The sequence below is a fragment of the Centruroides vittatus genome, unplaced genomic scaffold (assembly GCF_030686945.1).
Source record: "Centruroides vittatus isolate TY-2023 unplaced genomic scaffold, ASM3068694v2 contig_754, whole genome shotgun sequence".
Taxonomy (NCBI): domain Eukaryota; kingdom Metazoa; phylum Arthropoda; class Arachnida; order Scorpiones; family Buthidae; genus Centruroides; species Centruroides vittatus.
The window spans coordinates 936,001-1,080,179 of record NW_027122490.1 but is presented as its reverse complement, the minus strand read 5'-3'; the positions used below and the strand labels follow the sequence as shown (position 1 = coordinate 1,080,179).

Genomic DNA, 144,179 nt, shown 5'->3' with positions numbered 1-144,179 from the left:
AATAGTTATTGCATTCATCATGAAGAGAAAGATAAATTATAAAGTAGAAACAATGTTGATATAAAAAATTTAACTTTTTCGTGATAAGATCTAATTTAACTTCTTGCTTAGCAACTGAGGCGGAATAATACACATTTTAAGATCTAGCATGTCGGCTCCATTCTTTGTCTGGTAAATAGGTCTGCTGTAGTTATTAATTAAATACGAATAACTTTTACCTATAGAAAACTTATGATTATGTAATTAACATACATTAAAAGTATGTTAAATATAGTTTCATCCTTGCTATGAGATATATCATTAACCATTTGCTGGTTTCTTTGTATTGCATTAATATCGCAACCACATTAACAATATCAAAGACCACGCTGTGTTACATTACAATAGGTCACATCATGTGCTTTCATACTTAGTATACGTAAAGTTGTATACTATTTATACAACGTTTTGATTTTAATTACAACTTTGAAAGATATTTCGATCACGATTTACACCTTAATTTAAAAAAAAATATATATTGAATTTATTAAAAGTGTGTTTAATACTGTACAATTTTAAAAATTTATGCATTCAATATCAATTTAAACACTAATCATAATATTTTGTGTCTGAGACCAACTAATAAAAAAGAAACTGGGAAGTCCAGCTTGCTAGACAATCGTTATTAGCTAGAACATGAGTCACTTTTAACAAAAAATTTATTTCCTTCTGTTTCTAGTTTTTTCTTCTTTTATTTTCCTCTAAAACGAATAACAGAAAATTTTATTTACATTATCCTTCCTCCCGACTTTTGATTTTATTTTATTTCAATTATTAACATTTTTAAAAATTGAGCATCAAACACAAGACCGTGTTATTTATTAAACACTTGGCACTTTTCCACTTCTATTAGTATCAACTAATAGAAGTGGAAAAGTGCCAAGTGTTTAATAAATAACACGGTCTTGTGTTTGATGCTCAACATATAAGAAAACACGGTTTCAAGAATACCTAAATTATAAAAATTTTTAAAAATATGAAAAATACACAATTATTCTCTTACTTAATTTAAACACTATTTTGAATGTAGATATAGATCTAATACAGCAGTAATTTAATATTTTCAACGGGCTCACTGCTATAATTGCTAAAGTGAATTGTTGATTGAAAATCAATTTATCTAGAAATTGTAAATATTATTATTATTTTAAGCATCATAATATGTTAACTTCATTTATAAATAACTAAAATGATCGATAGCATAAGTTTATTTTAAGTTTTATTTCTATTTTTTTAAAACGTTATGAAAATTTACTAGTAAACTGTTTTTCAATAATAATACAACTTATATCGTTATGCAATAATATTATGTAAAATTTCTTACATAATGATGTTCATTAATTTAATCTCTAATAATACTTTAATTATTATAAAAGAAAAAAAAAGCCATAAATCTTTTATAAACAATTTCTGAATATTAAATATCGACTACTGTAATACTGATTAAGTGATAAAACGTGTAATGATGCATACTAACGAAAGCAATAAAAACAAATATTTATAAATACTGATTAACATCATGATTTATGGCATTGTTTCATTATTTGAATAAGTTATCGAAGTAGTATATTTTAGTTTCAAGATTTTATCACTTAAAGAAAGTGTAGAATTTCTGTTAGAATGACATAATCAATTGTTTTTTTAATTGTTTTTTTAAACAAGCTACTGTGTGCTTTATTCATTTCTTGATTTATATAAAATTTGAAAATATTAAATATATATATTTGAATAAATTCATGACAGAAAAACGTTATTTTTCATATTGAAACAATCTTGTCAATTGATGTAATCTTTGATTGTACAGTTATTGACACAAGGTACTGTACAAGTACATTTAAAAAGTATGTATATAAAATTAATGCCTTTTATTTAAAAATCTTATTTAGAATTCTTTAAAAAGACTTTAATTTTTTTTCTTTTAGTTTGAATATTCAACAAATAAAACTATATACAATATAAATATCAAAACTAAATATTATCATTAAGCGATGCATAACTGTTAAATCAAATAAAAGCTTTAAAATATAATTATTTTTAAAATTGAATAGAAATTATTTTGCAATTTATTTAATAATTGATATATGTTAAGTAAAATATTTATTTTGTTAAACCTTTTAAATGATCTTACGTTTTTATAATCGATATTTGACAATATTTGTTTAATAATTTTTTTAAAGCTCTTTCTCTTGCTTCATATTAAAATAAAATTTATAATTTTATTTACATTGATATTCGTAAACTGTAATATTTTATTTATATTTTATTTTTCTTTTGAAATAATTAAGCGTAAAATTTTAAACGAAGAAACAAAATGTTTTGTAATAGATTGATATTTAAAAAAATTTAAATTCAGTTTTATTTTTCAATTTTGTAATCATTACTTTTTGTTATTTAACCATTATATTATAAGATTAGACAATATTTTATTTTTATAGACAGTATATTAAAAGAATATTTAATTTAATATACATAATACAAAATTAAATTATTAAAATAGATTATAGAGACGAAAACAAGTTGTATCGCAACATATAAAAAGTTAAAGATTAAAAAAATGCAGCTTAAATTTAAAAATTAATAAATGCATGTGTTTGAAACTTTTCAATGTCAATGTTTAAAATAAAATAAATATATATACATGTACTGTACATTTAATATTTTTGACTATTATATTTGAATTGCAAATTGTCCCCAAAAATATACTGCATACACACTTTGCTAATGCGTTATATATTTATTTTCTTACTTTAATTTAATATTATAATTTACATTTCAGTTTTATAGTATAAGATTTAATGTAGATTAAAAAATTATTAAATTAAAATTAAGAAAATATAGAACTTATTAACATTCAAAGTTTGTATATATTTTTGGACACCCTACATATGCATTTATACAATATCAATGCTTATATCTTTTAAGTATTTAATAAAATGCTCAAAAGAGTAATAAGCAGAATAATTTAAGTATCTGAACCAAATAGATGACCACAGATTCGATGGACTTAGGTAATGTATCTAGTCTATAGATCTTACCATCTTTAGCTTATTCAACGCAGAACGTATTAATTCTAATTCTAATTCTTGCTGGAAAAAGTTAAAATTGAGAAAATATCAATAAAATTTTCATGAAAAATATAACCGATATTAAATCATTTTACATAATTATTCATATTTTAAATTTCGAAACAAAATTATATATTTAAAGGAATTTAATTATAAAATTATTTTTAATTATAATTATATGCATGAATACGTAATTCAGATTTAATTAAATAAAATAAACGATATTATTAAGATAAAACTAAATTTTAATTAACAGTCGATAAGAATAAATTATACTGAATTAAATTTTAGTTTTAATTATTTTTGAATAATAAAAATTGAACCAATTAAATAAAAAAATATATTGTACATTTAAAAAGCTATTATCATTAAGTGTATTTTTCAATTAAAAAAAATTTGCCTCTTTTCATGTCAATACTATCGAAGGCGATCGAAATTATAATTGTATATTATATATATTTCGACATAAGTACATGTTTTTATTTAAATCAGTGTTATAGATAGTACCAATTACCTAAGACTATTTTACATTGAATGAATCAATTTTATATTTTTCCTTTCATTATCAGAAGCAAAAAAATCGAAATAATAGAAATTAAATTAATACAATACTTCCAATTGAAGGACCTGCAAATTCGTGAATATAAGTAGATGGAAGTGTGCCAGAGTTGATAACATTCCACTCCATCTATCCGGAGTTTGTCCGTACTAGGAGCAATAAAATAAATGGTTTATCCCAAGGTTTATACTTATCTGAATATCTATATTTTTAATATGATTTATTATGAAATTATGTAAAATTCTTTTATAAACTTCAAAGTAAATGATGTTTGAGATTTAAGATTTTTGATAATTTTTAAATTAAAAAGTTAGTTTAAAATTTCAATTTTATCATTGTTTTCAACGTAATAGAAACACCAACAATCATTTAATATCAACTTTTAAATTTATTTTTAAAGATAAATGATGACAATAATAATATATTTCATAAAAATATAGTAAATATTTTAAAAATAATATATTATTAAGTTTTATTTGTTTTCATATTTTAATGAAACAATAGAATTTTACTTTGTTAGTTACAAATAACACATAAATATATATTCTAGCATATTAGCCCCATTGTCATCTGATGAAATATAATCCTGATAAAAAAAATATATATATGTATATTTAATCCAATTTAAAATCCGAGTTGTCGATTTATTCAATTACACTCATTTACGCAAAAATCAAGTGCTTCGGGCTTGCTTAGCACTTCATTTCAGCTTTTTTCCGTTCCATGAAAAGAATAAGCAAAACATGCCAAATATTCTAATCATCAAGCTATTAAAATAATATTTGGCATGCACTCAAAGTTCATAGAATCAGTATTCATTAAAACCCACACATTTTTAATCTTAGGTGCATATTTAGCTCATAAACTTTTATATTTAATATATTTATTGACTTAAAAAGAACTTCTATCTGGGAATACAAATTTTGATACATAAAGATTGAAACAATATTAGAGTTCCCTAAACCAAAAACCATCGACCGTAAATTACATTATGTAATTGTTACAGGTGTTAATGATAATAACTTAACACATATGGTATAGCCAGCTTAGTTATATTATAAAGTTTTGAAGACCGCTTTAATAAAATTTATACCGGTATATTTGAAAATCCTAAATTAATAAATATATGAATATAAATGTAAACTTTTATTAGACTTTAAATTTTAGGTTGTACTAGATTATTTTTAATCTGATTTTTTTTTTTTTTGATTTTCCGTAGCAAATAAAATCCTGGTTAACATAAATACATATTATTATGTAAAGTTTAAAGGTTTTTCAAACAACTGTTCAAATAATCCTAATGATACGCAGTTTTTTCTGAAAAGATTCAATTTCTTAATATTTTTAGAATAAAGTTTGATTAATATTTTTTATATTAAATCTTTCTTTTTTGCAGAGATTTTATAGCAAAAAGTTTTAAAATTATATAACGTTAAGTCTTTCAATTCATTGCTTTAAAACTTGTAAGACGTACTCGTCCAGAAATATATTTTAAAAAGATTTTAAATAATTTTTAGTAGCTCTAATAAAATCTTTAAGGAGTGAATCACATACAAGCATTCTGACATAAAAAATAACATTCATGGTCTTATCTGATTTTCTCTATTTATATAATTATCAAATTCAAATTGAGAATCTTTCACTAAGTTTCAATCTTTTACTCTCTTACATCAAATGGATTATGACGAATTGAAGATTCCTGATTTTTTTATATTTTTTTAATAGGATTAACATTTTATATTTTAATTTAATACAATAATAATCAATTTTTATTGAAAATTCTAAAACAATCATTTAAATATTTTTATTTACTTAAAATTGTTGAATAAAATTATTTTCAAAATCCAAAAGAATTTTCGATAAAATTCAATTAAAACTGTATAATCTGAATTTGAATAATTACATATTGATATAAATAATTAATATGAAATAATTCAAATAATTCATTGTTATTTTACACAAAATAAAAATTAAAAACTTTGAATTTAAACTTGAAAACTTGCAACATCAATTAGTTCTTCATAATAAAAAAGATCGTCCATGAAAGATGTAGTGTGACCATAGATAATTTTTAAATAAAAAATAATTGTCATACAAGCACTGAGAGATTTGAAAATTTTGAAGTAATTACTATTCAAAATTTATAAGATAGGGCTCTATTACGGCCATCGGGTTTGAGCTATTATTTTGACTAATTTTAGTTTTTCCTCCCAAGAAATGATTAAGTTATCACTAGACTCTAGGTCAGTGATGACGAATCTCTGACCCGTACAGCAATTTCAAAGTACTTTATCCACATCTAATGTATTAAGTTTTTATAAATTATATAAAAAAATATATTGATAGATTTCAAAACTTTGCATATATAGTGTGAAAGCGGGATCCTAAAGTTGTCGTGAAGACTCAGATAGAAAAATTATCATCAAATAAACAACTGAAGATTTTTCACCAAACAAAATATTTGTTTCCGTTATAATCACATTATTATTATTATCTTTATTCATACTTATGTAGAATTTATTGTTATTTTTATAATATGGATTAAAAAGTTAAATAAAGTAAAATGTGTAAGCATTTTTTTGTCATTTTTAATTACTCACATTAAATATTTGTCTCGTGATATGAAATTAATAAATTTCGACTCATCTTTAGAAGAAGGTTTACCATCACTACTCTAGGTGGTAGCGTAGTCATTTCTTAGAAAAAAATTGGAATTTGTCAAAATAATAGTCCAAACTTGATGGGCCATAATGGGAATTATATCAGAAATTACGATTTCTTTTATTAAGTTTATACTAAAGTTCACTTTACAATTTCATTTTATAAATTAAATTAAATTTGCTCGTGATGACAAAGTAAGAAATCGTCTTTAATCAAGTGATTACTTTTTCTGATAAAAAAGTTTTAATAACAAAAGAATCCTAATATTTTTCAAAGTTATTACGCATATTTATTCACATATAAATTTATATTAAGTCTACATAAATTTATAATGTAACATAAAATTAAATATATTTAATGTTATTCAACAATACTGAATTAACCGCAATTTTACCCAATTTACCCAACCGCAATATTACCCAATATTACCCAACCGCAATTTATAAAATTAAAATGCATTAACACAGTCATAAAGATTTTTCTGATCTGATAACAATTTCTGATACTTTATTCTAAATTATTAAACATTGGTTTTTTTGTTACGTTGGCTAATTATTTTGATAAGGCGCATTAAAAAATATTCTGTAAATCCAATCTGTTTCTAACTTGTGAATTCATAAAATTCAACAGTTTTGAATCAAACACAAGATCATGTAGGATATGGATAAACAAATTTATATAAAAAAATATAACTCGAATTCTGATTAGGAAAATTAACATATGAGATGAATAATTATTAGAGAGAAAAGAAAGGATTGAGAGAAAAATTAAAACATCCATTTCATGTAAATTTACATAAACAAATTTTTCCCTAAAAAATCTGTTAATTATTCATAGAATTCATAAGTACATTTAGATATACAGTATATGATAATAATAACAATAAAATTCTAAGTAGGTCTACTTATTGTATTCTAGAATCAATATAAAAATTTTAATGATACATTTCTAAATTTATAACTATAATAAGTGAAAATCTTTTCTAAATTTAAATTTTACGTAATTATTTTTGTCCGTAATATTAATTACAGTTAATAATTTTTAAATTAATAGTAAAAAAAATTTAATTTCTCTAAATTTTTATTCTTATCTTACAATAAACATCATTCTAGGTTTACATATGATATTTAGTATGTGCTGTATGAATATAATAAGAATGATTTCAAACGAATATCATTTTCTGTAAACCATATCTGAAACGCAATCTAGCATTGATAAAACTTGTAAAAATTTATTTATAAAAATATTTTATACGTTTAAAAAATTAGGCAAATTAAGTTGACCTAATTTTGCCACTACTTAATAAAAAAAAAAAATAATAAAAAAATTGTGATAATCACGATCTGATCTGGTTTGGTCTTCTTGATTTTTCATGAGGTCCAAACCAAATTGGAAAGTCGTTTTGCAACTTTCATTCGTATTACTGCTAATGTCAGTAAAAGGTGAGAGATATTAACGAAATCTATCGGTAAAAATTTAGATATGATTAGTTATAATATCAATATATATATAATCTGATTAATAATATTCTAAAATTAAATAACAATCATTGGAAAAAAATCTTAATTTAATTTGGTAAATATTTATATGATTAAAAATATAATTTAACAATATATTAAGTTTTTTTAACATTAAATATATATATATATTATAAATTTAATTATCCTTTGTGATAATATATTAAAAGTATAGTTTGTTATCTATTATTAAATGTTGACTTGAAAATATTATTATATGCACTGTATATAATAATTTATTTATTCTTTAAACGAATCAAAAAGTTAAATAGATAGCTGTAGCTACTTAAAAATATAATTACGTAATAATCAGGTCATTATACATAAAATTTACCCTTGAAAAAACCAGTATACTTTAAAAGAAATTTAATATTATTTAGGAAGCAATTTAAAGTTGTAATTTAAATCTTAATTGTTAATCTTATATCTTTGAGTATGAGATAACAAGAGAATAGAACAAAGTACGACTATTATATAAGAATGCAATACTCAATGACTAAGAATTCTACGGGGCATGTAAAAACTATTTTACGTGTTCGTTTTTAATTCCCATAAATTTATTTTAAAACTTTAAAATCACTTTTAACAACAATATTATAGTCAATATAGTATTACGAATTTTAAAAGCTATTGCAAACCTTGAATAATAACGATAAAATTGTACGGGAATGAGTGAGTTAAAAATATAAATATTAACATTTTTTTGACCCATTTAGATAACCGGTTTCCATCAATCTTTAGCTACTAATTTTAACATTTTTTCCATAGTAGCAGATCTCTAGATGTACTTGAAAAGTCATAATTTCTTAGCCTTGACTAGTATGACCCTGATCGTGACAATTTTAGATCAGTTTCCATTGTTAAGAAAACAATAAAATTTTTATTATAAATGTGTAATACCACAGACAAATTTGCGGAAAGTAAATGATACCAACATTCCGTTGTTAAGGTCTTTAATTAGCATTTTTTTAATCTATAAAATTTTATTTATAAATAAATATTTCTTATTAATTTTAAAAATTACGCAAATTTGTTATTTATGTAGTAGGCCTATGCTATGTTTTTAAAATAATAATGTAAATATATACATTTTATATATCTATTAATTTATACTTTAATGTTTTTATTTTACCATAAATTGATGTTAAATAATGAAAATCAATTCAATAAATCCGTAAAATTTTAATTGAGACTACAACTAACATAATTATACAACTAATAAAATTTTTATACAGACATAAATAAAACTTTTCTTTTTGATACTACAAAAATTAAAAATGTCCTTTAAAACAATACAAATAATAATGATTGTATAACAATATCGAATTTTTAAACTTAATTTTCTAAAGAAATATTATCTTCTGATAATTAGTTTGTTGGTTTATATTACTTATCATTTAAGATAAGTTTAAATTGTTAATTTTTTTGTTAGAAAAATGAATGAAACATGTTATATGTGAATTGAATTAATATTTATATTACTGGATGTTTATACTCTTAACAAAACTGTATTAAATAATTGATGATTTGATATTAAAAATAAAAAATGCAATAATTTCAAAGTAGGTTTTGAAAAATTATATTCCATTTAAATTAAATGGATCTAATTAAAATTAAATAGATATAAGTTTGAAATAAAATACAACATGAATATTATATTATTTTTAAAACTTCGATTAGATTAAATTGACATTGTATATTTTATATATTAGTATAAAAAATAAAAATAAAGAAAAGTTTTTAAATTTAGAATAAATTCTTAAATGTCTGTATTTTCCTTTAAAGCAGATTATAGATTTATTTATTTTGTTCTTAATTATAGAATTAAATAAATAACTTTAAAAATTATACAGATAATAGTTCTTTTATAATTAGCAGTTTATGTATGTTTTACGGTTGAACGTTTTTTCTGAGAAACTTTCATTTGTTTTAATTCTAAGCACTATTGTAATTTACAAGTGAATATATACGATTTGATTAAATATAATTTAAGTTGTGTTTAAAGCTAGATATATTTCGAAAGAAAGCAATAACAGGAAGAGCATTACTGTTATTTCCGATTAATTTTCAATGCTGCTTTTTTCTCTCGTCACACCCAATATTAATAAGAAAAGGGCTACACTAATGACTTCTTCAAATAAATTTAATGACATATTATTTACATTTTTATAATAGAGTCTATATAATTTTAGATACAGACTTTTGTTCTACTCCTGTATATTTATTTGTAAAAACGGCATCTTTCTTTTACTATTAATATAACTTGATATATTTTAAAGGGTAATGATCTATATTATTTTCAAACTAAGTTTACTAAAAAATAAAGAACACTTCCTATTTATATGTGATATCACGAATTAGATATGTTTCCAGAATTTTGAATAGGTATATTTACATTTTCCCATGTAAATTTTCGTTTCCTAGAAATTTATTGCAGACAACATCGTCATTTCTAAAATTTTTATACGGTTTATTTCATTTATTTTTATTTTGCATAATTTTTTATATTTATGTTTTAAAAATCATTTAAGTCCGGTTTTGTAACTTATTCAAAAGTATATTGTTACTACAATCTTTAACAGAATGAACACTTATTACAAATTATCTCATTTTTTAAACATAGTTCAAAATACAAAAAAATTGTTCAAAATAACAATATAACTATTAAGGAAGTTCATATCGTTTAACCTAATTTTGAATTCAGAAAATGATAATATAATGCAAAATATAATACTGAAAACAATAAGAAAATTTTATAAGAAAGTAAATAAGAGAGTTGAAGTATGAAGAAATAATGTGAACAGGAAAAAACAGCAAACTGCATGCAAATAATATTTATTACATCAGAATAAGATATGTATTTTCGTAAAATATCTGGGATAAGACATTAAAAAAATAAAAGTTTTTAGAAGTTCAAGTTTGATAAATCCTATTAATATACTTGGTAAATTGAGGTGCAAATTTGCTTTAAAATAGAGGTAAAAAAGAGGATTTTTGCGATAGAAAGTGCTAAAAAACTTTTCCTAAAACATGTAAAAGAAAAACGATCATTTTATTCTGCATAAAAGTATATATAGAACACGTAAAACTCGCGAACATGATAGAAAATTTGAATCAGTTTTCTATTTTTGGAATCTAATCCGTCAATTTTATAATTTAAAAACAGAAAAGCATTGTATTAATACTTGCAAACAAACAATCGTTCTATATTCTCCATGGTGAGCTGCTGACGGTGCAAGGAAAGTAAATCTTTGATCAGCGAAAACGATCTCCCACTGTGAGAGGCGCATATTTGGTTTTCACTAAAAATTCCAGGTTTTGTGACTGAAGTTCGGGAATTATATTTGAATATCCAGATTTTTTTTTCTCAGGGAATATTCCAGTTTCACTAAGACAAATCCATCCACCTAACTAGTTTTTGGCGTGTTTAAAAATCTCCCACTGCTTCTCACTAGAAAGACTGCTTTCCTTAAGCTTAAAAATTAAACTGCACAGGAACTTTTATGAATGAACGGTGTAAAGTTCCTTAAACACAGCTTCTTATTTTAACAGATTCTCGAATTTCATTGCTCTTGCTGATGACTTTTCATCAATCTATCAATTAATGTTTCCATGGATAAGAAATTTTCGGCATAAATACAAGTTATTTGAATCCATGTGCCCCAGCTAGTTATCATAGGGTGTTTTTGGAGTGGCAAGCCAGTTATCTCTTTATGTAGATGTACAGTACATTCACAGGACGTTTAATCAAAGCCTTTTCACTTCCGAAATTAAATTGTTGGTATCAGAAAAACTTCGCCCTAATTGCTTCAATACCCTGCATTTTGTGTATAGAAAAATATACAAAATGTCTAATTTAAGTGCAAAAAAGGAAAAATATATCAACAAAACTGCTCAGCGGCAAAAAGGGGGTCCCCTATTCAAATAATTGTAAATTTAATAAGGAACCTGCCTGTGATATTTTCAGTTTCCTGTTAAATTGACGAAAAGGAGAAGCACTTCGACTTCCCAACTTTATTTATTAAATAATGGCATCAAACACAAATTTAAAAAGAAAAAAATGCAAAGACAAAAAGGAAGATGGTATAAAATAATAATATTTTTTATGGAAAAATAAAATAGACGGAAAGAGGTTTTAAATAAATGATAACAATTTATTATAATATTTTATGCTATTTCATATTTTTACTATAAAAATTTTATTAAAAACACAGTATAATATTATAGAGAATTCAGAAAATATTCTATAAAAAATATTTAAGGTGTCCTAATAGACCTTCGAAAGTTCAATAACTTCTAAAGAAATGGAAATTCAGAAATAGGAGGGTGTCTTTATACGAAATCCACGATAGCGATTGCAGTAACGATCATTATTATAACTTTGACCTAATTTTTAGAGATCAAGCAATCACAAACTTCTTAACTGTTGATGATCCGTAGAATGAAAAAAAAGAAGAAAAATTAGTTATAGAATTATAGAGCGAGGTTAATTACCATAAAACAACTCTTATTTCAAATTTATAAAAGAAAATTGCTGAGATATGACCCTTTATTTTTCCATTCAGTGACAAGAATGGCGTCATTGCGACGTGCTGTTTTCAGGCGCCATATATTTCACTTCCTGTTTGTCTCCAACGATATGTGAAAGGAAATATTACAAGCCGAACTATTCCACAAACCAATCCAGTATCGAACGGGATTGAGAAATAAGGTAAAATGTAATGAATGATCATTCATGATTAGAACAGATGGAAGTGGATATATGACACTTAGAAACGGCGTGCCTTCATTCGTTCTGCTTACCGCAGAAGATAAAATTGGATAAGTATCATTTCCCGCAGTTTTCGTTCAGAAGTTGAGCGAAATTGTCACTTCCCTGACAATTATTTTATAATTTAAATTTTGCGTTGTTTTTAATGGCTAGAAATTTAATAATTAAATTGCAAAAATATATTTTTGGAATATTTTCTATTATAATAAAAACAATTACCAAAATAAGCAAAATAATTTTATATGCACATCATTGATTTGGTTAGATTCACAATGGAGAACATTCGAAACATCTAGTCAAACCGCCTACTTGAGGAACTGAACCAGACTTTAATCTGACTCCACAAAGTATTGAACTGGCTCTTTTACCGCTTCAGTCATCTGGTGTTAAAAGATTTTACTTAAAAAAAAATACAGTTTTAGTAACACTTATACAGTTATGAAAAAACAGTTTACATAGAAAGAAAAGAATGGGAGATTTATTATTTGGAAAATAGAGATTCTATAATTATTTTAAAAAATATTCAATGCTATAGTAGAGAGTGTGTGTGTGTGTTTTAAGGTGTTAATATAGAATACGGAATAATATAATAATTTAAAACTGTTAATTTTTTAAAGTTTAAATTACTTTTATTTAAACTAGCCGTAAAAATTTTGTAATGCAGTTAAAGATAAAATGAGAAAATCAAAATAATTGGAATATACAAATAAAAACTATTGTTTAGAATTTCAATTTACAATTTCGTAAATTGTATTCACATATAATAGAAATGTTACTGTTCAGAATTACAAAAATGTTTGAAATTATGAAATTTTCTTAACATAATTTTATTTCAAATTATTTAATTTTGTAATAAATTATGTTTAACATTAACAAAATGTTTGATTTCCAATCAGATATATTGAATTTAATCGTTCATTTTCTAATTAATAAATTAACTTTTAATTTTTTTAAAATTAATTTTGTATTTAAAATATCTTCACATAGACCTACCATATAATCACTTATATAATCTAAATAGTTTGTTTGCTTCTTGTAATTATTATTATTCTAATAATTAAGATATCTGTTAATAGCCAAAAGTAATTAAAAATCTTATTTATGTTTGAAATTATGTCAATATTACATAATAATAATAATATTAATAGCACTGACTAAGAAATATAAAAAAAGTAAATTCTATTCGCAAAAATGAATAATTAATTAGATAAATTATAAATTAAAAATTTATTTTTGCAATATTTACTTTATTAAACTTCTGAAATTTTGACATAAAATTAATTAACGTTTTTTCTAAGTATTTTAATACAGATTTTCATAATATCACAATATTCCTTTGTAAATATGTATTTCATGTTTAAGTAAAAAGTACTTTAAAAAAGATATTTCAATACAAATGAGTGAAAAGTTGTACCAGTATTCAAAAATTTATTACTAAATTATTAAAAATTTAAATTAAAACTTATAATTAAAGTAATTTAAATTAAAAAAAAATACACAATTTTGGTTGTTTTTTATTATACTATATTAGTATAATTGGGTCTTTATTCTTAGAAATATTCTACACCTTCGGTCAAGAGTGTGGGGTTTTAAAATTCCTTAGTCGAAAGGAAAATTCATCACCATTGAGCTTTGTATACTTTTGTATTCACGCAATAAAATCTTGAAATTACAAAAACAAAATCAACGAATCAAATGATGGTTGAAGCTGACAGCAATTCATTAACTAACAGTGAATGATACCAGATAACGTTTTGTTGTATTAGTAACGTTCTTAAATTACCATTTAGTGAGAGCGAGACGGTAACAATCAACTCGAATTTGCACGATGTTTAACCATAACTTATATTTGGTGTATTCTGAAACATAAAATATAAGTTCTATTTATGTGTAAAATTTTAATATCTAAACTTAGATGTCATCAATGCGAAACTTTTGATAGGTAGTGTAAGAATCGGGATTTGACAACATAATTCGCAACAACCGGCTCAAATCAGGACGTCAGACAACTCTAGTTCCTGTAAATATAATATTATATAGACAATAAATATATAATTAAAATTTGCAGAACATTCTAAAATAAAAAATGATGTCTTTATAATTCATCGGTTCAGGTTGCAGGAATATAACAACGTCGCATGGCAGAATTCCGAGTCCTTTCTCCGCCTCAATGTGTAAAATTTATTTTTTTAAAATTCCTCTAGCAGCGGCACAGTGTAAAAGAACATTATTGATATAATATTCGGGACTATAACCATACAATTAAAATTCACAGAAATGCTTCCAAATAAAAAAGAAGTGTCTTTATAAATTTTTAAAGAAGTGTTACATATTGAGGCGGAGAAGAGCCTCAAAATAAAGGTCAATTCCGCCGTGCAAGTTTGCTGTGTTTCGGAAGTGTGTGAAAAGAACGAATTATAAAGATACCCTTTTCTATTTTGAAATTTTTGTGAATTTTAATTATGAATAACAATTCTTTATTTATAATTTTTCTTAATACGATTAAAATGACCAATACAAATCCAACTTGATTACTATTACATGATGTATGCTTTGGATAAAAACACTAAAAAAATGTAAAATTTTTTGACCGCTCGCCATACTCTCTGTTATATATAATAGCCGGGAAAGTAAAAAGAACTTTATTATAATTCAAATACAGTTTTTACATTTTTGTCTAATTCAAGAACAATGAAAATCTCAACGAATAAATTAAAAATTATAAATAGAAAAACAAAGTTCTTTCGGATTTTTTATCGAATATTTATTGACTTTTACGCAGCCCTGAAAATGGCTGTTGCCGGTCCCAAGCCCGGATAAAGGAGGAGGGTTGGCGTCAGGAAGGGCATCCGGCCGTAAAACATCTTGCCAAAACTACATGATGAGTCTCAGAAACTGTGATAGAAGGAGAACTAGGGCGTACCCTGTAGGCGACGCGCAGCTAGATCGCCCTAAAGCTGCGAAAAGTGGGCAAGGGCTACCTCACCAGTGGCGGATGAGGTTAAAGAAGCAAGCCCTACATGAGGAAAAGGTGTTGAGAGTGGGAACACTGAATGTGGGAAGTATGACGGGAAGAGGAATGGAGGTGGTGGATATGATGCGGAGAAGGAGGATTGATGTACTGTGCGTGCAAGAAACGAGGTGGAGGGAAGACAAGGCGAAGGAACTTGGAGATGGATGTAAATTGTTTTATAGCAGTGCAAACAGGAATGGAAGAAATGGGGTTGGAATAGTGGTGGCTGGCAAGTGGAGGAGCGAGGTACTAGAGGTGTACAGGAGAGGTGATAGGATGATGCGAATGAAACTGAGTTTTGGAGATGATCTACTTGTGGTGTTTAGTGTGTACGCACCCCAGGTAGGATGTGCAACAGAGGAGAAAGAATGTTTTTGGAGTGAATTGGATGAAGAAATGAGGACACTGGAAGGAGGGGAGAGAGTAATTGTGGGAGGCGACTTCAATGGGCACATAGGGGGGCGGAACATGGGCTATGAAAGGATCCATGGAGGCCATGGGGTTGGGGAACCCAACAAGGAGGGGGAGAGTATATTGGGTTTTGCTGTGGCTTTTGATCTGGGGATTGTGAATTCGTTTTTCACCAAGCAGGAAAGTCATCTGATAACTTTCAACAGTGGGCCTCATAGTTCGCAGATTGACTATATCCTTACTAGACGAGAGCACCTTGCGACGGTGATAAACTGTAAGGTTATACCAACAGATCAGGTATCGGCGCAACATCGGTTGATGTGCATAGACATGAAGTTAAGAATGTATAGGAAAAGTGGAAATACACAGATGAAGAAAATCAAGTGGTTTCGTTTGAGGGAGGAGAGGGCGAGGGCGGAGTATGTGGAGAGGGTGCTGCTACAAATCTCGCAAGAATGGGAGGGGGTGCAGGACTGGTGGGCATATAATGCCCAGGCTATCAGGAACTGTGCGGAGGAGGTGCTTGGTGTAACATCTGGAAAGATTAGGGTGCAAAAGGAAGGTTGGTGGTGGAATGAAAATGTGCAACAAGTCTGTTCAGGTAAAGAAGGAGGCAAAACGGAAGTGGGACAGGTCACGTACTGAGGAAGATAGATTTGCGTATAAAACGGCAAAGCGTGAAGCTAAGAGAGTAGTGGCACAGGCAAAGGCAGGAGCATATGCGAATTTATACGAGGAGTTGGATACAAGGGAAGGACAGAAGAAAATATATCGTTTAGCCAAAATCAGGAATAGGGCAACGAAGGACATTTCGCATGTAAGGCAGATCAAGGACACGACGGGGACGGTCCTTCGAAGGGAGAACGATATAAGAGAAGGATGGAGGGCATACTTTGAGGGACTTTTGAATACAGAGAATGAAAGAAAGAACAGAGAGGAAGGAAGCCAAAACATGGGCATGGTACAGATGGTAACCAGAGAAGAAGTGGAAAGGGCCCTAAAGAGGATGAAGAACGGTAAAGCGGAGGGCCCGGATGGAATTCCTGTAGAGGTGTGGAAGTCATTGGGGAGGAAGGGCATTGACCTGCTATGGGACCTATTCAAAAAAGTCTTTGAGCAGGAGGAAATACCTAACGAATGGAGAGAAAGTATACTTGTACCTATCTACAAAGGAAAAGGGGATGTTCAAGATTGTAAAAACTATAGAGGAATAAAGTTGATGTCCCACACGATGAAGATTTTGGAAAGGGTTTTGGACGGAAGGTTGAGAGCAGAGGTGACCATTGCAGGAGAGCAGTTTGGATTCATGCCAGGACGGTCAACAGTCGATGCCATTTTTGCCCTTCGGCAAATGTTGGAAAAATATTGGGAGAAGCAAACCCAGCTGCATATGGCATTCATTGACCTGGAGAAAGCTTATGATACGGTGCCTAGACAAGAACTCTGGAGGTGTCTAAGGGAAAAGCTAGTGCCTGAAAAGTATGTTAGATTGATACAGGAACTGTATAGGGATGTGGCCACAAAGGTTAGGAGCTGTGTTGGAGTGTCCCGGTGCTTCAAGGTGGGAGTTGGTTTACATCAGGGGTCAGCACTGAGCCCCTTCTTGTTTAACATGCTGATGGAGGTGATCACGGACGGGGTCAGAGAAGAGGCGCCTTGGACCATGTTGTATGCAGATGATATCGTTCTGTGCGCCGAGACTAAAGAGGAGCTGAGGGTTAAATTGGAAAGGTGGTTGGGCACGTTGGAAGGGAGGGGCTTGAGGGTGAGTAGGAGTAAAACAGTGTATATGTGTAGTGGGGAGGTGGATGGTGCCCGGGAGAGGGATCTGGAGTTGAGGGGAGACGTATTTCGCAGAGTCAATACCTTTAAGTACCTGGGGTCAACTGTGGCGGAGGATGGAGGTGTGGATAAGGAGGTGACAGGCAGGATTCAGGCTGGCTGGAGGAATTGGAGGGATATGTCAGGTGTGTTATGTGATAAGAGGGTGCCGCTTAGGTTGAAAGGGAAAGTTTATCGGGTGGTGGTGAGACCAGCTATGCTGTATGCTATTGAGACTGTGAGCTTGAGGAAAACCCATGTCAAAAGGATGGAGGTGGCGGAGATGAGGATGCTCCGCTGGATGTGTGGGGTTACGAGAAGGGATCACATTCGAAATGAATGTGTGAGGGGGACTGTGAAAGTTACGAACATAGAAGCAAAGATACAGGAGGCAAGGTTGAAGTGGTTTGGTCATGTGGTACGAAGAGAAGAAGAGTATGTGGGAAGAAGGGTTATGCAGATGTCAGTGAGGGGGAGGAGGAGGCGGGGACGTCCGCGGAGACGGTGGATGGATCTTGTGGCGGAGGACTTGAGAGGGAGGCAGCCCAAGACAGGGAGCAGTGGAGGCGACTCATCAGAAACAGCGACCCTACATAGAGTGGGAAAAGCTGAAGAAGAAGAAGAAGAAGAAGAAGAAGAAGAAGAAGAAGAAAGTTTTTTCGGATATACTGTAGATTTAGAACTTTTCGGATGTTTATCTCTTAATCTACCAATTTTCGACTTCGTGGCCACCTTCCGTGAGAGATTCTTATTTCAATTTGGTACAGACACGAATATTTATCATAGGCAGTAGGCAGTAAGATATCATTCTCCATCATTCACTATGCTGATCGATCTAATTGCAGGTAAAACACGCTCACAATGGGTGAAATTATAGTTGTACTATGCTGTTGACTCGCGTTATTCAATCAATCAATATGAAATAAAGAAAACTAAAATATACTATTGTAATATATCCATTAAATTGATATATATTTTAAATTAATTATATATTAATACATCTATTATATAATACCTTTTTTTATGTTTACTAAATATTTATTAAATTTTCAAAATTATCTTACTCTTTTTTTTTCTTCGGTTTTAAAATGTCAGTTCCTTTTATTGCTATTTAAATAATCCTTTTAAAAAGATTCATCTTTGACAAATTATTTAAAACCTTTCAGTATATCGAATCATTTTTCGATTATAATTAAATATATGTAATATTTAATTTTACACTCGTATAAATATTTTTATGTCAAAAATAATTATGAAGACATCATAATTACTTAAATTTTCTTATAATAAATTAAAATTCTTCAATATTGAAACTAACAATTATTACAGACTTTAATTGCAATTAATTAAAATTAAATTATTAATTAAAAATGATGAGACTGGAAGAACGATAAAAATATTAAAAAATTATTTCGGGAATTTCCGCTTTTTTGGGCTGTTATTTTTTCGGGATTTTGTAATCCGGATTATTTTTGTATTTTCTTTTTGCAAATAATACAAAGATTTGAACGTATATAAAAAGTGTTTTAGTGGATTTTTCCACTAAAACACTTTTTATATACGTTCGTGGATTTTTCCACTTTCTCAATAGAGTTGTATGATATAGACCTACTATATCATACAATTTTATTGAGAAAGTCATAGATTTTTTTATATTTCAACCTTCAGAGTCACATCTTTTTATGCTTTGCTGGTTTATCTGATATTTTAATTAATATTCATAATACAATTAGACTTTTCAAAAAAGCCAATAACGTTGTTTTCAATGTCTAAATTCAACACTCTACACTGTTGCTTAAAAGTTAAATACAGTAGAACCCCGATGATCCAGGGTAATGTGGATCGATGCAGAACCCGGAGAAACGAAAATTTGAATAAAACGGACGGACATGGCCATTTCGGATTTTTTAAAAACTCTTTCTGCCCTGTAGGCACTAAGAGGGCCTCTTTTTGCAAGCATATTATGGGTTCGGCCAGGCCCACAATGGGGCAGCCGAGTGGTGAAGGAGGGGGTCCAACATATCAGGACGGACCACCCCCGAAAAATTCCTACAGATTATTTGATCCGTCCGAATTTAAAAAGTAAGGTCTGTATATATATTACAATTTCCATACTTTATCCAATATATATAATTAGTAAATTTTTGAGAAAATAAAAATACTTTTCTAACTTTCGAGAAGAACAAAAGTTTTATTACTTTGAGATTCATATCATTTATTGTAAAACATTTATAAATTTTGTATAAACTTAATTGTTTTAAATTTGTATATAATGACACATAACAATATATATATTTGAATATACATAGAATATGACTATATATTTGAAAGATACAACTATTGATAGGTTGAAAGAAAGTCAATCCCAAACTGAGAACTCAGCTTTAATGAAGCCAAACTAAGAGCTTTAACTTTCTCAGTCTTTATTTTCAAAATTTTAAAAACTTCTTACTTATTACAGATAAAAAATATACAATGTTAAAGAATCAAGAGTCAGTGAAATTTATCTTTTAAATATTACAGTTTATTATATCACAATTTTAAATTTAAATACAATAGAGTCCTGTTTATCCGGCCGTAAATTATTCGGAATACTCCAATGTGACAGCCTATTTACTTCCGTTTCTATGAAAATGTTAGTCATATCACATTCTGTTTTCTGTTTATTCGGTTTTCAATTCTGTTCAATATTTCATGTCGGCGCGCTGAATTGTTCGTCTGTTTGCCTCCAAAAAGAATCAGTACCGAAGGTCAATAGGTCATGTCATTCATTGCCATTCACAAACTTACACACTGAAAAATATCTGGCACCCTCTGTCAAGGAATGGCTGGATTAGCGAGAGTCTAGTGCAGAGACGGCAAACCTTTCAATGAAGGTAAGTCAAAATTGAATTTGAAATTTAGTAATTCCAAATCGCGGGTCACATATTTAGTTTGAGTAATTAAAAAATAAAAAAATGCTTACGAATTTTACTTTGAGTGTTTACTCTATATTAGAAAAATAACAATAAATTCTTGAATATTTGAAACATCTATCAAATATTTTTATAATTTATAAAAACCTAATACTTTCTAAACATTAAATGCGGACGGCCGGATGGCCGAGCGGTTAAGGTGGCAGCCTACCGCTCTGGGGAACCCGGGGTCGAATAATCCCCAGGAATTTTTGGTGGTTCGTTCGGATGTGTCGGGTGGTCCGTTCGGATATGTCGGGCCCCGTCCCTCACCACCCGGTCGCCCCATTGTGGGCCTGGCCGAACCCATAATGGGCCTATTAAAAAGAGGCCCTCTTAGTGCCCACAGGGCGGAAAGAGTTATTAAAAAAACATTCAATGCGGGTACCTTAAAATTGTTGCACGGGTTCGTCATCTCTGGTCTAGAACATAGGAAAAGGTGGAATAGAATCGGCAGCTAGGTGAAACCGGGCATCTACAGTACAGTAATACTTTCATTGCATTTTGATGATATCTGACGGAAACTTGGAAAATACTTTTGATAGATACATCGAGAGCTAGTGACAAGGTAGCAATGTTTAGGGGGAACTGTTCGGTATTGTTTAGTTTGTGCAGTTTTTTAAATTAGGAACAGGCTCATCAGAAATGCAAACGAACGCAGATTGTTTTGAATTTGTTAATAGTAAGTAGAGTAGAATATTCAATATCTCTGCTTTATATAGGTTTTGAGTTAAAATTGGTAATCCCATTTTTATGCACGTTTACAAAAACACGACATTCGAGGCAAAATCAGATCTCCCCGATTCTGCAATGAAACGCCTAAGAAATAGACTCTAAGAAAAGTGTTGTCTTCGACTAAATCCAGAAAGAGACAACATTTTGCTCATCCAGACAATGACGATAAAGATAGCAATAAAAATACTTCCATTCTTCGCGAAGAAACGTATGCAGAAACAAAACAAGCAGATGGTTGGGTTGAGTGCCTGCAATGCCAACAATAGACTCATGAAGGCTGTACGGAGGATATGTTTCAAAATTTAAGTTTTTAAACATAAATATTCCGTTCGAAAACAATCGGCAAAATCCGAAACCGACGAAAATCGAGCAATTATTCCCATATGAATCAATGTAAATTCAATTAATTCGTTATAGACACTCCAAAATACATATCAAAACACATTTTACAGAGAATAAATATAGTGTTTAATACTAAAAACAATAAGAAATTAATATAAAATGAGTATAAAAGACTAATGTAAAGAATAAATAAACATTTAACATGGCATGTCTCATGATGGAGCTAAAAGAAAAGAAAAGCAGGAATTGGGTGTACTCAAAATCTCAGCATTAATCCAATGAGATGCTGCCGGAAGTGACGCAACTGCTGGCGTTTTCTATAGAACACAAACGCTGACTGCCAGGAATTTCGGGAGAGAAAAACAATAAAAATGGCGAACGATATGGACTTACACGTTATGTTAAATTTATTTTTGAGCTTATTTAATGAGAACGGCTTAATGAAAATTTAATATTTCAAAAAGAGAAATAGGGATGAAGATTTTTTAAATTTCCGTAAAAGAAGTTTTAAATAATTAAATCAACCCTAAGATTACACTTTAACAACTTAAATATATATATATATATATATAAATGTGATGTCTTACGTAAATATACTGTTGAATAATATATTAAGATATTATATTAATGTACTAACCGAATATTAATTTATTCATCAACAAATAAATTAAATTCAAAATTGTCAACGCAAAATAGAGCTCTTACGAACGTTATGGTGGCTGCCATCTTGTTTGCTGGTGTATCGAGAACCGAAAAAGACGCTTGCAGTTTGCTGGAATCACGCTGGCAGCAACCGGAAGTCATCTGAAATTTTGAACAGAGATGCTGACTGCACGCTGAGATTTTGAATACGCCCTTTGTTTGGCTAGACACGCGGGGTAATGCTCACACGACAAGAAAAAAAGCCACATTGAGCAGGGAAATGCTTGGTTTCGTAAAATTAGCAGCGAGGTCACGTGGGCACGCCGACGAAATCCGAGGCAACCGACGAAAACCGAGACAAATTTTTCGCGAAAAAAAATCGACGAAAACCGAGGTATTATTGTATATAAACATTGGAATTAAAATGTTAAAAATAAGCATTGTTATTACTTTTTTCTTTAGTTTGTTATTACTTCTTCATAAAACGAGTAGGGAAAGGTGGAGTAGAACCGGAACGGTTCTACTTCACCTTTCCCTACTCTTTTTATAAACTTCTTATTTAGAATTTACAATAATTTTTAACGAGTATTGTTGAAGGGCTGTGTGTCCCGAAAACGTTTCAAACAACTTACGTGACGTTTTCAAGGTGATTTATAAGCTGAATGTTATATATAAAGTCGTTATTCCCTTGATTAAAAAATTTATTATAGCATTCTATCAAATATATGCCTATGTAAAATTATTATTACTTTTAAAATGTTTTTTAGAAGTAGATAGTAGCCCAATTCTTTAAGATTTTAGTTTATAATTAAATTCGAAACATATTTCTATTTTATCAAAATACATTGATGAAGAAAAGAAAAATGCAAAAATCAGAAGATCAATATCAAAAATGAAGAAACTAAATCAATAAATAATATACGTATATATCTAATGTTATAAAACTGTGAGGATTGATAAATACCTATCACAGCAGTATTCTGCGAAATGAGGCAATTAAAGCATATGACTATCACCATTTAGTAGTTACCAGAATCCAGACTGTATATGCTCAGTCTCAGTTCATTGTGTTGCACAATAGTCGAATTTAAAAATAAACACATCTTCCTCTTCCAAACAGAATTAGCGATTAGTAATTAAATTTTTAGTGTCAGAAAGTTTAGCGAAAAGAAGAAAGAATCAATTCGGTGAAATATGATAAAATCCTATGGTATTCAAGAGACGCATTCGCAGAACATGACTAAAAGAACTATCTTTCTCTTGCTTAATGATAACGCAAGACTGCTCTGCAGTAAGGAAACAGCGAAAAACCTTGAGAACTCGAACTTACAAGTTATTCCGTATTGTCTGGCAGCCTAGATCAGGCACTTTCAGACTTCTGGTTGTTTCCAAAATTAAAGGCAATTGATAGATCTAAAGAGAACGTTGAATACAACGTGAAGAAAATCTGAAATTTTAAAAAAGTAAAATATTTTAGGCCTTACAAATTGTCGAAGTTCAATTCTCAACACTTCACAGAACGCCACGACGACCAAACGCCTATTTAAAAAAATGTTTATTATTAATTTTCTCCGCGTTGCTTTAAATTACTTTTTTTGCCTTACCATAAATTATTCTTTGTTAAATTTTAACTTATTATCAAAATCGGGTGCTGGTCACGCGATCCTTTGTAAAAAGAAAATACTGTAGTTTTTAAGCCATCATAAAGTTTAAAACGGAGACTTCGAATGGAGAAGGAAATACGCATTCGATTCGGAGAATTCTTGTAATTTAGCGAGGAAAGGTCTAGACCAGAGGTGGGCAATCTTTTTAAGTGTGCGGCCAAAACTGCCAAATCTGATACAGAATTTTCTCACGTACCAATCGAAATTTAAGGGAGCATAATTATTATGTCATGAACTTTCCGGCCAGCTTTCGTAGCACTTCGCCAACCAAGTTTCGGGAATGTTTTGACCAGGGAAAGGGTAACGGATCTTCCGAACTCCATTGCAGTAGATTAAGTAGAAATATGCTTCATCCAATGTCACTATAAATTCCGATCTACCTGCAGCCAGGTGTCGCTCGTACAGTTTGTGAGCATTTGTCTTGCGATTTTGTTTGTGTTATGAGGAAACGCGATATACTTCAGTTTTTGTACTTTTTTTGCTTCGAAATCCTTATGAATTATGTTATGTACAGTCCTCTCTGGCAAATTCAAATTTGTTGGCAATATATCTGATCCTTGGAGGATTTGGTGTAGACGATAGTTTGCAGACCTTCTCAATATTAGTTTTGCAGCGTGCAGGACTGTTTCGATCTTATGACTTATAGCAATGAAACTAGATTTTAGTGATTTCACCATTTCTCTGGAAGTCAACCCCTTTTCGGAAAGCATTAATGCACGAACATCAATATCCCAATTTTTGTGAATTTTTTTACGCAATTTTATGACATTGAAAAGAATTATGGGTAACCACAAAAAAGTCTCGTGAATTTTGTGTTGCTAATTAAAAGATGTTATATCTTTTAATTAGCAACATTGAGCAATATTTTTTATATTGAACAATAAATTTGAGCAATATTTGAGTATATTTGAGAAATAAGTACCCTCGGTATTTATTGAACTCTTAATTTAAATAATTACTATTATTAGCATTTTTAATGAAGAAAGTAATAAAATTTAAGGAAATCATTTTTAATTAGTGTGATCATAATTGATATTACTGCATTTTTATATTTATGTTATCATCTTAATATATCCATGTTTAAATAATCGTGAACTACTTATGTTGATATTTATAACAAATAATGACTTCATAAAATTTATTTTTGGCAAAAATATGAAATGTCTTTTTTTCATCAAATATAAAATAATTGTACTGTTTACAGGTTGATTATTCTAATAAATAACGATATCTTCGGAAAACAAGCAAAAATTTATTCATAACTTTCATATCATTGACAAATTTGAAAATAACTTTGCAACTGCTAAGAAAGTAATACAGGATATCTTTGTTAATTCTAACTCCGATAGTTCGAAATCTTGTTAGTTCGTAACTGTACTTTTGTCCATAAACATTTACATGTTAAGAAAGTGCGGTTAGTTTGAAATACGAAGTGAAACTTCTGTCCGTATTGTGATATGCATACGTTCGTTCGTTTAGATTGAAATGCCTCCATGCTATAAAAGAACAATAGACAAAGAACGACTCTAATCTAGTCAATATGGCTTTGCTTTCACAGTAACAATTTTTCGGGTGTCATCTTACCTATGGACTAGGGGAGACCGGGGCTATTTGTCACAGTTTTTAGTCATTTCTAGTTTTAGGGTCTATAATATTAATTTATTTAGGTTTAAGTGAAAATGTATATACCTACATATCTTTTGATTTGGTTTATAATAAATACTAGCTGACCCGGCCACACGTTGTTGTGGCTCAAAATGTATCTATTATAAATGTGTAACACTTCCCCCGTGGGGGAAATTTCAAAAAATCCCTTTTTAGTGTATATTCTGTTGACGTCACCTATTAAAACGCAATTAAAAACGCAAAAAAAAGCATGTAAAATAGTATAAATAGAAGCCGAGTTCTTCACGGTAAGCCTTAATTCTGTCCCTTTCCCCGCTGGGGAATATCGAAAAATCCCTTTTTAGTGTATATTCTGTTGACGTCACCTATTAAAACGCAATTAAAAACGCAAAAAACCGCATGTAAAATAGTATAAATAGAAGCCGAGTTCTTCACGGTAAGCCTTAATTCTGTCCCTTTCCCCGCTGGGGAATATCGAAAAATCCCTTTTTAGTGTATATTCTGTTGACGTCACCTATTAAAACGCAATTAAAAACGCAAAAAACCGCATGTAAAATAGTATAAATAGAAGCCGAGTTCTTCACGGTAAGCCTTAATTCTGTCCCTTTCCCCGCTGGGGAATATCGAAAAATCCCTTTTTAGTGTATATTCTGTTGACGTCACCTATTAAAACGCAATTAAAAACGCAAAAAACCGCATGTAAACCAGCATAAATAGAAGCCGAGTTCTTCACGGTAAGCCTTAATTCTGTCCCTTTCCCCGCTGGGGAATATCGAAAAATCCCTTTTTAGTGTATATTCTGTTGACGTCACCTATTAAAACGCAATTAAAAACGCAAAAAACCGCATGTAAAATAGTATAAATAGAAGCCGAGTTCTTCACGGTAAGCCTTAATTCTGTCCCTTTCCCCGCTGGGGAATATCGAAAAATCCCTTTTTAGTGTATATTCTGTTGACGTCACCTATTAAAACGCAATTAAAAACGCAAAAAACCGCATGTAAAATAGTATAAATAGAAGCCGAGTTCTTCACGGTAAGCCTTAATTCTGTCCCTTTCCCCGCTGGGGAATATCGAAAAATCCCTTTTTAGTGTATATTCTGTTGACGTCACCTATTAAAACGCAATTAAAAACGCAAAAAACCGCATGTAAAATAGTATAAATAGAAGCCGAGTTCTTCACGGTAAGCCTTAATTCTGTCCTTTCCCCGCTGGGGAATATCGAAAAATCCCTTTTTAGTGTATATTCTGTTGACGTCACCTATTAAAACGCAATTAAAAACGCAAAAAACCGCATGTAAAACCAGCATAAATAGAAGCCGAGTTCTTCACGGTAAGCCTTAATTCTGTCCCTTTCCCCGCTGGGGAATATCGAAAAATCCCTTTTTAGTGTATATTCTGTTGACGTCACCTATTAAAACGCAATTAAAAACGCAAAAAACCGCATGTAAAATAGTATAAATAGAAGCCGAGTTCTTCACGGTAAGCCTTAATTCTGTCCCTTTCCCCGCTGGGGAATATCGAAAAATCCCTTTTTAGTGTATATTCTGTTGACGTCACCTATTAAAACGCAATTAAAAACGCAAAAAACCGCATGTAAAATAGTATAAATAGAAGCCGAGTTCTTCACGGTAAGCCTTAATTCTGTCCCTTTCCCCGCTGGGGAATATCGAAAAATCCCTTTTTAGTGTATATTCTGTTGACGTCACCTATTAAAACGCAATTAAAAACGCAAAAAACCGCATGTAAAATAGTATAAATAGAAGCCGAGTTCTTCACGGTAAGCCTTAATTCTGTCCCTTTCCCCGCTGGGGAATATCGAAAAATCCCTTTTTAGTGTATATTCTGTTGACGTCACCTATTAAAACGCAATTAAAAACGCAAAAAACCGCATGTAAAATAGTATAAATAGAAGCCGAGTTCTTCACGGTAAGCCTTAATTCTGTCCCTTTCCCCGCTGGGGAATATCGAAAAATCCCTTTTTAGTGTATATTCTGTTGACGTCACCTATTAAAACGCAATTAAAAACGCAAAAAACCGCATGTAAAATAGTATAAATAGAAGCCGAGTTCTTCACGGTAAGCCTTAATTCTGTCCCTTTCCCCGCTGGGGAATATCGAAAAATCCCTTTTTAGTGTATATTCTGTTGACGTCACCTATTAAAACGCAATTAAAAACGCAAAAAACCGCATGTAAAATAGTATAAATAGAAGCCGAGTTCTTCACGGTAAGCCTTAATTCTGTCCCTTTCCCTGCTGGGGAATATCGAAAAATCCCTTTTTTAGTGTATATTCTGTTGACGTCACCTATTAAAACGCAATTAAAAACGCAAAAAACCGCATGTAAAATAGTATAAATAGAAGCCGAGTTCTTCACGGTAAGCCTTAATTCTGTCCCTTTCCCTGCTGGGGAATATCGAAAAATCCCTTTTTTAGTGTATATTCTGTTGACGTCACCTATTAAAACGCAATTAAAAACGCAAAAAACCGCATGTAAAATAGTATAAATAGAAGCCGAGTTCTTCACGGTAAGCCTTAATTCTGTCCCTTTCCCCGCTGGGGAATATCGAAAAATCCCTTTTTTAGTGTATATTCTGTTGACGTCACCTATTAAAACGCAATTAAAAACGCAAAAAACCGCATGTAAAATAGTATAAATAAAAGCCGAGTTCTTCACAGTAAGCCTTAATTCTGTCCCTCTCCCTCGCAAGGGAATATCGAAAAATCCTTTTTAGTGTATATTCTGTTGACGTACCCTATTAAAACGCAATCAAACACACGTCTAAAATAGTATAATAAAAGCTGAGTTCTTCACAGTAAGCCTTAATCCTGTCCCTCTCCCCGCAAGGAAATATCGAAAAATCTCTTTTTAGTATATATTCTGTTGACGTAACCTATTAAAACGCAATTAAAAACGCAAAAAACGCATGCAAAATAGTATAAATAGAAGCCGAGTTCTTCACAGTAAGCGTTAATCCTGTCCCTCTCCCCCCAGTGGGGGAATTTCGACATGTGTATTATATAAAAACACGTGCGTATTCGAATGCAACGTAGTGTCAAAATTTCAAAGGAATCGGTAGGAACAAACGAACGTTATATTTTATTTATATAGATAGATAGAAAATGATCTGGTTTAGTCCGTTCTCACAGAAAAACAATGCCTCACAGAGAAGCAAACTTAGGTCGTCGGAAGTTAGCGCCATCTGTTGGACATAAAAGCCTTAATCCATATATAAATATATTTTTGAAGGGGGGAAATGGTGGTCTTCACATATGCCAGAAACCTTTGTGGGAGTGTATTAAACAACTTCCCAAAGTTTCATGGCAATCGGATAAATGGTATGGTAATGCATGAAGGACAAACACACACACACACACACACAGACATACATTCATTTTTATATATATAGATATGAACATTCAATAATTTTTTTGTCATAATTATTAATTATTTTAGAAACTGTGTTACCCTGTGACACAGTTTCATATCCCTATACGCAGTATGTTGTCAGAGCAAGGGGTATATTGTCACAGGGTATATATAGTCTATGTTCTCAACATTAAAATCTCTGCACAAGCTCTCTGCAATTTAACATAAGCAAAGTAAACACATGAAATGTGTTTACTTTGCTTATGTTAAATTATGCGTAATATAACATTTACTCGTACCAATTCTATAAAGAAAATAGATTACTAATTTACTATTATTTATTCTGCGAAAGACAAGTAACTCGAATCTTTACATATTGTTTTCAGAGTCACAGTTGTAACAAACATATGGATTTACATCTGTACATAGCTCGTGAGATCAAACTCTCACCACAAACCAAACAGAAAGTCTCTTTTCTTTTCTTTCGAAGACACAATGTAGTGACGTAAACTTAAACACTGGGCGAATTTTTCATCCTTTTTATTCGGTTGGAACGCTTTTTTATTACATAACGCGTTTCGGGCTGATGCCCCTCTTCAGCCAACTAAACATTAAAAAGTGAGAGATGACTATATACAAATATTTAAAATAAATATCGTGACAGTATACATAATTAGTTTTTTAGAGGTTGTTACCTTCTAAATCCTGGTAAGAGCTTGTATACCGTTAAAAGCTGGTCCGTACCTCATTCGGTAGTTTAGACGGATGTAATAGTCCAAGGGTACGAATCTTGATAAAAATTCCATAAAAAAGGAAGGTTTAGTATCAGTCTGTAGAAGTATACGGGGTTATTCTTTCACAAATCATATTCGTGAAACCATACCTGAGATTCGTCTTCCGGTGTGTTGTCTAACACTGAGCTCGTACTCCTCCACCTCAACTGCGGAGCACGATCTATTTTTAATTTGCATATGTCTGGTCGAGCATTAGCAGGGGAATGTTCCTTTTTTTTTAATAGGTTTCTTTTCCGATAAAATTATTCGGGGGGTTTAGCGGTGATTTTTTTAGAACATAGCACGTGGCCATTGCTATTTTTTCCCGCTTTTAGTATTTTTAATATTTGTCGCTATGCAAATGACGTAACAGATCGTAAAACAGTTTTTTATTTTATAGTATATTTTATAGTAATTTAATCCAGTTTTCATTGATTTTTATGCTTAGATTAGTATTTATGCAGGTCTTATTTTTATTTTTAATGATTTCTACACTTTCTTTGAATTTTCTGTTGTATGTCTTCTTTTCTCTATGTAAAATGCTTGTTTTAGTATCATCGATTTTACAGTTATTTAACACACAATGGTCATGGAATACTGAGTTTAGTCTGTTGTACTTTAAATCGGCTATATGTTCTTTCACTCTTATTTTGAGTTTTCGTTTTGTTTCTCCTATATAGAAGTTGGTATTTTTGCAAGTGCATGGTATCTTGTAAACTATGTTTTTCATATCTTCTTTTTTTATCGTCTGTTTCTTTTTTCTTTGTTTCGCTTTAAGTCTAGATAACAGGTTTACGTATTTTGGGGCAAGTTTTATATTATTTTTCCTCATATCTATGTCGATTTCTTCATAAAGGTTCCTAATGTATGGGAAGCTGGTATATTTTGGTTTCGATTCGGTTTTTTTATCTTTTATTTTTGTTTGGTTATTAGTAATTTTATTTTCCCATTTATGAATCAGTCTGGTTGGGTACCCGTCTAGGGCAAACTTTTTCTTCAATTCGATGATGTGTTTGGGTTTATTAGTTTCTTTACTAGTTCTATTCTGTATTTTTCGGTATTCCATGTTAAAGATGTTTTATATACAATGGTATATTTGAGGTATATTTTATTGTGGTGTTGATTGAACATGGTTTTTTAAAAGGTTCAAAATCTAATTCGTTTTCGTTTCTTGTTATCATGACGTCTAAGTATCGTATACTATTATCGGCCACATTTTCTTCCTCTATTTTAAATTGGATATCCTTATCTATATTGTTTATTATATGTTTTATCATGTTAGGCTTTACTTCTGAATCATTATATATAATTAGGACATCATCTACGTATCTTTTATAATATTTTATACCTGTTATATTATTAATTTCTTTGTCAACGTCGATCATTATTATTTCAGCTAGTTTCGGGCCTATGACGGACCCATACTAATACCATTATTCTGTGTGTAGTATTCTTCATCTATCTCGAAATAATTACTCATATATGCAAATTCTATTAATTCTATGATATGAGATCAAACAGAAAGTCTTTTCTTTCTCTTCTGATGAGTCAGTCTTAGTGACAAGTTGCCCCGTTCGATGTGTGAAAATTTGCCCCGAATGAACTTCCTTAACAAATCGGTTCATAGTTTCTAATTTCAAAATAGAAAATTCGATTGCTCATAATTTACAGTACATATACATTAAGGACCCATCTAATAGGAAATACAGTTGTTACTCACCTTTTTCTAATTGTAAGTTTTCAAACAGCACAAGACATGATACATCAAGATTTACGGGACTTTCTGTAAATCTTTTAAATGCTAATTTACGGAAAACAATGCAACAGATATTATTCGAATTTTGTAATGATGTAGGCGAGCGGTAAATGAACCTACTCCTAGATGATGTGACCATTCAGTTTTGATTATATAGGTGATATTTGCATTATGACAACATGTCCCTTGTGACAACTAGCCCCGGTCTCCTCTACTCTTTTTTTCTCTTATCTCAAAATACAGCTTGTTTTTGGAATTGCAAGATTGAGCTACAAATAGGTTGAGATATTTGTAGGGCTCTAGGCCATTACATTTGAGCGACATACTTTTTTTGGACCACTGAAAAAATAATTTGCTTTATTTTTTTGTATAAAACTTATCTGGCGACCAGGAGGTTCTCACCGGACACATGCTTGTTTACCTTCCTATTATTATTATTATTAATTTTAAAAAAAATAGCTTTCTGTATACGTAGCCGTATTCCGTTTGCTAAACTTAATAAATTATATCAGTTACATGGTATTTAGATATTGTACAGATAGAGTAGCTTTGTATGTTTTAACAGATATCCATTGCACTTTCAATGTGCCACGCGCTGTGTTGGCTTTAAAATGGCGCGTAAGTCAGCCTGAATCCTAGGAGCCCTATGTTGGATGAATAAAAAGCTCGTGAAGTAAACACAAATAAAGATATTGAGAAATGACTTTTATTATGACAACCGTTACAATGCACAGTGGTTCTGATAAGTAATCTGGCTTGTCAAAACTATTTTTTTCGTTTTTGTGGTAAAAATTTTGGAAGCGTGTCTATGCCTAAACGTACCGGTATCTGCTATAACACTTCGGACTGTACGAACACTAAGAATCGTATAGTATGATCAAGCAGTGACTGCAATTCTATTTCTGCAGAGAATTCGGTGATTTCAATTTTGTCCGGATAGAATCGCTTTGTCTCCAAAAGCATGTGATAATTTGGGAAAATATAAGCATTATGAGACTTGCTTATTTGACGCATAGATATATATTGGTCTTTTGTAAGTTTTTTTTTTAATTTCATAGCTCTTCTTGGAGAACTAGATACTTGCTTCACTATATCTGCTCCATCACGTCTACCTGCCTACCGTAAGCTCAATTCAGCTGCAAGAACAATTTCATCAACACTATTTGATGACGGCAATGATTTCACTTTCCTTTTTCGGGATCTATCGCTATTCTCATTGGATGACTTTTGGGGTCGGTCGATAGTTTTTCTTTCTTGAGCACCGCTTGCACCAAGAAAGGAATTTTAATGTTTAACCAATTACTATTTTTATCCGAGAATTGTTTGAATATGTAATTACTGTTCTTTAAGTTTTTTACAAAATTCGGCACTGGTTTTTTGCACTTGTTTACAAAAAGTACGCCTATCAGAATCTTTCAGACTACTTTTAGACATTACATAATCACACACACAAGCCAATCTTTTTCGCACACAAACGGGCACACAAACGTTCGGTGTTCGTTTCTCCAAACTTCAAATAGCTCTCTTCTTAAAATTCCGTTCTCCATTACTAAAAATTTAATTAAAAAAAAAAGATGGTTCAACATGGTCATAAAACAAATATACCTATAAATTCAGATGACTAACTTAAATGTTGAATATGGTTTCACAACAGACTTCAACGGCCTTTGTTATTGCAGGCCTAAAACTTTAATAAAAACTATAAAAATTGAAAGAAATATAGCTTTAAAAATACGTATACCAAAACATAGAATAACAATATGTGAAAATTTTAAAATGTATTATAACTAAGGGTACACGAATACAGTTTATTTACCAAATACTTTTACTTGATCGGTCACAAATTACGTGTACACATGGAGAAAAAAGATAATGCCGGCGATGTAAATGATGCAAGGATTGCCATGCTAAATAAGGAACATTTGTATACTCCTGTGCGAATCCTATTAATTACTTTTTAATACTTGTTACTCATGAAGGATTACATTGAGGCGTTATTTAGGCTGCTTTGATGTACAAAAATTTTAATCTTTCGTTCAGTCGGATTCTTAATACGAATCACCGTCCAATGCATGGCTTGATATAAAAAAGGTGAAAGAATTAAGTGTTGTCAACTGGCGGAGAAATAAATTAAACCAATCAACAAAATAAATATTGAAACTTTAGCATTACGGCATGAAGCGTAATAATAATACAGTATACACATGCCGACAACAAAATGCATATACAGTAGACTCCCCTATAACACGGTAGATACGTTCCGTGTTATATGAATTCGTGTTATACGAGTCACTAAATACATGAGCCAATCACAGCCCGGCTCGTGTGCAGTTTAAGGGGTACGGCTGTTTGAAAGGTTTTCTTCCATAAAATTAACCGATTCTAAACTAATTTGACTCAACATTTCCAAATCACGTATAATTTCTTGGGAATAATCCATATAAACTATGCTATAAACAAAAAATTGTAGGATTACTTACCGAGTGTACACCGTTCGACGACGCCATTGCTTAAGCTTGTTTTTGTCGCGGAGCGGCTCATCGAACGGCGGGCGCGCGTGTTTCCTAATAAGTTATTTTTCTGCGAAAAATTCGCTGAACTTTGGAGACATCATTAATATAAATATAATTTTTATGGCCGTTAAATAATAAATGGTTTTTAGTAGGTCCGCTGCTCGTTTAAACTCAACGGTTTGTACAATATCCGCTATTGGTTCAGATTCGACCAATCCTGTCGCGACACGAGTCGACTATGACGTTTTACCGTGTTATACGAGTCTCTTTTAGCGTGTTATACAAACACGATCACAATTTTTTCGCTGTGTTATACGAATCCGTGTTATATGAACTCGTGTTATAGGGGGGTCTACTGTATATGCATTTATGACAGGTTCAAATTTTTAGGTCGTCCTATACGCGCGAGCGAAAGATTCTTTGCGTTTTTGCAAATAATTTTTGTGAACCGTGTATTCGCATTTTTTTTTTTTTTACCGGATGCTCACCCTCTTGTATTTAAAAACATAAGTATATTATATGAGTCGTTTGAATCGTTCTTGTATATTGTCAGAAGTAAAATGAACAGCGATAGGAAAAGCAAAGCTTTTGAATTGAATTCCAGATTGAAATTTCAAAATGACACGGGAGCGCGATATAAGTTTTAATCTATTCCCACTTGAAAACAGATGATTATTCGGAAATCAGAATTCGGAAAAACTCATAAGTGTGATCGACAGAGAGTGGAAGAATTGGAAAAAAAAAAAAAAAAAAAAAAACGTTTCCGATTGTTCAGCTTTACGTGAACAAATTATGTTGTCGATTTTACAAGATTTTTTCCTTAAAGTTTAAAATGCCAGTAATTTTTGTGGGAAAATATGTGCATTTACGTCCATTTGATATTTTACTTGTGATTAAACGAAATAAAATTAGAATTGTATTAATAAATCTAATTTTCTTTATTTTGATCTTTAAAGTCATACCTCGTCCTATATACGAGGTCGTCTTTTATACGAGTAAATACGGTATATGTAACTATATAAATGTAGTCTCTCTCTCTCTCTCTCGCCTTTCTAATTTGTTACGTGACATTGATACTTCAGCCCCACATCAATCGGAAGAATATAAAAATTCAAATAAGTTAAGCTATTTTTCAAATGAAGTTAACTTATATGTACTAGTTAGTCATAAAGTTATGCTTTATTATTGCCAGCTATACATAAAAATTAAAGGCAATGCATCACGGAAGTCATTAAAAGTATACAAATAAAATTGTTCTCTCTTTCAGTGTGTTGACATAATCTTATAATAGTGGGATTTGTCACTACAATATTTTCAAGATAAAAAAAGACAATCCTGAATGCAATAGGCGTATTCAAAATCTCAGAGCGGTGCAAGCACTTCTCAGCACCTCTGTTCAAAATCTGAGGCAACTTTCGGTTGCTGCTGAAAGTCTTTTTCTGTGTTTGACACGCCAGCAAACAAGATGACGGCCATCATGAGACTCGTAATAACTCAAATGCATATAAAATTTATTTTGTCAACGCAATTTATTTAATGTATATTTTGGTAAACGTATCCTGAATAAATTAAGATTAAATTCGTACCTTAATAAAGTATTTTAATATACCAGTATATTTACCTAGATATAAAATTTTTCAGTTGTTAAAGTGTAGTGTTAGGATTGATTTCATTATGTATAATTTCTATAGAAATTAAAAAAATTTTCATTCATCTATCTTTTTTCGAAATATTCACATTTCATTAAGCGGCTCTCATTAAATGAGTTCAAAAATAAATTTAACGGAACGTGGAACGTGGAAGTCCACATCATTTGCCATTATTTTTGTTTTCCTTTCTCTGTATCCCGGCAATCAACGTTTATGTTCCCTTGAAAATACCAGCCAGTTGCACCACTTTCGGCAGTATACCACAGGATTGACGCTGAGATTTTGAATGTTTCCAGTGATACACAACTTTATAATATTCTTGGTACTAAACAAAATAAGATAATTATTGTATTTCAAAATATGTATATTATTTCTTATGTATGTTAGTTTATTTTTGGCTTTATCTATTCGAATTTTAGGCTTACGTAGTATGAAAGGGGCATATCCACGAGTAATCCCCTCTTCTATGCAATTTGAATAGCCAAAATCGCTAACGCCGAAGCGGAGCGTGTGCAAAACGAAAATAAGAAAAACATGGTCGGACCATCGATATTCAGAAACGAGCCAAATTTTCGGAAATGGAATTTACTTCAAGGAAAGCCAAACAAGAACCAATTCGAATCTGGTACTTATTTGTCTGTTGATAGTCTGGGCTCATAAAAATATAATTTCAAAAGTTAATAACAATTTGGTCTATACCATTCACAAGTGAAATACGGCATACACAACTTGTGCCAATAATGAAGCAGAGGATAAACGACATTCAGAAGTTGCTGCAATATGTTCCCCAGGAATATACTAATTTTTATACCATAATGAGTTGGCCAATTGTGAATAAATCTGTGGAGGAAGTTGAGTAACACTTCAGAGAAGCTACGTGCAGTAAATAAGTAGTAGTATTTTGTTGCTTTGCAGCAGCCTAAGCATTTACAGACAACAGCAGGTTACATATCGTGATGCCATCTCATTCTTTCATTATTGGATAACATTATATTGCTCAGAGTCTGAATAAAGTTTGAAGTTTTGCAGCAATTTTCATGCTTATAGAAGTGGTTTTTAGTAGTACAACAAACGTTGCAGTAAAAAACGACATTTCTACTTTCTTATTATGGTTTTTATATTATCCGAAAATAACATCCATCAGTCTCATACATGATAATGTGCTTTTCTACCATTGCTTATTAATATTGTACTGTGTATCAACGTTCACATATGCTAATATGCAGACATATGAAACAGTTGTTTCATATCCTGTAAAGTTGGATATTTTGAAGAAGTTTCCTTGTTACCTGTGGACATTCAATTCTTTATTTTCACGAAAGTAAGTTTTTCTACTGTTCTGTATAGTGCATTTTAATTGAATTTTTTTTAATGTTTACAGGAATGGCATTTTTTGAATTAAATTCAAGAAAAGAAAAGTATTAAAAACTAGCAGATGAGTCCGGCGTTGCTCGGAAAAAAAGTAACGATAGCGAAGATTAAGATTATTAGATTATAGTCGATCTTATCCGTTTTCACCGGGTGCAAGAATTAGGTTCACCCTCTTCCGAGACTAATTAGAGAACTTTTAGATGGATCTAAAAATATGTTCGATTTTCCCCCAAAACGCAAAAAAAACCGCATCTAAAATAGTACAGTAGAAGCCGAGTTCAGGGTAATCTTTAACCCTCTCTCTCCCCTGCGGGGGGAATTTCTAAAAATCTCTTTTCAGCGTACGTTCTCATGGCGTACCCTATGTACCAAATTTCAACTTTCAACTCTTAACCGTTTGGGCTCTATGCTTATTATTATTATCAATCCATCTCGATTATATATATAGATAAGTTATGTATGAATAAGTTAACTTTTTTATACATAAATACAAAATGTAAACACATGTAAGATGATAGTAAAAATACTGTTTTATTAAAAGTTTAATAAATGTTATTATAATCGCAGTTGACATAGTTAATTTCTTTTCTCATGATGCACAGTTGGGTAAATTCATATAAACCAAATCAGTCAAGAATATATTTATAACTTCTAGAATGATTTCACTTATCATTACATTATCAGTAATCACAATTATTTGCAATTATTTAATTAATTTATGTTGTATTTATAAGTATATAATATTCAAAACCTAAAATAAGATTTATGTACTAAGTATATTGTGTTATGGTGTTTGTATCGTACTTTTCAACGAAAATTTTTATCAATTATAACAAAAATCGAATTTAGTTTATAAAATAAGATATTAAGTTTTATGAATATTTATTAATATCGTTACTTATGTGAAATTTTATTTCGCTTTCTAGAGAAAAACAATTTGAATTTGATAGTTATGCAAAGCATTTCTAAAACCAGAATAAAAATAAAGAAAACTTATGTAAACAATGTGATAACTGTAACTCTAAGCCATATATACAAATTTAACCACAAAATATTGTATGTTAATATATCTTAAGAATATGCGCCAACGATAATAATATCACTTCGCATAAGCAACGACACCAGTGTAAAAAATTGATTGAAAAACACTTAGGCTACGCTCTTCGAATTAGAAGTGGAAAATCCAGCTCCGCTTCTGGAACTGTCGAAACTGTTCTGAGTGTGGAACTGCTTAGCCTGTAGGACTAAATAGTTCCTCGGAACTAAGATAGGCAGTTCTGGGTTGAAACCATTCCAAAGAAAACGTTCCACACCGAGTGTTGAGACAGTTCCAGCCGGAACTACTAAGACGCTCTTATTTTGTACTTCTGTGAATACGGCTTTTTACGGAGGACCGTTCCGCGAAAAACTGTATTTATAAAAGTACAAAACGAAGAATGAGTTAGTAGTTACGAGTCTGGAACTGTTTCACACCCAAAACTACTCACCTAAACTTTGGATGTGACACGTTTTGACCAGTTACAATAGTCTTGTTGTATTAAAAAGAAAGAAAAAAAAAAAATTGAAAGTGGCTGTCGTATTTGTAGTCATGTTTCAGTTCTATGATTTTCAATCACATTTACCGATTTAAATCGTTTAACGATATTTAGGAGATTAAATACGAGTGGATAAATACTGTATTAAATAGTAAAGACATTAAGAGCTTTTCAAAGTAATATCGAAATATACCGAAAATTTACGGATTATTCTACTGAATATCCGTTTAACGTATCTGATAACTTCTGTATTAATAACAAGAATTCTAGATAAAGGAGCAATATGAGATAAGCCCAACAAAAATTTCCGCGTAAGTACAGTATTTATGTATGTTAAGTCGGATTCGCGTGATATTTTAATTGTAATTTTATAATAAAAACGTTGATCATCCGGTGCCAGAGCGCCCGCATTCGGTCCTATTAGTGTCTAGAAATCTCTACTTCGCAATGGCCCCATCTGTATTTTTTAGCTAATGTAAAATATGCATTTGCAATCGGAATGAAGAATTTTTCGATCTAAAGGAGATATAAATTTAAATATAGCAAATACGAAAACAATTGTTTTGATTACACAGTAGCCCCTTAATATAACGTGCCTGATGGAAGACAAACCAAAATGTGTGATCTATCAGATGGTGCGAAATATCAAATGGATAGTTTATATCCATCGGTTTTGTCTATTTTCGATCTCCATGCCGACTTGCTTTTTTATAGATTTATTTCATATAATGGTAGTTTCAAGTCAATGATGGAATAAGGTAATATTGCTTTGCCAGTAGAAATTCAATGGCGACCGAATTTTAAAAATTATTAAAGTGGTTTTCATATTTGGAAAAGAAATAAAGCGCGATATATCGGAATGAGCGATATAACGAGATGCTGATGTATTATTATAATTATTATGGCTTTTTTGTTTTTTCTTTTCAGTAAGTCAATGCACAAAGTTATTTTCAAACAGGATTCGCTGTATGAGTCCATATTATACTGTAACGTTTGTCTTCGTGGATGCTTAAATTAAATAACAGCCTAGTTCTCTTGTAGATAAATTCGTTCTGTTTTTTCTTTATATTGATTTATCTCTGAGTTCTTTGCTATTATCAATTTTTAAACTCATTATTCAATTTTAAATCGTAGCGTTATCTGCAACATTTTCTTCGGTCTTTTTTTGTTTGATAAATGTTTTTATCACAACCTTTTGATAAAAATGGGACTTTTGTCCTCAATTAATAAAGCATTAAAATTTCAAGAATCATATGCATATTAAACTATAATTATCATTTTTTATTAGGCTAACATCTTACTTTAGTAATTATTTTTTGTATAGTCTATACTCATATGATATCGCAATGAGATGAATCAGAAACATTTCCAAGTATTTAACATTGTTTCAAGAAAAGTTGGGGAAAATTATATATCATTACGGCCTGATTTTTTAAACCTTTACCTTTAATAAATGCATCAATTATCATTAATAATAGCTATTGTTCGGTTAAAATTTATCAAATTTTTTTATAATTATTTATCACCTAATTATGACGAAAGAAATAATGCAGTATAATTTTATATTACTAATCACACAAAGTAAGTTAAAAATGAATATAATTTGATTTTAAAAAAATAAATAAATACCATCTTCAGAATATACTTGCAAATAAAATATTTGAAATTGTGCTAAAATTATTTACTTTTTAAAAATCGGTACATGCAATCCTTGATTTTCGGGCATAATACGTTCCTAAAATTTTGGGGGACACGAAATGCAATCCGACGGTCGAAAAACCTCAGGAATTTTTCAAGAGGTGGTCTGTCCCTGAAGGGACAATGCCCCATTACCCTGCGGTCTCCTAGTGGACCTAGCCAAACGTTCGATGAGCTTAAAAAAAGGCCCTCTTGGCATCCACAAGAAGAAAAGAGCCTTCCAAAAATTCGAGAACCGCTTGTAGTTTTAAAAGTTAAACCTGTTGATCGGACTAAATTCTGAAGTTATGAATAAAAAGTATCGTATTTTTATAAATTTTATAAGTAACTTACTTCTATTTCCCTATAACAGGCCTGGCCAACCCGCGGCCCGTCACGTTAAATTGTGTGACCCGCTAAGCGATATTATATATCTATTAAAACTTTTGTTTCCCGTTATGTGTATACCAAAACAATTAAATAAATGAAAATTTGCGTGTGTCATTGTTATAATGAGCAAGTGCGAGTACGAACTCTTGGTATAACAATAAAGTCTTATTCGTTTTGTATTTGTTTTACTTTTTTAAAAGCATGTTTGCCTAAATTTTGGCCCACGCGTGATCAAAGTGGCCCGCGAAACAATTTGGGTTGGCCAGGCCTGCCCTATAAGATAACCAAGTTTTTTCACAAAAGATCTTATTGAACATATGTAATTGTTTTTACTTTATTATACACAAGATGTATAATACAATGTTTTAAAACTTCAGAAGTATTCAGTAAAATCTTTTATCATATTGTATCAATATACTATTGATAATATGATTACGATAGTGAAACAATAAGTTATATGATTAGAATGACTAATTCTTCTAATTTTTTTTTAGTTAATTCCTTAAGTTTTCTTTCATATTATGAAATTATGTGTTAAATATATTTTATTGCGATCTTTATCTTTTAAATACTTTATGAAATATTTAAAAGTTAGATATAAATCTGTAGAAATCATAAATATAGTTTGATTTAAAATATTGACATAAAAAGTTATTCTTAATAATAATATTATTAGAAAGTAAATAGAAATAATACTATTTAGATATTAAAAATTATAACTGTAATCGAAATGCGATATATTTAACGTAATATATAAAGTTATAATTATTAATAGTTAATTTATTATTAACAATAATTTAATCAATATTATATCATAGTAAATAAACACATCAATTAACATTATTTAATTGTAATTGTTATAAATCTTTTTGTATGTTGAATGAAATAAATTTAATTATAAATTATCTTTCTCCAATAAATTTATAATTAAACAGTTAGATACAGATAATTGTATAGTAAACTGCTCCAATTTTTATTTCTAAATAGTTAATTAATATAATTAACAATTAATTATAGTTATTATAGTCATACTACATTTATACAGTCATGTACATAACTATACACCCATAATTATATTAGTTATACTTAGTTATACTGTATTTATAGTCAAGGCAATTGCCTATTTTGGGATAACATTTTTAATATAGCATACGTTACATTTCATAATTTCTTGAAATTTTTTAACTCTGTAAAAACATTACCTAGTTCATATATTATTTTTTATAACCTATATTTTATAAATGTATAATATATACTGATAACATATTTCAACTATGTTAATTTATATTTGCTTTTATTATTGTAACGATTATTCTAAATTCATGAAATTCTTATTGAATGTGGTAAATAATAAATTTTTTCTGTCATATTGTATAATAACTTCGAATTTTTTTTAATAATAATATTTCTTGAAAAAACTAAATTTACGTAAATTGAATTAAAATTAGACTTTTCTTCTATAGATCTTGATGTGTTGTTATAATACTAGTTTGAAACTGTCTTATTATTGATGCATTACAAAAACAGATTACTACAATATCAGCTTTTGCAAATTTATTCAATTATAATAAAATATTATATATTATTACAATAGTTTATTTCATTTATTTATGATTTTTTCGGATAAAAAAGTTTTTTGTTTGTGTTTAATCTGTCTTTCTATCTCACTTGTTCAGCATAATTGTATTATGTAAATAAGCTAGCAGAAAAGTGGAGAAATTAAATGCATTACATAACTGAAAAAAGACTCCAATTCAGATCGAAAGTAATAGATATGGAGTAGATTACACGACCTACTAATTCAGACAGCAATGAAAATTTGTATCAAACAATTATTTATTGTGACATCTTCACAGTGCCGGGCTGCAATTTTTAATTACATTTTTAAAATTTATTTAATTTAAAATATACGCTCTCTACCTCAAATTAGTAGTGTCTTGCCCCTGTGCATCATAATTTTTCCCCAATCTTACTTAATTGTACTGTGAGTGAGTACACGAAAATTCGAATTACAGGCCATTTCAAATTCAGAGCTTAATATAAAAAATGCAGATATTCTAATATCAAAACTAGAGAGAGAAAAAATCATACCGGATCATAAATTAATGAGTCTAGATATAGAATCAATGTATCCTTCAATTAATAAAGAAATGATTGTACTTACGTAAGCTCTGCACTAAGTTCCTAACTATTTAATAGACCTAATTGATTTCACGTTAGATGAAAATTATTTTACAGCTAATGAAAAATATTATCGTCAAAAAGATGGTATTGGCCCAAAACTAGCGGAAATATTTATGATAGATATGGACAAAACATTATCAAGATTAACAGGAATAGAATTTTTTGCAAGGTATGTCGACGATATAATTATCATATATAATAGTAAGATAACATCACCTGATCAAATACTGGAACAAGCAAATACGATTAATTCATATATTAAATTTACCCATGAAATTGAAAAATATAATAAAATAAATTATCTAGATATAACAATTGAACGTTTTAATAATCATCTTGAATATAGTAAATACGAAAAGCCGTGTAATGCTAAAAAAGTTATAAATTTTAAATCATATTATCCAGTAAATCAAAAGAGGAATATATATTTGATGGAAATTAGTAAGATTCTTTCCAGAACAACAAAATCTAATGTAAGAGAAAAAGAAGTCAAGACAGCAAATAATAAGTTTTTGTTAAATGGATATCCAAGAAATCTATTTAACATGAATAGATATAAAGTAAAGACAAAACAAGAAATTAAAAAACACGTATCGTTTCCATATATTAATGGTTTATACGAGAAATATCAAATAAAATTTAGTGAAACTTTACTAAAATTAGCTCCAATCCAAAAAACAGGCTATCTGAACTGATGAAAATTGGATATATTGGAAAAAAAGATCCGTTGGAGGAGGAAGGAGTGGTGTACAGATTACAATGCACGTGCGGAGTCCCAAATTTTTACGTTGGAGAGACTAAACGGAAGTTGAAGGTCAGACTGTCGGAACATCTCGCCGTAGTACGTCTAAAGGTCAATACTTCCCCGGTATTTTTGCATTGTAATATTAATAATTGTCAAATTAATGTTAATGAAGTAAAAATTGTGTATAAAGAAATAAATACTGTAAAACGAAAATTTAAAGAACATTTTACAATTGTTATGCAAAGTAACTCTGTAAATTTAAATAATGGTGTGATGCCAGCGGAATGCTGGGTAAACCTTGTCGGATATATAAACTGTAAACACGGAGTAAGAGATTGTAATGGATAGTTATTTTGATTGTCAAATCGAATCATAGTGTATTTTGGAGCCCTACCGAAGGGGCCAGTGTACTGGCGAAATGCATTTAGGGATAAATATGATGTAATAAAAAAGTATTTCTCTCTAAGAAAATCTGGTATGTTTTTTAACCTTTAATTCTATTTCATTTAGTAAATGGTTTAGAGTTCAGAAGTTTTAGGCCTCCGTAAGTAGAAAAGAAGGAAAATTCGAATTTTCGTGTACTCACTCACAGTACAATTAAGTAATATTAGCAAATTTTGACTCCATCGTTTTAAATATTTTAATTTATTTTTATATACTTTTTCCCGTTAGCAACAGAGTCCGGCCGGTCGTCTATCTAACTCCTTTCATGGAAAAGTTCTGAATCGAAATCACCTGACTTTCGGTTAAGAGCAGAAGTATATAGTTAATCGAAGCCTCTGTACCCAAGCTTCCCATATCTTGAATCCCATATCCAAGTCTTGAATTTCAACTGCCTAATGCCGTTCTCAAGATTAAGGAATGACATACAGAAAAACAGACGGACAGTAGACGACAGTGGAAATTTATAGTCCTACAGGTTTTTCGAATTGCAGCCCAATAAAATATAAGTTCATTGTAACTGTTTGATTGTTTAATCGCATCTAAGATAAATCTATGCGACTAATTTCTGGCCTTCATCAAAAGAATATAAATCACAAAACAATTTTTTCATGTATCAAAGAAATTTGATAAATTACTTTTTTGTAAAAATATAAAAATTAATTCAGAATTTAAACATCAAAATTTTTGTAAGAATTAAGACATGTTTAAAGAAACACATTTACCAATTTTCTGCAAGTTCTCTCGTACAGGAATGCTTGTTTTCTTAACTAGTCCATATTTATATCATTTTAGCATATTAATTAGTTAGTCTCTGGTTGTCACTTTTGAGGCTTTTTTAAACATAGTTTTTTACTGTATTTGTAAACATCATATAATTTATATATATTTTTTATAATTTGTAAAAATATATTTAAATGCTTTTATAATTTTGTATTGTAAATAATTATATCTCAACAAAATAAAATATAATTATGTATAATTACCAGTTAGTTTAATTATAGCCTTTATTTTTCACATTTTTAATTGTATCATTAAATAATACATGGAAACAAATAAGTTTTACTACATAAATTTTTTAATACAATCTGTATTAAAATTTCTAGTTAATAGTAAATGTAAATGTTGCAATATCAAAAAATAAGTAGTCATTATCTTGTGATATCGGACATTTACTTCATTCAAAATTGCATATACAACTTGTTTCAAAAAAGTTTTCACTTAAAAAGCACTGATCCGTTTCCCCGGTGATTCTAAAAATATACAGTTAAATTCATTGTTAGTTGATCTCCCTTATTAAATTTTCGAACAATAATCTAGTTTTTGGAATAACCTTGCCTCAAAATTTCAATAATTTTTTTAAAATAAAATGAAAATCCTTTTCGACTTAGCATACGTCAATAGTCATTAATATTTATATGTTAGTCTCGAGCATAAATAATTGGTTTTAGTCACTCCTAGTTTACTCACCTCTTTTTATTTATTTAAATAGTATATAAGCGTGAAAATATTCTTAGCTACTTACTTCATTTAAAAGCAAAAAAGTTTTTAAAAGTAGATCATTTAGCAATGAGATAATTTAGAAAAATGTTAGTAATTGCTAATAATTGAAAGTATTAAATAAACAAATTAAGCAATTGAAAGTGTCGACAACCTATTTGTAATTGATATGAATTATGGACAAACTATTGAATATAAAATACTAGATAATTTTTTTGACTTTTTATCATTCTTAATGTATTTGTAAACATATTTTATCTAAAATAAAAATTTTATTTACTTACTTTACTTATAAATCAGCATTCTCCTTTTGATATAATTATTTTTCTTGTAAATATAATGTAAAATATATTTTGTAAGCTTTATTATCTTTTTATAGATTATTCATAATAAATAATTAACAATCAAATAATTGCTGATATTTTATTGTTGTAAACAACTACTTAAGAACTTATGATTTTATCATAAACATATTATTTACTTACTTGAAACATTATCTGTGAGTATATCGAAATGTTCCATTTATTGTTATTTTCAATGAAGCAAATCATTAATAGCTTAATTGTGATAGTAAAATAATAAAATTAATTTTTAAAAATGTTTTCAAATTTATTTTTAATACTATATATATATATATTAGATAGCTTTCATTTAATTTTACAAAACTTAATATTGACATTTGATCTTTATTTTAAGATATTTATTTTGGTTTTATTCGAGATATTTATGCGTAAAAAGACATTTTAAGATATTAAAAAATGGTAAATTTATATTCTTTAATGAAAACTTGATTTAGAATTTCTCCTGAAAACATATAATGTTATTAGATATATTCAGAGTTAAAAATATTTTTAAACTGGAAAGAAAACAATGATTTATCGATTTTTAAATAAATAATAAATCATGAAAGAATAGTTTCTGTTTTAAAATGTTTTACGTAATGGGATGTAATTTGTTTTAAATAGAAACGACATTAAAAAAAGCTAAGAGCAAGAAGCTTTTAACGACACCTTTTAACGATAAACTTGGAATTTAAATTATCTAGTAATTTACCTGTTTTCAATCTTGTTTATTTAATTTTGTTAAATTTTTATTACGCAAATCTAAAAAGAAGGGAAAAAAAGTGTTAATATCTGATTACATTTCTTGGAAGACCATGAAACTTTCGAAATCGTTACTATAGCTCTATGGATAACCTTTCATTCTAAGAAATAATTTATAGAACAAAATTAGAATAAAATAATTATTTTAAAATTAATCTCTAATTTAGCATTTAAAGATACAATTTTCTACTATATCTAATTTAAGTTTGTTATAAATAGAGTAGTACTCTTTATAACAACAATTACAAACACCAAATAAGTTACACACAAAAAAAAAAAAAAAAAAAAAAAAAATAGAATATCGTCAATAAGTCGATATATTGAAATAGTTTTTTTTCCATTTACTTAATTAAAAGATTAATACAAAAATACATTGAAAACATTTGCTCTGAATAAATTATTATAGACTAATAGTTTACATTCTTCACGTGTACAATTGCATTTAAGATAACATTTTTAATATTTTTATTAATTTATTAACTATTACTAATATTCATTATTAATATATCCACACTCTTACGTGTTTTGCAAACATCTGTTTTATAAGAACCTGTTTTTATAAACAGGTGCAATAAATATAATTTTGATTTATGCCTCTTTTCCTGAAGTTACGAGAAATGCTTGAGTAAAAATTTTAAAATCGATTACATTTTGCCTTCGCACAATTCAGTTAAGAAGAGAAGGGAAAAAGTAAATATTTTTCAGTAAAAGTTTCAAATTTAAAAAACAAAAGAAACTTTAAAATCCATTTTATTTCTTCTATCCTCTGTCATTATCATGTTATTTGTTCTATCTTCATCTCGTTTAATTTTTTCGTTCTACATGATGTCAGTGACGGATTAAAACTCAATCTGGTCAAAGATTGAGTATTATATTTTCTAATAAATAAATACGGTACACGTAAAGGACGATTGAAGAAAAAAGTTAATTACTAAAGGTTATTTATATTAATTTAAATAATTAATATGTAATATATATCAATTATTTAAAGCGTAAAATGTAATATATATTGCATTACCCTAAGTTAATAATGCAATTAATTATGGATTTAGAATATTCAATTATGTTTGAATTAATGATTTTCAATGAAAATAGTGAGTATTTGTTGTCAAAGCGAATATACTAAAATGTTGGCGTTTCACAGAAGAGTTCATTTTGAGACTTTTCAATAGAAACAGGCTTTCTTTGAATATATTCATTCAGTGGAAATTTTTATTTCGTAACGTCATTTTACATAGAAGAATAAATAATAAGTTATTATTTTTATTAAAACCAGACACAAATTATTTATTATTTATTAAATTATTTTTTAATTGTTTATTATATTGGATTACAACACAAACAAATATTGTTGCAAAGTAATTCTTCTTAGATTAGTCTACAAATGTTATATATATATATATATATACTGTATATTAAATCAGACAAATTTTAACTTCAGATATGTAAAATTAACAAATTAAAATTAGATTTTTAAAATCAAATATTGATTTCAAAATCTGTTCAATTATATTCAAGTTTAGTGGCGAAATTATTTCACTTTCGGCTCTATTTTATTTATTTATTTATTGATGTTTCATTATATGTATATTGCTTAACCAAAGTAATTACATTCTAGTTAGTAAACTCAGAATTTATTACAATTACTGTATAAATTGTAATGCGAAATTAAAGAAGAAAATTTGAAAGCCTTTAAAATTGTTAAAGATGAAATTTTTTGCTTTTTTCAGCTCCAGAGCATTTACTACAAAGATTTAAAAGTTCAGAAGTTCTCTGGACAAAGTATTTTCATTAATCTCTTAATTTATTATTGTCTTTAACTGTTTAAATACAGTTTTTATATCTATTATCTATTGTTAAGATTTCCCGAAATTAAATATTAAGCAGTTCAAAAAGTTATTTACTACTGATACGGTTTCCTTGAATAATTTAATATGATATTGCCTATTTGTGTTGTATAAAACGTCTTCCTTAGATTTGAAGAACTAGAAATTTGAAATTTTATATTCATTTTTTCTACCCTTCTATATGTCTGAGTCTATATGATGTTCTGGAATCTAAAAAGAGCTAAATTTGTAAAAGGCAATTATATATAGAGAATGATCATCCATTATATAAGATTACTTTATCATACTTTTGTGGTAGCTACTTTATCTATTTTTATATAATCAAACTTCAAATATAAAATTTTAAGTAGTTTTATTCAATCCGCATATTCTTAAGACCGTGCCGAACAATTTTGGCGCCTGAAGCAAACCTAAGAACAATGCCAATGTACTGTACTTATATTTCTATAAATATTACGACGCCTTTTTAGTATTCCCTTTCAATTTGGTGCCCGAGGCAATTGTCTCAGCCTCATCTGTCGGCACGGTCCAATATATATATATATATATATATATTCGTTTAAATTAACTTTTTTATTGAAATTATATATACTTTATAGCAATTAACCTATCCATATTTTCATTTTCTTGCTTTCGCTTTTTATGTAGTAGTTATTTTAAAATCATTTGATAAAATATTCAGAAGATAATCAAAAGTCAATGGAATTTCCATTAAAACATTTAAATATCATCATATTGCTTAATACAAAATGCGTAAAATGTCAATGCAATAGATGCATAATTTTTAATTTATATTAGTGACGTTACAATTTTATTTACAGAATGAAAAATACTACATTCTAAATTGTAGGTTGAACTTTTAGGCAGAATTAATCACTTAAACATTTTAGTACCAAGGTGTATTATTAGGCTATATACTAATAATGTAAGTGCTAAAAAGGGTTACTTTCCGATATGCTTTAAGCTGACATAATAACAGTAGGCTAACGATTTTATAGCAAATAAATTAAATTTATTTGCTATAAAATTTTCAAATTAATCATATCCAAAAGAGAGATTACAGCTAGAGTATGATGACGAATGCGTGTTATCTTTTGTACCCGTTGCTCGCTAGAATCGGAAAATAATGAATGCTCTTTTTCAAAAGTATTTGGTTACTGGTTACTCTCAAAATGAACATATAGGAGGTAAAATAACGAATAAATGTTGATTACCTTTAGCGTCATATACTTAGTACATTCTATAATGAACGGTTATATTTAACAAAAAAGATATAATTCTATATAACGAAACTTATTAAATTCCTACTATTAGTTCACACTCTCCCTATATAGATATATATATATCTTGTTCAAATTTTCAATCGTTAATAAAATACTTTTTATTCATCCACTCAAGTTCAAATACATTTTTTAAAACTTGTAGTGGATGACACTTGATGTTAATACAGTTTTTTTCAAATATTAATTTATTAATTAAATTTAATTATTGGTTAATATTACCTGTGGTATCAAAGATGGCGACGGGGAAATTTTTCTCCCCTACGTTCGAGATGGCCGCGTTTCCGGTAATCTCGAATCAGATTATCGAGTGATAATCTGGAAGCAGATTAACAATGCATAATCTCGAAGTAGAATACCGAGCGATCTAAACGTTAGGGGCATACCCGTACTATCTGTCGCATTATGCAAATTAATAAATTTCCCCGTCGCCGTCTAGTATCTAGGGAAAAAAATTTCCCGTCGCCATCTTCGATACCACGGGTAACATTAACCTAATTATTAATACTTTAAATAAAGTTTTAGCAGTTTGTAATGAAAATTGAAATCAACAGGCAGTAGCTCAATCGGTAAAATGCAAGGATTTCAGTATTTTTCACGAGAAGTGAAGAATGCAAGCTCAATTCTTGCGAAAATCAATAAATTTTTGAAAATTTTTGCTTTAAGTAGACGTTTTATCCAAATGATTTTCGAGAGTGAATTAGCAGTTGTGGCTTAGTGGTTAAAATGAAGGATTTTTCTCAAAAAATAAAATTGAAGAAATTTTATGCTTTGGGTTCAATTCCGATTTCTCTTTCTATTTTGCCACTTAATATTGTGATTCTGTCATATGTATATACATAATTATATTAATTGTAATTATTTAATAAAAAGTAACTGAAATAAAATTTTTCTTTGTTGACCTAAGTAGGAATTGACTTTAAAAAATTTTTTTTTATATACTGTATTACTTGTTTTATATATTAACTTAATTTACTTCTATAGCTTACTTAATATCTATTAACGTAAGGAGCTACAAGAGATGACTTTTTAAAAAATGTTTATCGCCATATGTAGCAAGAATATATATCTTTTATATAATCATTACGGGTGTGATTAATTTCCGCAATGGCGACAGAATTATGGGAGAGAAAGTCCGAAATTTTCGAAAATTTCCAAGAATGAACTAGACTGGTTCCCTAAAGAGGAAGAAATACTCTAAATGCTAGGTACTTTCTTACTATTAAGTAATCGAGTATCAATAGCAATTTGTTAATATCAACTCAACCCGTAATCTCTTAGCGAGTAATCGAAGAACGAATATGAGTAACAAGTATTAAAGGAAGAAAGGTTTGAGATGATGTGACAAATTTATTAAATAATACGGACTCGATTTTTCCTTGTACATAAGATGTTTACCACTTGATAAGAAAAATAACTGTGTGAACGAACTGACACAGAGGTAGTAAGTACGCACATCCTTTAGCAAACGCGATTTTGAAATAATGTAATTTTTACCGAGAATTGAAGTAATAAAATTATTTTTTATAATATTAAAATATTTTAATTACAATTCTCTTATACTCTAAAACAAACCGAAAAACAACATTTTGCACTGCAAACGAAACAGTTTAAGACAAAGTTGAAATTAAAAAGCCAGTGTTACTACCTCACTACTAACAAAGAAAAGAATACAAATAAAAAAATAAAAAAACGCCTTACTAATCATTTTATAAGTATTGACTTAGTCATCGAATGTAGTTTGAATTTTAAACATGAATTAGAAGCATTGTTGAAGACTTGACGCTTCTCTGCCAATTTTTTAAAACAATTATAGTTTTTTTAATATCTTATAATTTATAAAAAAAATTTCGGTATGTTATTGTATTTCTGATGTAAAAATAATTGTTTATATTATACAACGTACTCTAGTATTATTATTATCCCTCTCCTTACCCCTTAAAGCCCCTGTTTCGGAAACCGTGGTTTTAAAAATGTAATTTCTTCGAATTGTCTGTTACCTGTAGCTGGTTTGTTGCGCTTTATTGTCATATTAATCGTATAATGATATTATAATATTATATTAGGCTATATTTAAAAAGAAAGCAAATCGATGTATAAAATAGCGAATAACATTATAGAATTAAAATTGCAACGAAAGTAGGGAATTTAAATAAAATTAATTAATTTGTTACAGAAAAGAATTTCACAAAAACCTAAAAATTTATTGGATAATTTATTCAAAATAATATAAAAATCGAAGTTATCGACCAGAATGTTAACAATTATCATCTATGGTACGATTTTCATTTTATGGATATTAAAAATTATAATAAATTGGATACTTTTCTGTTTTAGATTTATAAATTTTATTTTTTAAAAGTTTCGTGTCTCAAGTTTTTCCCCTTTCCAAAACTCGCGACAAGAAAACTTTTTAATTTTCCCAGGAATTCCCTGGTCAGAAACCCTAATATACATCTATATAAAGTACAGCTTCACCTTATTGACGAAAAGTGTTTCGTCATTCTCACAAAATTGGGAAATTCCGGTTTACATAATCGAGATTCCATTATGTATCACTTATTTTCCTTTCAAAAGTTTCAGTTAACTCATACGAAGTACAAGAAAGCTATTAATACGGTTAATAATTTTAGTACAGTATCATTTAATAATTACAGTATTCCTTTGAAATTATTATATTTTAGATTAAAATAAATAGTTACCTAATCTAAAAGTGAATAACAATGAAATCAATGCGATCTGAAATGATTTTCATGAATTCGTTATTAGAAAATTGTAGGTATATTTATACAGAATATATATAATTTATTGTGTCACTTTATACAGATGGAATCGGGGATTAAAGAAATTTTAAAAACTTATAATAAAAAGAAAAATAAAGACATTTATGCGTTTTCATTAAAATTAGTAACATCGATGCAGAAGAATAAGGAAGAAATGGATGAATTGTTTTCTAGAGATGGGCGAATATCACTTTTCTCGAACTCGAATACTCTAAATATCTAGTGAACTTAATTATCATATATAATTTATTTAATATTTATTATTTATTTCAATACATTAATAAATTAATAAAGTAAAACGAAAAGCAAAATAAAAAAAAAAACTAAATTTTAAGAAATGAAACATCGAACTTTGACTTTGTTTTAAAGTAGCTTTTTTAGGTACTCTTACTACAATACTACAACAGATTAACTGCAATAGAAACTACAATAGATTAACAAATAATTATTCTCATTCTCATCTACTGCACATTTTTATTTAATAAAACAAGAAATTTAAAAACGTTTAAGATCTAGTCTGCTTTTTTTCTTGTCACAAATTAAACCAGAGATGCTGAAGAGGCGCTGAGTCGTGGAATCAAGCGGACCATTGACACAAAAAATTGTTTTTAACAATATTTATGATGGCAAATATGATTTGTCGGACCATCCGCAATACACTCGTCATGCATGTGTTAATAAAAGATGCTCAAATGTTCAAATATTTTTAATTTAAAAGAGCCAACTCAAAAGTTAGCTCGTTGGGTACTTTTGGATTCACCAGTGTAACTAACATACGGCGCGATATTAGAGATATTCATAGTATTCAAATTTAACTTTTGGTAAACGTAGTATTCGAGAATTCGAGGATAGTATTCGCCCATCTTTACTATTTTCGTAAAAGAAAACAAATTTTAATCATTGTTAAGATAAGAAATTGTATTAAAAATTTTGTAAACTTGTGAAATCTCTTTACTGAAAAATATTGCTGCTAGTTAGGCTTTAATTAAGCCATTCGAAGTTATTCTTCGAAAACTGTAGAAATAGAAACATTTAAAATTACAATTATAAATATATCTTGTTCTCCATTAACTTGTAATTCCTCTTTGAGACAAATGAATCTTTTCCAGAAAATAATAGAGAAAATCTTTCTTTATGTGAAGAACTTTGAAACTTGAGGAACTTATCATTCAATACCCTACTGTGTAACCAAGTAATATAGAACTTATTTACTACAGTAATAAGAAAAGTAAAGAAAATTGTAATATAAGAAATGCAATATTTATTATTTTAGCCTAGATAGAAAATTTTTTGTTGACTTGTGTTTTAAAATGCTATAGCTGTTTTTCATTTTAGTTTATTGTTGTTTACATCCCACAGAAATGCATTAACTATGCAGTGTCACATAAATAACAGTAATTTTGATACCAAATTGATTGCTGTTTATGTTGAAAGAATGCATCCAGAACGCTACCGAAATTTATCTATACCAAACAATGTCCTTCCATTGAGTGTGACTCAAGGACAGCCACAAAAAGATAGTTGGAGAAAACAGATCTAAATCTATTAAGAATATTCAACAAGAACACCGCAAAGTGTCTAAAAAAAAAATAATAAATAAATAAATATATGTATTTATATATATATAATTAGTAATTTATTGGTATGATCATATTTAATTTTTAAGAATAGATAGATTTAGTATTTTAATTAAATTAATTAAAATATTTAATTTGTATCAGAGTGATTACTCACTAGTTTTTTTGCTCTATGGTATGATAGATCATCTTTTTTTTCTGAACATTCCATCTTCATTTTTCAGTACATTCTATCATCATTTTTGTCTAAGCTTCAGGCCAGCAGCAAATATTAAATTCATAACATTGAACTGTTTTACACTGTCTGAGATTCATTAAACGATAAAGTAACAGTGAATTTATGCGATATTATTTAGTCGTGCAGTACACCGACCGGATAATAGCGTCTGAGTTTCCATCGAAAATTACTATTTTCATTATATCGCATGCATTATAATCGTCCGTACAATCTCCTCTTACTTTTCTTTCTTTATTTTTTTATGGGTAGTATCATTATCAGTAGATTGATGAATGGCAAATCTCAGAATAGTAACAGTATACAAAGTGGATATTATGCAAATTATTATAGAAGAAACTAAAATACAAATAATTAGCTCTTATAAATAACAGAATTATCCCGTCATTAGCTAATTTCATACCAGTCGCGATTAAATCTATTATGATTTTTATTATTAAAAATTATACATTTGAATGGTCTGGTTATTTTTTCGAATAAATTAATTCTTGTTTTGAAATCACAATGCCTCTGGCTATTTCAAGGGAAGAAAAATTATAGTTTACGTGAAAAATTTACTATTATTTATTTTAAGAAAAGTAATTTTATTGACATTTGTAATCTTTGGTTTATTTGAATAAGTTATTATACGTTTTATTTATTTGTTTGTCTAATTATTACATACGTTGCTTAACAATATTTGATTGCCGCCTCTATAACAAATCTCGAAATATTAAAATGAGTTTAAAACAAAGACAACACAGTGTAAAAGAATAAAACAATAATAAAGTGCATTAAAAAAGAAAAGAAAGTGGGGATAAAACATTATAAAATATGACAAAACCAAAACATTATATATTATAGCCTAAATGTTTTTACATAGTTGTTTATATTTACAAAATTGTAGATGAAATGCATTTTCAATCTTCCATTGAAAATATAGTGTGGTAAAAAACGTTTTTTTGGAACAAGCTTAAACGAAAATAAGGGATGTATAAGCAAGTGGAATCGCGTGTAGTTCTGGCTGGAGTGATCTGACATTATAAGGCTATTAAAAATTAAAAATATAAAACTCTGTCGAAGTAATTTAATAGTAACCTATAGCCTATCACGTCTAACACGAGCGACATTAGCATAGTTCTTAAACGAAGGTAACTTGAAGTATTAGCAATAAGTAAACTTTTTGTAATTTAGTAATTAGGAAAGGTGTGGCTATTGACCATATTGGCAGGAAATAATCAATAATCAATTGTAAGTTGGTTTAAAAAAAAAATTCGGAAGACGGATTTCGATGATATAGTTTAGAAAAAGCGCCATAAAATGTCATGTTTGATAGGGATCTTTCTGACATGTTCTATGTGATGATTGTAAGTCGATTATCAAAAATTACGCCTAGATCGTTGTCAGTTTGAGATTTCTTAAATATCGAAAGCCACAGTAGTGACTCCGCGCCAAGTTAAAAAGTCACTGATGACTATATATACAGGAATCAAAGTTGTCAATTTTAGGGGTTCGATTTCTCTGCTTCTCAAGAGACTATAGTAACTTCTGAATATCTCGTTCGAAAGATAATTGTTTTCTTAGATAGTGTGCAAAATTTCAGCCTTTTCAATAAAGGGATTGCCGAAATATAAGCAATCGAAAAGTGCAGAAATTGCCAAAATAGCTTTAATTTCTTTTCATTCATCCTGCACTTCAGACGCTCCTAGAGAAAAACTACTGGGCCTAGAAAGTTAAAATTTTAAACTTAATTCTCTCTCGTTATCAGTGAGATGGTCAGGAATCTTCTGGGTAGATAGGTCAAAGTTCACGGAGTCCTCGGAGTTATTTTACTTTTCCTGTTTAATTTCATGTTTTGTAAGGATGAATTGTATGGAAACGAGTGATTTTTATTCAAAATGTTATCTAGAATAAGAAATTCTTGAATTTATACCAGTTAAAACTGTTTTATAACGATTTTACTGAACGGTGTATTGAAAGTGTTCGGTTGGAGGACGTCATCGTCTTATGTCTTTGTATAATAATTAACCAAAAAAATAATTGATATCCAAACAAAAACATCTGAGATGTAAAAAATTGCTCCAATAAAATATTATGACAATTTAGACGACAGTCAATTTATTTTCTTAGGAGTTTTTTTTTTTGGACAAAAAATAATCATGACGCTTCGAAGCTGTAACCACGAGATTTTTATTGTTTCCTAAATTTCTCATTTAAAGGCCAAACATTGTTGTTGTTTGAATATTAATTGTGTTATTACATAAAGACCTAAGACGATGACGTACAGTTCGAACCGCACTCGGCGACAACCGCTAACCAAGCGCTTTCAATACGCCGTTTAGTAAAATCGTTATAAAAAAAAAATTTTAATTGACATAAATTTGAGCTTTTGCTATTCTAGACAACATTTTGAATAAAAATCACTCGTTTCCATCCGATTCATCCTTACAAAGCTTACAAAATTGAATCTAAACAAGAAAAGTAAAATAACTTTGTGAGGACCCCCGTGAACTTTGACCTATCTACCCAGGAGATTTTTGACCACCTCACTGATAACGAGAGAGTAAAATTTGAGCTATCTAGACCCAGTTTTTCTCTAGGAGCGTCTGCAGTGTCGGGTAAAGAAAAAGAAAATATGGGTATTTTTGCTATTTTTGCAGCTTATATTTCGGCAATTCCTTTATTGAAAAAGCTGAAAGTTTGCACTCTCTTTAAGAAAACAATTATCTTTCGAACGAGATATTCAGAATTACTTTAGGCGTTTGAGAGCAGAGAAATCAGCCCCCGAAAATCGGCAACTCTAATTCTTGTATATATAGTCAATCAGTGACTTTTTTACTTGGCATGAAGTCACTGTCATGACTCTATGCTGGTGCTGTATGTCAACAAATTCAATTCAATCAATTTCTATGTATTATGCTGAATGTAAACCATAACTGAATCGAACAACAGAGATGAAGTTTAACGAATTATCATTTTGACGAATAAAAACTCGTCAACCTGGATCGGATCTGATTAGTATACATTTCTACAAAGGCGGGATGTTTTCAAATAATTTTATAAATTTCTTAGGCGTTTATTACTATATTTGTACAATTTTAACCAAGAAAAACGAATTTTAAACTATACATATTTCTAAATGTTTTACCTTGTAAAAATAAGCAACAATCTTTATTAAAAATAAAGTGCACATTAAAGGAATAGAACAATCAAATCCCTAGTATTAAAAAATAAAATAAAATAGATGTTCAATAATTTAAATATTCGTTCGGATGTTTCTTTTTTGTTTTATATTTTATTTGGATTATGTCTAATTTATTTATTCAATATTTGTAAATAGTAATATACAGCTCAATTTCGAATAGTACTAATGTACAATATCAAAAATAAAACTAAAGTACAGTACATCAGTATTAGGAAATAAAATGTCTCAAAATTTCGTCAGAAATGAAATTTCTTCAAGAGAAAAATAAATTTATTTTCTTCTTATGAACTTCGAGATGACCAAAAATCACTCAGATTAAATAATTTTATTCAGAAATTCTATTATACGTAATTATTTTTAAAAAATCTTTTACAATGCTTAAATATTTTTAACTTGATTTTATATTATACACTTATAAATACTTGTTATGTGTAGTTAATAATTTTATTTTTATTAAAAATGAAGAAGATAGTTCCATATAAAGCACATTATGTACAGTACACAGTTATAATAATCAAACAGTAAAACACATCTACGCGACCTTGACTTTTCTTTTGAAGCTGCAAGATCAAGGCCGTTTAGATTTGTTTTTTAGTTTTCCAGTATGTGAATGCAATATGTTATTTTTTATGTTTAAGAGAATATCTTTGTTTTTTTTTTATTTTTAGATAAAAATTGCTTGTTTGATAATTGTTTTGAAAAAATTTATTTTTATTTATTAATTTCGCGTGAAAATTCATTAGAAATCTTTTAGAAAAAGTACAGTGTGGTCGTGATTAACGCATAAGCTACATTCCTAAACAAGTACGTAAACAGTAATTGGCTCAAATTAAGACCAGTTTTTCAAAATAAATACTTTAAAATTCGAAAATATGCATTCTTTAATGCAACGTGACTAAATTCACTGGTCTCATTTTAAATGAATAAATTAAAATTTTAAAGTACATTAATGTTAATAAAGAAGATAAAGTTAAGTGAAATTTGTTTAAAAAATTTTTAAATATTGTGAGAAGAAATTATTTTCGTAAAAAAATTCAGTTTGAAATTACTCGTGTAATACAATAAAAAAGAACAAAATTAATGGTAAATTATAAATATCATTCATTGCAATTTCATTTGAGTCTTCATTTCAATGACCAATGTTGTAAGCCTTGTTTTTAGGTTATGCACAGTATACTATTAGCCTAGTATATACAGTATAATATTATTATATTATTTTCATATTTTAGCATTTTTTTTACATTATAAGATCTGTTGTGCGGTTCAAAATGGTCTATTTTACACTCTCCTGCGTGCTCCCGGTGTGATGTCGAGCCTAGTCGTCTTGATATTTCGCTTCTACTGATCTTTCCATAAGGTCTTTGGCCTTCCATTTGGGCTTTGAAGGCTTTGAAGTTGGATATCAATTGGGCGACGTTGATTCACTTTATCAAGGTTATTTCTTACTACAACGAAGACGTCTTTTCATGGCCACAGCCAGTCATTTTATTAACTTCACTTAGGATTTTGTCTAGAGGTGTAACTGGATTTTATGAGACACGATGTTCACCGCAGCTTCTTCATCTCTATGACGTGAACATCTTTTCGTACTTTTTAATCACCAGCAGCATTCTGGCTTCAAAAACATTTGGCCAACCTTGAATTTCAATTAACTTATGTCGTGATTCTTTTATCGTGAAGTATAACGTCATTTGCCTTCATCTCATGTATAATAATTTATTTATTAATAATCACACATTATAAGAGATAATTTTTTTCGAAATCGTGCAAAATAAATGAATGTGGATCACGACAGCACTTTATATGTATCCATTTTCATTGCAATAATATTTAATTAATACCGTAGCATTATTAAAATTTGTGTTATTATAGATAATTTTAATAATGCACTACCAATGTCGTATAAAAAAATATTAAGTGGACAAAAAATTATAAAATTTAGAAAAAACACAATATATAATTATTTCAAATTTTCTCCTTAACAATGCTATAATCTGGGATAATTTACAAATTAAACAGACCTATTATAGTCTTAAGGTCATTTCATTTCCATTAATGGATTGGCACTAACCCAAAAGACAGAAAATACGAGTAATAAAATTTTCGATGATAATATAACTACACTAAATTTAACAACATAATTATTTATTTAAACAACTTCCGTGTTTTCATTTTTCCCTCACTTTCATATATTTAGTTTATAAATTTATTTTTCTCGATATTTAAATTTGTTTCTTGGATTCTTTTCAATTAGTCTAATAATAATAATAATAATTTAGCATATATTATTTATAGTTTTTCATTTTACGAACATTTTCCCTTCAGAATACTTAATACACACAAAAACACTACAAATTTTGTTTTTAAGTTTATTATTTTATTAAAATTTAAATTTATATTTTACTCAACAATCTTTATCACAAGAAATTCAAGCCATTTATTTAATTACTCAATTCCACATGAATATAATCTCTAGAATTCTAGAACATATGTAAATTTCTTGTTTTTTTTTTCTTTTTTAAATTAATTTTTATAAAGATTTAGTTAAAAATTTTAAAGGTGTAATTAAGAATACTTCTAAATTATTGTTTTATGAGCATTACACATAATTTTATTTTGTCATCATAAAACGGATTTGATATAAAAATAGTAATGATATATAATAGTTATAAAATCAATACGATGTCATAAAAGCTGGATTCGGATCTATTATATAGGATAATTATAAACATTGTAAAGACGATCGAAGTTGTAATTAAAGTGATAAAAGTAAGTACAGTATTTAAATTTTTTTTCTATTCTCAATTATGTTTATGTTATTGGATGTAAGGATGGCATGTAAGTAACCGTGCCTGAAGCAAAGCGAAACAATTTTTGATTTTCAGAATTGAATAAATTACTGCTGCCATTTAAAAATACCATGTGAAACATTCACTTCATCGGTTCGTCACTTTACAGATTTTATTTGCATCAATTTTTTTAATGTTCAAAATTTTAAAAAATTCATATATGTCTTTATTGTGTCCACGATGAGACCATTTCTTTGAAGCAAAACTGGAATTTTTAGAAGTACACAACAGAAAAATGTAGAGTAAATCATGGTTAGATAGCGAATAAAAGTTCTGGAAGCTGTGAATATGAAAATAAATTTTATTTTTAAAAAACATACATGGGACTACAAAACTGAGCAATTGTATTTGTTTTACTTCGTGGAGTGACATCTATTTTTAAAATATCTTGATTTTATGTATAATAACAAAAGAAAATAAATTAAATTTGCCATTCTTCATAAAACATCGCTTGAAACATCTGCTTCGCCGCTTCATCCATCACCCTGGCCCTAATTAGATATAATATCAACCATTAAGTCATGAGTCATCGTTAACGCATAAGGCAGTTCAGACGAAATGATTTTTAAAATATTACACATGAAAATATATAATATTTATAAGCGTGGTTTTGTAGACAAAATATTATTTCGTCTGAGGAGTCTCAAGTAATTTAAACGTGCTTTAAAGCTGACGTAGTTATTAACTTTATATGCAAGATTGTTAACATTATCAAACACAAAAACTAATATTAATTATGAAACTTCAAGATATGTTTTAAGATTTTTTTTCTGAATCAATCGATAAATAATTGTAATTAATTAGCTCAGTGATAATAGTTAATTATAATTATCATAATATTATTAATAATTAATTAGTAGTGGGGGCGTGTTCATCGGTCGAGGCTGCTGGCGCTTTTTCCTGTGCTCCTGGTTTATCTATACTAAGCCTAAGCAACATACGTTTTTGTCTCTTATTGTTGTTAAAAGTTTAAATTTATAACTTATTAAGATAAATTATTTCAATAATAACATCATTATTAAAAATGCAACGTTCTCCACCTAAGCGGGGAAGGCCTCCAATAAACCGTGCCAAACCGGATACCAAGAAGAACCAGCCTCTCTCGTCAAATTCCAAGACAATATTGGACTTTAACTTCAACTCTGGAAAAAATCTTCATAAAGAACCTAGTGATGAAATGAATCTAATCTTAAATTCATCGCAAATTAGTGTAAATGACATTTCAGGTGAGTCAACTAAATCTGACCATTATCTCTCTACTAAACCGGATAAATTTCCAGACACCTCTACTTCAGTGTTATGGAATAAAATATCGGATTTGATTAATACTGCTAACGACAAACTCTTTAGACAAATGGTTATGATAAAACAAGATCTCGAAACTATTCACGAAAATATCCGTGAAACGAAGGACCACCAGCTAAAAATGGAGGAACAATTAATTAACTTAAAACAACAGGTAGATAAGTTACAAATTAATAAGGATTGCATTCAATTTAAAATGGACTCGTTAATTAACGAACATCGCTACAATAACATTATTATGTACAACTATCCAAACCATAAAACCACCTCAAGAGCAGAAATACATAATTTTATTACTTCTCTTTTAAATTTACAAAATATAGCTCAAGAGGATATACTAGAGATAGTTCAACTGTCTAAAACGCCCAATATAACATTAAGAGTTACTCTCAGCAATAATAAAATTAGAGACCGTATTTTTACTACCATTATACGTAAAAAACAACAAAACTTATTAGAAGAATGGAATAAGTTACAAATTTCTCCGGACTTAACTAATAATTCAAGAGCTAGACGGAAATCTTTATTACCAACTTTCTACGAACTACGTAAACAAAATTCGCAGGTTAAACTGCGTAATGATATTCTATTAATCAACCATGAAAAGCTAACCTACAGTTTAACCTCTGGAAAACTGGTACAAGTAGACACTTTTCTTCCATCGTCAAGAATAGATATAACTAAATGACAAATCATCAAACAAGATAAACTTCAAGTCTGTAAAAATTTTTTTCTAATAATCAATTTCTTACTATTATCAATTGGAAGAGTCAGGGCAATTAGTTATCAAAGTTAAACAAGTAATTGACAATTTATTAATTCTATGGGCAACAATGAAAAACATCAAATTCGAATATTCAATTTAAACTCCACAACACCTTTGTAAATCTTATCTATTATGTAAGCCCAATATGGGGACTGGATTACTTATACAACCTAGAAATTCTGCATTTACTTCCATAGCAAGTCACTTCATCCTGAAAATACCATACCTGGATACGCCTTCCGTTATGAGTTAAGTTTTATCTGGGGGTTAATGTTAACCGATGGTATCGAAGATGGCGACGGGGAAATTTTTCCCCCTAGATACTAGACGCCGACGGGGAAATTTTTTTTCCCTACGTTCGAGATGGCCGCGTTTCCGGTCGCCGTCTTGTCTGCACGCAAGCTAACGTGCAAACAAGATGGCGACCGTCGACGACGACGACGACGACAATAAATTATACTTAACTAGATGTTAAAAGATATTTTAAACTATTTTAAACACATATATATATATATATATATAGATGGTATAAATAAACTTACATTAGCGTTGGTCCTTCGCGGTCCTTCGACGCTTTGTTGAAATCGATGTTGAAGACTCGGAAATACTTGATGTCGTTCTTTTCTGTTTCTTTTTAGTAGTACTTTTCTCTGCAATCTTCTTAGTTGCCCCCCCCGCATTCCTTTTTTTTCCGAACGTTTTTCCGCTATAGGGGCTGCTGGGACTGTCGCGGGTTCCTTCCATATTGGTTCCTTTCCACGTCCGGGATATATATTCCGTAAATGTCGAACGAAGGTAAAAAAACGATCTCCTAGTTTTTTTGAAGGCCAATTCAGGTATTTTCTATACATAAATGCGTACATGTAAGAATCGGAAAGGTCTTCTGTATAGTGTTTTGGAAGGTTTTTTTTTATTTTTCAAATATCCCCACAGTCTTTCGATATTTTGGGTGTGGACTCCCGTTTTTGGATCGACGAAATTTTCAGAGTGATTAACCGTCCTGTGTGATATTTCGATTCCTTCCAATTTGTCGATATTGTAGTAGCCTTTCCATTCGTCAGTCAATACAGTAGTGCCCGAATTAATAAATTTCGATATAATCCAATTGAGAGTATTTTCCGACCTGTCGTTTACTTGGCAAACGAAACAGCTTTTATCTTCTCGGCAAATGCCTCCGACGACCCATTTTGTGCTTATAAGCTTTCTACCTTTTTCGTATTTTCTTTTACAAATAACGGTCTCGTCTATTTCGACAGTTTTATTTGGTCCTCCTATTTTGAACGATAGAATATTATGTAGTGCTACTAGCATTACAAATCTTGACGGCCGGATGGCCGAGCGGTAAAGGTGGCAGCCTACCGCTCTGGGGACCCGGGATCGAATCCGAACGGGTCGAATAATCCCCAGGAATTTTTCGGGGGGTGGTCCGTTCGGATATGTCGGGCCCCGTCCCTCACCACCCGGTCGCCCCATTGTGGCCTGGCCGAACCTATAATGGGCCTACTAAAAAAGGCCCTCTTAGTGCCCACAGGGCGGAAAGAGTTAAAAAAAAAAAAAAAAAAAGCATTACAAATCTGATATGGTTCGACCAATCGACTGCAGCTTTGTTAGATATTTCGGCGGCATTAGCAGAAATATTTGTAGAGCAATCGAGCGCAAGGTGATGCCATATAAACGACAAAATCGAATTCCACGGTAAGTTTCCACATTTACCTTTAAACGTACCGTCGAAGGCAGAGCTGAAGTTCCAACATTTGTGGCATCTCATCGCACACGATTTTCTGTCGTTGCGATATACTACTTTGCACGGTTTGGAACATTTCGAACAAATGTCTACAGTGTGCTGTAACCCCAATTTGACAGCTAATTTAAACCCTCTGTCTATTCGCGAGTCAAGTCCAAGTTCAGTATAATCGTGTTCCAACAATTGGAAAAAAGTCTGGGAAGTACATCCCGCCCAAAATTCTTCGGAATTAATATCTATATCACTTATAGTTTTTAGTTAAAAAATCAAGATATAAATTAAATAACAAAGCTATCGTTAATAATATCATCACACAAAATGCGAATTATCTCGAAATATACAAACCTAAATCACAAAAAAAAAAAAAAGACTTCTCTTACGAATAAATTTTCGGTTTTCGATAGACGTACCACACGTCGAAACTTTCCTCTCGTCGAAAAATTAATATTAATTTGCATAATGCGACATATAGTATGGGTACGCCCCCAGTAGAGATTATCACTCGAGAATCTGATTCGAGATTACCGGAAACGCGGCCATCTTGAAAGTAGAGGGGGGAGAAATTTCCCCATCGCCGACGAGTCGCTAGGGAAAAAAATTTCCCCGTCTCCATCTTCGATACCATAGGTAATATTAACCTATCTGGGCTTTCCCCAGATATTAAAACATATTATAAAATTCTACTACAATAAATACAAATGTGTAGATAATACCGATTTTGTATATTAAGAAATGATAAAGCAGTACGATAACGAGAAATAAACAGGCAGCCTCGGCATTATAAATTTTGAGGAATCTTAAATACATTTGGTATATCAGAATTACTGTTCACAGATACGATTCAAGTCTGGAAACTTGCTTACTTACTGCCAATTATCCCAAGCTGATGACACCTCTATGCTCCATTTACTTCAAATTGCCAAGAACTAACCAAACTGTGTGAAAAATATGACATTACAAGAATACGCAACGATGGATTACTTCTCGACTTTAAAATTAACCTAAACTTCATCAGCAGAAAGGATACCCATAAAATTTGTTACTACTTTGTTAAAATCACTGAGAAAATCTTGGTAACATCTAATTATTTGTTGCTGTATGTTTGGGCTAATCCTTTATAATAATATATTTTAAAGGTACTATCAGTGCCTCACAATAAATTATGTTGGTTAATAATCACTACAAAATTATGTAATATGTATTTTTATCATGTATTAATTTTTTAAGTAATACATGTATTTGTACCACCCCCTTATAGGGAAACTTTCCCTGGCAAATAAAATTATTATTATTATAATTAATTAGTAGTTATACTAATATAAAACAATGAATGAATATTAAAATTTAAAACTGTAAACTGTATTTTAAATAAGAGAATATTTAATCAATGAAGTGAATAATTACATATTACTATAATTACTATTTAATTATAATAGATATTGTAATAGATATTGGTAATACTGTAACACTTTATATTAAAAAATAATCAAATAAAAGTTCCTTTAGCTTAATAAGAATTTGAATGTCGACACGTAAAGAAACATGTATGCAAAAATAAAAAAATTGAAATTATTACTTGTGCACTGGTGTGAATTAATATGTTATTTATTTTAAGTTGGTCGAAAAACTGGATAATTTTTTTTTATCCTGTACTCAAATACACGAGAATCAACTTAAAAATAAGCATTTTATTGCATGTTATTTGACCGACAGATAATTACTTCCGAAATACGGTATTTTAAAAAACTAAAAATGTATCAAAAGTTGTCAGCTTGTGTTTATATAGGTTATGGATATAACGAACAAAATATATAAAAACATTATCTATATTGTCTCAATATAAAACAGGTCTATATGGTCTAACAAAATGATGAATTATTATTAGTTCCATTTTCATACGCGTGTCAAGTTGGCGATTCTTGATGGATTTTTTCTTTTTTAAGGATGTTTTGTAAGTTATTGTTTGCCTAATCACATAGGCCTAATAGAATACGTTGGAACCATCGGCATCCGCAAAAAATTTTTTAGGGGAGGACAAAGCTTGGAGATAAATAATTACATCAATAAATTTTTATTTAATTATTTAATTTTGGGGGTGTTTTCACAAATAGATTATACGAGATAGTATTGAATTAATGCAAAAAGACAGACAAAGCATCTCTTGGTCGAGGTTGTAAGATTACATATCTCAATCACTTACGATTATAGACTAGGCTAATTTGTGGAATTTTGTATTCGATCCTAGGGGGAAAGCAAGTACTCATTTGTCTCGTTCTGAGGACACCCATAGTTAAAACGTTTATTTTATCTTTGATCTCGTTTATTTAAGTCTGATGAAAAATCATACTTTGTTTTTCTACAAAATTAAAAAGTAAAGTAAATAACACTAGCTCCTGTCAGAACACAACTCAACTAATTTGTCAAGAAAGTGTTTATTTTGTTTCTCCTTTTATTTTACTTATTCAGGGTCAGTTTTACCATTAAAATTTCCAAGAAAATTACCTCTAGCTCGTTAAATAACAGTTTTATTGTTTATTATTTTAGGATCATTATTCTTATATAATTTTAGTAACGAGACAATATGTAAAAATAGTCATTTTTATCTGTCTTTAACCTTTATTATGATCGAATTCAGATATTTTTTTCAAATATGACATATTTATTATATGAAATAAAACTGGAATAAATGATAAATTAATAAAAAGAAATAATAAATATTAATGAAAACAGTATGACTCATTAATTCATTTCTGTCGAATTAGTTGTCAGCCTTCAAATCAGTGCAAGCGTGAAATTGATAAACTATTTTCAAAGAAATGAATTTTAAATCAAAATATTTCAAAGGTTTTGAAATAACTTTAAAATATATATACATAAAATTTCAAAAAAGTTTCTATTCTTTATGAAATAAAATCAACAATTTTTATTTGCCAAGTTAAAAAAACGTTGAATGTTGTCAAGCCGTTCCCACGTTATCCATGATTCATGGAAAATTATCTCGCTGTTAAGCATAAAAAATGAAATTAGGAAAATATTAGAAAAAATTCAACAACGAGTTGCGTAACTTTCCCAAACAATTTAAAATTGTGTATGGCGCCATCTGTTATGATATTTTATTTTAAAAACTTTTTATATTATTAATTATTATAAAATGGCGAAAAGCTTAATTTTGTGGGTAGGGATGGGTTTTATAAATATATTTTAAATGCTAATAACAAGTAAAATATTCATTAAGTCCGACCCTATCAGCCGCGGATCCAGACGTCTGTCACAGGTGGAGGGCGATAAGAAAAAGCTCGGCGCCCGACAGTCGGGACGCGTTTAATAATATAAACCAAAACATATATATCCAAATAGCCCAATAGGCTAAAAGTGTATGTAATATATAAACTCAAGCACCTTATCCTACATGACTCAGCGAGCTCAGGAGATTAACCGGTGCTTCTGATTTATTTATTTGTATTGAATAATGAAAAAATCAAGAAGCAGCGCTCTGGGTACAATCTAATCTATCCAATACAAGCGAGCCATAGATGGGTTTGACAGTTTTAAGTTTTAATGTCTAAACGCTGAGTTTTGGGTATATGGAATATTGGAAGCCGACTTCAGATATGACATGATACCCGATTATTTTGACCATATTTCCTTATCCTTTTGACCTTTAACCACCAAAACTTAATAGTCTCAATACTCCTAATACACTAACCTCGCTGCAAAATTTCAGAAATTTTTGACAAAAGGCACGGGAGTTATTAAGCTTCAAATTGAATGATTAAAATTGTGCCCCATATACACTAATATCCATACACACAGAAAAGACCTCCAACGTTTTAGTATTTCACGACGTTTCGAGGTTCCGAGTTTAAAAATGTAAAACACTTGGGGGATCATCTTTTGACCGAAGTCATACTTTCCATGTTACTGTACCTAAAACAACCGGAAAAGGAAAAACATGAATGAAATTCAGTCTTCACTTAAGAAAAAAAACGTTCTATAAATCTGAAATCTCTCATCAGAATTGTTCCTGATTTTCATAAATCAGGATTTCATAAGTCAAGGTCATAGAATAAAAATTAAACCGAACTTAGCACAAGTTTTTATTTTACAATACACATACAGAAATTCTTATATCACACTACTTTCAAAGTAAGTTGTACCAATACACTTCCACCACGTGTATTGCTTTAATTGCAGTTGTCAAAGTAGTCCTGAAAGTCGTTATTTGTGACGTGAATGATTCACGTCGCTGCGGCTTTCATCTCTAAGCTTATTGAAATGTTTATTCTTTCAACTTCTATTTCATCTGAAAGAACAAAATTAATGAAATAAGCAGACTAAGGAAAGCACTGTTATACCTTCTTAGTCAGAAACGACCGATGGAGACCAAGGAGAAAGCAGCAACGACTAGAGATCTTACATAAATCAAAAATAATTTTAACATATTGTAAAAAATTTTTTTTAAAAACGCTTTTATCTGTCATGTTTTCCAGATTGAAATGAGAGATAATGGGGTGGAATTTGGTCACTCTAGGTAGAATGGGGTCACTCTATCATATACATCACTTCAAGGCATTCGCACACACATATCATGTATAAATTCTTTGTTTATGTTTATCAGGTTTCGGGGTTGGGATAGGGACACCCCCTAAAACATCATTAATTAATTAAAAATACAATGTCATCAGACTTAGACATGTCTTTAAAATTTCAGATTTCTGTCTCCATTAGAAGTGAACAAAATTGAGGCTGCAAAGCAAGTTAAATAAAAGCGTTCTATAAAAATGACTTTCAATCAGCGCATATCCTAGAGTGCAATTAAACACAAGATACTGTATGTAATGGAAAGTTTGAATTGTGCAGTGGGAATCCCTTATTTGTACAGTATTTAATTGTCTGATTCTGGGTATAAGTATCCAAACAAAAATGTCTGAAATGTAAAAAAGAAAAATGTGCCAAGTAAAATTTATCACAATTTAGGCAACAATCAAATTTTTTCTTAGGAGGTTTTCTTTGGTAAAAGCAAGCTCAGTGAATGGAAACGATTTGTATAAAACAATGATACAGGTAAAAATCTTGTAGATATTGCTTCCAAACACCAAGCTTATCTTTACCAAAGAAAAATTCCTAAGAAAAAATTTGTCCTCTAAATTGTCATAAATTTTTATTTGGCTCAATTTTTTATTTTTCGGGTATTTTTGTTTGGATATCAATAGTTTTTAGGTTAATAATTGCATTATTACACCAAGACATGAGACAATGGCGGACAAATCGGCGACCACCAATCGAACGCTTTCGATAGGTTGATACACCGTTTAGAAAAATCGTCATAAAAAGTTTTAATTTGCATAAATTTGAACTTTTGTTGTTCTGAGTAACATTTTGAATAAAATTCATTCGTTTCCATGCAATTTTATCTTTATAAGCATAAAAATTAAGCCGTAAAACTGAATTACCTCCATCGGAACTCCCGTGAACTTTGACCTATCGACCCGAAAGTTTCGCCGTTACCTTATTGATAAAGAGAAAGGCTTAAGTTTAAAATTGGAGCTTTCTAGACCCAGTAGTTTTTCTCTACGAGCGTCTGCAGTGTCGGGTGAAGAAAAGAGAAAGAAGAAAATATAACTTTTTTGGCGATTTTTACACTTTTTAATTTCTTATATTTGGGCAACCACATTACAGAAAATCTTGAAATTTTGCATACTACCCAAGAAAACTTTTTTTTTTTTCGAACGAGTTATTCGGAATTACTTCAGGTGTTTGGGAAACGGAGAAATCGACTCCCGAAAATCTGCAACTGTGATTCCTATACATACAGTATAGTCAGTCAATGACATTTTTACTAGAGTTAAGTAAAATATAATTAACATCATATTTTAATGGCTCTCAACTACTCTGAATCCATTATTATAATACAGGTATACCTCGAGTTACGTCGTTCTCGATTATTCGTCGTTTGTCAAAAAAGTATATGGAAAAATAAAAATCAAGTTTAAGTCATTTTATTCGACTTTACATCCGTCCGCCACAAATATTGAAGTCGTAATGTCACTGGAAAAGCGTTAAAAGCACATAAAATCATATTAAAATATGTACATTTACAGTAAATGTTAATATAATCATCATAAATCTTAGAGAACGAAACATGAACACATCTGTGTTTCTGTGTTGTCTTATTTAGCTGTCTTTAAGTGCTCATTATTGGCATTTTCCACCGTAGCTACACATGTAAATTCGACTTACGTCGTCTCTCCTGGAATCAATTACCGACGTAAACCTGTATTGTTGAAATTGTCAAACTGTGTAATACTGTATATTCAAATCTCTATGTAGATATTGTCATATAATATTGTAATTATAATACAGTAAAACTTGAAAAAAACAGAAAAACTTGCCTAAACGGAAAACATTTTTTGGAACGGAAAGATTTTCTGTTTAATCTTACCATAGGACGGAACCCTATCGAATGCGAAAACGGAAGAAGTAAGGAACAGTTAGTAACTAATAGTCGAACGTCGATTTTCGAATATAATTCATTCATTAAAAATTGTTCGAAAACTGATTTGTCCTAAGAGCGAAATAAAATTTCCTATAAGAAACACTATAAAATGGATTTATCCGTTCCTCATCTCCAAAATAGAGCCTTTTTTAAATTTTTGACCATATTTCATGCAAAAAAATGCATACAAATGCAATGTAATATTTTTATATTAATAAATATTAAATATTGATGTTATAATATATAATATTATATTAATAAATGTTTATTTAATTTAACTTAAGCACTTTTGAACACGAATTCTCGGATGCCATTTATATTACGTAAATGAGAACGCCGTTTTTATTACTTTGATTTAAATTAAACTACGGCGGGCACCGAACAACGGAAATACAGTAGTATCTTTCCGGCATGTGCATTGAAATCTAATTTAAATATAACGCCGTCGATGATTCGTGTCGTGACGTCTAATGATGCGAAGCGATCTCGGCGCCACTGACTTCCGAATCAGTAGTCTCGTCGTTGATTGGTCGGGCCGTTCACTTTCTTTAACGTATATGGACTTGATCGTCTGTGTTCGGATCTTGCCGAATAGCTTGTTCGACAACTGAATTATCGTACGGCGACCGGTGCAATTATGAATTCGAAATTCTGTTCGTGAACCGATTTGTTCGAAAACTGAAATTTGACTGCAATTATTCGAAAACAAGTTTATTGTAACAGAGTCAACATGTTACAAAACGTGTCAACATGTATTTCTAACATGTTGACAATTACAGAGATTGAAGTAGATGGTTAATTAAAGCAGTGTTTCACAACCTTTTTCTCATCGCGGCAAAAGTTGTGAAACACTAAACACTAAAACCTAAAATCATCCATAATTTTACCTGGACCAATAATTATACGCCACTAAGAATTATGCTTAGTTTATACGCTTATACATGCTAATCTAAAGTTTCTGTACGTAACAAAGTACTGTACGTACAGTAATTCTAGTTTACTATTTAAATGTCACCTGTAATTAACTGTGTCTTTTTTTTTTTTTTTTTTTTTGTAACTCTTTCCGCCCAGTGGGCACTAAGAGGGCCTCTTATAGCAAGCCCATTATGGGTTCGGCCAGGCCCACAATGAGGCGGCCGGGTGGTGAGGGACGGGGCCCGACATATCCGGACGGACCACCCCCCGAAAAATTCCTGGGGATTTCTCGACCCGTCCGGATTCGATCCCGGGTCCCCCAGGGCGGCAGGCTGCTAACCTTGACCGCTCGGCCATCCGGCCTTAATTAACGGTCAAATATTTTTTTGCCGATCGGAAATTGAAAAACACTAAATTAGAGTATTACAATTTCTGGAGAAGCCAAATCACAAAATAATCTTGTCTCTGTACAATTGTAATGCAATTCGAATTTCTGACAGGAGAGCCAGACGCTAGTTTTTGAAATTCAAATTGACTTGTTAGTTTTTGTGTGAACTCATTTTTTAATACCCAGCACAAATTCTTGCGAACAACGGGAACTTTTTGCAATAGAATAGTTCCCAATTCTTGCGTTCGAATAATTCCATCTTTAGTTGAAATCGATTTGGATTCATGTTAATTAAGCCTGGTAATAAAATTTCGTTACTTACGTAAAAGTAATTTTACTATAAAAATGAATGCAACTATATGACATTTATTTGGTGTAATTTAAAGATGAAAAAGAAAAAAAATACTAAAACCTGTTTAAAATGAAAACTCGAAAAATAACTTGATACCGTGCGATTCTGGTTTACACAGATTTTAGTGTATTTGTATTTTAGTTACGTTAATTCAAATGTTTTTCTTGTAATACAGTAAGTCCTCGTTTAGGCATTAGGATGCGTTCCTAGACGACAAAACGCTAAATGAAACAGCATTAAACGAGGTCATTTTAACCCAGAGTAAATAGAGAAAGGGGAACATGCGACCAAAAATAAACAAATTTTACTTTAATTTTAACTTATTTTTATATTACATAACACACAAACATATACACACAGAAATATAAAGTTAATTTTTGTGATGAAATCGTCTAGTGTCATTTGTCATTTTCTCTTTCTCTCATTAAGCAAATGTCGGTAGCAGGAGATCGCATCCAAAACGCCTCGTCTTGCCTTTGCACTCCTTTAAAACTCTGAATGATTCGCACATAAATTAATAAAGTTTTACGCAGCACTCCAAATCTTATTGATAGCGTGGACACTGTTTCACTGCTAATGAACACGATGTACGAAAACAAACGCCCCAAACAAATATAGATTAAGGGGAAGCGCAGCGCTAAAACAAATTGCCACATTTTGCTGATTAGTTCGTGTTCGAAATAATCATATTATATACGAATCAACGAAATGCTGCGATAATTTTAATCAGCGTAAATTTTGAGCTATTTTTTAGGTTTCGAGCAGACCACGTTATATCGAACTAGCGTTAATCGAGGATGTGCTAAGGTCTTTCTGTACTTATAAACATCCGCACAAAAAAGTGTAGATAAGAATATGAAGAGGAAGATCAACAAGTCTCGGATGTTCTACATCCGAAAGATATACGGAAAGTCGATATCTGTATCAACTTTCTAAAATATATAAATATGTACAGATTTGACAACTTGCAGTCAAAGAGTCAGCCCACTGTTCTGAGGAACCCGAGATCAAATCTGGGCAAACAACCCCAAAGTCTGTCATGGCGTCCTTCCCTTCAATCAGCTTCGAAAAATGGCGCTGTAATCACTGCTACCGGCACAATGTTATTCTATCTCGTTGAGTTTAATTGTCTTTGACAATTTTAACAAAAACAACTTTAATCGAAAAACTAAATCGAACAAAAATTTCTTCACCAAATTTGGCTCTCACACGTCTATAAAAAATAATAGTAAAGATAATTATTTTATATTAAGCGTGAATATATTTTCATTTAAACAATTCCAAGAATAACCTGAACCCGCTTCATTACACAGCATATACCAGACATGAGCAAATGCGGCTCATGCTGAAAGTGTTAATTTCTGTTTTTTATTATTGTTTTTACAATTTTATTTTTATAATTTTGTGAAAATATGCTTGTTATAAGAATTCAATATTTGTTTTATATTATATTTATAATATATAATAAAATCGCGCGCCTTACCATACTATCCACCATGACAGTACAGCACTGCGGCTCCCATGCATTATGCAAAACCTACATTTCGGCTCCCACTGAACTCTTGCTTGCCCACCCCTGGCAGATACGTTCGAAGAACGCAATTTATTAAATTTTAACGTAAAATAGTTAATCCATCAAATATTAAATTTAATCATTTATTATTTATATTTTTCTCAATTTATAAATTTATAAACTATTTTTACTAACATAAATTTATAAAATGAATATCTACATTTTTTAAAATTATTAATTTGGGAAGAGGGCAGTTTGAGCGTTTTTCTAGAAGAAGCTAAGATGGCGGCAGTCATGGAAGATCATGGCGTGGAAGAAAATTCGGAAATATTAGACGGCAACGAAGCAGAAGATGCCGAAGATGAAGCCACGTGTAAAGAAGTAATGGGTAAAAAGAAAAAGAAGAAGAAGAAAAAAAAGAAAGGTAATTTAATATAAACAAAAACGTGTCAATCACTATAAATAAAGTTAATATTTTAAGAACGTGACCAAATGACGAATTTATGACCATAATGTTGGATTGAACAAAAAGTATACGCGAATTTATATGTTTAAAGAGAAAATATTAAATAATAAAAAATACATTTTGTTTAAGATTGATATTACTATTAAATTTTAATGATTGATAAATATTTTAATGGTGGTTTAAAGTAATTGTAAATGGTCAGAAAATTCCTTTATTTATTATAATGATCTTAAAACAATTATTCTAAACATAACTATTTTACAGAAAAATTTGTGAATGGAGTGAAGCAATGATGAAATGGAAAAAAAAATTATATATATTTAATTTCAGTATTTTCTGCCATTCTGTGCTTTTATTTTTATAATTCTATTTTTATTTTTGCTGGTTTTTTTATCTCATATTTCCTATTTAAAGTTTTCGTGAACTCAGTTTGAAAATAAGAGCATATTTTAATTCATTGGAATTTAAAGAACACTTTTTTGGTTAATTTTGTAGCCATCTTCAGGTTTCATTCAGAATTGGAATAGAAACAGAATAAAATAGGGGAAAAAACAAAAATATGAAACTGATTAAACAACAGTTTACATTAAAATAGATAAATAAATGATAAAATGAATAAATAAGTGTAACTGTTAATGAGCAACTTTATTCTAGAGACAAATTATCTATTTTTGGAATTAAGTTGGTTTTTTTTAAGTAAGTGTTTACAAATTTAACAAAGTTTATATTTAACATATTTAGGATTATTAATTTTGTGTTAATTGAATGCATTTAGTAGTTCAAAAATAATTTACAAGCATCTGATATATTACAGATTGAGTCATAATACTCTAAACATATACTTTGTCAGAATCACAAACAGAAAAGTAAAAGACAATGTTTTAATTTTAATAATAAAGATATTAGGTGTAATGATATGATACCTAACTGTTTGACTAGGTTCATAGTTATCAAGCAAAGATGTCTATACGTTGTATATGTAATTCGATAAAGTTTTAAATAAATTGATATTAAAAATAATACATAAGGCGAAATTTGCTATACAGATACTTACTTTCACATTTATTATAAGGATTTTTCAAGTAGTATTCTAGAATACAAAGACAAAAATTATGATATGAAAGCTTAAATACTGTACTTTTGAACAAAATCAACAATGGTGTGTAAAAAAAATAAAGTATTTCATTAACTATTAGCTTTGATAATAATAAAAAAGTATCAAATATTTTGTAAGATATTGTATTTACTGGGTTATGTCAAAAGTATTTTAACTGTGTTAGAAACAAATAACACATCTGCCTATATTGTTTTACAATATTAATTAAGAGATTATAAAATTATCCTGTTGGCTGCCATAAAACTCACTACACTAGTTGAAATTGCACAAAGCCATGCAAGTTGAAAGAAAAGGATGAAAAGAAGAAAATTCTCTTTAAAAATTTGAATGCTATCATAAACCATGACATATTGGAATGCAAACTATGGTTTTTAATTCCAAATGATCATTCTAGAACTACAATGCTAACATATTTTAGAACCAGAAAATTGCTATTTAAAATAGTGAAAACATTTGTTTTATGACAAATTAAATGTTGGATTAATAAAAATTTTTTATTTCTTATAAAGATATTGAATATAAATGTCTGGAAGAATAGTTTCATCCACAATTTTTGTCATTCCTTAGTAAGGAGAATATATTTGTGCTTCTTTTATATGCAGTTCAAAAGTTTGAGCATTGAGCTATATTCTTGTAACGGGATAGATTGCCCCTTTGAATATATTGGTGCCACGTGTAGATCTCTGCATACCAGGATCAAAGAACATCAAGAACAGTCACCTACAGCAAACTCTTGAATATGATTTACAAAGATATAGCTCAATTCTCCTACTTTTGAGTTTGTTGTTTCTTGATAAAAACAGCCATACTTCATTATTTGAATCTAATATGTTCCTGAAATATGATTTGAATGTTAAAGTTTTTTGTTTATTTTTTGTGTGAGAAATTCTAACTATAATATGTCCCTGAACCATTCAAATAATTTCAGTTTCCTCAAATAACACCAAAAAATCTATTTACTTACTACTACACATTTTTATTATGATATTAAACATTACAAACTTCAGTTACCTTACTAACAAACATGTAATGGTTCATTAACTGCTTAATTCAGGTTTCTTGAAAGAAATGTGCAGTGATGCAAGTTTGCTAAAAGCCAGATGTACCATAATGCATGCTTTGCTTCAGAGAAACCACCCAAATAAAAGTAGCCATATTTTATCCATGAAAATTATTATTGGAACATAATTATGTAAAGTACTTGAACTTGTGAGGCCAAACAAGAAAGGAGTTTATCAAAAACAAACTTTTATTGTTTTGTGTGTAAAATGTAGGCACAATAAATCTCAGTGTGGTACAATACATAATGCAACCATTTATGGTTCACAAAAGTATTAAGACTTCTTGTTACTGTCTTGTTGTTTGCAGCATACTGCACATCATAACAACTATATTACAATAACAAACTAACCATATATTTATTTTTGTTTCAAATATACAGGTGTAATTTGAAGGACAGAATTAGTACCGTTCTTCATAGCATTCCATACATGATGCTTACAGCAGTGACACATGAAGTCTTGATTGTGTACAACACTTCTTACTCAGTACTCTCAACCTGATTATCTCACAGACTGCATTAAACACCATTAAAGTCATTTACAGTGTCTTTTGTATGAAATTTAAAATATGTCCTGTCTTTCCATTTGGCAAGAGATGGCAGTTTTGTCAGTTAAAAATTTTTTTTCACTTCAAATTAGTTATTGCCACAAGTTTAACTTACTAATTATTGCAGATTCTAGTACCTTATTGGTTTGGAGTTTGGAAAGCAAAAGTAACATATTTTAGTCTATTGAAAAAAATTTCACCCAAAAAATTACCCAATCTTGAAATGCTGGGTGACATACATGAAAAATACCTTTGGTTTTCAATGTCACTTCCTGCTTTCCTGTCAGAACTTGTTATGTGATGTCATAACACATTAGGTGTATGGTGCAAAGGACTCCCATCACACAGGAGCTTGATATTCTGCTGTTTTTCCTGAAATGTGTTTTGTGATTCAATTTTATGCTGAATGTTGAAATAAGCAAACTAAGGTTTTTATTGCCACTAATAAAAATATTGCCAAGTGGTGTGTGTGTGTGTGCGTGTGTACATACAGTAGAGAGTCGTTAATCCGAACCCCGGTAATCTGAATCGCCGGTTATCTGAACGATTTTCAGTCGGACTGTCGTGCTGAATCGAACGTTTTTGATACTAGATTTACTTCTAAAGTATAATTTTCATGTTTTTATATTCTTCAATATATTTATTTTGTTTGTACAAAATAAAGAAATAATTTTTAACGATACAATAGCCTCGATTATTATTATAAAAATTTTCGTTAGACTTAAAATTGATGAAAATTCCACACGAAGCAACACACAATGGAGAAAAATTTGAACATCGGACAAGTTAATATATTTTTTCGTACATAATCAGTTATCCGAACAAATCACTAATTCGAACAACCCGTCCCCAATTGATTCGGATTAATGACTCTTTACTGTATATATATATACACATACATACATATACGCGCACACACATCACTTGGCATATATATACATATATATACACATACACCACAATATATATTTATGTATATAGGGTTGTTTATTTTACTCAAGCCACTTAAATAACCTCAAAAAACTCTTATGAATCTTGCAAAAAATTCACTTTGATAAAAGTGTTAAGACTTCAAGGGAGGCCATAAAATGGTGCTATTGGTTTTATCAGATGGCAGTACAATTGGTAAAAAACAGGTAAACTATTTTCTTAAATGGGAATATCTTTTGTTGCCTATTATGATTCTACATAAAAAACAAACTGATTGCTATTGAAAAATACACTTACCAGAAGTTGAGTGTTTGAACATTTACACAGCCATAACACCATGCATGTGCGAATGTGGTTATCTGTGAAGTTTATTGAAAAAAAGAAGAAAAATCATTAAGAGCTATTATTATTTAATGGACTCATTCTTTTTATTTAAATATTGAACTGATAGAAAAACTCATACAAGCTTGATGGCATTAAGAAACTGTGTTAATGCCATCAAGCTTGTGATATCTTGATTGATTTGTAAAATTTGCTCTGTCAGCTCAAGATGATCATCAAAATTTCTCAGGACATTTTTTATGTTAATTAAATTTTTAACAGCGTGTTTAATTAATACAAGTCTTTTTGCCTGACATAGTTTTCTCCTGTTGCAATCTGTTTTCTTAAGTCAAATCTTTTGCAAACAACTCAGTTTTTAGTAACATATTACTGTGATATGTTTGTCCAAGGTGTTTGAATTGTTTTGATCATACCTTCTCTAGTAGTTTGTTCCAGTTCTTAGGAAACACTTTAAATGTCTCCACAAATAAAAGCCAAAGTTGAGTCTGGCAATCATATAGGCACTTGAAAAGGAAGAAAAATGATATGGATCATTTTTCTTCCTTTTTTTCAATGAAACTCACAGATATTCTCAAATGTGTGTGATATAACTGTATAAAAGTTCAAATGCTCATAACTTCTGATAAGTGCTTTTGGAACAAACGCATCAGATAAAAGTTTATTTTTTATGTAGAATCAATATGCAAAAAAAAAATGGAAATTTCCATGTACGAAAATGAAGTTAACCCTGTTTTCACTAATTGTAGAGCCATCTATAATGAAATCAATAGTGTCATTTTGTATCTCTCTTGAAATCTAACATCTTTGGTTTAATGAATTTTTTGCATGATGTATATTTTTGAGTTATTCCAATGGATTAAAGTGAACCAGTCAGTCTGACCAAGTAAAAAAAAATTAATGTTATACAGCCACTACTTATATTGCTACACACTGCTATATGCTTTTCATAAATTGCTATGCTCATTTCTATATGATTATCACATATATTATCTGTAAATCATATTTTGTAAATATCATTCCAGCTTGAACAGGTTTGTGACATCTACATTGACTTTGTTTATGTTGGAAAACAAAAAACTATAAAATGAAATCACTTTTTATTTGAAGTAAAAGGAAAACGAAATTGTGTTGAACTTATGTTTCTGATTTTAATGTACAATATCTAACAAATATGTAAAGTTAATCAATAATTGCTTAAATATTGATTAACTATTTACTGAAAATAATCATGAAATGTTTGAGTCTTTTTAATTCTGGTATCTTCTTTCCATTAGTTCCCATAGTTCCAAAAGACTTTTTAACATTGGGAATGTATTCTATTCATTATTCATATTATTCTAATATGGTAATTTTTTGAAAGCCTCAGCAAAACAAGTTATTTTTTCTCTTTCTTCAATATCTACCACTGAAATATGTGAAATATAAAAAATTTTAATTTAAAACAATTTTAATTATATTTAAGTTAACACCTTTCACTTGTCCAAGTGGCTGCTCCATCTTGGTTGTCATCTAGTTCCATTTCTTCCTGAGTATTTAGCTAGAATTTCATTGATTGTTATATCATTCACAACTGTGAGATCTTTGTCTATGTTAATGTAATCTTGAGACATTACATCATTTTCATTCAATCTCTCTATTAAAATCTGAATGTCAGTAATTTCTTGTAATAAATCTGGCTCCTCTATTTCATCTTCATTTTAATTTGAATTAAAACCCACCTTTCTGAAATAGTTCCTTATGCAGTTGTTGCTGATGTTTTTGTAAGCATCTGATATCTATTGAACAGTGTGCAATGCAGAAATTTCACTAGATCATTCAGATGCAGAATGAAACTACTCCACATTGTCACAAATTCATTGCAACACTTGTTTTTTATAATCCACCTCAAAATTTTGAATATCTTCCTGATTTAATGGTCATGATAAGCTAGTGATATTTGGTGGCAGAAAACAAAATTTTTAATGTTGGATAAATCTAATCTAATTGTGGAAAGCACACAGCATTATCCAAAGAAAGGAAAATTTGAATTTTCATTTTTCTGTTTAAAGAATTGAGTCATTCTTCCATTATAATCAAAGTCATCCACATTTATTTGCCCACCATGTGACAGGTAGTAGGTAGTTTCATGAATATTTAAGTTTTTGAAGCAGTGGGGTTTGAGATTCTTTCTTGTGGTTAGTGACTTTTTCATTGTTTCATCAGCAAAAGTGCACAAGAGAATTATGAGGTGCTCTTTTGGTTACTTCATTCCAATACATTTATACTTTTTTAAACTCAAAGTTTTGCTTGAGAACTCAAAAAAAACAGTCCCATTTTACCACAATTAGCAATGTCTTTTGGTTCTTAGTCCTTAGTTAATTCAGTCAATTTCTGCTTCCAGTTTTTACTACTGTTAAGTCAATGTTCTCAACTTCCCCAAAAATTTGTTTGAAAGTTATTTTGTGAGCTTTGGACCTTTTGAACTAACCATTAAAATGACTTGTTCTTCAAATGTTGTGTGATAATTCCGGCTTTGTCTTTCAGAATACGCCTTAAAATTGGCATTGATCTCACATTTAGAAACCATTTGTAAACCCTCTGTTTACCATTTCATTTCCAGTTTTTCTCATTTTTCTTTTTGAATCTCTCTGATGTTTACCACTTAGGAAAAAAATGAAAGAAGAATGCTTTGTTTCTCAGAATTTGATAAAACTTGTGTTTTGCCACAACTAAATTTTCTGCAGAATTCATTAATACTTGAATATTGTTGTTTGTTGTTTATTATTTATGAGCTCAGTTTTAGGCTTCCAGCTTAGTGTATTCTTGATGCTCCTGCCATTCTGAATTACAATAATATTACTACTAGTAAAGCTGTGCTATATGATGACAATTTTTTGTTTAAGCTAACAATAAGACTAAAAATACAACACACAAAGGTGGCATTATCAAGCGTGTAGTTTTTTCACATTGTTTTTTCCTTGCTTCAGTCTTAAGCAGATTGTTTTACCTTTTGTGGTCGTAAATGGCTTTCCATGTTCACATTAAGCAATTTTCAGCTTATATAGACAAAATTATGTAACTAGAAAAAAAATTCATAATAATTAGGTTTCGATCTAAGAGTTCAGCTTAAACAGTTTTCACTGGGGTGGTAAATTAATGAAGTATATTTTTAAGTCATATACCCCTAATTTTACCAGTAAAACAAACTTGCTGTTAGCATTAAAAAATAAAAAAAAATTAAATATGCTACTTTGCTATTTGAATGAATTGCACAATTTTATTTACAGTTTTTTAATACAATACAATTTGTGAATACTACACTCTGATCCTCTGAATCACTCCAAATCAGAACACAAGTTTGAGACTAATCTGAATCCTCTTCTGCATCATCATACCCATTAATGTTGCTGTTAAATCTCTTAAGCATATTTGGTTCAAATTTATTACAACTGCCTCCCAGTTTCCTTTTTGTGAAAACAATACTTATTAGACAAACAGTATTTATTCAGTTTCACTGCTTTGTTTCAATTAAGTTTATTATTGAGAATATTAATAGATATTCACAGTATTTGTTAGACACAGGAATGCTAAAAGGTTATCCCAATTTCACTAAGTTGAAAAACAACAAATCCCCACCACCTTGCAGAGAACCAATTTTTTCCCAAAATCTTTCCACATCAATTGTTGGCTCATTTTGCAAGATATCATATGCCTCAGATGTTATCTTGCAAAATAATTAGGGATGGTATTGTTCATTTTCTGTTTGCTTGTGGTTTTCTACACGAGAATCAAACTTTTTTAACATGGACATCTGTGAAGGGATGCTGCCATTAATCACTTTTTGTGGATCTAAAATGTCTGCTAATTCAATTGTCACATTATCAAAGGATAGTCTATTTGCATTTCCTTTGATGGTACAATTAGAAATGATTGGCAACTCTTGGAAAAAGACAGTTATCTATATTGGGTGTTTCTTTAGTTCCCCACTGGAACCTATCACATTGGGATCTTGCACACCAAAATTCTGGAAGGGGCAGGTGATTAATGGTAAATTCCAGATTGATTTATGAAACATTAGTCTATTTTATATAACATTTTCCTGCATGCTCAGAATTGTTTTGTATGCAAGAGACATTATTTCATAAAGTTGTGATATGTTTGAATATTCTTCTTGGAATTTCATGTTAAATTTGTCTGTCATTTCCAGGGACTGACTGAAAAAATAGAAATATAACTTGAAATGTGAGATGATGTAGTTTTCAGTCTTTGAGATGCAACAAACTTATTTCCCAAATACTGTTGTTGGAAGCATAATTTGTTGAAAGGTTATTGCTGCATTGGCTATATTTATGTGCTCTAGATCTGGCATGTTTTCGTGCGATTCGTCATGTCTCACGTTGACTTATATATAGCTAAATAAACTTATTATAGCATAAATGCACTTATTATAGTAATATTATTGCATGAATATGCGAAAAATGAAATAATTTACTTTTTAAGTCAACAAAACACCACCTGGACAAAAATATGTAAAACAGACGATAGACCAGACGATGCAGTCAAGTGCTGACATCTGTTGTCAATAAATTCTATTTCGCTACGGTTTTGAGTTATTTTCTATGTGAGACTTTTTTTATGCGGTCCCTGTTGACTGACAAAAAAAAAATATTTTTTTAATTGTGTTGTTGAAAACTATTTTTTACAGCCATTCGTGAAGTTTCGTGCAATTTTTTTTTAATGCGTCTTTTTTAATGCGGTCATTTCCAGGGACTGACTGAAAAAATAGAAATATAACTTGAAATGTGAGATGATGTAGTTTTCAGTCTTTGAGATGCAACAAACTTATTTCCCAAATACTGTTGTTGGAAGCATAATTTGTTGAAAGGTTATTGCTGCAGAATTCGAGCAACATATCATTTCAATGCCATGTTACAAATCTGAGAATTACAATTGGACAATGGTGTTATAACAGTACAAATTGTCTTTTGAAAAACACAGAGTTTAACTGAATTCTGAGAGTTTCTAACCATGGTATGCTAACTGAGAAAGATCACACTGGAAATATTAACTGCTATGAATAGTCAGTCAGTGTGACCAGGTTATTAAAGTTTGATTGTTGTCTATTATTCTGCTTGTTGATTAGCATTAGTTATATAGCTTGTTCAGCATGTAACAGTCATAGTGATACAGTAATGGGCATTTTTGTTTTGTTCAATTTATCTACTATATGCATTGCAAGAAGTATGAATCTTTTACAAATACTTAAGCATGTTGGATTGCACATTCCCAGATGGTTGCCTTTAAAAAAAATGCTGAGAGTTATATTTCAGACATTGGATGCCCTTATATTCCTTGAATCAAAAATTTGTTCTGGTAGGGATACAATAGCAAATTGTTTGCTGAAGGCTGTGAAGAACGTTTGGTATGTCTCACATTTTGATGGGTATCTTGCCAATATTCATGAATTTAAGCGAGATCTTTAAACAGTAGTAGCAGACTTTTCTTTAATTAAACCTTTGACAAATCTAAGATGTCTAAAAGAAAAAATTGGAGAAGCAGAAGGAAATATTTTTGTTAACATTATAAATGATAGTCAGTTGGCTACAGATGGACAAGATCAACAAAGAAAATTTTACTCTTCATTATGAAACCATTTCAAATTATATGATGGCATAACATCCAGTTCAAAAGAAAAATTGTCTCAAATTGAATGAGACATTATTGATTATATATTATATGACCTTGAGATCTGATTTCCAAAAAAGATATTGACATTCAAGATTGTTTTTCTGCATATGACTTTGTAAATATGAAAGGAAAAATGTCAACAGTATGTTCAAACTCTTTGACCACTATGCACAGTTTATAAAGTTGGACTTGCTTTCAGAATATTACGATGTTTTTCTGTTATTCACAAGGAATTAGATTCTAAAATTTGTTGAAATAGTAGAACTATTTATTAAAAAATACAAAAGTGTGTATCCTTACACAGTAACAATACTGGAAATTGCTCGTGTTTTGCCAATTTGATCAGCTTGTGTTGAAAGATCCTTCAGCATCCAAAACAGAATAAAACCAAAATTCAAGAACAAGCTTTGAGAAAGTATAGTAAGCAGTCTAAATCAAATTGCCAATGCTGATGTTAAATTGGAAACATTGTCCTTTCCAAAATAGCTCTCATTTTATGGTTATTTTTATGGCAGGAAGTATGAAAGACTGACTGAGAAATGGACTAAAGAAGACACATTTGAAAATATGCTGGTGTTGCAGCATCAGTTATGTGATTTTCAGTGATTAGCTGATTGCATGAAGAAGAGATTTTATAGGGTGTGAACTTTGCAGATGTACTGTAGTTTCTGTTTGAATAATTCAAGCAGATTGTTTTTCAAATCTAGATCTTTTATCTTATTATACAGGTGCAATTTGTTTGATTTCATGCTGTCATTGCTTTACAGCAAACTATATGTAACAGTTCACTGCAGTTTTTATTTTAGTATTCATCAAAGATAGTTTTATCAACTATCTTCGATGCAAAAAGAAAAATTACCAGACATTAGACTGTAACATGTCTCAAAGATAAGGTAAAAATAAATGAGAGTAATACTGATATTTTACTTCCACTAACTGGTATTAATCTATTACCAGTGACCAGCATAATTTACAAGATACTTTAGTATATTGCTTCAAAGTTACGTCTCAAATTTTGTTAAAAATAACAAAATATAATAAAATTTGTATAAAAGTTGTAATAAAATACAATAAGCTTAATGAATTAAACTTAATAATGACTTGATAAATGTAACATATAATTTTGAATTTTATTATTCCATATTTATTCCATAACTTGGGATTGTGATGTTCTCAAACGTCTCTATCTTGAATCTGATGATAGCTACTAATAGAGCTTTTAAAACATTTGTTTATTATAAATTGATGATGGAAACCTCTAGCAATATAAACATCTAGAAATAGAACTATCCACGTGTCTTCCACTTAGTCTTCCACATAGTTGCATATTGGGTCATAAATGGAGGCACTGAGCTATGGCTGTTTAACTACAAAATATAATTACAAAGTTTTCACACTTTATGCAACATACCAAAAATCAGGTTTTGGCCTATAGTTTGAGAAAGACTGTTACTATGAACTGATACTTTATTATGCATTTGATAGTGTTAATAAAAAGGTGACATTATCAATAATGTGAAATAATAAAAAGTATTATTAGTGTCAGTTTTTGTTTTTAATTTAAAAAATTTTAAATTTAATAAAACACACAAAATAAGATTAGTAGTAGTAATTAGTTTCTCAGAAAACAAAAATATATAGTATTTTAAAAAATGCTGAATGCTTCAAGGAACTTTATTGGTTTATTCTGATTATTCTTTGTTGTTATATAGGCAGTTTAAAAAGATGTGTAGTCATTTAAAAAATATTTAATGAGATTAAGTCAATAAAACTGACTAACTTGAGTTGTTTAAAATATTTTAGTTTGTATTCTGTGAAGAAATTGAGCCAAACATTATAATAACAGTTTGTTCTTTAATTGAAAACAAATAAATATAGAAATTAAACCAAAAAAGTTTTTATTTATTAAATACAAAATGAATCTTATATTTGCTAAAATGAAATTCAGATATTTTAATATAAAACAGGCTAACACTTAGAAAAATGACAAATGATTGTTGTTTTATCAGTTTTTTTCTACATTAATTAAGCAAATGTGACTTATAAAAATTTCATGACAATATTTATTGTTGCAATTGCATAAATTTTAATTGAATGAAATTCTAGACTGGAAGAATAATTGAAACTATTTTATTTGTGTATTAAAACTTTGTAATTAAAGTTTTAAATAGTATTTAAACTGAACAACTTTTACTTTTCGAAACTAGTTTGTTTTTTAAGTCTTAAAATTGCCAGAAAGTGGTCTGACAAAATTATTTTTAGAATATGGGTTAATGACATAAGCAGTTGTTAACTCTTAAATCATTGTTGTTTTAGTAAATTTCAAGATGTATTTTCTATTTACTTAATTATTATTAATTAATTTAACTTATAAATATTTGAATAAAATCGTTGAAACAAATTTTTTTCAGAAATAATATATGGAATATCAGATAATTTAATCAGATGTTTCTCATATTATTCAAATAAATCAAATAATTTAAATTCCCAGTCCCCAGTTAAGTCAGATGATTGATGCTCTACTGTACTATTTTGACAATATTGTAACTATTAATTGCTTTCTTAATCATTCTTGCCATAAGTTGTTTCAAATTTAAGATTATTTGTTTTTCTTTACATTGTTTAATTAAAAATTTTGAAATAATATTTAAATGTCATTAAATTAATAATAATGTTAAAATAAGAGTCAAAATATTTTCTTATATTCATAGAATGAGACAGTGTCAAGTATATTTGAAAAAATTGCTTAATTAATGAGTATTAACCATTTATTAATTCAATTATAAACATTATACAAGACTTAATAATTGTTTTACATTTTTCTATATTTAATATTTTAAAGTAAATGATAAGATTAAAGAATATTATTCAAGGATTATTTTAGAAGAAAAGGACTGAAAAATTTAGTTTCCTAAACATAACTATAAGAATCTAATTTTATTTTAGTATTTTAATGAATGATAAACTTCTGATTACATATAGATAAATTGTTGCTTATATTTTTACATTTTTCATGTTTAATATTATAAAATTGGTATTTAATATGTAGGGTTTTGTAATTGGTTTTCTTGTATTATATGTAATCTTGAAGAAAATTACTCTTTGATGGCTTAAAAAATTCATTTTTATTGCATAATTTTATTTAAAATACATTAATGTATTATTTTTATTAAAATATTAATAATGATTATAGTAATAATCGGTCCAAAAGTAGGGCATCGTTGAACTCGTCTCAGTCCCCTCAGTTCAGAAATATACTCAAAGTCCCAAAATTCCATAGATGGTAATCTATAGTATCCCCCTGTTGTCTAACTATTTAGTCCAAGTGACTAAACTGGCATTAAGTGCTTCGTGAACAATTGACTGTTCGTTGAATACCTGATGTCGTATAGTTTTAGGGGTGGGGGGGCTCACCCCAGATGGGTACCGAGGTGCTTGCTTTTGCTTGCACTGAAATGAACAACTATTATTACATGCTGATTTTGGGCAGCTATATCTTATAAAGAGTCACATGTACAGGTGTGGTTCCATTGACTTTTTTGCTCATACCAGGGAGTTTACAATTCTGGAGAGGGCAAATTTCACATCTTATCTTTTTTCCTGACTGCCATCTAGTGACAGGCAGATTTTATTCTAAAAACCATACCTATATCAAAGTTTCTTTTTCCACATTTTAAAAATGTATTTCTGTCACTGATAGAGTAAAAAATACACATCTTGCAAATCCTGGAAATGAAGCATCCTGGTATTTTGGGAAGAAGGCATTTTGCCCCAGGTTTTATTTCCAAGTACTGTTTTGATAAAGATCTTCCTATTGGCAAAGCATTATTTTTGTTGCTCTCAACTTTATTATACACACATCACTCACTCTAACAGTGCTACTCATCTATTGTCCTAATGCAGTTGACATGCCAGAAAAAGAAAACTATAGACAAATATGATGAATGTGACAAAATATGGAGAAATGAGGAGTAACTACTAAAATATGAAAAAATTTACATAAAATTGTATAATTAGCTTCAGAAATTGATGAGACTATCAAATATTGAAATTTGACTCTCTTATATATTGGAACAAACAACATATTAATTCAAGGGTTAGCAATGAATTTCAATTCTGTTTGAGAATAGATCACCACCATGTTAACAGTGTGAGAACTGCTAGTGAGTGCTTCAATTCTATCTGTACTGCTGAGTGGCATACTGTCCCTACTGCTAGAATGCTGATCTGGGAAATCATCTGATACAACAGTATGTCACTCTAGTAGTAGTGTAAGGAACATTGATGGCACAGTAGTATGTTCAGGAAAATCTTGCTCCCTCATGTTGTAATGTCTAATTTTTCAATACTCAGAAATAACCTAATGTTTTTGGTGTTACATTAATAGTTGGTACCAGGCCTGGACGTTTGAACAGGCAAAATGAAACAAAAATTTTTTCAAAAGAAATAATTGATTTCTTTTTTGAATTTTTCTAACACCAAAAAATAGTAATAATACTTATTAACTATTTGTCAAAAAAATAATTAGATTTATTATTATTCTAAGAATGACTATGTAATACAAAGTATGAAGAGTGAGAAAACAAGAACTAGACAAATTATAAAATTCAATAAAAATTTATCTAATTCAAAAGTAAAACTAAAACAACAGTTCACAAAAACTTTCCTGACACTTTGGAACTTACATATGGAAATGTTAAAATAGTTAAAACTATTTGTATATTTCCACAAAATTCTACAAATAACATGAAACTAGAGTATTTACAAAATTGCAAAAAGAATCTTATGATCTACATCTGCCTAATCATTACACCAAAGAAAAAAACGTCTGGAAATCCTGTGCCAATCATACTCACTCACTGTAGCTTCACCTCGATTATAATAATAATTAATAAAAATTATATCTGATTTTTAATTTTTGAGCTTTTAAAGATCAAATTATCTTTTCATGTCCTGTACAATTTTACTTTATTTCTCTTTAGATAGAATGCAAAGCCACACAACTACAGGATTAATTACATCAAGATAGCAATTATTTTAAATTAATTTAATTATAATCATTTAAAAAAATAAATTAAAAATAATTGTGAGAAAGTAGCCTAATGTAAACTACTGGATTACATTGACTTATCAATAATAGATTGGGTTTTGAGATGTTTGTATATGTACAGTACAATGCAAAGATTTACATTAAGTAACTGACAATGATACTTTTGAATAATGATAATTTAATACTCATCTTTATATATCTTTTATTTTTTTTTCTCATTACATAAAAGATTTTAACAATTTATTTTTTTAACAGCACCAGGACCACATGAAGATGAAAGTGAAATTGATACAGGTGAAATGACAAACCAGTTACAACAGCAGAAGTTGGATGATAAAAAAGAAGACAAAGGAGATGGAGGTAATTTTTTCCTATGCTTATTTGATAAATATGATTCTAGTTATATATGGCCTAACTAATTTAATTAATTTAACAACTGCTACTTAACAACTGGTTGAGAATAGCAAATAATAACAGAAATAACCTAACAAACCAGCAACATTATTTTAAACAAAATGCAAATGTTTTTGCCTGTGCTGAATGGGCATCATCAGGCAACAAACTAGAGAAAACACAGGGGATTGCCTAACACATGCATAGTGGGAATGGAGTATGATGTAAGATGAGAAGAGGAGGAAGGGGGAAAGGGAAAGTTTATAATTCATAGAAAGATTTCCAGGCAGTGGGGAAGGAGTCAATGTCGCGATAATTTATGGTTGAGTTATGGTGGATGGCCTTGTAAATTTCCACTTGTTCCAGATGTTTAAGGACAAATTGTTTAGATGCATTATGTAAGAGGTGCATCTTGTGGAATTCTACCTGGATGCCTGAGTTGGATGCATAGATAGCCATAGCTGTATTGGTTAAACCTTTTTTTTAATAGACATTTGATGTTCTTTGAGATAGGCATGAAGCAGGTGAGACATAGCTCCTAGTATTGTAAGCGACAGTTATAACGATGATCAAAGATGGGGGATACTGTAGATTCCTGGCAGGTAGTACTTGTTGGGACAGTCTTTGGCATTGCAGAAGAGCAAGGCAATAGCAGGACTTCTGCGAAAGGCCAACCAAAATTTGTTTATTCGTGAAATCTCTTTATAAAGGGTGGCAAGAGATTTGTTGTAGGTGACGGTCTTGAACTGAATTTCTTTGAGTGGATTTAATTAGTAGGGTAGAAGCAATGTTTGAAAAACTGCGAATAAGTCTCCTAATAGTATGCAGGGAGTAGCCAGCTGGGTGGCATATTGGGTGATAGTATGAAACAATTTCTCTCTTTTTTGTCACAACAAGTCTCTTGTTGAGACAAGAAAGAGACAGTATCTATATATTTTATTTATTGTTTTCAGGTTTAAATTTATTATTTAGGGCATTTAGTTGTTATTTTTACCATAAATTAGGTGTATTTGCTATTTAATTTTAACAAAATGGGTATTATTTAGGATTTGGGAAGAGATTAATTCACTTTCCATTATTTCTAAAGGAGACAATGATCTAGAGTTCAAACAGTTCAGTATGAATGGCCTCCTGGAACAAATTAAATTCAATGTATGAGACACCACTGTACAAATTGTTCTGAACACTGACAGTTTACTAGTCATATTATATTTAAAGTTAAAGTAATTTGATTGATTTAGTAGATAATTCTTCACACTTGATTAATATAATAACTGATTGTAATAATTTTAAAAATAAATAAAAAGTTTTGTAAAACTAATGTATAGTATTTTATTCTTTAAAGAATAACATATCAAAAACTATACTAGTCAAACATTCTTCCAAAATATTGAAACATTCAAAATAATAAAATAGATGTGTCAGTAAGTGGTACCTAATTTAAAAAAAGGATTGTAATTTGGATTTTTATATAAACTGAATAATAAAATCTTTGAAACTGATTACAATATTTAAAAATTAGGATTGATTGGGATGAAAAATACTCATGAAAAGATGTTAAATTATTTAATTAATAATAATATGTTATTTTAAATTATTTGACAATAAATTCATTAAAATATTAATAAATAGAATTTCTACATCAAAATAAACAATATAATTTAAAATTCAGGTTCAGGCAATGAATTAAATAATTCTTTATATAAAATTTTATCTAAAGTTAATATTTGTAATAAAATTTTGTGATTTTAAGCAATTGAGGATGAAGATAAAGTTGAGTCAACTGAAAATGTTGGCCGAAAGAAGAAAAAGAAGAAAGGAAAAGGTAATTAAAAAATTTTTGCTCATATTACAATCTTTTGAATTTTTTTTTTTATTTAGGTGATACAATGTTTTGTTATATTATAATAATTCTTTTTAGATTTCATTAAATTGCAGCTCTTAACATATGCAGTTAAACTTCCGTATTACAAATTTCTCTTTATAAATTTGTAACAAATCTTCGTGGCATGCTGAAAATATGTTGTTGATTTTTTTATACATTAAAGATTGTTCCCATTTTGCAAAATTTAAGTTCTATATAATGAAGTTTTTAAAACCAGATTATTAGATGTAAACCCTGAAGTAGATGGGAGTGGACAGTCTTTGTGAGAGATATATTATGTTAGCATTCAGTTATGATTATTTTCAGGTTATTATATATCTCTATTAGGAACAAACTTTGTAGAAATGGAAGATTTTTGTCAAGAAAACTTGTCAAGAGGAATAGAGTAAAAAAATCATATTGTCATTGCTTTTTCTGTATTGGTGTGGAGTTGCAGTAAAATGTGTTTAGTGTAATAGCAAAATCCATTATATCTAAACATAAATGTTTAGGTATTAAATGTAGTTTTTCTCTAAAACTACAGAAATTCAAATAGGAGGCAACAAAAAGAATATTGTTTTGTTTTGGTGTACCAGCCAATTCACTTTCGACAGTTTGAAAATAAAAAATGGGTTGAGAAAAAAATCTGAAAATCTAAATTTTGAGAATAAACATTTATGATGATGAGGTGGTAATCAAGTAGCTAATCCAGAATAAGAATATTTGTGTATCAGGAAGTATATCAGAAAAAAAAGCTTTAGAATTTTACCAAAGCTCTAAACTAGCAACCCATGGGTCAGACATGACCTTCAATGCTTCATATCTGGCCTGCAGCCTTGATGACTTCTTTTCTAAAAATCGATGTTTCTAACATCTTGTGGAAATTAAAACAGAAAAAATACAAATGTGAAACTGTTTACAAAGTCATAAAGACCTGGCAACAAAAGGGCTTTTACTAGAGTCTCTTTTAAAATTACAGTATGTTTTGGTTTACTGAATAATATTGAATACAGCCTGCATCTGATATACATCTATTTTGAAGTGGCCCTTTGCAGCATTTGAGTTAGAGACTCTTGCTGTAAACTGTCCAAAATTTTAACTAGTACTGGGTAGTTAGAAAAATTTAAATTTAGACATGGCATTTTCCAAAATGCTGTATGTACTGAAAGTGTTAAAATTAACAAAGATAAGTGTTAGGCAAAGCATTGTGTTTACAGTATAAACTTATTGGAAGAATTGCAAACATTTTTTTAATTTTAACAAATATTTTTATCACAGATGAAACTGGGTTATTCTTTAAATGTTTTCCTGATAAAACATTAGCTTTATGAAATATCTGCTTTTGCTGAAAACATAGCAAAGAACTTGTAACAATATGGTTGATGCTAATATGATTGGTAGCAAAAAACTAAAATTAATAATAATTAGTAAAAGTCAGAATTCTTGTTTTAAATGCATAAAATGTCTGGAAGCTGATTACAATTTTAATAAAAAGGCTTGGATTACAAGGGAAACATTTGCAAGCTGTTTACACCAGGTCAAAACTGATCAAATATCACACAAACACTCAAAAAGCTAGTTAAAAGCAACTATTTTTACTATAATAAATATTTTCATTCGTTTAGAACAAACACCATCCATAAATTATATCCACATTTTTCTTGAAATTTTTACTCCCCCTTTCCCCATTGTCGCAGTTTGTCTAAGTTTCTGTAACCCCTCCTCTTCAGATGTTCAACAAAATTCATTTATTTCATTCATTCAACATTTATTAAGGGATAAATTTAATAAATATACAGTATACTTTTGTACATGGATTTTATGGGATTTGTTAATAAATAATAAATAAATAAATTTTTTTCAAAGCCATGTAGATTTATAGTTTTGGATTAATAACAGAATAAACTACTTTACTTTAATAAAACATTTTATTTATATTTTTAATAATTTGGCAATTATAAAAAGTATCTAACTGTTCATTAGAAAAAATAACTTATTAAAAAGTTTGAGAAGCAACAGTAATTCAAATGCTGTTATATTTAGTCAGTGTGCCATACTGCAAGGGACATGAGGGTCAAGGAATTTGTAAAGTTGGCCAGGGAAAGTCATGGAATTTAAAACACAAATTTGAGTACAAACCCTGTAAATTACGTTTTCAATGGTCTGTGAACGTTTAAATTGATATTGGCTTTATTATTGTGATTGTTAGAAACAAAATTGCAGTACAGCAACTTTTCTGTATTACTTTATTAATATTTTTAACTGAAATAAATAATCTTAAACATTTAAATTATAAAATCAATACTTAATAGTAATTTGCGTATTATAATAATTCCGATAATTGATTTTGGAATTTATTAGTCTACATTACAGTGGTGCCTCGTATAACGTACACCTCGAATAACGGATGCTGTGAACAACGGACTTTCTGTTTGGCTGTTATGTGACTTGAGCAATGGACTGGTTGCGAACAACGGACTTTCCGGCATAATTGGTGACTGCTCCATGGGTGCGTTCTTTAGTAGCGGTCGCTCTGTGTCTCCGCTACTACGGGAGTGCGTTGCTGTTTGTAGGCATTTAGGAACGACGGTGAAAGAAAGAAAGATGGCAGCGCCCGCACTATCGATAGTATCATGATGGAGGAATCTATAATTCTAAAGTATGAGCTTTTAAAGGCAAAAGAAGAGTCCCAATTATAAAAATTTAACCATAAAATGGATTATTTGTTGAAAGAGCATTCAAAATAGCCACGAAAAAAATTAGAATGCCGGCTACCATTCGAAAAAAAATTCGTAAAGACGCTTACATCACCATGTGTGCTAACTCACGCTTTCACAATTTCTTTCTTACACGAAAAACCTTGACGATCCAGTGTTTTTATATAAAAACACTGGATCGTCAAGGTTTTTCGTGTAAGAAAGAATTAAGTTTCATCCAGTCTACAGGAAGAAGTATAGTTGTTATATCAAGCTATGCCGGCTAATTCACAATTTCTAAATTTTCATTCATAAAACCACATAATGGACCCGGAAATGAAACTATCTGAGCCATGGAGGACGCCATGTTGCTTTCCACCGTAAACTACTGCTACAAGCGGCCGTTTTCGCCGTTCGATGGCGCGCACTCCCACCGGAATTTAGGAACGCGTTCCGCAAGAATTTTTAAACGGATGTTGCTTGCAGAGTTACGCAGAGGAATAAAAGAACGCACCCCATGTCCATTTTTTTTAATGATACAGTACGGTTATTTTATGCTGCGGAACGAATTAGATGTTTTAACGTGTATTTCTATGGGAAAATGCATTTCGTATAACGGACGTTTCACTTAACAGACATGCACCTGGAACGGATTAAGTACGTTATATGAGGCACCACTGTATTTATAAAGATGATACAAAAGTATAAACACAAACTGATATCAGAATAAGAAAGCAATTTTTTTAAAAATGAACAAAATTTATATAAATAGGATCTGGTCCAAAGCAGCAGACAAATCCACCAACTATCCCTGTTTGTGATTTGTTTCCAGATGGCAATTTTCCAGTTGGAGAAGAAATGAGTTATAATGCTTTAATAGATGGGTAAGTTTATATGTATATATTTCTTTATTGTGCAATTTTGTAAGTTATTGATAAATTCAAAATCAAACTATAGATTTTCTGATATTGTGATTTCTTTGATTAAAAAATTTATAATGAATATAGTAGTAATATCAAAATATAAATTTCTCATTTTTGTATTGGTAATGTTAAATAAAATGCTTTGTAAAATTTATAATACATTTTACTTGTTAATAATTGAATACTGACATGAAACTTGCCATTAACTGATTTAATGTTATAATATTTGGAGGCAGCAATTCCATATGAATGTTTTTATCATATATATATTAATTACTGTGTGCACAGATGGTTGCAGTCCTTAACTAATATCTGTTATCAATATATTTATCATGTCCTTGTTGAAAATTTTATATCATTTTTAGTTGTAAAAATCTACTTTTTTCATAGATTATTTTAAAAATTTAGTTTTAAAAAACTTATAAAATTTTTAGTTTTTTAAACATAGTATGGTATTTTTATAGTTCAGTAAGACCGTTGTCATATTTATTGTTTTTATAATGAAAATTTGACTTGTTTTCAAATTTTTTAAACTAATTTATTCTTACTTGAGTTTATTAAGTGCATGTATTCTCTATTCAGCTTAGAAATTAGATATACTTTTAGCCTGCACTCTAACGTAGTGCTCCATTTTCCTTTTGTAGTTTGAAATATGTTTGTAAGAAGAGAATAGACAATATTTTTTCTAATTCTTGTGAAGTATGAAGATGTTTTACCTAGAATGGCAGTAAAATATCTCTGACTGCAAATTTCTTATATGCTTCTGTAAAATTTATAAAAATTTTCTATAATTTTTGAATAATTCATGTACACATATGCATAGTAATGTAGTAATTGACATAAGAGATTTTATGTACATAAATAACTTTTTTCTAGATTTCTAGTTTTTTTTTAAATACTGTGATGGTCTTCTGTTTTAAATGACAATGAATATTTAAAAATATTATGACATGTTTATCATATGAAAGTAGTCTCCAAATTTTTTTTCTTTCAAAAATACCCATAGCACTTGTAAAATAAACAAATAAATGCTATTCATGTGTGTCATGTCATCTAATACTTCATTGAAAAAAATTGCTAAAAATATTTTAAGATTAACAAACTGCTGATTAGTTCATCATTAGTGGATAACAATATTGATTACATTGAAGAATGTTATTCATTGCCCATCTCCAAAAATGATATTTTCAAGAAAAGGCATAAGCTTTATGAATGTTTGAATTAAAACTTTGCCTTAATTATCAATCACAAGTCCTTCAAAAAGTAAAGATGTTCATCAATAAGTCTGATGATCTTTTATCAGATTTATTGGTGAACCCCATGCATTGAAAACAGTTTAGAATGACTTTCTCAAACTATTTGCTATGCAGCTTTTTCCATATAGGTAAAGGTTTATCTTATAAAGTCTACCAGTTACTAATCCTTTTACTGTTTAGTTGAGATTTATTCTGTAAAGGATTTTATTTTGTTTTGTTAAGGTATTTATTTTGTAAAGGATTTTATATAAAATTTATATCCCTAAGCACATTATGTATAGTATTAATATATTTCTTACCAATTCCACCATAAATATAATACTTCATATATGTCATATACTTTTCATGCTGTCATTTTTAGGACAAAAAATGCAATTTAGTCTTAAGGAAATATATGTTTATTATAAAATTTTAATTATGTGAAATGTGGAGGGTGAATAAAATGTTAAAATTCTTCATGAATTAATGTGACTTTTTGAAACAAAAGATGCATTTGGCAAGTAAATGGTCTAAAAATTGTTAAATATAATTTAATGATTTAAATATCAACTTGGCATAAAAATAATTCAAATTTTTCAGAAAAATGGCCAAACAGAGATACACAGATGAAGAAAAGCGTGCTTTGGAAAGGATGCAAAGTGATATCTATAAGGAAATTCGGCAAGCTGCTGAAGCTCACAGACAGGTATAGATTTCAATAATAAATTTTATCATTTTTAAGTATTTTTCAAAAACTATGAATTTCAACATATGAATATTATATTTTAATATAAAAGTGTAATTTTAAATATCATATTAAGTAAACAGTCTTTTGGCATTAACAGCTTTTATAAACATAAAATATATGAAAGTACTTTTGATAATGTATTATTGTTTTCATCTTTATAGTCTTCATCAGACAAGAACATAAAATACATTATCAAAATTCTTCTATATATATTTTGTGTTTATGAAAGCTGTTAATACTGAAAGACATTTTATTTAATGTGTTGTTATTATAATTTGGTGTGAAGTGTGTGTATAAACTTTGTCAAAACATGATCTGATCTAGATTTCTGAAATTGAAGTTAAAATAATAAACAAAATGAATGTGTTTTAAATCATCTTTATGTCAGCCAGATGGTGAGGCAGTAAGGCATCAGCATACTCTCACTCTGGGACCTGGAACTGCATTCAGATGGTTGAAAACACCAGAAGGTGTTTGAGGGACGTGTCCTGGATATGTTGGGTTCTATCCCTCACCATCCGGCTGCTCACTGTGGGCCTGGCTAAACCCATGAGCTTGAGGAAAAAGCCCACATGATTAAAAGAATAAAAAAAAATCTTATTAGGTATGACATTATCAAGCTCATTGTACAACAGAATTTTTCAATTGCAAGATTATATTCTTGAAAGCCACTTTGTGATAAGAACATCTTTATTTTAATGGAGAAAATGGCAAATAATCTTGAATTAGTTCATTTATAGATTCCATTAGGAATTATTATAATTACCCTTAAAAAAAAAAGATAAGGAAATAAAATATGATGATAAAAAAGAAAGACCAGAACACATGTAAATATTACATAACTAGATTTAGGATTGAATAACTTGATTGCAAATAGTTTCAATAAATGAAAATAATTATGACTTACTGCTTCCAGATAAAAAATCATTTCAATGAACAATAATAAAGGTAAGAAGTAAAATCAAATTAGGAAAAGGAAATATTAAAGATAGCCTTTTGTTCAGCTTACCAAGTTCAATGTTTGATGTGTTCATTTTGGTAATAATTTAGTTTTTTACAATCCTGTGATAAAATTTGGTCATATTGGAACAGAATTTAGATCAATTTAATAAAAAGTAAAAATACGTTACAGATGGATACTAGTCCTATCTTCACTGCTTGCCATGTCCAATCACCAGGAACAACTATTTCCATTGCAGAGACAACCTTTCTTTAGAGGCTGTCTCTGCACAAATATGCACAACAGTTTAAGATGTCCGCAGGTGACAATCCCAACACAATCAAAAATATAATATTTCTTTGTAAAAAGGGCTGGCAGAATTACAATTTAATAAAAAGTAAAAATACATTGCAGATGGATACTAGTTCTATCATCACTGCTTGCCATGTCCAATCACCAATCATCCATTTGAATTTAGATCAATTTGCAGATTTACAAAATTTTAGCTTGAAACTATTAAATTGCACATATTGAAAATTATGAATAAATCTTTAATAAAAGGCCACTACTTTATTATCATTTCTTTCCTTCAGTGAATTGTATACAATTTTCTATGTTATTAATAATTAAATATTTCATGACAATTATATTCTATAATATGAGATAATTTTTATTATTCACTTTATTATTGTAAACTGATTAATAAAATATATGTATAAATATAAAAAATAATATAAATATATTTTTATTAATATTCTGCATCTTTTTCTTCTGTTTGTTCTTTGGTTACAATATTTGATAGATATTTTTTTTAATTTACTGATTATATGATACAGGTTGATTTAAGAATGAATGATTTATCTTTATGATGGTAAATGTAAATTAAAAAATATTTTCAATTTGGAAATAATTCTAGTAATTTATAATGGTAATCATTTTTAAAATTGAATAATATGTATAAAAAAATCTAGTTTTATGCAACTTCATTAGGAGCTTTTTCTGTGAATATAGTTTAACTTATAAGAAAATGGTAATTCTTGTTAACATTCAAAACTGACCGGTTGTATTTATTTTTATTTACTATTTTGAAATTAATATATTTCCTACATTATTTGATAATTAATTTCTATTTGCTAATTTTAAATGTAAAAATTTTTAAACACCAATAAACTCTTAGTGGAAGATGAAATAATAACAATTATTATATATTCAGACAATCTTAGATATATAGCTGCTGTTCCTGTTAATTTGATTTCAGGTTTCCTTTAAGTATTTGTATAAAACTATTTTATTGAAGCTTAAAATAAAACAAAAATTATTGCCAATATCAAATCTATATGTTTATTTTCAGATATATAAAAAAATACAAAGTTTATTGTTTCATACCTGAAGATAAATGTAGGCATTCAGTGTAAAGCAGTTTTAGACAAATATTGAAATGTTCAATTATCTGGAACTATAAACTATTTGTTCATCCATATTATTTACAAACAGTTCAGAGACTAGCTGTAATTTGTATTGTAGTTTATTTAATGTAAACAATCATCATCAGTATTATTAAATAAATAAAACATATTTACTCCAGTTAACCTTAATGATAAAATGCTTAGTTTTCTCATATTAATTTAAAACTTATTATAATAACATAAACCTGATTGCTTTGTATTTCTTTATATACAGCTATAAATTTACAAATTTCAGACTAGACAGTACGTTGCAAAGTATATCAAAACAGGAATGACTATGATTGAAATTTGGTAAGTTCATATTCATTTATTTAATTGTTGAACTTTTTGAAATAAAGTAGAGCGTCGGTAAGTGGAATGGCCGGAAAGTGGAACGATTTTCGGTCGGACTGTGTCGTGCTGAATCGAATGTTTTTGATACTAAATTTACTTCTAAAGTATGATTTTCATGTTTTTTATATTCTTTAATATATTTATTTTGTTTGTACAAAATGCAGAAATAATTTTTAACGATACAATAGCCTCGATGATTATTATAAAAATTTTCGTTAGGCTTAAAATCGACGAAAATTCAACACGAAGCGACACGCAACGGAGAAAAATTTGAACATCGGACAGGTTAATGTATTTTTTCGTACAAAGTCGGAAACTGGAACAAATCATTAACTGGAAGGACCCCAGTCCCCAATTGGTTCCACTTACCGACGCTCTACTGTATATTAATTACATTATCTTCCTAAAAATCTCTTACATAATGTTGTTAATCAATTCCAGAGAGATATTATTAAAAAAATATAAAATTAAAGACTTACTAGAATAAAATTAATAGATAAATAGTTAGTTTTAAAATATAAACTTAAAAATTATCAAAAAATTATCAACAAATGCTGTTTAATAGAAATTTGATTGCTCTTCCAAAAATTGAATTCTGAGCAATAAAAAGTATTGTTGCATATAAGAGTGTATTTTTAGCAGTTTTATAATTTTCTATAATTTATAAATTTTTAAAGAATTATGGAACAAGAGATTGACCCAGAATGGGATTTGAAGCCACAACTTATACTTATTATTTAGATGCCTTAACATTTATATTATTCGAATTTATTTGATTTTTTTTTTTTTTTTTTTCTTTTAGAGAAGCAGATAGTTAAATCTATTTTATAATTATTTGGGATAATTATTGTTATAAAGATCCAGATAGTATGTACTGTACATCTGCTTGATAACCAAAAATTGTCAACTAAAGTCTTAATCTTTTCTTTCTAAATTATTTATTTTATAATTTTAGCCTTAATACAATTTAATCTAAAGGTAAGTATAATTATGTAGCTTAGACCAAGGTTGTTATCATTTTTTATTTGAGCCCAAAGTAAACAGGTTAACTGCATACAAGTTAAATTTGAGTCTTAGTTATTTTATGGAAAGCATATAATAAAATCAATGAAGAGCAAAATATAATTAGCTTTAAATAATTGTTGGAAAAACAATTATTTAAAGCTAATTATTTTCTTTTTTCTTCTATATGACTTTATGTAGATTTCCTAAGATTTGTTACATTAATATAGAGCAAATTACAAAAATAAATAAATAAATTTGCTAGAATAAAGTAATAAATATAACATCATATATTCAAAAATCTCAATATATTTATACATTGTTATATTTTAATTAATAACTAAGCAGAAGTGTTATTTTAGTAATCATAAATTGCACCATTAAATTCCTTGTAAATAGTTGTTTTCTCAGCCCTGTAGACAACTAGTTATATAGTGGAGAAATTAATTCAAAAATATATATGTTATATAATATATACTGTATTTACTTGTGTATAAGACAATCTTGCATATAGGACAAGGTATGACTTTAAAAATCAAAATAAAGAAAATTAGATTTATTAACACAATTCTAATTTTATTTCATTTAATTACAAATAAAATATTAGCAAATGTATGTAAATGTACACATTGTCCTGCAAAATTACTGGCATTTTAAACTTTAAGGAAAAATCTTGTAAAATCGACAACATAATTTGTTCATGTAAAGCTGAACGATCGGGAACCTTTTTTTTTTTTTTTTTTACCAATTCTCAACAGTCGAATCCACTCTGTCGATCACACTTATGAATTTCTCCGAATTCTGATTTCTGAATAATCATCTGTTTTCACATGGGAATGATTAAAACTTATATCAGGCTCCTGTGTAATTTTGGAATTTTAATTCAGAATTCAATTCAAAAGCTTTGTTTTTCCTATTGCTTTACTCCTGGCAATACACAAGAGTGATTCAGATGACCCAGATAAAATAGTTTTGTTTTTAAACATGAGGGCGAGCATCTGGTGATAAAAAGTGCAAATACGCTTTCACAAAAATTATTGCAAAACACACAGAATTCTTCACTTGTACATATAGGACAACCTAGGTTTTCGAAGCAGTGAAAAATGAATAAAAACCTCATCTTATACGCGAGTAAATACGGTATATTAATCCAGTTTTTAAAAGAGAGGAATTATGTATTGAGCTGAAACTTTTTAATAAGTTAATGAATTTTGCAAATAAATCAAAAAATTTCATTTGATTATAGTGGCTATCATCATATTTAAATTATTCTGCTAATCTTTTAATTTATTTTTTTAATCTTTAATTATATTGAAATTATAAGAATAAAAACTATGCTAAATTTATGCTGTTAAAAATTAGATGTTATGTAAAAATTATTAAAATAGAAAACAAATATTTAGTAATTTGTCAGTTATATCATCATTCCTGCATTAACATAATATATATACAGTTACAATAAAATATAGTGTTCATAATAGATCACTTTAATTATGACAGTTCTTGTAGAAAATATTATAGTAGTATTAATATTGTATATTTACAGTGAAGAGTTAGAGAAAACAGCAAGAAAGTTAATCGGGGAAAATGGTTTGCAGGCAGGATTAGCATTTCCTACTGGTTGTTCATTAAATAACTGTGCTGCTCATTATACACCAAATGCAGGTGATACTACAGTACTTCAATATGATGATGTTTGTAAAATTGATTTTGGAACGCATATAAATGGTATGTATTTATAATATGTACATACATAAAAATAATTTTAAATTGTTTATTAAAATGTATTTTGAAAAATACATTTTAAAAATTCTAATTATTTCTGGAATATATCAAATTAATTAAGATAAATAAATAAATACAGGAATAAAGAATTATCTAACTCTGTTGATGCATTGAATGTTTCAGTAAATTAGATTTGATTCAAGGGTTTGAAACTCTCAGTTAAATATGTTAATACAGTTGGTCATGCTGATGTGGGGACAAATGCAAATTTGGCATTTTAGGAAAATTCCTCTCTCTGCAATTAGACAATAAGATGAAATTAAATCAATAGAAGATTTTTTGTAAAATAGTAAGCAGTGTAAGAGTAATAATTAACTCATTTGTGATTATGCTGATTTGCATACATAAGCATTTTACTTACAAAAACTTTTACCATTACAATATTGTAAAATCTCAATTTAATGGACTAATTTGGTCAAGAGGGATGGCCATTAAAGTCAAAAGTCTGTTATTAAATAAAGTAGGTTTCTGAATGCGGGTGTTAAAAATTGACAATTTAGTTAGTTAATTTATTTTTACTTAAAAAGATGTGCGATTAAAATTACGTATGTATAAGAAGTTTAATTCGCAGAAAAATTTTCTGTGTATTATTGCTTATGTACATACTCACTGTTCTTCCAAGACTGTGATAAACAAGTATGATCTAAATCAAAATAAATCAACAAACTTTTTTTAAAATACCATTTTATGAGTGGTAACTTTTGGATTTGAAGGGGGAAACCTGTTAATTTAATTACGTATAAAAAGCATTTTAAAATTAACAGTGTGTTAATCTTCATATGAGGAATGCATAGGAAATTTCATCTGTTAAATTGAAGTTTTACTGTATTTAAATGTTTGAGCAGAATATTTTTATTTTGTAAAAACTATATTTTTCTCATTCTTTCATGACATTCTTATATTAAAATAATCAAATACATGATTATATAGAAAAATATATATAATACTTGTAATTTAAATTTTGAAATAACTTCTTTGTTATGCAAGATATGTTACTTGAATATTTAAGTTTTTGTCTTAGTGACAGACCTATGAACAACATATCAGCTTTGAAGTTTATCAAAAACTAGGTGCACAGGCAGCATCCTCAGATCTGTCAAAACATTATTTCATGTGATTTTGAAGATTGTAGCTAAAGTTCTAAGTGGGATAAGAAAATCCATGCAAAAAAATATGGTCTGACAAAATGTTATCTGTTATTTAATTGTTTCTCTGAAAGTCATGAAAATGTTTCTGTACAAGACACAAAAATTTCTATTAAAACTGGGAATTTGAAAAACTCAATTCATTAGATGCTGCTTTGTTTAAAAGTACAATAGAACTCTATGATGCACTTCTTGTCTAGTCTTCTTAATAGTTTGTGAGCACTAAGATTGGCTTTACTTTACCGCTAGACTTATTACACCACAGGACATCAAATTAGACTTAGAAAAACACTATTTTATTTTCAGAATGCATTTCGGATGTGGAGTCCCTCATCAGCTTTTTGATTCAACATGTCGATTCGATGTTTTGAACCTTAAACATTAAAAGATTAAACACGAGATAAAACAAAAAATTTTTACATAAAAAGGTAGTGCTGATACAATAACACAATAATAAACTAAGGTACTGGAGAAGTACATTCCAGAATCGTGTTACTGTGAATCTGCTTTTTATTTTGTCTTAACAATGTATATTTTTACTACTTTACTGTTTTACCAGTACCTCAGTTTATTATTGTGTTATTGTATCAGCACTACCTTTTTATGTAAAAATTTTTTGTTTTATCTCGTGTTTAATCTTTTAATGTTTAAGGTTCAAAACATCGAATCGACATGTTGAATCAAAAAGCTGATGAGGGACTCCACATCCGAAATGCATTCTGAAAATAAAATAGTGTTTTTCTAAGTCTAATTTGATGTCCTGTGGTGGTGTAATAAGTCTAGTGGTCAATCTTAGTGCTCACAAGCTATTACAATAGAACTAATGAAAGATCTGTGAACTTCATAAACTATTGAAAGTTTGCTTAGTGAAGCATTTAATATTGATCACAGTTAGATAAACAACCTGAAACTTAAACAGAACACACTTTGATTTGTTTTACAAGTTGCAGTTTTATCAAGTTTTAGACCATTTGATTGCTCTGATGGCTACAATATTGATATTTTATTGAGCAAGATAAAGGCTACATGTACTGTACAGCATTTCTAGCACCCATTTACAGAATGCCAAAAAATGTCACATAATATGATGGAGGCACCGATAGGTTTTTTTTTCCCCTAGATAAAACAAAAATTTTGGCATTGACAGTATCATGCATTACAGACAGAATGATAATACTTTGATATATCCTATTCCCTTAGAGATAAAATAATGAGTTCTGTTTTGAAAACATCATAATTGAAAAAGCAAATACTGCCATTTGTGAAGTGCAGAATAGTTGCAATAGCTCCAGTAACTGTTGCAAGTAGTAGACACATATTCAGCTACATTAAGAGGATTAAAAATAACAGATTAATTATTCAAGATCAAAGGTGCTTACTTTACTAGCATGTGAAAAAACTTATTTAAGAGAGATGCCAGAAAATGGAGTGAAGTAAAATGTTAAAAAATAAAAATTGGAACACAATTGAACCTGAAGCAGATCTCTATGGAGATTTGAAAATGTTTGTTCATTCAAATAAACATCATACCTTACTGGAAATACAAAGGTTTTGAAAGGGTTAGTTATAAGATTCCATTAATCAAGTAGTGTAAAGTTGAATAAAAATTATTATTTTTGAAGAATCACTCCAGATCATTATTGTATTATTCTATATATAGTAAAAACTGCTTAGGCGACCACCTGAATTCGACAAGCATCTGTCAAAATGGGCAAAAATTTCTGGCATGGAATAGTTTATACATATAAAAAAATTCTAAGTTATCTGTATTAAATGACCACCTGTGTAATGCAACCATGGGCACTGATTTTTGGTTGAAACAACATACAACTGTAATAAGCAATCACTTTTGCAAATATATCTGGTCTAAATTATTGTTTGAACCCATCTCAACAATGTTTTCCCCTCCAAGTATAATGAATTAGTCTAAACTCTTTTTCAAACCCAACCTTGGGCATTTCTCCCACTCTTGAAATTAGGTGCAGGTGTTAATGGATTAGTCCAGCTACAAAGGAAATTCATTTCAGTTTGTTCGAAAATGTCAAAAACTGAAAGAAATGCAAAGTGCTGTCGTTAGAAGATCGTGTTAGAGTTATCAGAGAAAGTGAAATGGTTTATCACAATGGCAATTAGCGGTGAAGTTTAACTATGGGAAAATGCAATTTATTGTACTGTAGACCTACAATATTTTCCTTAGAGATATAAAATATCATACACAATACAATTAATTGGCTGATCTCGTTGTTTGATATAATTTATTTTATAAAGTAAAATAACAACCTTTTTTTTTTCATTCCAGCAGTATTTTAATTACGTAAAAATTTTACTTTACATATTTTACTTCATAGAATCAATTCCAGTAAGCATTGTTTATTTAATTTATTTTTATTTTATTAAAGCTCATATACAGTACATGTGTGATAAACAGTTTCTGTATCAACCAACCTTATTTTTGCAATATCTAAAAAAAAAATAATAATGTTTAAGTAATTTTTGCATGCAAAATATTCAAAAACAATAAACACATTAATGCAAAAATTAGTTTTACAGGCAATCTTCCTTTTTTTTTGACTCTGCTGTTGTCATTGATGTAATGAAATCATATTATGAGAAGAAATAATAAAGTCGTTTTATTATTAATTAATAATTTTTCTTATTGTACTTAAGAAAATATTAAATATTTTTAAAAAATACAGTATTTTTAAAGTTAAAATAAGATTAAACTAATGAAAACCAAAACCGAAGTAGTGGAGAGATACATCGCGCTTCTATATCGATGATGTAATACACTTAACTGAGGAGCAAATGGAGAGAACCATGTTGAATTAATTAAGTTGGAAAAAAGAAAATGTGCATTATAATTGAGAAAAAGCAAATACTGTATTAATCTTTAAAATATTGGTATTAAATTTGTCTTATAAAATCATGACAACTCCTGTTAATCAAGTTATCTGGTAAGAATAAAATAAATACCAATATAGCTTTATTGTTGAAAAAATTTGCTTATTTTTACTCACCTAGAGTTTTGCTTAGTAGAAATGGCTATGTGTGTATATGTGCAAAATACATTTGGAAGTTTAGTATTACTGCACCACCTGTATTGTATGACCACCTGTCTAAAAGACTACTTTTTGAGAGGAACCGTGGATGGTCACCATAGATAGGTTTTACTGTATAATATATATATATATATATATATAATATATATATATATTATTTTACAGGCAATCTTCCTTTTTTTTTGATTCTGCTGTTGTCATTGATGTAATGAAATCATATTATGAGAAGAAATAATAAAGTCGTTTTATTATTAATTAATAATTTTTCTTAATAATTATTAATAATTTCTAAATATATATATATATATATAGGTATGTATGTGTTTACAAACTTAGTTTTTGAATATTTGTTTTCAAAAAATTGTTGTACAGAGAATTTATTTTGCAAAGTATTTTTATTTAAAAATTCAGTCAGGATAGAAACATACTAACAATGAAAATTTGCTTCATAAAGGTTGATAAAATCAGGTATAGTTTCAGTTTTTTCTTCTTAAACAGGCAAATTTGCATAAATTGAAAATTTTTGGGACGGTTAGGCATTGGAGTAATTGGCAAAATTGAGATTTTGTACCTATCACCTTTTCAGAATGCCCATGAATGCAAGTTAGATAAGGTTTTATTCATCACCAATTTGTCAACACATCTCTGAATAAATGAGTTGACATATTGTCTATTGAAAATTTATTTCTTCATTTTTATGATTTCATGAGCTTGCTTCTTAATACTTTCATATGAAAGCTTTGTAAACAAATGAGATTTATATGTGTATATCTTTGTGATATATGACTTGTAAGACTGCATATAAACAGTGATTATCAAAATTGATTACTTATTACACATGAATTTGAATATTGTTTTCATATGTGCAGAGCAACGTTGAACTTCAGAACTTTAAGAGGAAAAATTTTAATTATTTAAAATGGTGTGTAAAGTACATTCATTTCATTATTATGCACTTTGTTTTTTAAATTTTTTAAGAAATGCTAAAATTATAATGATTAATAATAATACTAAGGAATTTATTTTATATATACCATAGGTCGTATCATAGACTGTGCCTTTACTCTGGCATACAATCCAAAGTATGATAAGTTATTAGAAGCTGTCCGTGAAGCAACTAATACTGGCATAAAGGTAAAAAAAAAAATATAATTAAATTTTAAATCTATTTAAATATTATGTATATTTAAAATGGTTATAATAAAATTACAAGACTGAAAAATAATACTATAGATAAGATAGTAATATTATGCAGTGAAATTATTGATAATTTCAATTAAAGTTAAATCTGTTTACAATAAATAAGTTAAAGATTAAGTAGATAAAAAAATAAAATACTTGAAATCATCACAACAGAGGTCTGTGATGAATAATGTTAATTTTGATTATTAATAAATGCAGATGAAATAATTTGTTTGACCTATATATCTGTGTGATTGCTTTATTTCTAGTTTTTCAAATTATTTGGAAAAATTGAATTGTAGATTGCTTGAATGTTAGAGCATATTTGCATCTAGAGAGATTCTTGGTTTCAGGAAAACCATGGAATAGAAGGGTGTTCTTCAAGTCATTATCCATATATACAGGGTTCCTACACACCTGGAAAGTCGGATTTTCATTAGTGTTCAGAAAAAGTCATGGAATTTCAGGAAATTTGTTAAAAATTGGCAAAAAGTCAGGGGATTTGCATCCTTTCCTGCCTTGTTGATTTTTGCTGACAATATGCTTGACTAAGTGTAGCCATCTGCATTCAGCAAGAAGTAATGTGGTGCAATACAACTTATGAAAAGGGGGTGCAGAATATTTTCAGGACCCAAAATTTTCCCAAAAATTTACAAAGTACACAAAATGATAGATAATACCATTTAAACTATTTATCATTTTTCATTTTAATAATTTTTATTGTGTAACAAAACAATTTCTGATTTTTTATTTAATTTATTGATATTTTATAAAGTTCAGGAAATTTATTAAGGGATAAATTTAATAAATATATCCTTTTGTACATGGATTTTATAGAATTTGTTAATGCGTAATAAAAAAATAATTGAATTTTTTTCAAGGCCATGTAGATTTATGGTTATGGATTAATAACAAAATTTTAATAATAACATTTCATTTTTAATTTTAATAATTTGGCAATTATGAAAAATATATAACTGTTAATTATAGAAAATAATTAATTAAAATGTTGGAGAAGCAAAACATATGTGCATAGTAAGTCAAATACTGTTTTATTTTGTCAATGTATCATACTGTAAGGGACGTGAGGGTCAGGGAAAGTTATGGAAATTAAAACAAAAATTTGAGTAGGAACTCTGTATATAATTTTAAAGTAAAAGAAATTAAGTTTTTAATGGCAGAATAATCCCAAAATTTTTCAATATACTAAATACAGAAGTTTTACCCTTCTTTTCTTCAGTTAGCTTCTCCTTTTAACTCTTATTAAATCTGATTTTTTTTTGTCTTATTTTTCTATTTATTTTCAAAATAAATGTTGAGTTCTAATTCTCTGTATATCATTAAAGGATGAATTCAGACATAGCTGGGCTTGCTCACTGTGATCTGAAGCTTGGCAAAGGTCTGCTTTGTTATAAATACATATTTAGATTATTAAAATTGTTTATTAAAAAAAGACATATGTAATAAAGTATTTTTAACTACATTTGAAATATCTGAACAAATTATATGTACAGGTGGGTGGAAAATAACTAGGCATTGAGAAATTTGCTATAATGTTTGATCTATATATATAAAAACGAATGTATGTCTGTGTGTGTGTGTGTTTGTGTGTTTGTTTGTCCTTCATGCATTACCACACCATTTATCCGATTGCCATGAAACTTTGGGAAGTTGTTTAATACATTCCCGCGAAGGTTTGTGGCATATGTGAAGATCACCATTTCCACCCTTTCAAAAATATATTTATATATGGATTAAGGCTTTTATGTCCAACAGATGGTGCTAACTTCAGACGACCTAAGTTTGCTTTTCTGTGAGAATGGACCTAAGCAGATCATTTTCTACCTATCTATATAAATAAAATACAACGTTTGTTTGTTCCTACCGATTCCTTTGAAATTTTGACACAACGTTGCATTCGAATATGCACGTGTTTTTATATAATATACATGTTGAAATTCTCCCTACGGGGGAGAGATGGACGGGATTAAGGCTTACCATGAAGAACTCGGCTTCTATTTATACTATTTTACATACGGTTTTTTGCGTTTTTAATTGCGTTTTAATAGGTGACGTCAACAGAATATACACTAAAAAGAGATTTTTTGAAATTTCCCCACGGGGGAAGTGTTACACATTTATAATAGATACATTTTGAGCCACAACAATGCGTGGCCAGGTCAGCTAATATAATAATAAAATTGCATGTACATCAGTCAATGGACTTTTATAATTTCTGCATTGGTGGTGTGAGCAATGATCAAGAGAGGTTGCATACATAGTGGCAAAAAAGATGACTAACCACTTGTCTGTTCAGGAGCAAGTACAGATTTCTGCATGCTATGAGCTATCCCATAGCATGCAACTAATCAGTAGTTGCTGAGATGATGGCATATAGTGAAGGGTCATCATATCACATTCCAGAAGCAATCAAGAATTTTCATTCAAAGCTAATGACTACAAGTATGATTACAGACACACAGAAGTGGTTGTCCATCCACGTAACAATCCCCAGTTGTTTGAGAAAGTTGGTGGATAGTGAATCTACATTGAATTTTAAGGTGTAGGTCCATATTTTCATTTAATAAGATACATGTCAAATAATTTTTATCTCCTCTAAACATTATTCCAAGAAGGGGTCTGTGATCTCTGCCTGACTGGAAAAGGGGTTCCTAGAACAAAGAAGGTTAAGAAATGTACTATACACCAACTTTTTATATAATAATGCTTCAGGGAAGACTGCTAGATAGTTATACTGCGTGGAGAGTATCCTAATCCATTTTTATGTTGTGGTTTTCCAGTCTGCTTTGACCAATCTTAGTGGTTATTGTACATTTATTTAAAATATTTTCAATCTCTTGGAATGATTATCACAAACTTATTTAACTTTTTATTAACATATGATGATGCTAATGATTCAGTACATAGATCAGGTTGCAACCAGGGGGTTAACAAGACATGTGTCCTGGTTCCAGTTAAAGGGAGTACCAAGAAGAAGAAAGGGTGTGTTAGAAGTTCAGAAATTAATGATTCCTCAATCCCTAGTTACTTTCCACCCATCCTGTATAAGTTAATAGGTTGAATTTATACATTAATATTTTTTTTAATATATTATAAGGAAGCAGGAATTGATGTTAGACTTTGTGATATTGGAGAGGCAATTCAAGAAGTTATGGAATCATATGAAGTAGAAATTGATGGAAAGGTATATCAAGGTGAGAATTTTATTTTTTATTTTTTTTAACTAATGTAAATTTTAGTGAGTACAATTCACATCAATACATCTGTAGTTACATAAATCAAATTAACTGGAACTAATCAGAAATCTTCTGTTAAAATTGGGGCCCAAGTATGACTAAAAATAAACATTGTGTCATGACAATGGGTGAGGGCCATGGCTTAGTGTATGTGACCTACTTTTCTTTTTTCTGATGGATTTTTCTTACTAGCTGACACAAAAAATAAATGGATTTTTGATAAGTTAATTTTAAAAAATGATTATGGTTTGATTTTAAGTAAAAGTTTTAACTTTTGTGGGAAAATTTAAAAATATAACAATTGTAAAGAGTGGTATGTTTGTGATAGAAAATAAAAAAGAATCATTGATTCTAGGTGCAGAATATCACAATATAAAAAAAATTTCCAGTAAACACTTTGAGTTTTGTTGATCCATTCACTCCTAATTCTGAATTTTTTTTTTCATTCAAATTAACCAGGTCCAACTGTATATTATATCCAGATAATAAAAATAAAAATAAATTACCTGTAACAAGAATGAATAAGTAAATAATTTAATTTAATTTACATTGTAAACTACTATTCTCCCTAGTGAAATGTTACTTTATTGGAAAGCTAAATTAATTTCTAATGAATTCCAGGTACTTTCTTGCTATGTGATTCCTCCCCAGGATATTACTAGGTAAAGAATAGTCATAATAAAAATTAGAACATTAAAAGTTTTAAATATAATTAATTTCATGACATATTGTGAATTTTAAACTCACGAGCTGACAGATTTGAAATTAACATTTCTTTCTATAAGGATTCCACTATAACAATATTACAATAACATTTCATATAAAATTAACTACAACTAGAATTGATTTAGAAGATAATGCTCATGAGTTAAGAGTTTGCAAGAAGTATTGGAATGAATTTAGAATTAAGACTTTTAGTGTTTTAATTTTGATGTTTGACTAGACTATTCTTCATTAAATGTTGGTAATGAGAAAGGCTCAAAAGTACTGAGTCATTAAGTATTAATTTAGCTTTTCAATAAAAGCAAGATTTTACGTTACTTATCGTAAGTTTTGAGTTTTAAACTATTCTTTTCTAGTTTTTAAAAAATTGTATAATTAAGTTATAAAATTCTTATAATAATAATAATAATAATAATATGTAAACTTTATTAATAAAAGTTTATGCATATAATATAGGAATTTAAGAGGAAAAAAAACTTAATTTTATACAAAAATATCTATTTATAAACAACATTTAAAATTTATGCAAGCGATTTTAAAATTTTTGATAATTATTTATTAAAATTTTTAATTAAGAATTTTTCTATCTTTAATGTAATAGAGAATCTAATATAAAATAGAAATATTTTTAATGTTTTCTACAATCTGAGACTGTATGTGATTATACGTTCATATTTACACACTATATTAAATGCATTAAAATTGCATACTGAAGATAAATAAAACAAACTAATTATTTATGGATGATACTATTTTGTGTAACTAAGTATCTATTTACTGTTTTACTTGCAGTAAAATCAATAAGAAATCTCAATGGTCATTTAATTGGTCAGTATAGGATCCATGCTGGTAAAACAGTGCCAATAGTAAAAGGAGGTGAAGCAACAAAAATGGAGGTATATTATTTAAATTTTCCCAATTTTATTTTTAAAATCTTAAGTAAATAATCTAACTATATAATAATATATATTCTGAACTGATATTGACTTTTACATGGAAAATTAATTACATAACTATATTTATTATTTATTTTTGAAACATTTTGTTTTTAACAAAAATTGTGTGTGTGTGTGTGTGTATGTTACAGTCATAACCCATTTTTAGTTAGAATGCGTTTTAACTAGTTGAAACTAGTTTATACTGGATGTCTTTGCTAAAACCCGTTTTGTCTAGTTAAAACTAGTTTTAACTCAAATTCATTTTTGACTAGCAGTAAATTCTAGTTTTAACTAGATAAAACGAGTTTTGTCTAGTTAATTTACTGCTGTACATGTTTTGATTTTAGATAAAACTAATTTTAGCTACATAAATAAGTTTGGAGGAAATAAATAAAGTTGTGTATAGTGATTTGGGGGAAGATGCCTAACATTATGCTTATAAAGGAAATTATATCAATTATTTGGGTTTTGGAAGCCTCTAACGAAAATATCACATTCTTGAACATGTTTTTCAAATAAAATTTTAGAGTATATGAAAAATAATTGTATATTGTGTTTGCAATGATGACTTTTTCACTGTCTGGCATTTTAGGCATCTCATCCCAAGTATCCGGGTGAGATGCCAAATGCCATTAGGATAAGATACCAAATATAATTGCCTGAAATTAATTTTAGAATATCTTAACCAAATTTAATTTATTGCATATGTAGTACAAAGTACTTCATAGTAAATATAACAGCACAGTATAAGCATTGTTAAGTTTCCAGCCATTCTAACGTGCTCTATAGCTAGCTGAAAGCTTTTTTCAATCCAAAAACCTTTTTGAGAAGTCCTTATATAATTTCTATGCATATCCTGCAATAAAACGAGAAAACAAAAATTTATTAAAAATAGGCATATTGGAATTCAATTAACAAAAAATAGGCATGTTACCCCAAGAAAAATGTGACGTCTTTCCCATTAGACAGGGTAAGGTGCCTAGTTGAGTCACGTGTTCCAGCATGTCTGATTGGGATCGGCGGCAGCTCACAATGGAAACTTTAAAACCTTAACTGCATCACACAGTAATTATTTTTCGCAATTTTTAATAAATTCTATTTTAACTTTTAGTTTTAAAATGATTCTAGAAACATTTCACAACAAAAACTTTGTTCTTATCTTGCTTTTATTCTTCTCAGATGTAGAAAATGAGGTAACGGTAGCCAACTACAGCTTTCCGCACTTAATATTGGCCCAACTATTCATCATACAAACACATGACAATATATGACGTCACTGTTTGAAAATATCAAAAAGTAGGCATCTTCCCCGCTTACCATCTTACCCCGAATCATTCTATATGTTGCAGTCAAAACCAATTTTTAGTTAGGGTGCATTTTAACTAGTTGAAACTAGTTTATACTGGATGTCTTTGTTAAAACCCGTTTTGTCTAGTTAAAACTAGAATTTACTGCTAGTCAAAAATGAATTTGAGTTAAAACTAGTTTTAACAAAGACATCCAGTATAAACTAGTTTCGACTAAAAACGGGTTTTGACTGTAACATATATAACATATATATATATATATATACACACACACACACACACACACACACACACACACACACACCATTACAATTTTATATATGTAATTGTTTAGTCATTTTCAAGTGACATGCCATTTTTAGCATCAAATTTGACTATCACTTATAAGCTATCATTTGATCAAAACATATTACTATATGCTAATTTTGACAAATATTAACACTTACCATGCTGGTCCAGTTGATCTAGTTCCTTACCTGTATGCTGACTGATTTAAGCAATTTTACAGTATTTTCTACTGAAAATAAAAACCGATTGACTAAAGCTAGGTAAAAAGTAAAAACAGTTTTTGATATTGGAAACATTTATCTGTACAATACTCAATTTTGATTTCTGTGGGCTTTATTTTTATGTAATATGCTTTAATGTTATTTGGACTTGTTTTAGAAATAGATACATTGAAAAAATTAAAAACTGCAATATAGCTTTAAAATTCATATTTTTATGTATGAAATATATAGTACATCGATGAATTTATTTACAATAATGATGTACTGTATCAATGTTATTAGTAGACTTTTTCCTGACTGTAGCTGTTTTCGTAATTGAGTCGATTTGGCAAATGTACATAAGATAACATAAGATGGCATTAGCACTATCAGAAATACAGGAATTCGACTTTTGTGTTGATAATATCTAAAAAGTATATAAATTATGTAATATGATATAAACTATACAGGTTTAAAATAATAATGAAATTACATGGCTTGCTTGTATTTTTTCAATCTCAGTTAGGCCTAAATCATAATTGCAACATTTTCGTCAGATAAATCAATATAATTGGCACTATATTTGTTGACTTTTTATTAATGAATTCGAACAATTGTTGGTTAGTACACTAATGTGCCATATCTAAACTTAACTCATATATAAAAAATAAAATGACAAAATTTGCTTGCAAAATATGGCGACAAAACTCTGAATCAGATGATGATCGTGGTTGTACAAAATTGCTTATATTTCAAATTTCTGAATAAATAGTGCCCACTATGAGTTAAAAGACACACTATAAAATACACAAATAAATCGTATTTTCATTGCTGAAAATGTATTATGTTTTCAAGCTAGAAATTACAGAATATATCAAGAAATGTAATATTACATTTTTCGTTTTTTCCAAAGGAATGCAGAAAACGTAATATTACATTTCTAGCACAGTAAGTGTTAATATGCACAGATTATGATTATAATCTGCATATTCTGATTTGAGTTATTTGCCAACCTGTCAAATTACTCAAATTCAAATTTGAGTAATTTGAATTTAAGAATATTTCTAAACAAACTTCTTTTAAGTTATTATTATTATTAGAATTAGAATTTATTATTATTACAATTTTAATAGGAGGGAGAATTCTATGCTATTGAAACATTTGGAAGCACAGGTAAAGGCTATGTTCATGATGATATGGAAGTATCCCACTATATGAAAAACTTTGATGCTGGTCACATACCATTAAGGTAAATCTTGTAAAAGTATTCAGATTTTTTTAATAATTTTCTGTAATTTATTGAAATTATATATTCACTACTTAACAAAAGTTAAGAGAAAATTTTAAATTTTGAAATTAAAAAAAATTGAATAAAGTAAATGTTATAGAAAAATTATCAGTTATCTGATATATATATATATATACACACGGATTTAGTGATTGTATTTTTATTTATATACTTATCTGTGATATAATGAATTTCAATAAAAATAGTATGGCAAATAACAATGTGTATTTTTAATGGAACATGAAATGATCAAAAATGTTAACATTTAAATTGAAAAGTAATAATTACCTAGACACTAACCAATGCCGAATTCTATTGCACTTGACATGGCTATATTACTAAATAAATTATGCAACCAATTTGGCACTAGAGGAAGGAGTTAGGCACCATCTCTTAATAACTTTAATACAGTTGACTCTGCATAAGCCGACACCTGGATAACTTGTCACTCGTCGTTACGTAGTAATTTTTTGTGGTCTTGGCCGACTTACATAGGCATTAATGTTATTAATGTTAAAAAACTCGGTTTACTTGACATCGTTTAACTCATCACCACTGGATAAATCAACGTACTTTTTCTGTTTCACACTTTTTAGACATCTGATAAGTCGACTCCCCGCCTGAAAAAATGAGTTTATATTGTACAATAAGCTGTGGGTGTGAATTCATTTTTCAGGGGGCAGTCGACTTATCAGAATTCTAAAAAGAGTGAAACAGAAAAAGTATGTTGGTTTATCCAGTGGTGACGAGTTAAATGATGTTGAGTAAACCGAGTTTTTTAAGGTTAATAACATTAATGCCTATGTAAGTCGGCCAGGACCACAAAAATCTGACTATGTAACCGACTATTGACAAGTTATCTGGGTGTCGACTTATGCGGAGTCGACTGTAATTATAATTTTTAATTAATTAATTTAAATACTGTATTTACTCGCATATAAGACAAGGTTTTTATTCACTTTTTATTCTTCAAAAATCTAGGTCATCCTATACATGTGAGTGAAGGATTTTTTGTGTTTTTTGCAATGATTTTTGTGAACCGTGTATTTGCACCTTTAACCGGATGCTCACACTCTGGTGTTTAAGAACAAAAGTATTTTATTTGGGTTATTTGAATCACTCTTGTGTATTGTCAGGAGTAAAGATAAATATCAATAGGAAATGCAAAAATTTTGAATTCAATTTCAAATTGAAATTCTGAAATCACATGGGAGCATGATATAAGTTTTAATCCATTCTCACGTGAAAACATGATTATTCAGAAATTAGAATTCAGAGAAACTCAAAGTGTAATCGATGGAGAGTGGATTTGACTGTTAAGAACTGGCAAAAAAGGTTCTCGATTGTCCAGCTTTGAGAACAAATTATGTTGATTTTACAAGATTTTTTTTTTCTCTTAAAGCTTAAAATGCCAGTAATTTTTTTCAGTACAATGTTTACATTTACAGGCATTTGATATTTTATTTGTGATTAAACGAAATAAAATTAGAATTGTATTAATAAATCTAATTTTCTTTATTTTGATCTTTAAAGTCATACCTCATCCTATATGCGAGGTCACCTTATATGCAAGTAAATATGATAATTTAGAACTACTGGGAGAAAAAATGGCCTGAAGCGGGACTCGAATCCACAATACCTGCTTACTGTGCAGATGCGTTGCCAGTTATGCTATCTGGACTCCAGCCTGCATCCCCAACCAGCATTATAATAACCATTGATGGTTATAACATAAACTTATATATACATGGAAGAGGAGATCGGACTGGAGTCCAGATAGCATAACTGGCAACGCATCTGCATGGTAAGCAGGAGTTGTGGGTTCGAGTCCCGTTTTGTGTCGATTTTGTTTTTTTTTTTTCTTCCAATAGTTCTAAATTATTTTAATTAATTAATTAAAAATTATAATTAATAAAGTTATTAAGAGATAGCGCCTAATGTCTTCCTTTAGTGCCATATTGATTGCATAATTTATTTAGTAATATAGCCATGTATAGCCTGATAGAATTTGGCACTGGTTGGTCTTGTTTGTAATAATTACCACCAATATATATATATTTTTTTTTTTAGAAATTTTAATGTGTTTTAATGATCCCTTTTAAGTTTGAGTATTGAATTTTTGCTGGAAATTTTGCATTGAAGTGTAATTTTTATCCTTTTAAGTCTTTAAATAAAAATAATGCTAATGTTTCCTGGTAACAAATAGCAGTTTAATCATATTTTGACAGCCCTGAATTACACCATAAACTCAGTTATAGTGATGAGCACATGATATATTAATTCCTTGTGTGTGGGCCATATAAAAATTTATAAGATGTCAAAACGGAACACCATACTTAGTTAGTAACATTAGCTATAAGCTGAAGCTTAATAAACTAACATTTGTCATTTATATTTTTTGTTTTTAATATAAAATTTAACAGATTCATAAAGTTTTTTAACCTTGCCTTATAATTTATTGTTTTATAATTAATACAAAGCTATTGACTAATTTCGTAATTTTGTTAGAATTAATTTAATTTAAAGTTTTTCTTTATTTAGGTTGGCTAGATCTAAACAGTTGTTAAATGTGATTAACCAACATTTTGGAACATTAGCCTTCTGTCGGAGATGGTTGGATAGACTTGGACAAACCAAATACTTAATGGCTTTGAAAGATCTTTGTGACAAAGGTATTGTTGACTCTTATCCTCCACTCAGTGATATTAAAGGCTCCTACACAGCACAATTTGAACATACCATACTCTTGCGTCCTACTTGCAAAGAAGTTGTAAGCAGAGGAGAAGATTATTAATTAGGTAGCCTTTTATCTATTATAATTAATTGCAATTAAGAATTTGCTTTGCTTCCATCACAGTGATATTTGTTAAAAGTGATTATTTTCATTCTTTATATTCTGCTTTGCTATTAATTTCTGTTTATCTTCTTTAAAAGAGAATATACTTGTCTTTTTCATTTTGCAATAAGTCCTAAAGTAAATGAGAGAAATAAAAAAAATTATTATATATACATTATATTCTGTATAAGATTAAAATTTTATCAAAATTGTTTTATTAAATATAAAAACGTTTGCTCATATTTGTAATGAATGAACTGAATTCCAACTATTGTGTGTCCAGAATTGTAGTTTGCTTATAATTATGCATTTCAATTGTAGTAATTAAATCAATTAGATAAGTGGTTGCTTAAATGATAAGCAGATATGCTAGTTGCAGAATTCTTAAAATCAATTTTTTTTTTCCTTGAGAAAAATATTAGAATACAATGAACTTTCCAAGAGCATAAGTTTAAAATTCTGGACATTAGATAGTTTGAAATAAAAAAATTAAAAAGATGGCCAATTTGATTGTAATTAATTATGATTGAACTGATTACGTAAAGTGCCACTTTTTTAATTAAATTATGGATGTGCCGTTAAGATGATGACAATTCTTACCTGTCTCATATTTTGGATGCAAATGTACAATAATTGCTTTTCAATTGTCAAAATATCTGTTTGTTCATATTTGGCAGATTTCTTTGCCAAAATTTGCGCCATTTGTTTGGGACTGGTTAATAAAATTGTTCAATAAAAAATTTGTATTTGTTTTTATTTTAAAATTTCTTATAATTAAATTTATTATCACGAATATGTTACTGTGAAAGACCGATATCTGGAAAATGTCTATATTCTCTGGTGAATGTCAGCATTCATATAGTCATTTGGTGTATGTATGAAATATTTGCTAAATATTATTTCTCACTTACACCGGAAAATGTCAACATTCAGATGTTGACATTTCTCAATTCATTCAACATTGAACATTCAACATGCACTAATGTTGAATAAAAATACTTTTATTATGTTAAGACAAAATGCAACTTTTTAATATATGATATATGTCAAAATAAGAGAAAGCTTAAGTAACAGCATATGTAAATAAACTGTTGAACCTAAAACAAACAGTATATTCTTAATCAGAAAAGAAAAATAATACTGATGATAAACTTACACACAAATTATGTGATTAACATCATACAATCTTATTTATTGCAACAACTTAAACTGTTATGACACTTTGAATTGCACAAGTCCTTTGCTTTTATAACAGTGTTTAGTCGTGGAACACTTCTTTTTGCAATTACAGTGTGTATAACCTTGCCCTCCACTTCTTGAATTAGTTGCAGCTGCTTCTCTCAGCAACATTTCTTGAGAAGAAATCTCATCTATGGAAAGTAACTTTTTACAAATTACGGGTGCTTAAGGGTACCATTTTTGTCTTCTAATTTATAAAGGTTGGAGTCTTCTATTTTAATAACAACAGCCAACACATTTTGGGTATCTATAAGACCACAGTTGACATCAGGGACTTGTATTCATACAGTATCACCAATTTGAGCAGGAGGAAATTTTCTTTTTGAGTTTCATAGCATTTTTGTTGCTTGCAGTTTTATTTGCAGTGCATATTTTTTTTCATGACACTCATTTTATAGACATAAACTCATGTTGTTCAGTCAGGGTTTGATATGAAGATGTGGTAAGTTGCAGCTCCTCTTCAATATTTTCCTTTGGAATATGGTTTTCAGTATAGTCACTGCTTAAATTTTCTTCAAAAGTATTAACAATTTCTTCGAGCTGTTCTTCGGGTTCAATATTTGTGATTTACTCGCCAGGCAAAGATGACGATTGCTATGCCTGTTTTGGTTTAATGCCAAATAGGGCTTCATAAGGACTTTGGCGTATTCCTTTGTGGTATGTTGTGTTCTTGGCAAATTGAACAAAGGGCAAACCATCTGACCATTTATTTGTATCATTATCATATTCATCCGTGCAGTTAATATATTCTGTATATCCTGATTGACCCTTTCAACTGAGCCTTGTGTTTGACTATAACGAGGCTTTCTGTGAACTATCTTGACATCTTTCCATCTAGTACATAGTTTGGATATGACTCAATTACTGAATTTTCTACCATTATTGGAAATATAATATAGCTGTGGAATCAAATGGTGATATGGTACTTTTTCAGCTGTCTTAGTTTTTAATGGTCGTAACTGGACAAACTTTGTTAAATGGTCTTCATATGCCATTATGAACTTGTAATCATCATACCTGTGTGACTGCAGGTCTATCAGATCAACTTGACATCTTGAGTTTAACTCTGAACTGACCACTGGTTTAACAACAATACCTTTCTTAGGTCACTGGTCACTGTTTGATTTGACATTGTTTACATAAATTTAAATACAACATTACAAGTTCATATGTAATATTTTTGTATTTAACTTGATTTAACTTGCAATTGTTTAATTAAGCGTAGGTGTTCTTCCTCCCATGGCCTATTCTAGTGCGAGTTTCGGATAGTATACTGAACAATTCATTATTAGTAACACAATACTGTATATTCGTTTCTCCTGGTTTTAATGGCACAGTTAACTTCTCTTGATCATTAATTTTTAAAATGTCAAAACGTTTTAATAGTCTGTAATCCAAAAGTGCACTACACTTAGTTTTAGCAGAAATCACTTCAGAAGGTATTTTAGAGTATTTTTCTTGAGAAAAATAAAAACAGTTGTCTTCTCATTTACTCCCAATTAATGCACATAACTTTTCAAAAAAAAAAAAAAAAAAAAAGATCAGGGTTCACTGCAGTGGCCATTTAATATAAATTAAGGTATCAGATGAAAAAAAACAAAAATTAAACGTTGCACGCACCAGCAAACCTTGTATAAGACTGACAAACGGCAGTATTCGAGAGTATAACAAATAGATTCCACGTGACCTCAATCGCTGCAAAGGATTTGGCGTTTTTGTCACTTCTCTCTGGCTGTGTCTTCTAGGCTTGTCGTTTCGACCTCCATCAGAGCTTATTTGTGCTTTTTTTTTTTTTTTTTTTTTAACTCTTTCCACCCTGTGGGCACTAAGAGGGCCTCTTTTAGTAGACCCATTATGGATTCGGCCAGGCCCACAATGGGGCGACCGGGTGGTGAGGAACGGGGCCCGACATATCCGAACGGACCACCCCCCGAAAAATTCCTGAAGATTATTCGACCCGTTCGGATTCGATCCCGGGTCCCCCAGAGCGGTAGGCTGCCACCTTGACCGCTCGGCCATCCGGCCGTCAATCTTATTTGTGCTTGCCGACACACACCGGCGATGGTTCGAATGTATAATAATATAACCAAATATTCAGACTTTCACCGACGTATTTGGTATGTGTCGACATTCACCAGAGAATATTGGCATTCTCTAATTTCGGTCTTTCGTGGTAACAAATATATATTACCCAGTTAACATTTATCATGTTTCTCCTAAGCTTTTGAAATTAAAGTATCAAATACTTTACATTTAAATGATTTTTTTCCAAGAATGTAGTAATCATTATGTAAATTTGAGATTGTAAATATGAGTCATTCTTTACTTTTACAATTCTAACTAAAAAAAATATCTATTACTATTACATTTTCGTGGCAGAATTAATGTTTATAACAAATTTGATTGTCAACATTATTAATAAAATATGCTTAAATAGTTCATGACATAATTCTCCAATGTTTTATAATAACTAAGCTGTTATCTTCTTTTACTGCAATTTGATAGATTTTTGGCTGTATATATAAAAAATTGAGAGAGTTTAAAATGAATGAAATTGGAATGAAGAAAGTGGTTTACTTCGTTTGTGGCAGTACGATTTTATTTTTTTATTGGTTTCGTAATTCTTCCTGTTATACTCAGGGCCGGATTTACCAATCCAGGGGCCCTGGGCACAAATTCGGTGGGGTCCCCCCCTTTAAGAGTAGGCAAATTTGATGATTTAGAAAATTTACACAAAATACTGTACTTTCAATTAGATTTGAACTAGGAAGTTGTAAATTTCACTTCAAAATAAGGTTATTGTAAACATATATTTTATTGTGTAAAACTAATTATTTTAATTTAACTGAAAAATACCCATGTGAAATTTTTTCCCGAAATTTTCCGATGTTTCATAGGTTGTTTCCCGGGTTTGGTTTTCTCTGCCTGTTGCCCTCATGATTAGGCCACAATAGGCTGTCGCGGTAATAAAAAAAAATTATGTTTAAACATAATTTTTTTTTAGTTTTGTGGGGGGCGGGCACAGGCCCCAAATGCCCTTATGTAAATCCGGCCTTGGTTATACTGCTATTGTCCTTATGGGAATTATAAGTTTCGAATCCAAGTTTCGTTTCTTCTGTCGTCTTCGTTCTTGGTGGAGAGGGAAAAATTGGGGAGTCAGGATGTCAATTTGATACACGAGAAGTGAAAATAGATCCAGTAAATAATGAAAATTTTATAAGATCAGTTAAATGGCAACTGCCACTAAATCGCTGTACCACGTTTGAACCGTTGTATTGGTAGTTCTCGTAGTCAAATTTAATAGTTTCTTTTCATTTCTGGTGCCGATTACTCAGTAGATATGATCGAATTGGCGAATTTTTAAAAATAATTTTGTACGTTTAATTAAATGTAAAATTATATGAAATAATGAACGATATAGAATGAAAATTTAATATAGAATGAAAATTTATATAAAAAAAAACAATATAGAATGAAAATTTGAAATTTTAATAGTCGCTCTCTACTCGTAGTTTTGCTTCCTCTTCGTTATTGCAATTAAAATTTGAAATATTTTAAGTTATTAAAGAATTGTTCATTTTAGTGTAATTTATTATTACACAAGAAATTAATTTGCAATTTAAATTTTTAATTGGAAAAACTACTTATGAATTACAAAGTAATTGAAAAAATAATATTAAACAAACTAATTGAAACAAAATGATAAATATAATACAAAGAACGTCAAGATTTTTAGATAAAGTGATGAGACTAAGTTTAATCAGATTAGCTTGTATCTGTCAAATGAATTATGTGTTAACAAATTAAAACCCTCCATAGGTCGCGTTAAAAAACGAAGATATCGGTGATTTCCCGAAGAAAAATACCCTAGGTCAACACAGTACATGGGGCCTCCTAATTCAAATTTGCCTAGGCTTCACGAAGCTATAATGCGCCACTGGTAACGTTCTAATTTTTCGCGTTATTAATCATTAAGTTTACACGATAAATCCGAGCTTCGATTCAAACGATTATTTTTAAATTACATCCATCTAAAGAATCTCCGAATAACATCATTAAGTCACACTAATTGGTCAAAACATGGAAGCCAGATCTCAACAGTCTTGTCTTTCAAGTTAGAATAGGGATGACGAAACTTTGGTCCGCGTTAGCATAATTATCTTTAAAAATCATTACTCGAAATTTAAAACTGATACGCATCAATATTTCTAAAAGAATGAATACGTTTTGATTAGAATAAATATATAAATATAAAGAAGCTGATTGAGAAAAGGATGACGACTTAATGAACTGAATATAAAACCTTAATGAAAAGTTGAAATTAAGATAAATTGAAATTTAACAGTAAAAATAAACTAAAGTGTATGACATGTCGCGTGTCAAATAATTTCGAACACTTTGGACACGTTTGTCGTTCTTGTCTTAAAGTATAATATGCTGAATATTCATATAGATTGTGGTTCCAGTGGAACAACTTTATATATGTAAAACAATCTTTACATCAATTAAATTGAAAATAAAGTACTGTATATTTAAATAATAAAGACTAGGAAATACGAAATAAAACAAATACTGTATTGGTAACGGCATGTTTCTGCTAACGTTTGATCTCACGTACACTACTCGCCATTGTGTTGGCTCAGAATTCCTATCGAATACATAATTTCGTGTGGTATACGCATTTTGTAATAAGTTCACTAGAAATAATTTGCTTCCGAAATTACCTGCTTTGAAACACAACCCTAATGTTCTGTATTAAGATTAATGCGTGATTTAGATTTGTACTAACAGAATTAAAATTACTAAACTATGTTGAAGATACGTAACTTTTATGAATTCAGAACTGTTTTTATCGTTATTAATTGTATCATTTTAGCTTTGTAAGCTTTGTTTCCAGAAAAAATTCACATTGATGCAATTATTACAGTATATTATTATAATCCTGGTTTTTCTTTGTCACCAAGGCTTGATATATATTCCGAACGGCAGAAACAGAAAACAAAATGTGATTGTAACTCAAAACTTTAATGACATTTTTAAAACAAAATTTCCAAAAAGCTGTCTACCTTTAAATCTAAATAAAATCTTAAAAATGAAACGTCACGCTTTCTCCTGTTTTCACATTATTGAGAGATAAGGTCAGTATTTCTGAATTCATTTAATTAATTTATTACTTTCATTCTGCAGATACACAGTCTCAGATTTTTACTTGTGGACTAATTGATGTATTTTCTGTGATGTAAATTAATTCAACATTCAATTTTCTGTCAGTCAGTTTTACTCTTTTTTTTTTTTTTATCACACGCAGAGCCGTAACTAGGATTTTGGACGCCTATGGCCAAGAATAAAAATGGCGCCTTTTTAATTTTTGTTATTAAAAAAAATGCTATTCTAAAAAAATTATCTAATGACATTCAATATATTTTTCAACTATATATACGGTAAATAATTTAAAATATATCTTTATAAATAACCTTTTTTTGACTATCATTGATTTCACTTTGTTACACAGGCAAATGACTCCAACGTACAGTACATACTGCTGCTTATCAACGTTGTTATGGAGTTAATAATATCACTTTTAATGTCAAAATTAAATAAATATTTAACCCTTTATTAGTATGTGTTGAATTGTTAGAATTGTTCATTTTAGTGTAATTTATTATTACACAAGAAATTAATTTGCAATTTAAATTTTTAATTGGAAAAACTACTTATGAATTACAAAGTAATTGAAAAAATAATATTAAACAAACTAATTGAAACAAAATGATAAATATAATACAAAGAACGTCAAGATTTTTAGATAAAGTGATGAGACTAAGTTTAATCAGATTAGCTTGTATCTGTCAAATGAATTATGTATTAACAAATGTAAATGGAGTATGGAGGGTAACAAAACAAAATGGAGGGTACATATGGAGGGTAACAAAACAAAAATAATAATTACTTAGTAATAAACATATGTTAATTATAAACTTTTATTATTTTATCAGATTGATGAACGTTCACAATATTAACTAATATCTTTTGAATAACAATCACAAAATTAAGTAGTACAAGATGAACTTTTCTCGCCTTCAGATTTGCAAATTTATCTATAACGTCCTCAAAATCAGTTTCTTTAAAAATATTTTCTACAGATAATAAATTTAAACTACTCAATCTGTCTTGGGACATTGTAGAACGTAAATAGTTCTTAATGATTTTTAATTTACTGAAACTTCTCTCACCTTAAGCAGCAGTCACGGACAGAGTAAGCATTATCCTTAATGCAATACTGATGTCGGGATAAGACTCACACAGCCGATTGCAGAGACAACGTTTAAATGCCGACGTCAGTTTAGAGATCGAGTAGACCGCGGTTCAGAAAAAATTTCATTGCAGAGGCGGCGTTTCTCGCTTGCCCCAGTTTAAACAGTGATTAGAAGCAAGTTATTTGACCTACTTCCTAGACTCCCTCGATAGCATGTTTAGACACCATTTTATTTGGGTAGAAGTCGCCATATTCATTTGTTGGTCGCAAAGTTTATGTCATAATGGATATTGTTCATTTAATAAATCTTGTAAACGAGACGAATCAAGAAAATTATTCATATTGACAATTCGAGACGAAGGAATTGTCAAGATGCATATCTTGACAATTACGAAGGGAGAAAGGAAAATATGAGATCAAAATAATCCTTTAGAAATCTGTTCCGAAGAAGAATTTCGAATTCGGTATAGATTTTCTAAATCTGAATTTGTTCGTATTTTAAATCGTATTGACGACGAAATTAAGCATCTAGGTCGAAGAAGATTGCCGTTAACTACTGAACAACAGTTGTTGATTATTACGATTTTATGCCACCGGAAGCTTCCAGAGGGTAGCCGGTGATCTTATCGGAGTTTACGTTCTGTATCATCTCCTATGCGATATTTTTTATTCCCAGAATAACCTTTCTCCTCAGCTGCAGGATAATTTTTTATAACTTCCGCGAGGACACTTTTTTTCTGCTTCGGAAAAATTCCGGCATGATTTGAACACGTTGTTTGTCGCCATTTTTCTGATGTCATAAACAAATGACCTGATTGGTTAAACGACACCTGAGAGAGGAAAGTAAGAGCCAAAAGACGTTTTGCCGAGATTCGTTTAGATGGCGTTCAGAAATAGACGACCGTCGTCTTTGCAACGCATTTTAAACCGCGGTTCATCCAACCAACGTCTAGATGCCGTTCGGCTGCTAGAGTTTACGTTAAACGTCGTTTAACGTAAACTCTGTCTCTGCAATTGGCTGACAGAGATCCCACTTAACCATTCCCTGTAATATTTGTAAATGATGTAAAGATATCAAATTTTTAAATATTATTTTTGCTTGACTTTAAAAGCATCCAATTGCACTATTTACAATGCAACAGTCGGCTGCAGCTTTTTAAAGTCTACTAATGGCATGGTAACCAAATTTTTTCCATTTAAAAAATTAAAAATCGATGATATCGAACGCATATTTTAAAATCGATCACCTAGTTGGGATATAATATTGTCAACAACTTCATAAAACAAATGTTTTAATTCATCCTGACTTGAAAGTATAGTTCCTTCTTCTGTTTCTCCAGGTAACAGTTTTCTTTTGCGTTTTCGCTTCATCTTGGGTATTGAATCAATTCCCAACTCTTCACATTTTTGTTTGCATTCCAACATGATAATATCATACCGATTATTTCTAAAATGTTGAAAAAAAGATACTAGTCCATTTAATAATTCAGAAGAGCGAAAAATGTCTTGTGATTTATTCTGTAACTAGTTATTTACAACATTTATTTTGGCTAAAATATTTTCCCACATAATTAACGTAAAAATAAAATTGTATGATCCTCACTTCCTCAGCGGTTTACTTACAACTAAATTAAACACCTGAACACTTGCTGAACTTACTGCAATTTAATATTCAAACGCTGTCAAACGCTATTTTTATAGGCCATCCTCAGGAAATTATAGTTCCTGAGGATGGCCTATAATGTAATAATTTTTAAAAATTTTCGAAAACTTTAAATTTCACGAGTATTCGAAAGCTTTGTGTTCTGTTGTGAAACTACAATATCCTGAGGATGGTATATAAAAATAGGCTGAAAGCGTTTGAATATTAAATTGCAGTAAGCTCAGCAAGAGTTCTGGTGTTTAATTTAGTTGTAAGTAAACCGCTGAGGAAGTGAGGATAGTTTCAATGGTGGCATTGGCCAACGAGTATAATTTATACAGAAAATTGTGTTGAAACTAGTTAGGACTAACTGCAAGTTGAAGTTCCTTAAGAAATGTGCGGAGAAAAAGGTAATTCCGATGTCCATACACAGGATTAGCGTACCAGCCAAACAGAATCCAAACACTAGTACTGTTAAATTTGCGCATGAAATCTCTGATGTGAAAGGATCACCAGTAAGTGCAAGTACCATCAAAAGAATACAATTCCCATAGGTTTCATGACAGTGTACCAAAAAAAAAAAAAAAGCCAACAATAAGTAAAAGATTCGTCAAATGCGTTTTGTTATCTGCAAAAAGATTCAAAGACGATCTTTAGAATATGGAGAAAATGTATTTAAATATAAATATAAATTTGATAATAAAATTCTCAAAAACATTCAAGTTTCGTGAACTACAAATTCTGTACTTCAGCCGAATCTAGTATTTACTGCAAAGTATAGTGGAGGTTTCCAAATGGTTTGGGGGTGTATGGCAGCTTCGAGTGTAGGAGAACGTGCTTTTATAGATTCTAAACGCTTTGGCTACTTAAAATACTGAAAGAAAATTTAAACAAAAGCGTAACGAAATTAGATCTGCGAAACTCCTGGGTATTTCATCAAGACAATTACCCGAAATATACAGCCGAAACTGTGAAGCAATGGCTCCTCTACCATACACCAAAACAATTACATCCACCATCAGTTACCAAATTTAATTCTGGATCTAACAGTTATGAGGAAAAATGAAAGATAAATTAGGAAATGAAACTTACAAGCAAATGCTGGCTTCAGAAAGTACTGAGAAAGGTGTGGAGTTTTATTACAGTTACCGATACAAAAAAACTAGTTTATTGTTTGCCAATAAGACTAAAAGCTGTCATAAAAGATCAGGATAGACCGACAAAATATTAATTGTTGGGAGTTTATGATGACAAAGTGTAATTTTCTGTTAATTTCAAGTGTACCAAGACTTTTGACTCGTCATTTTTTCCCGTTCAGAACATCAGAAAAATTTTTAAAATATTTAGTATATAGATCTGTAAAATATTTGAACATGAGATGATTTTTAAGTATAAATAATAGCTTCTGTAAGATAATTATTTCATTTCTCAGAAATAAATTTATGTGCCATGACTTAATCATTCAAAATTAAAGGTGTATATCTACTTTTGACTTTGACGTATAATGGTTTAGTTAGTAGAGAGGTTGAGGCCGAAGTTTTAAACGCGAAAACGTGTACGTCGGACGTTCAGCGCCGCTTTCCTCTAAGCCTAGAAGTTTGACAATGGCGTTTGGAAGGTCAGTGTAATCATGCTCGACATTCCAAACGCCATTGTCAAACTTCTAGGCTTAGAGGAAAGCGGCGCTGAACGTCCGACATACACGTTTTCGCGTTTAAAACCTCGGCCTCAACTTCGCTAGTATTATGATTAAAAGAATGTATAACAAAATAACATAGTAATGAACATAATTGCAAATATTAATAATGTTAAAATACAATTATTTTATATAAAATATATTTAATAGGCTACTTTACATTAAGATATCAATGATGTGATAGAAAATTATGAGATGCTATAAACGAACTTATTATCAATAATATTGTAGATGACTTAATTTTACAGCTAGCAGAGCACCAAGCTTGTAACCAGGTGGATATTGTTAAATTATATACATAGGACGCTTGAATTCCACATTTTCTATGACTTTCGAGCCATGCGACCACACACTTTTTCTGACGGTCTAAAGGTTCACAGATTTCGTCATCAATCTGAAGTCTCAGCATTTGTTTCCAAATTGTATCCCAGTGAAAACTCTCTTCCTCACAATTCTTTACGTACTCGATATTCCGAATGCACATTGCATAAGTTAATACAGCTAAAAAAGAATAAAAGTTTGAATTTATCAAATTATTCTCCTCAACATTCCATGTAATAAACATTAACTTAACTTTATGATTAAATCAATATAGAATTCAAACAACAATTGAATAAAGAAGTTTCAAATTGCCCATAAAACAAAATAATTTATTGAATTTCCGTTATTGTACGAATTCGACTTCGGTATTTCACTACAGTTCGGTTCACCATAACTTTGGACTATTGCCAAAGCTAGGAAGCCTTTTAACACATTTATTATTATAATATATAATAATAATTTTGTAAGAGTAATTAAGGGTAATTAATTTAACATGTTACGACTATCGTCAGACTATATTTTGTCGTGAATTATTAGTGTTCAGTGATTCATAACTTTCACAATGGTCCAAAGTTAAGGCGAACTTTACACGAAAGTCCCTCCCACAGTTTTATCTAGAATACAAGATCTGGGAGAGAATTTGGTTTAAATAGGGGTGATGGAGAATACGGTGGTCTTCCACAAGAGTGAACTACATTAGTCTTGTATAAAAGTTTCTGCTGAGTGCTGCTTATACACTAAATTTATGATTTTATGAATGTATCCTTGGACTGCTTTGGAGGATAAAACGCTCTTCCTAAAGTGCCTTAGATAAAACGATATTTCCAGTGGTGATATTCGAAATAGTTAACAAAGGGTTCGCTAGCAGAAAATTTTTCCCTGACAATCACCGACAAACGAAATGGAAATGGCTAGAAATAATTACAATACCTTTTCTTGCGATATATCTAATAATCAGTGGCGTATTTAGAACGTAACCAGCCCTGGGTGAAGACCAGGTAACAATAGTATATTAGTGCTGTCGACCTTTTTTTTTTGCTGTCCATATCCCGACACGTGTTCCACAGCCATTTTGTATTATCTTGCGCGTGTGAGATTGTGGGATCTCTCTTATGACTGGATCTAGTTTCAAGAACTCTCTTGAATCGATCGCGATTAAACCTCGTTTCGGTCGAGATTGAAACGGTCGAGAGAGATCGCACCAAGACATAGTCCCCGACCTTGCTCACAATCTACATTGAAATGCTCGGTGCGAACGGGGTATAAGGCTCTAGTTTAGTAGTATTACAGAGTAATACGTATATTTTAATATATTTAAAAAAAATAAAACTACTGAGAAATGTTCCGTGTGTTTAACAAGGTTCGGAAAACTGAAAATTTTAGCAACGGGTTCGGGCAAACCTGTGCGAACCCGCCGAATATCACCACTGGATATTTTCCAATATCTGGGTGCACTTCAGTCAGCTACAGCAGACACGAAAACCGTCAAAATCATCAAAGATTTTAAATGAAAAGTATCACTTGCAAAAATATTTAATTGTTTGGAATCCATAATTAATTTTAAATTACAAGCGGCCAAACTGAACAACTTTAAATATTATTATTAAGCTTAGCTAAATTAAATGTCATCAAGTTGTAAAACATGACTTAAGAACGAAATGCAATAGAAAATTACACTGGCTTTGAGGAGGCAAAGTGCATTTCCTGTTTATTTTTTTTTCAGTCGCTGTTTGTGGTATTTCCGTTTTGATTCTTGGTTGCGATAATTGTAAGACGTGATTAATTAAAAGCACCTGATTTCTTTAGATCGGTTTTAATCGATGTTTCGGATCGATTAACCATAATTTTAGTCGTAAAATTAATGTCAAAGCTTCAAAAATTCAATTTGGTCATTTTACTAATGCAATAATTAAAAGTGCATATAACACATTACCTATAATAAAAACGTATCTGTGCATTAAATAAATATAAAGATTCTCTTAAAGGAACCGCTGTATTCGCACAAACTATAGGAGTTAATCAATGTATTTTCTACTAGATAAAAATTTCATTACAACTGTAATGTCTGCAATTTTAGTATATAAATTAAACTCGAATAGATCATTTAATAATAGTTTTGAAATATCTCAATAGAATAAATACATTAAAGATATTTTATTAATTCTCAGATTTTACATTAGAAAATTCTAGTTATCATTATTTGAAGAAGGATTTTTATATACTTTAAAGGTTTGCAGATATTAAATTCTGGAGTAAATTGGAAAGAATTTGAGACTTGTCAACTGTAAATAGCTTTTCGTTAACAGTTAATTACAATTTGTATGGCAAATTTCGGGTTTCATCGATCCAACGTTCGTGTCACTTCACGGAGCACTCTTTTGTTTTTTAAATTCTTATCGCCATGTGGATAGTCAGAGGATTTTTTTCGAGTTCAGGTGAGCTCATTTGGGCTCACAATGGGGGCGGGTAGTGAGGGACTGGTGCGAATATACTTATGAGGAAATGAAGTTTCACAATGGTTCAAAGTTAAAGTGAATTTATAAAGAATTAAATTAAGTAAAAATAAAAAATACTTGGATAATGGATTTTATCGAGAAATATCATCGACGTTTTCGTTAAACTAATTGAAAAAAACTAGGATCGAAGACGTTAGTAACGAAAGTGGCGTAAGATTTTCAGCTTAAAATAAAAATAATAATAATAATAATAATTTTAAAATCGAACAAGCGACGACGGTAAAGTATGAAATTTCATTTTCGTTTATTTTTTAAACGGTTAATAAATAACGGAGCCCATTTCTCCATTTTCCGCATACAAATGTTAGTCTTTATTCACAGAGTTTCGATTTCACAAGGAACCAATCAACCGAGTAAATGAAGGGTTGGGTGGATATTACTGCATATTTTCTTCCTCATTAATTTCTACAAAAAGTCCTTCATAACCCTTCACAAATAATTGTGTTAGGAGACACGACTTTGTAAAACTTTTAATTCGAAAAATTTGCTTTTTGCTATTTATTGTTTCAAACCGTTATTTATATCTTTATTAAATTTTCGATTGTTTTTGCCATTGCAATAAAATCAATACGAAATTGAAATTATTGGCAACATATAATATTGGTTGTAGTCTAATACGACTACAACCACCAATTGTTGGTATCCAGTTTGCTGATATTTGCATACGTTAATCGAGAGGAATTTTTTTCTTTTTCTTTTTTCTTTTTGCTGTAAAAATACCTATTTGGGCTTCGGCATATAATGGAAATCCAATTTATATCTTATCCAAATCTTATATCCAATTTAACGATCGGATATAAGATTGAGTCCATTTCATACAATCATTTGGCATTTGTTTTCATGGAACGAATTAAATTTGTAACCAGTGGCGTCATTGTACAGTAGACCCCTATAACACTGGTTCATATAACACGGATTCGTATAACACGGAACGTGTCTACCGTGTTATAGGGGTATACTGTATTAAAAAATTGCAGATTGCTATTTTATATACCATATAAACATATATAAATGAATTTACCTTTCAGTCCATCTTTAGAATTTGCACAAAGAAGATTATAAAGAGCCAAGAGACTCCTCATCATTCTGTCGAATCTGTAAATGTGCCAATATGTGTCACATTCTTCGGCAACCTCGGACAAACAGTTTTGCAAGGAATCAATTTTTCTAAAATAATACAAAATCATTCAAACTTTTTTCTTCATTAGTTGAATAACATAACGAATTATATAACTTACTGGCATATGGAACTTAAATCTGGGCCTTCCATCAAAACTTGACCACCTCTGGATTCCTTAGAACTCTGGATCTGCGCTTTTAATATGGCTTCGACCGAAGGATAATCTCTCTCTAAATAAATATTAAGGCATACGTGCAGTCTCTGGGAATCGGATGTGCAACATTTCGAAAACTTTAATAAAATTCCTGCAGAAAAAAAAAAAAAAAAAAAAAATACATTAACATCATCTCTATGGAAAATTCGTAATTACCAGGGGATCGTATGGTCAGATTGTTACAAGATATTGTATTTGTTTACATAAGTTGAAGTTTTTTCCTCAGAATTTAAATACATTTTTGAAGTGGTTTCAAAACACGCACTTTAAACGCGACTTAAAATAATCTCTTCAAAAAACATAAATAAAACTGCGACTGATAAAAATCTTTAAATGGACACGATAGAAAATAGCAGCCAGGCAAGCGCTACACGAGTAATCCGATTCTTCCTTTAAAAACTTCTTTACGTAATTTAAGAGTCATTCATTTTTAATTACGAGATTTACAAGGCAGTGGTGTGTTTCTAATTCTAAGAAGATCGATTAAACTTCTAAGTTTTGAGAAGTTGACTACTCGATTAACCGTAACATCAATCACCAAAGACAAGTTTTCTTTCTTGTACTCACATAAATTAATTCTCCAAAGACGTAAAAATTTCTATTATTATTTTAGTATATTTATAAAATAAAACACAAATAAATATTTCTTAAAATATACCTAATTATTATTTTACTATTATTTATCACAACATTTTTATCAAATGACTACAATTCGTTATAAAAAAAAATTGCTGTTGAAAAGGTTAAGATGGCAAAACCTCTTAAGTAAAAAAAGTTTAAAAAATATTTTAGTAGCGTGTGTTATCCATATGAGTTACATTCCGATTTAATTTTTTCGCTGGTGACGATTTATTTTTTGTTTTAAAAATGTTTCAAATAAAAAAAAAAACATGATAACGTTTTTGTATTTCTTTTTATCTTATGACGAGTTTTGTTTTTAAAATATAATTCCATCATTTTAATTCACGAATCAGTTTTTCATTTATGTATGCAGGTTGATCGAATGCCGAATGATAAAACAGATGTGAATCTATTGATAATGAATTAGGGGGAAATAGACCAACCTTTTTTCCATAGCAGTGGGTGAGGTTATCTTTCTACACAGTCAAAACATTGTAAAATGTTTTTTCTCGTTAAGTAAGATTACATGAGATCTCTAGTAAGAATAATTTATAAAATAAACATTAAAATAAATACATTTTCAACGGTTCGCGTTATCACGAAAATATAAATGATTATTATGAATAACTAAAACGACTTTTTTTAGAATTTACAGAAGTTTGTTTTAATTCAGAGTGAAATTTTTAATTATTCTATGTTACTAAATATAGAATTTTCGATAATACTTCCTATATTCTAGTTTATGTTCTCTCCTAATTTTGCAGGAGGGTTTAACGCGGATTAAAAAGTCGACGATGCAAAAAAACTAACAAAATGATCACAGGTTTAGCAAGAATCGTTGCCAAGTTTCGATAACGAGTCGAAAATAAATCACGAGTTTAGTTTCGTTACCGAATAAAAATATACATAACCTTGCCAGCATCCGCTTTCGGTATTAACATGGAGTTTATAAAAAGTGAAAAGTAACTTACCGTTTAGAAGAATAAAAATATAAAAACAATTAAGATGGGCCATGATTATAGGGAATGTGAAGATCCATCAATAAATATCGAACTAGCAGAATGTTTTGTGTTCCCCGGAAAATTCATATTAGAAATATGACGCCCCTTCCGTTCGAATCCTTTCTTCCTGTGGATGGAGTTTCCTTCTACCCGGCATGTTGAATGACTAAAGACCTTATCCATTCACACCCACACGCTAATTGCTGACATTCGTTGAGGTTTTTTTTTCTTCTTTTTTCTAAATGTTACGAATTTAAACAAGATACTCGGAGCGAAAGTTACATGACTAACGGCCAGTCTGAGATATTGTGTACGATTGTTTATAATATATTAAATAACGAAATATATTTAGAAAATAAATGTTGACTCGTGACGCACTTCCATCGATCGTCGTAGAATGTGATTTGACAGAAAGCAGAAACCGTATGTTGTAGTTATCTCTCTAAATTCTCGGATGGGCCTCGTTAATCTTCCGAAAGGGATCCGCTGTTCGTGGTGATAAATCTATGTTGACGGACAGTTATGGAAAATGAATCCGATATAGAGTAAACATAACTCAATTTTACGAGTTAATTCGAGAATTATCGCGATAAAATAAAGTGGGAATAACAACTACGTTGTGGGCCTATAATGGGCATGGAGAAAACCGCGTGATTCGATAATTAATTACTAGTATACTAATTCTAATTTTCAATTTACATTTTATGGATAGTTTGTATCTCATCAAATCGTATAGATTCTATAATTCTTTTTAAAAATTAAATAATACTAGACCTAAAAGTCTGTTTCTGTTTGTTATAATTGTATACAAAAAGAAATTTCCTAACTAATTTAAATGCTAAAATTGATTATTGTGCAGCATATACAGGTGTATCATCGTTTTCTGGTAATTTCGAATAATAGCACATGCCACGAGACAGTGCACATTTATTGTAGAATGTTCTTGATTATAGGCTATTCATCGAAGAAGTTTATGTAGACGACGTTCTTTTTAAGAATGGAAGGCTTAAATGAATTCGATTGAAGAAATGTAATTGGCACATTTTATATTAGAAATCGCTAAAATGGAAAATCTCAAGTCTGACGCAAACAAGGCTACTTCGATGTGTAGACAGAAACCAGTCACATGACTGTTTGCTTTCGATGCTGCCGAGGATTACCACGGATTGATGATCGACTGCGTATGGGCGTCGCGAATCATAGAACGAAAATATCAAACAAGAACATGCTCTTCGTCGATCGGGCTTGCCTACATCTCGTCAAAAGGACTGACCATGTTTGATTGCAGGCAAATTTGATTCGACTCGTTTGCACGGGCTTGATACAGTTAAACATTTCTCTGCAATGGAAATTCCGTGGCGTATAGCATCATTTCAAAGTTAGAGCAAGAGGAGTCTGCAGAAAGTAGAACAGGAAATGGTCGAAAGAGGGGGGAAATGACAAAGGAAGAGGAATCAAACCAATTGGAGGAAGATGCTTTGGGAAAAGTTGGACAAACATTTAGAAAGTTGGAAATCAAGTTCAAAAATTTTACATGGTCACATTCGCCGGATTCTAAAGGAATGTCGGATTATTCTCAAGTGAAAATCTACTCAAAAATACATTACAAAGCAACTTGTTACTCAAAATTTTCTTCTGTGGAAATTGTGTGATGAAGTCTTAAAGGCATCAAACAATCTTTATGGTTATTGACAAGACCTATTTCACTTTTGATTGAAGTGAATGTCCTGGTAACAATCATTTCACCAAAAGAATGTATATGGGTCTTGAAGTCAAATTCAAATGATACTCCAAATTTTACCAAAATTTCTGGTTTGGCTTATAATTAGTCCAAATGGACGTTCACAGGTTTTCGTTGCCCCATCATGGCTCTCCATCACCAGAGTGTATGGCAACAAATACATTCAGAAGAGGCTAGCACTTTTCTTAAGAAATACTACTGTGACTAACATATGTCTTCTAGCCAGACGGTTATAACCCACTTTGCTCATGACATAGTTACCAAGTTGAACCATTATAAAATTTCATACCTCTCGTGTGAAGTTAATGTTCCAAACATTTTACAATTGAGACTGATTGAGAGATTTTGGTCCAACTGAAGTAGAGTCTATGAAAATGACGAGAAGCTGGTCTATCCACTTTTTCAACCAGTTTCATTTCGACAAGCAGTCACTGTGTAACCTCGTTTTTTTTCTTTTTTTTTTACATATTTGTAACCGCAAAATAGTACAGATGTCGGCGAAAAGAAAAAGTATGGCATGAGCTGGTTTGATAATCAGATGCAAAATAATATGCCGATAAGTCTTTTAATAATTCAAGCTAAGGCACGCAGTATCTTTGAGACTTTGAAGGAGAAAAATCGACACAATCATTTACAGCAAGCCATGGACGTTTCAACGGTTTAGGCGGAGATTCAACCTACATAATTGGAGAATCAGTGGTGAAGCGACAAGCGCAGATGTAGAAGCAGCAGAAAAATTTATTGACGAATTGAATGGAATAATTAAAAAAAAAAGCAACTACTACCCGGAACAGATATTCAATGTGGATGAAACCAGACTTTGGTGGGGGGGAAATGCCTGAAAGGTCCTATATGCACGAAGAAGCTAAGGCAATGCCCGGTTTCAAGGCTTTTAAAGACAGGATCACGTTGTTGTATACCCTCAGTCCAGCATTATTGTTTGAAAATGGGAATTCCTTTTAAAATTATTTTCCTGCTTGATAATGCTCCAGGCCACCTCTAGCATCTTGATGATCTACACCCTGACGTAGCGGTAGTGTATCTTCCTGAAAACACAACTGCTGTCCTACAGACATTGGATCAGGGCGCTATAGCTACGTTGAAAGCGTTTTATTTGCACACGACTTTTTCTCAAGCTGTAGCAGCAACAGAAAATGATGTAGTAACCCTTCGTGATTTTTGGAAATCAAACAGTATTTCGATTGCATTAAAAACATTAAATCGGCTTGGGACAAAATGGTAGATAAGTGTATGCAAGGTATGTGGAAAAAATGCATAAAAAGTTTCGCGAACAATATCGAATTATTTGACAATCTTGAACAAACTGATGTAATTCAAACAATTGCGGACCTTGCCAATGCGCTTAATTTAGATGTTGAAGTGGAAGACATTGCTGAATTAGTGGATTATGCCGATGGAGAACTAACAAATGAGGATTTAATAGAGTTAAGAGCGATGCAGCATTTGGAAGAGGAAGAAGAGAAAATAACTGAAGAAGTGAAAAAGAAATTCACGGTGCTTACGTTAGCTGATGTGCTCTCCAAAATTAATGCAACTATGTTGGAACTTGAAGCTATGGATCCAAATACTGAACGTTTTAATAAAGTTGAACGTGGGATGAGTGAACTTTTAAAGTGCTATAGAGAAATTTATCAAGAAAAAAGAAGATTACAAAGCAAACCACACGAGTTTCTTCTGGACTGTTACATCCAGGACCTCCGCCCTCGAAGGTACAGTACAACTTCTATTTCATCGTTGTTATCTCCTTTACCCGGATCCTCTACAGCTCGAGATAACCAAACAAACGATAATATGCACATATGCGTGTCTTTTTATGAATAAATTTGAAGTTTGTTGCATAGTTTGTATAATTTTACAACGATCCTAAATTCCCGGCGCAAGCTCCTCGCTTAGCGACCAATTCACTTAACGACGTAGTCGTCGGAACGGAACTCGATCGTAAAGTGAGGAGTACCTGTATCTCAAATTAGTAGTGACAGAGTCAATGGATTATCTAGTCTCTGAATGCCTCTATTGTTTTCACTCTTAAAAGTAGAGGTAATAAACAAGTTTGTCGATAGGTGTGCTGCAATCGTTTGGATTCCTGGTGGTTTGTTTACGTCGTGTGTAGAAAAGCATTGTATCGGTGTAAAATAAATGTTAATATATCAGTAATTGCATAAGCAAAGTTTATGTAAAATTAATTTTTACATAAACTTTTGTTTTATATAGTAAATGTTATAATTTAAAAAGCAACGGACAAATCCAGTTTATCTAAATAATTTTGAATCTAACGAAATTTTCAATACTTCATATGTCAGTCAAGTAAATACGCATTAAAAACACACTTAAATTACTTTTAAAGGTTTTAAATTATTAAGTTCGTATTGATTTCGAGTCATTTATTAAATAAAAATGTTCAGACGTTTAAAAATAAAATTTTGTCATCTTTTATCATGGTCATCGTCATTGTCTAGTTGTTACAGATTACACTCAAGCTAAATAAAGTTTATTATTATACTGTAAATTATTAACATCTGTAAAAATTTTGAAACATTTTAAGCATTGTTATATATACATAACATTTCATTGGATAATAAAAATATATATTCTGTTTATGGTGAGATTGAACATTTTGGTTGCATCAAACAAATAAGATGTGATGAAGATGGATTAGATCATTTTTCATCTTTAATTTGATAATTTTTAAAGCTGAAGTGAAAGATTGCATTAAAACAGTTTTAGGTTTTATATGGCTTACGTGTGTTTTACATAAACTTCATTATAAAAGTTTTAATACAATATGTATTATGAGCAACATCTTTAAAATTATTTACGTTTTTTAATATAAATTTTTTATTTCACAGAAACCTTTGTAAAATATTAAATATTTAAAACTTTTTTACATTTATGAATTTATACATATTTTGTTGACATTTTAGAGAACTAATAAAAAATAAAACAATAGGCAAAAAATTAATTAAAATTGACAAAGTGGTCAAAGCCATAATTTACTACACCTTTCTTACTACACCTATGCCAAACTTCAATTTTTTTTAATAATTTTTTGATTTTCTTTTTCTGATAAACTGTTCATTTATTTTACGTGTAAAAAATGTATACGTTAATGTGAGTTTGTATATGTCGTCGTTACATTTGTTTGCATCCTTACAAAAGTACGTTCCACAGCACTTTTGACATAAGCGATATCCATTGTTGTTTAATCACGTTCGTTAATAAAGTTATATAAAGCTGTTGATACTCCTTTTTTAAAAATTTACAGAATTTCATAGAAAAGTCTTGATCGGGAAGTTGTATAATTAGTTTTTTTTTACGCTATTTTACACCGGGAGTTCCAGATTTAGGCACTTTTCCGGAAGGAATCAGCGCGAAGTACGATTGAATTTGAAAATACGAAAACCAATCGAGATGACAAGTCCGTAACTTCTTTCGAATTGCCTTTGTGCCGTAATTTCTTACTTTGTCTGGAGTGTCTGGTGGTACACGAATATCCTTCCTCTATAGCAGTCCATTTATCTTCTACTCCGTTTTGTTCGAGTTGATCCTTAAGTCCCATCCTATCTCGGGCGTTAAACGCGCCATCGAGAGGAATTTCGTGGCATTCAAGCACGCATTTACAATGATCGCAGATAGCTCTAACAAGAAAACAGTTAAATTATCGTGGCATATTTAATCGTTATTCACTAATATATTTCGAATGTCTACCTCCAAGCGTGAGGTTTATAACCTGGGCATTGACTCTTGCACTTTAGACACGTTGTCCTCCGTCTATTTCTACGGTTAGTGGGTCCTTCTTGACGAAAAAATACAAGAAAAAAAGACTTAAAAACCTACAAAATAATTTTCGATCGTCAAAAGAAACGATTCGGTTAATGTTACCTATGGTATCGAACATGGCGGTTCGTCTCTGAAACAGTGGGGACGCACGTTCTAACCTAACCTAACCTATTCTAATAAATTACCATAACTATTGCCAATCGAATTATTAGAATAGGGGTAATTTATTAGAATAGGTTAGGTTAGAACGTACAGTACGTCCCCACTGTTTCAGAGACGAGCCGCTATGTTCGCTACCACAGGTAACATTAACTAATAATTCTTTTCTAATAAAAATAAAAACGTTTAATAACCAGTAACAGAACTTTAACGACAAATTCCGAGTGTTTTCGGACTTCACCAAGGTCTGCCTCAGGTTTTTTTTTAACGAAACAGAATTTAAAACTGGAATGTAAGAACGATAATGTTCGAAACTTCAATTTTTGAAATTTCGAATATCTCACAACGTATGCCAAATTCATACGGTAGACTAAAAATCGTAAAAGTGCGACCATGTCACACATATACATTTTTAAGATGTACATAGTGTATGAGATGAAATTAATATAGGTTAACTTTGCCCGAATTTTTCATAAAGGAACTTCCACGCATGCCACACCGTATTGCAGTCCTTACATATACGCTTGCCGGTCCGGCTGGCTTTATATATTTCCAAAGCCTTCAGGCTACGAATATGGCCCGTTTGAAAGGCCTGACTAATTAACTTGGTGCTCTGGAGGTTCCGCATGCACTTACGAATCGGTGGCATACGTTGGTATGCCTGTTGTTCGTAAGGTCGTATTGATGTTCACCTACCCTTTTTTCGTATTGATAGTTTAGTTGAGCCAATATACAATAAGTTCCTTCGGAATTTATCATCCGTTACCGGTACACAATGCACTCTTGGGGCTCTGCTTTGATCCATCTTATCCTTTGCGTTGCGTAGCGATATATATTTGTACTGGATCTTCTGTAAGCGATTTCGATACCACTATGGCCTGCAATATCTTTGTATAAGGAGTTCAAATGTTGATTGAACTGTACTACGGTGCGCTGGAGCCTGGGATACGTTGTTGGCTTCTGTTAATAGTAGTCTGGGTGTTGAGAACGTTGAGCGAGCTAAACTACGTACCAGGCCTCTCCTGTAGTCATGTTCTACTGCTATATGTTCTGTTACTGGTTATTAAAGGTTTTGTTTTTATTTTTACTTCTTGATTACTCCAGTAATTTGAGAAGGAGATAGTTTTTTGCCCATAGAATAACGCGCCACTAGCCTGCACGATCGTCAACAAAGTCGTAAAACTATCGATCAATATAATTTGTTTAGAATTGCTAAAAAAAACTCGATAACTTGCCGAAATTCTTTCGTCTCTTTCTGCATGATCTTTTATTGAATGTTAAAACAATACTAACGTTTTTTCTTTTCTTACAAAACAATATACGTTAATTATTGTTGCAGCCGATGAAATTATCGTGACATAACGTATAATTAACGTATATTATATATATATAATATAGGTTAATTACGTATAATTATATATATATATCTTACTTTTTCCGCGTGCATTAAGATATTTTCCGGCCAATTGTGAATCCGGTCAGCCCCACAATTAAACTTTATTTAAAGATCCTCTTAATGCCCATAAGAAACGGAAAACTTTAATGCGTATTTTACACAAACTGAAAAAAAAACATTAACTTGAGATTTTGACATTTTAAATGAAAGATAAAAATTTATTTTCAAAGAAATTTGCTGTTTACCGAAAACAAGAGATGAGGAACAGGTGGCTTCGTCATGTGATACTTTTGCTCGACTATGCCCCCTCCACCTGAGTAGGCCACCTAAATCACCTTTTTTTTTTTGTAACACTTTAAATTTATCCTATCTTAACACATGATTTAACATTTCTATACATTTCCATAATTTAATGTATATAATTTTCATCAACTCCTTTCTTCCTGATTCAGACTTCTCGGGAATCCCGAAGGCATTCCATATTAATAATGTATATACATGCTTAACTATAAATCTTTTGACTATTTTTTCTTACTCTTAACGAAAACTCCCAAAAATATTTAAAAAATGAACACAAATTGTAAGCAAAAAACAAACAGTCTAATCAATTTAAAGTCTAAAATAGTGAAAGAGACAGTTAATAGAAATATACATATTAACGACATTTACGAATACATAATGTTCAAAACTGAATTAAAATAGTATTTATAAGCAGTCCTTTAAAAAAGACAAAAGCATCATCTCAGTTAAAAACGGGAAAATTTCATATATTAAAAGAATTTTGAATGTTTACAGCCAACTTTCCCTATGCTCCAGTCAAACTTATGTGAGAGTTCGAATTCACCGGCGAAATAAAAATTTAAATTAGTCATTTTTTTGACATCAATAACCAAATTCCAAACCATAAACTGACCCGTCTTAGGGGATTGACCGTACCTATCCCCTACCCCTCGAAACTCGAAACTGAGTCACACTTGGAACTAAAGACAAAATTCGCTTATTGGCGAGAAAATTAACGAGGGGACGAAATAAAAAGGAGGGGAGCAAGAACCAAGGGTCGTCGTCGTTCGTAGCTCCCGCCTCTAGCCGGACTCGAAGCCTCTCCGCCGAATTTCTACGCCACTACGGATTTTCTATTGACTCTGTCATCCGACTCCGATACTTATTGAGGTATGACGACCACTTGTTTGTAAACTCTCTCTCGGGTTCGAACTTTCCTATGTTAGTATATAATATCTCTGTCAATATTATTCGGTGTAACTGTTCGTTATCGTTTCGTAATAAATTCTGTTTGTTCTTGAAACTGGTGTCATTTATTCGAATCTCGCCTCTGTCTTATCAACGATCCCGCTCTTTCCTCCTCCACTCGACCTGAAAATTAATTAGTTCCAGACTGGACAAGCCATCCTTGATAGTGGGCAGGTCTTAACCGACCGGTGAACCGAGATAAAGGAGGTCCGACTCCGTCCGACCTCCCGGTGGTCCCCACACTTACGTCTTTAAGCGATTGAAGCGCTCGAAGTGTTAGAAATATTTATTACGCCAGTATCGTAGCATTGGAGCTATTGGCAACGCAAGGACCAGTATGTCTATCGGCTCTGCTTGCAATCGGTG

General features: G+C 29.8%; 3 protein-coding genes across 3 annotated transcripts; 2 read left to right on the top strand and 1 right to left on the bottom strand.

The window, feature by feature from the left end:
• Positions 1–15,493: 15,493 nt before the first annotated feature.
• On the top strand, positions 15,494–16,681 carry LOC136981387 (uncharacterized). Its single transcript, XM_067277702.1, has one exon. The coding sequence runs from the start codon at positions 15,494–15,496 to the stop codon at positions 16,679–16,681; it is 1,188 nt and encodes a 395-aa protein (XP_067133803.1).
• A 57,629-nt stretch (positions 16,682–74,310) lies between these two features.
• On the top strand, positions 74,311–119,604 carry und (methionyl aminopeptidase und). Its single transcript, XM_067277717.1, has 12 exons — positions 74,311–74,481; positions 89,493–89,597; positions 91,384–91,455; positions 94,963–95,074; positions 96,949–97,054; positions 99,738–99,793; positions 102,384–102,565; positions 107,866–107,960; positions 111,127–111,223; positions 112,781–112,884; positions 115,855–115,970; positions 118,551–119,604. The coding sequence occupies exons 1-12, from the start codon at positions 74,340–74,342 to the stop codon at positions 118,801–118,803; spliced, it is 1,440 nt and encodes a 479-aa protein (XP_067133818.1). The 5' UTR covers positions 74,311–74,339; the 3' UTR covers positions 118,804–119,604.
• A 10,197-nt stretch (positions 119,605–129,801) lies between these two features.
• LOC136981371 (uncharacterized) lies at positions 129,802–135,836 on the bottom strand. Its single transcript, XM_067277688.1, has 4 exons — positions 135,442–135,836; positions 133,754–133,940; positions 133,537–133,682; positions 129,802–130,179 (listed from the first exon to the last, which is right to left on the bottom strand). Exons 1-4 carry the CDS (start codon positions 135,482–135,484, stop codon positions 129,848–129,850), a joined length of 708 nt encoding a protein of 235 aa, XP_067133789.1. The 5' UTR covers positions 135,485–135,836; the 3' UTR covers positions 129,802–129,847.
• Positions 135,837–144,179: the final 8,343 nt, after the last annotated feature.

What these genes read in the sequence shown, in the direction of transcription:
- LOC136981371 (XM_067277688.1), bottom strand. Translation starts at nt 135,484, where the DNA reads ATGGCCCATCTTAATTGTTTTTATATTTTTATTCTTCTAAACG. An exon ending in GATTTAAGTTCCATATGCCA is followed by an intron (nt 133,683 to 133,753) that starts GTAAGTTATATA and finishes GTATTATTTTAG; the next exon opens with AAAAATTGATTCCTTGCAAA. An exon ending in TTCTAAAGATGGACTGAAAG is followed by an intron (nt 130,180 to 133,536) that starts GTAAATTCATTT and finishes ATTCTTTTTTAG; the next exon opens with CTGTATTAACTTATGCAATG.
- und (XM_067277717.1), top strand. Translation starts at nt 74,340, where the DNA reads ATGGCGGCAGTCATGGAAGATCATGGCGTGGAAGAAAATTCGGAAATA. An exon ending in AGAAGACAAAGGAGATGGAG is followed by an intron (nt 89,598 to 91,383) that starts GTAATTTTTTCC and finishes TGTGATTTTAAG; the next exon opens with CAATTGAGGATGAAGATAAA. An exon ending in GAAAAAGAAGAAAGGAAAAG is followed by an intron (nt 91,456 to 94,962) that starts GTAATTAAAAAA and finishes TTATATAAATAG; the next exon opens with GATCTGGTCCAAAGCAGCAG.
- LOC136981387 (XM_067277702.1), top strand. Translation starts at nt 15,494, where the DNA reads ATGAGTCTCAGAAACTGTGATAGAAGGAGAACTAGGGCGTACCCTGTA.